Source organism: Siniperca chuatsi, linkage group LG16, assembly GCF_020085105.1.
Source record: "Siniperca chuatsi isolate FFG_IHB_CAS linkage group LG16, ASM2008510v1, whole genome shotgun sequence".
Lineage (NCBI taxonomy): Eukaryota > Metazoa > Chordata > Actinopteri > Centrarchiformes > Sinipercidae > Siniperca > Siniperca chuatsi.
The window spans coordinates 28,890,167-29,029,143 of NC_058057.1; the positions used below are offsets into that span (position 1 = coordinate 28,890,167).

General features: G+C 44.7%; 11 protein-coding genes across 31 annotated transcripts in view; 7 read left to right on the top strand and 4 right to left on the bottom strand.

Annotated features, from left to right (window-relative positions):
- gpr132b (G protein-coupled receptor 132b) overlaps positions 1-281 on the bottom strand; it is a 3,660-nt gene extending 3,379 nt beyond the window's left edge. Inside the window, exon 1 of one of the 2 annotated variants that reach the window (XM_044169871.1) lies at positions 1-281. This exon is cut by the window's left edge and continues 20 nt beyond it. The gene's annotated coding sequence lies outside the window, so the exon portion shown is untranslated. The other variant, XM_044169872.1, reaches the window with a different exon arrangement.
- A 3,363-nt stretch (positions 282-3,644) lies between these two features.
- Positions 3,645-10,528, bottom strand: vipas39 (VPS33B interacting protein, apical-basolateral polarity regulator, spe-39 homolog). 3 transcript variants are annotated; one of them, XM_044169586.1, is made up of 19 exons: positions 10,419-10,528; positions 9,917-10,054; positions 9,599-9,704; positions 9,380-9,517; positions 9,261-9,299; positions 8,159-8,223; positions 8,022-8,078; positions 6,866-6,958; positions 6,729-6,762; positions 6,529-6,631; positions 6,401-6,428; positions 6,240-6,313; positions 5,877-5,952; positions 4,796-4,930; positions 4,662-4,703; positions 4,412-4,588; positions 4,239-4,328; positions 3,948-4,052; positions 3,645-3,873 (listed from the first exon to the last, which is right to left on the bottom strand). In XM_044169586.1, the coding sequence occupies exons 2-19, from the start codon at positions 10,007-10,009 to the stop codon at positions 3,853-3,855; spliced, it is 1,476 nt and encodes a 491-aa protein (XP_044025521.1). In that variant the 5' UTR covers positions 10,010-10,054; positions 10,419-10,528; the 3' UTR covers positions 3,645-3,852. The 3 variants fall into 3 exon arrangements, with proteins under 3 accessions (XP_044025521.1, XP_044025522.1, XP_044025520.1); XM_044169587.1 differs by lacking the exon at positions 10,419-10,528 and adding an exon at positions 10,137-10,337; XM_044169585.1 differs by lacking the exon at positions 10,419-10,528 and having other exon boundaries at positions 9,599-9,750.
- A 4,397-nt stretch (positions 10,529-14,925) lies between these two features.
- Positions 14,926-24,491, top strand: LOC122863265 (activator of 90 kDa heat shock protein ATPase homolog 1-like). 3 transcript variants are annotated; one of them, XM_044169591.1, is made up of 9 exons: positions 14,926-15,249; positions 16,550-16,740; positions 18,489-18,571; positions 18,673-18,790; positions 18,870-18,964; positions 19,060-19,197; positions 23,105-23,197; positions 23,277-23,328; positions 23,411-24,491. In XM_044169591.1, the coding sequence occupies exons 1-9, from the start codon at positions 15,170-15,172 to the stop codon at positions 23,566-23,568; spliced, it is 1,008 nt and encodes a 335-aa protein (XP_044025526.1). In that variant the 5' UTR covers positions 14,926-15,169; the 3' UTR covers positions 23,569-24,491. The 3 variants fall into 3 exon arrangements, with proteins under 3 accessions (XP_044025526.1, XP_044025525.1, XP_044025524.1); XM_044169590.1 differs by having other exon boundaries at positions 14,929-15,249; positions 23,096-23,197; XM_044169589.1 differs by lacking the exons at positions 23,105-23,197; positions 23,277-23,328; positions 23,411-24,491 and adding exons at positions 20,573-20,677; positions 20,757-20,808; positions 20,891-21,760 and having other exon boundaries at positions 14,937-15,249.
- A 1,004-nt stretch (positions 24,492-25,495) lies between these two features.
- Positions 25,496-67,918, bottom strand: brf1b (BRF1 RNA polymerase III transcription initiation factor subunit b). The gene is made up of 19 exons (XM_044168638.1): positions 67,660-67,918; positions 65,035-65,260; positions 49,241-49,321; positions 45,397-45,570; positions 45,237-45,268; positions 45,083-45,155; positions 37,839-37,988; positions 37,650-37,743; positions 36,714-36,840; positions 36,582-36,621; positions 36,151-36,246; positions 35,034-35,339; positions 34,874-34,935; positions 30,570-30,651; positions 30,350-30,402; positions 28,728-29,011; positions 28,135-28,186; positions 27,693-27,879; positions 25,496-25,887 (listed from the first exon to the last, which is right to left on the bottom strand). The coding sequence occupies exons 2-19, from the start codon at positions 65,216-65,218 to the stop codon at positions 25,856-25,858; spliced, it is 2,109 nt and encodes a 702-aa protein (XP_044024573.1). The 5' UTR covers positions 65,219-65,260; positions 67,660-67,918; the 3' UTR covers positions 25,496-25,855.
- On the top strand, positions 38,429-44,813 carry LOC122862845 (BTB/POZ domain-containing protein 6-B-like). Of its 3 annotated transcripts, none has more exons than XM_044168639.1 (5): positions 38,429-38,727; positions 41,108-41,366; positions 42,236-42,326; positions 42,563-42,681; positions 43,545-44,813. In XM_044168639.1, exons 2-5 carry the CDS (start codon positions 41,170-41,172, stop codon positions 44,575-44,577), a joined length of 1,440 nt encoding a protein of 479 aa, XP_044024574.1. In that variant the 5' UTR covers positions 38,429-38,727; positions 41,108-41,169; the 3' UTR covers positions 44,578-44,813. The 3 variants fall into 3 exon arrangements, with proteins under 3 accessions (XP_044024574.1, XP_044024575.1, XP_044024576.1); XM_044168640.1 differs by lacking the exon at positions 38,429-38,727 and adding an exon at positions 38,734-39,173; XM_044168641.1 differs by lacking the exon at positions 38,429-38,727 and having other exon boundaries at positions 41,083-41,366.
- Positions 49,920-64,501, top strand: LOC122862843. Of its 2 annotated transcripts, XM_044168636.1 has the most exons (20): positions 49,920-50,051; positions 50,137-50,195; positions 50,547-50,636; positions 50,770-50,897; positions 50,997-51,137; positions 51,258-51,335; positions 53,120-53,290; positions 54,111-54,207; positions 54,290-54,513; positions 54,680-54,845; positions 56,318-56,526; positions 57,981-58,098; positions 58,230-58,438; positions 58,920-59,037; positions 59,136-59,305; positions 60,241-60,338; positions 60,468-60,583; positions 60,658-62,130; positions 62,401-62,760; positions 64,411-64,501. In XM_044168636.1, exons 1-20 carry the CDS (start codon positions 50,026-50,028, stop codon positions 64,425-64,427), a joined length of 4,068 nt encoding a protein of 1,355 aa, XP_044024571.1. In that variant the 5' UTR covers positions 49,920-50,025; the 3' UTR covers positions 64,428-64,501. The 2 variants fall into 2 exon arrangements, with proteins under 2 accessions (XP_044024571.1, XP_044024572.1); XM_044168637.1 differs by lacking the exons at positions 49,920-50,051; positions 50,137-50,195; positions 50,547-50,636 and having other exon boundaries at positions 50,772-50,897; positions 50,981-51,137; positions 60,655-62,130.
- Positions 67,919-68,096: 178 nt separating the features above from the next.
- On the top strand, positions 68,097-72,641 carry xrcc3 (X-ray repair complementing defective repair in Chinese hamster cells 3). Its single transcript, XM_044168642.1, has 7 exons — positions 68,097-68,335; positions 68,919-69,056; positions 69,142-69,354; positions 69,498-69,652; positions 69,733-69,945; positions 71,286-71,323; positions 71,920-72,641. Exons 1-7 carry the CDS (start codon positions 68,281-68,283, stop codon positions 72,140-72,142), a joined length of 1,035 nt encoding a protein of 344 aa, XP_044024577.1. The 5' UTR covers positions 68,097-68,280; the 3' UTR covers positions 72,143-72,641.
- A 2,188-nt stretch (positions 72,642-74,829) lies between these two features.
- Positions 74,830-83,129, top strand: serpina10a (serpin peptidase inhibitor, clade A (alpha-1 antiproteinase, antitrypsin), member 10a). Of its 6 annotated transcripts, none has more exons than XM_044168776.1 (7): positions 74,830-74,978; positions 79,359-79,655; positions 79,749-80,042; positions 80,134-80,407; positions 80,724-80,871; positions 81,362-81,565; positions 81,711-83,129. In XM_044168776.1, the coding sequence occupies exons 2-6, from the start codon at positions 79,373-79,375 to the stop codon at positions 81,548-81,550; spliced, it is 1,188 nt and encodes a 395-aa protein (XP_044024711.1). In that variant the 5' UTR covers positions 74,830-74,978; positions 79,359-79,372; the 3' UTR covers positions 81,551-81,565; positions 81,711-83,129. The 6 variants fall into 6 exon arrangements, with proteins under 6 accessions (XP_044024711.1, XP_044024709.1, XP_044024712.1 ...); XM_044168777.1 differs by having other exon boundaries at positions 74,846-74,978; positions 79,356-79,655; XM_044168773.1 differs by having other exon boundaries at positions 74,873-74,978; positions 79,334-79,655.
- Positions 83,130-84,031: 902 nt separating this feature from the next.
- Positions 84,032-107,982, bottom strand: ppp4r4 (protein phosphatase 4, regulatory subunit 4). Of its 5 annotated transcripts, XM_044168766.1 has the most exons (26): positions 106,851-107,981; positions 106,514-106,698; positions 101,756-101,829; positions 100,659-100,761; positions 100,361-100,508; positions 100,197-100,270; positions 99,757-99,863; positions 98,950-99,057; positions 98,741-98,862; positions 96,442-96,564; positions 94,599-94,741; positions 94,377-94,496; positions 93,823-93,900; positions 90,619-90,702; positions 90,284-90,457; positions 90,071-90,176; positions 89,673-89,820; positions 89,428-89,572; positions 89,007-89,045; positions 88,836-88,907; positions 88,693-88,756; positions 88,404-88,481; positions 86,827-86,917; positions 86,245-86,306; positions 85,632-86,106; positions 84,032-84,379 (listed from the first exon to the last, which is right to left on the bottom strand). In XM_044168766.1, the coding sequence occupies exons 2-26, from the start codon at positions 106,619-106,621 to the stop codon at positions 84,334-84,336; spliced, it is 2,892 nt and encodes a 963-aa protein (XP_044024701.1). In that variant the 5' UTR covers positions 106,622-106,698; positions 106,851-107,981; the 3' UTR covers positions 84,032-84,333. The 5 variants fall into 5 exon arrangements, with proteins under 5 accessions (XP_044024701.1, XP_044024702.1, XP_044024703.1 ...); XM_044168767.1 differs by having other exon boundaries at positions 90,071-90,173; positions 106,514-107,982; XM_044168768.1 differs by having other exon boundaries at positions 88,693-88,750; positions 106,514-107,981.
- An 826-nt stretch (positions 107,983-108,808) lies between these two features.
- LOC122862905 (ankyrin repeat and SOCS box protein 2-like) lies at positions 108,809-117,254 on the top strand. Its single transcript, XM_044168771.1, has 9 exons — positions 108,809-109,039; positions 110,307-110,642; positions 111,126-111,295; positions 113,548-113,703; positions 113,900-114,145; positions 114,255-114,426; positions 114,791-115,361; positions 115,437-115,590; positions 116,321-117,254. The coding sequence occupies exons 2-9, from the start codon at positions 110,314-110,316 to the stop codon at positions 116,464-116,466; spliced, it is 1,944 nt and encodes a 647-aa protein (XP_044024706.1). The 5' UTR covers positions 108,809-109,039; positions 110,307-110,313; the 3' UTR covers positions 116,467-117,254.
- Positions 117,255-129,475: 12,221 nt separating this feature from the next.
- The window catches only part of asb2a.1 (ankyrin repeat and SOCS box containing 2a, tandem duplicate 1), a 26,287-nt gene continuing 16,785 nt past the window's right edge, over positions 129,476-138,977 (top strand). The window contains exons 1-5 of one of the 4 annotated variants that reach the window (XM_044169747.1): positions 129,476-129,671; positions 134,615-134,971; positions 136,535-136,645; positions 137,572-137,741; positions 137,824-137,979. In XM_044169747.1, the coding sequence (XP_044025682.1) occupies positions 134,622-134,971; positions 136,535-136,645; positions 137,572-137,741; positions 137,824-137,979 (787 nt within the window). In that variant the 5' untranslated portion in view covers positions 129,476-129,671; positions 134,615-134,621. The remainder of the gene's footprint in view (positions 129,672-134,614; positions 134,972-136,534; positions 136,646-137,571; positions 137,742-137,823; positions 137,980-138,977) is intronic. The other 3 variants (XR_006374989.1, XM_044169745.1, XM_044169746.1) reach the window with 3 other exon arrangements.

The following is a 138,977-nucleotide window of genomic DNA, read 5'->3' on the forward strand; positions in this document are numbered from 1 at the left end:
CGTCCGTGTGTCTCCTCGTGCGCTCTGAGTGAAGAGACCGCGGGTCACGTGACTACACAGCCTGCAGGAGGAGCATCTTTGTCTTCCTCCATCTTTATTTCATCACTTCATCATTTATTCACCACATTCCTGATGAAATATGAGAAAGCATTCTGACGCAAGAACCACACGAAGGAAAAGAACTGATAATCACTCATCAATAATCAAATCTGATCGATCAGCAGGAGCCTGAAGCATCAGTGTCTGAAACTGCACGCGCGACATAAAATCAAACCAGAGACAGCCGCCATCTTGTGGAGAAGAGACGTTACTGCAGGGACTCCTTTCCTCCCCCTCCTCTCCTCCCCCTTCTTCACCTCCTCCTCCTCCTCCCATTTCCTTCCCTTTCCTCTTCCTCCTCCTCCCCCCTCCTTCTTCACCTCCTCCTCCTTCCATTTCCCCCCTCCCTCCTCCTCCCCCCTCCTCCCTCACCTCCCCTCTTCCTCCCTCCTCCCCCTCCTTCTTCACCTCCTCCCATTTCCTTCCCTCCTCCTCCCCTCCCCCTTCCTCCTCCTTCTTCACCTCCTCCTCCTCCCCCCCTCCTCCTCCCCCTCCTCCTCAACTCCTCCCCTTTCCTTCCCCCTCCCCCCCTCCTCCTCCTCCTCACCTCCTCCTCCTCCCATTTCCTTCCTCCTCTCCTTCCCTCTCCTCCCTCCCCCTTCCTCTAATCCCTCCCCTCTTCCTCCCCCCCTCCTCCTCCCCCTCCTCCCTCCTCCTTCCTCACCTCCTCCTCCTCCCATTTCCTTCCTCCTCTCCTTCCCTCTCCTCCCTCCCCTTCCTCTAATCCCTCCCCTCTTCCTCCTCCTCCCCCTCCTTCTTCACCTCCTCCTCCTTCCATTTCCCCCTCCTCCTCCTCCCCCTCCTCCCTCACCTCCCCTCTTCCTCCTCCTCCCCCTCCTTCTTCACCTCCTCCCATTTCCTTCCCTCCTCCTCCCTCCCCCTTCCTCCTCCTTCTTCACCTCCTCCTCCTCCCCCCTCCTCCTCAACTCCTCCCATTTCCTTCCTCCTCCCTCCCCCTTCCTCCTCCTTCTTCACCTCCTCCTCCTCCCCCTCCTCCTCAACTCCTCCTCCTCCCCCCTCCTCCTCCCCCTCCTCCTCAACTCCTCCCCCTTTCCTCCCCTCCTCCCCTCCCCCTTCCTCCTCCTTCTTCACCTCCTCCTCCCCCTCCTTCTTCACCTCCTCCCATTTCCTTCCCTCCTCCCCTCCCCCTTCCTCCTCCTTCTTCACCTCCTCCTCAACTCCTCCTCCTCCCCCTCCTCCTCAACTCCTCCCCTTTCCTTCCCCTCCCCCTCCTCCTCAACTCCTCCTTCTTCACCTCCTCCTCCTCCCATTTCCTTCCTCCTCCCTCACCTCCCCTCTTCCTCCTCCTCCCCCTCCTCCTCAACTCCTCCCCCTTTCCTCCCCCTCCTCCTCCTCCTCACCTCCTCCCCTCCTCCCCCTCCTCCTCAACTCCTCCCCCTTCCTTCCCTCCTCCCCCTCCTCCTCACCTCCTCCTCCTCCCCCTCCTCCTCAACTCCTCCTTCTTTCCTTCCCCCTCCTTCTTCACCTCCTCCCATTTCCTTCCCTCCTCTCCCCCCCCCCCTCCTCCTCAACTCCTCCTCCTCCCCTCCTTCTTCACCTCCTCCCATTTCCTTCCCCTCCTCCCCTCCCCCCTTCCTCCTCCTTCTTCACCTCCTCCTCAACTCCTCCTCCTCCCCCCTCCTCCTCAACTCCTCCTTCTTCACCTCCTCACCTCCTCCCCCTTTCCTTCCCTCCCCCCCCTTCCTCCTCCTTCTTCACCTCCTCCTCCTCCCCCTCCTCCTCAACTCCCCCCTCCTCCCCCTCCTCTCCTCACCTCCTCCTCCTCCTCCCTCCTCCTCCTCCTCCTCCTCCTCTCCTCCCCCTCCTCCTCCCCCTCCTCCTCAACTCCTCCCCTTTCCTTCCCCTCCCCCCTCCTCCTCCACCTCCTCCCTCCCCTTTCCTTCCCTCCCCCTCCCCCCTTCCTCCTCCTTCCTCACCTCCTCCTCCTCCCCCTCCTCAACTCCTCCCCTTTCCTCCCCCCTCCTCCTCCTCCTCCTCCTCCTCCCTCCTCCTCCTCCCCTCCCTCCTCCTCCTCCTCCACTCCTCCCACTTCCTCCCCTCCCCTCCTCCTCCTCCTCACCTCCTCCTCCTCCTCCTCCTCCTCAACTCCTCCTTCTTCACCTCCTCCTCCTCCCATTTCCTTCCTCCTCCTCCAACTCCTCCCCTCCTCAACTCCCCTCCCCTCCTCCCCTCCCCCTCAACTCCCCCTTTCCTTCCCCCCCTCCCCCCTCCTCCTCACCTCCTCCTCCTCCTCCTCCTCCCCCTCCCTCCTCCCCCTTCCTCCTTCCTTCCTCCTTCCTCCCACCTCCTCCTCCTCCTCCCCTTTCCTTCCTCTTTCCTCCTCCCCTCACCTCCTCCTCCTCCTCCTCCTCTCCCCTCCTCCTCCTCCTCCTCCCCTCCTCCCCCCCCCCCTCCTCCCCTCCTCCTCCTCCCTCAACCTCCCTCCTCCTCCTCCTCCTCCTCCTCCCCCTCCTCCTCAACCTCCTCTCCCTTCCCTCCTCCTCCCCCTCCCCCTCCTCCTCCCCTCCTCCTCCTCCTCCCCCTCCTCCCCTCCTCCCTCCTCCTCCTCCTCCTCCCTCCTCCCCTCCTCCTCAACTCCTCTTCTTCCCTTCACCCCCTCCTCCTCCCCTCCTCCCTCAACTCCTCCTCCCTTTCCTCCTCCTCCTCCCCTCCTCCCTCTCCTCCTCCTCCTCCTTCTCCTCCTCCTCCCCCTTCCTCACCTCCTCCCATTTCCTTCCTCCTCCTCACCTCCTCCTCCTCCCCCTCCTCCTCCCCCTCCTCCTCAACTCCTCCCCTTTCCTTCCCCCCCCCCCCCTCCTCCTCAACTCCTCCTTCTTCACCTCCTCACCTCCTCCCTCCTCCTCAACTCCTCCTTCTTCACCTCCTCACCTCCTCCCCTCCTCCTCAACTCCTCCCCTTTCCTTCCCTCCTCCTTCTTCACCTCCTCCTCCCCCTCCTCCCCCTTTCCTTCCCTCCTCCTCCCCCCTCCTCCCATTTCCTTCCCTCCTCCTCCCCTCCCCCTTCCTCCTCCTTCTTCACCTCCTCCTCCTCCCCCCACCTCCTCCCCCTTTCCTTCCCTCCTCCCCCTCCTCCTTCTTCTCTCTCCTCCTCCCCCCTCCTCCTCCCCCTCCTCCTCAACTCCTCCCCCTTTCCTTCCCCCTCCCCCTCCTCCTCAACTCCTCCTTCTTCACCTCCTCACCTCCTCCCTCCTCCTCAACTCCTCCTTCTTCACCTCCTCCTCCTCCTCAACTCCTCCCCCTTTCCTTCCCTCCTCCTTCTTCACCCCCTCCTCCCCTTTCCTTCCCTCCTCCTCCCCCTCCTCCTCCCATTTCCTTCCCTCCTCCTCCCCTCCCCCTTCCTCCTCCTTCTTCACCTCCTCCTCCTCCTCCTCCTCCTCCTCACCTCCTCCCCCTTTCCTTCCCTCCTCCTCCCCCTCCTTCTTCACCTCCTCCTCCTCCTCCTCCTCCTCCTCCTCCTCCTCCTCCTCCAACTCCTCCCCCTCCTCCTCACCTCCTCCTCCCAATAACAGAAAAGATTCAGTGAAATCATAAATAATATTTTTATTATTTTTACATTTATTTTTATAAAAACTTGTTTGAGGAATGTTAAAGTGATGACTCGGCGATGACTCGGTGATGACTCGGTGATGACTCGGCGAGCGCCACCTGCTCTGTGGGCGGAGTCAAACCAAGCGCACCTCTCTGCGACCGCTGTGAGCCGACTGGACGTGGCTGTCGTCGCGGTGACGGAGACTCAGTTCTTCCACCGGATTTGCTGAAAGAAGAAAAAACGATGTTCAGTCAGGTCACATGATGACGAAGACGTTGACTCCTCCTCCTCCTCCTCACCGTGTTGTTGAGCAGCTCGTCGATCTTCCTCTCCTCTGCGGATCCTCTCTCCACCTTCACCCGGTATCCTAGCAACAGCTGACGGTCCTTCAGGTCCCGGTACGTCTGATTGGCCCAGAGACACACCAGTCATCATGACATCACAACAACAATATTAAAATAAGCAGGTGTCAGGTTTCACACAGACAGGTGGGTTACTGCTGAGGCTCTGCATGATTCTGATTGGATGATTATTTAAATGTATTAAACCAATCAGAGAGCGTCAGTAACGTAAACAGGAAGGAGTCTCACGCTGATGACGATGTCGTGACATTTATGTTTCTGAGCCAAACCGATCCTCAGCTCCGCATCATCGACCAGCGCCACGTAATCCTGCAGCACCTGTCAATCAAATAGCACACCTGTCAATCAAACACCTCGACAAAACCTGTTTTTATTTCCCATTGGCTGATGCTCCCCCTCACCTGCGTGGGGGCGGAGTTTTTCTGCAGGATGTCGACGACTCGTTGGAAGCTGAGCGGCGATTTCTTCCTGGTGAAGCCGAGCCAGTTCCTGCTGGTGAACAGAGCGTCCACGTCCGACCACGCCCTCCGTTTCGCCCGCGCCGCCAGCGCCGTCACAAAGTACTGCTTCTCCGAAATCTGAGGTCAAAGGTCACGACACAAACTTACGTTTAATATGTTGAAACATGTCAATAAAAACTGAAGGTCTCACCTTGAAGGTCTGACGGATGTTCAACGGACTGCTGTAGGTTCCCTGCAAACACAGAAGACTGGTTCAGCACAGACTGGTTCAGCTGATCTGGTTCAGCTGATCTGGTTCTGGTTCTGATCTGGACTCTCACTAACCTCGGACTCGGTGTCGTGGTAGAAGCAGCAGTAGTACAGCGTTGTGACCAGCGGCATGTTGAGGATCGAAGCTCTTCTGGGAAACTTGTGGAAGATTTCCACCTTCCCTCCGCGCTCAGCCTGCCGGTCGGTTGCCTGGCAACAACACAGGGAGTAAACTGGGAGCAAACTGGGAGTAAACGGGATCAAACTGGGAGTAAACGGGATCAAACTGGGATCAAACTGGGAGCAAACGGGGATCAAACTGGGATCAAACTGGGAGTAAACGGGGATCAAACTGGGAGTAAACGGGGATCAAATGGGGAAAAAACAGGGATCAAACTGGGATCAAACTGGGAGTAAACGGGGATCAAACTGGGATCAAACGGGGATCAAACTGGGATCAAACTGGGAGTAAGGGGGATCAAACTGGGAGTAAACGGGATCAAACTGGGAGCAAACGGGATCAAACTGGGAGTAAACGGGGATCAAACTGGGAGTAAACAGGGATCAAACGGGGATCAAACTGGGATCAAACTGGGAGTAAACGGGGATCAAACGGGGAAAAAACAGGGATCAAACTGGGAGTAAACGGGGATCAAACTGGGAGTAAACTGGGATCAAACGGGGAAAAAACAGGGATCAAACTGGGAGTAAACTGGGAGTAAACTGGGAGTAAACGGGGCCAGATGTTGGGAATCGACAGTTACAATATTTAAACCAGCTGAAATGTGATTAGTGGACCGACAGAAAATCAATCAGCAATGATTTTTACAATTTGAATAATCGATAATTTATCAATGTGAGTGTCTCCTTCGTCTCTTTGGGCTCTTGGAAACTGCGATGGACATTTTTCGATGAATTGATCAAGGAAAGAATCCGCAGGTGAACTGGTAATGGGAATAATCTTATGTGACCGTCATCTCCTCTGGTGTCAGGTGGGTTTCTGTCTCAACTGAATCTCACATCTTCAACAACGACTGGAAAAAATCATCAGCACTTTAATAACGAAGAGAACAGTTTGTCGCAAAACATATCTGGCTGGCTGGCTGGAACTGGTTTAAGGCAGTGTGAACTGGCCGGAACTGGTTTAGCGTCTGACCTCGATGATGATCTGCCTCTCCAGCAGAGTGAAGTGATCCTGAACGTGAGCTGCATCTTCTGCAGGAAACGGAAGACTGGAAACAAACGGAGAAACCGATCAGATTACAGCTCCGATCTGCGGACGTTGTTCGAGACCCGATAACGAACAGACTGGTTTCTGATGGTGTTAGGACTTTCACAGGAGACGTCCCTCATTCGTCCAGGAGCGTATCGTAGAAAAGGTTTCAGTCGTGGTCACCTGGACGCCGACTGAAACCTTTTCTACGATACTTTCACAGAACTAAAGAATCACTTGGTAAAGTCTGCACACGTCTACCTGCTGCTGTGGTCTGAGGTACGGTGGCCTGCGGGAGTCACTCACCTGACGCAGCTCTTTAGGAAGTCCCGCCTCTTGTTTTCATCTGCGATGCTCAGGTGTTCTTTATACTGCAGCAGCTGTTGCCATAGAAACAGACAGGAAATGACATCAGCTTCCTGTCGGTGCGACACGTACCACCGATACCTTACATGTGTACTACGTACCGCCACGTCCTCCGTCCTGCCCAGAGCCCTGAAGAAGAAAACAAACGGAAACGTGTCGGATAAATGCGAACTGTTAACATGGAAATGAAACCGGGGGGGTCCAGGTGTGCACAGGTGCGAGCAGAGACCTGAGCAGCTCCAGCAGCAGCCTCTGGTCTCGGGTTTCAGTCAGATAGTGGATGAAATGTCTCAGAGCCGTCTGTCTGGACTCCAGCTCCCGAAACAAGACATCTGAGCGGGAAAACACAAAGAGTCAATACAGCAACAAACTGCTGAGAGAACTGACCCGGGACCAGGTCTGGTCCAGGATCTGAACCAGCAGGCTCACCTTTACTCAGAGTCCTTTTTAAATAAATTAAAACCTGAAAGGAAAACACAAATGTGTCGTCAGTTGTTTTGGATGAAGTTGTTAATAAAGTTATATATTGATAATGTCGTTACGGATCAGACTGTAAATAAAGTTACAGCAGTGATGACGTTTCCGTCGTGCGCGCTGACGGCGTGATCGAGCAGCAGCAGTTTGTCCTGAAGAGACCGAAACTTCTCCAGAGACACAGCCTGAAACACACACAGTACAAACACACAGTACAAACACACACAGCCTGAAACACACACAGTACAAACACACAGTACAAATACACACAGTACAAATACACACAGTACAAATACACACAGCCTGAAACACACACAGTACAAACACACAGTACAAACACACACAGCCTGAAACACACACAGTACAAACACACAGTACAAATACACACAGCCTGAAACACACACAGTACAAACACACAGTACAAATACACACAGCCTGAAACACACACAGTACAAACACACAGTACAAATACACACAGTACAAATACACACAGTACAAATACACACAGCCTGAAACACACACAGTACAAACACACAGTACAAATACACACAGTACAAATACACACAGTACAAATACACACAGCCTGAAACACACACAGTACAAACACACAGTACAAACACACACAGCCTGAAACACACACAGTACAAACACACAGTACAAATACACACAGCCTGAAACACACACAGTACAAACACACAGTACAAATACACACAGTACAAATACACACAGTACAAACACACAGTACAAATACACACAGTACAAATACACACAGCCTGAAACACACACAGTACAAATACACAGTACAAATACACACAGCCTGAAACACACACAGTACAAATACACACAGCCTGAAACACACACAGTACAAACACACAGTACAAATACACACAGTACAAATACACACAGCCTGAAACACACACAGTACAAACACACAGTACAAATACACACAGCCTGAAACACACACAGTACAAACACACAGTACAAATACACACAGTACAAATACACACAGCCTGAAACACACACAGTACAAATACACACAGTACAAATACACACAGCCTGAAACACACACAGTACAAACACACACAGTACAAACACACACAGTACAAATACACACTGTACAAATACACACTGTACAAACACACTGTACAAACACACAGTACAAATACACACTGATACACACAGCCTGAAACACACACTGTACAAACACACACTGTAACAGACAGACAGGTAGACAGACAGGTGTGTTACCTTTCCCTGCTGCATTCTCTGGACCGTCTCCTCAGGCGACCAATCACTGACATAATCCTGACATCACAACATGATGACATCGTGTTAGTGCAGCAGGAACAGGGCGGCCGCCGCCTCACAGCCTGTCATCACCTTACCTTGTATTCAGATTTGGGTTTTCGGAGTTCTGGAGCGTAAAGCCTGACAGACGAGTCGCTGAGCGCTAAAACACAAAGACATCAGCATCAGTCCTCAACTCAGTCTCCCACCGACTCAGTAACTGACTCAGTAACTGACTCAGTAACTGACTCAGTAACTCACTGACTCAGTAACTGACTCAGTAACTGACTCAGTAACTCACTGACTCAATAACTGACTCATTAACTGACTCAGTAACTCACTGACTCAGTAACTGACTCAGTAACTGACTCAGTAACTCACTGACTCAGTAACTGACTCAGTAACTGACTCAGTAACTGACTCATTAACTCACTGACTCAGTAACTGACTCACTGACTCAGTAACTGACTCAGTAACTGACTCAGTAACTCACTGACTCAATAACTGACTCATTAACTGACTCAGTAACTCACTGACTCAGTAACTGACTCATTAACTGACTCAGTAACTCACTGACTCAGTAACTGACTCATTAACTGACTCATTAACTCACTGACTCACTAACTGACTCACTGACTCAGTAACTGACTCACTGACTCAGTAACTGACTCATTAAATGACTCACTGACTCAGTAACTGACTCAGTAACTGACTCACTGACTGACACAGTAACTGACACAGTAACTGACTCAGTAACTCACTGACTCAGTAACTGACTCATTAACTGACTCAGTAACTGACTCAGTAACTGACTCAGTAACTCACTGACTCAGTAACTGACTCATTAACTGACTCATTAACTCACTCATTAACTCACTAACTCACTCACTGACTCACTGACTCAGTAACTGACTCACTGACTCAGTAACTGACTCATTAAATGACTCACTGACTCAGTAACTGACTCAGTAACTGACTCACTGACTGACACAGTAACTGACACAGTAACTGACTCATTAACTGACTCATTAACTCACTGACTCAGTAACTGACTCACTGACTCAGTAACTGACTCATTAAATGACTCACTGACTGACACAGTAACTGACACAGTAACTGACTCATTAACTGACTCATTAACTCACTGACTCAGTAACTGACTCACTGACTGACACAGTAACTGACACAGTTGAGACTCACAGTCAGTGAAGGACGAGAAGTTTCCTCCTTTCGTTTTTCCTGCAGAGAAAAGATTCACGTTAACCTGGTCGTTATGTTCCTGAGTCATGTGACCTGTCTCACCTGTCCACCTGTCTCACCTTTGAACAGAGCGCTCAGAGAGTACCCGGAGCTGCTCTTGCTGAGGGTCGGCGTGTCGGTGTTGATTTTGGGGAAGGCGGGTTCTCTGTCTGTCCTCTGATTGGACGCCGCCGTCTCTCTGACCGACCAGGAGATACCTGAGGAGACACGGGAGGACAATGAACGCCCTGCGGCCAATCGCAGCTCAGGATTCTGCACAGGTAAGGATGACGTCTTACTGCCGACAGGCTCTCCGCTCCAGCTGACCTTCTCCACGTCGTCTTCATCCTCGTCTTCCTCCACCAGGCGGCGGATGCTGTTCACCGCCTGCTTCGACTCTTTTAACTGACAAACAACATCATCAGCTGACGTCACACAGGTGTAGACACACCTGTACAGGTGATCAATAACCTGACGTTTAATCACACAGAGATAACAGTGACGGTGCCGACTGACGGATGATGTCGAAGGTCAAATAATATTAATCAGAATTAATTAAATTATTACAACTGCCCCCCCCCCCTCCTGGTTCAGGTCTGTGTAGGTCCAGGTCTTACCCTGCTGAACTCATCATCTTCATCATCGAAGGTGAAGGCTTTGAACTTGGAGCTGTTCCAGTAGTCTTCCTCATCTGCCTTACTCTTCATCATCTGGACACGCAGTCTGATCACCGAGCTGAACCAACTTTATTTAAACTGTCAACACAAACACGCAGCGGCCGTTAGCTTCTAATGCTAACAAACTGATTTAATAACAGTACTAATTAACAGTCTGAACCTGCGCGTGCTGGTGACGTCTGTCTGCTCGGACGTCCAGGTGTGTATTTTGCGTGTATTTTGTGTCACAGCTGGAGGTTGTTGTGTCTGACAGCAGGAAGCTAGTTAGCATGCTAGCAGGCTAACAGATACGTCGGTGTTAAAACCGGATGTAACTCTTTGTTTCACTCTGACAAACGGCGGGAACAGTGACGTCACCACGCCGCTATATAACCTGTAAATGGATGTAACAGATATTAAGTTTAAAACTGATAATCGATCATAATCTTTCGGCTGTTTTTACCTTCACCAGCTGCAGCTGCTCTTCTTCTTCTCTGCCGGAGGCTGTACGGCTTCCTGCCGCGCGGTGACTGCTGGGAGTTGTAGTGAACCGGAGCTGTGGACTGAAAACAGTCTGATCAGTCGAAAGCTCCGGTTCTATCAGAAAACAAATACCGAGTAAGATATTAGTAAGTTTTAATCAAAACAACAAAAGTCAAATTAATAAAAAATAAACTCAACAAAACGCTTCTGCACTGATATTTAGGAGGAGGAGGAGGAGCAGCAGGAGTTGGAGGAGCAGCAGCAGGAGGAGGAGCAGCAGGAGGAGGAGGAGGAGGAGCAGGAGGAGGAGGAGGAGGAGGAGGAGGAAGAGGAGGAGCAGCAGGAGGAGGAGGAGGAAGAGGAGGAGCAGGAGGAGGAGGAGCAGGAAGAGGAGGAGCAGGAGGAGGAGGAGGAGGAGCAGCAGCAGCTGTAGAAACTCTACTGTAGGTCTACTGTAGAAACTCTGGACCAGTGAGGATCAGGTCTACTGTAGAAACTCTGGATCAAGGACCAGTGAGGATCAGGTCTACTGTAGAAACTCTGGATCACGGACCAGTGAGGATGAGGTCTCCTGTAGAAACTCTGGACCAGTGAGGATCAGGTCTACTGTAGAAACTCTGGATCACGGACCAGTGAGGATGAGGTCTCCTGTAGAAACTCTGGACCAGTGAGGATCAGGTCTACTGTAGAAACTCTGGATCATGGACCAGTGAGGATGAGGTCTCCTGTAGAAACTCTGGACCAGTGAGGATCAGGTCTACTGTAGAAACTCTGGATCAAGGACTAGTGAGGATCAGGTCTACTGTAGAAACTCTGGATCACGGACCAGTGAGGATCAGGTCTCCTGTAGAAACTCTGGACCAGTGAGGATCAGGTCTACTGTAGAAACTCTGGATCATGGACCAGTGAGGATGAGGTCTCCTGTAGAAACTCTGGACCAGTGAGGATCAGGTCTACTGTAGAAACTCTGGATCAAGGACTAGTGAGGATCAGGTCTACTGTAGAAACTCTGGATCACGGACCAGTGAGGATCAGGTCTCCTGTAGAAACTCTGGACCAGTGAGGATCAGGTCTACTGTAGAAACTCTGGATCAAGGACTAGTGAGGATCAGGTCTCCTGTAGAAACTCTGGACCGATGAGGATCAGGTCTCCTGTAGAAACTCTGGACCGGTGAGGATCAGGTCTACTGTAGAAACTCTGGACCAGTGAGGATCAGGTCTACTGTAGAAACTCTGGATCAAGGACCAGTGAGGATCAGGTCTCCTGTAGAAACTCTGGACCAGTGAGGATCAGGTCTACTGTAGAAACTCTGGATCAAGGACCAGTGAGGATCAGGTCTCCTGTAGAAACTCTGGACCAGTGAGGATCAGGTCTGCAGGCAGCTGCGAGGTCAGGTGTGGCACAGGTGTGAACTGGCGGGAGAAGGCCGGCGTGTTCGTGGACGGAGACACGAGATGGAGGCGGTGGTGGTGGTGACCGAAGTCGTGACAGGAAGCGTTTCCTGCGTGACGAGCTCCTGACAGGCCAAAGGACCAATCAATGAAGATGATCGATTGATTTCAAAAGGTAACAATAACGTCTGTACTTTTGTTTTGAAGAGAGAGACGAGGTCAAATACGTTTTCACCAACGAAACTGAAAACCGTAAACGTTTTCAGTTCCCCCAGGTCTGTTGGTCGCGGCCGGTTGTTTTTAAAGACAAGTTTAAGTGCTTCTGCGTGCTTTAGCTCTTTTGAATCTAAATTATGCTGAATTCTTTTAAATCTGTGTCATGTGTTTTGATTTATAGACCCCCAAACTCTCATGGGGAGTTTTCTGAATTTGTATCTGGTATCGTCCCTTCTTTTGACAATATTTTAATTTTGGGGGATTTTAATAAACATGTGTGCTGTCCTTCAAAGCCCCTGGTCAAAGCATTTTTAAATTTATTAGAGTCGTTTAATTTCTTGCAATGTGTTTCGGGTCCAACTCGTGAACGTGGTCGTACGCTTGACCTTGTATTATCTTTGGGATTTTCTATTGATAGCGTGAAGATTGTTGATACTGTTTCTGACCATTAGACTGTTATTTTAAATACTAATTTCCCTTGTGTTGTGCCGGGTAATACTGTTTCTGCCTCGATTCCGTCTCGCATACTTAATCCATGTACAGCGAGTAGTTTTTCAGCTGTTTTTAATGTCTCTCCTTTATTTTCATTGATCGAGTCACACTCTTCTTGTATGGGTTTAGAAGAGTTGGTCGATCAGTTTAACTCTTCTTGCTTAGAGATTTTAGATGCTGCGGCTCCTGTCAAAGTCAGGGCAAGAAAAGTCAAATCGCAGCCCTGGTTGAACAGTACTACCCGTGCTCTTAGGCAGGAGTGTAGGAGGGCTGAACGCAAATGGGTTAAAGATAAATTACAAGTCTCTTATGAGATTTTGAAGAACCGTTTGAATGAGTATCAAAGAGCTGTTAAATTGGCTAGATCAAATTATTTCTCTGTCATCATCTCCAGAAACTGTAATAATTCTAGAGTACGTTTCTCTACTGTAAATGCTGTTCTTCATCCTACTGCTACTCCTGCACTCACTCCTTCTGCTGAACTGTGTGAAGAGTTTTTAAACTTTTTTATCGGTAAGGTTGATGGAATTAGATCTCTAATTTCATCTGTTGGTGATGATTTTATTGTTTCTGTTGCCCCTCAGTACCATTTGACCAGTTTTATGCCTGTTTCTTTGCAGCAGCTTAAGGATATAACTGCTAATATGAAGCCCACCAGGTCTCCTGGTGATGTGCTTCCTTCTTCTCTGGTTAAGCAGGTACTTGACTCAATTGGCCCAAGTATTCTGTCTATTATAAATATTAGTTTGTCATCTGGTGTTGTTCCGGTTAGTTTTAAGCACACGGTTATTCAGCCCCTTTTAAAAAAACCCCAGCTTAGATCCATTTGACATGAGTAGTTTTCGTCCGATTTCAAAATTGCCTTTTATTTCAAAAATACTAGAAAAAATTGTGCACGCACAGCTTAATGACTTTTTAAATAGGAATAACATCTGCGATAGATTCCAGTCAGGTTTTAGAGTTGGTCATAGTACAGAATCGGCTCTTTTGAGGGTGTCTAATGATATCCCTCGAGGTGTTGATTCTGGTAACTGTGTTGTCTTGCTCTTGTTAGATCTTACAGCGGCATTTGATACAGTTGATCATAACATTCTCATTGATCGTCTTAGGGATCAGGTTGGTATTCAGGGCTTAGCCCTAAAATGGTTCTCTTCCTATTTAAAGAATAGGACTTTTTCAGTCAGCTTAGCTTCCATTGCCCCCCTTGTGTGTGGGGTTCCACAGGGCTCAATACTGGGACCAATTTTATTTTCCCTTTATATGCTCCCTCTAGGTTCTATTTTTGAGAAATTCGGGATTCAGTATCATCTTTATGCAGATGATTCTCAAATTTATGTACCACTGAAACATGGGCATAAAAGTGCCATTCAGTCTCTTCATGCATGTTTGGCAGAAGTTAAGTGCTGTTTTGCAAATAACTTTTTCCAATTAAATGAGGATACGACTAAGATCATTTTATTTGGGAATAAGGCGTGTGTGGATGTTGACTGATGGGGGAACCTTGGTGTCGTTTTTGACTCTGAGCTCAAATTTGAGCAGCAAATCAATGCTGTTGTTAAGAATAGTTTCTTCCATCTTAGATCAATATCTAAACTGAAATCTATTCTTACTCTTAATGATATGGAGAAGGTTGTTCACGCCTTTGTGTCTTCAGGTTTGGATTATTGTAATGTATTGTATTTGGGTGTGAGTCAGGCTTCTCTCTCCCGTTTGCAGCTTGTTCAGAACTCAGCTGCTAGACTTTTAACGGGTACTAAGAAGAGAGAACACATTACTCCGGTTTTAATGAAACTACATTGGTTACCCATACGATACAGAATTCAATACAAAGCACTGTTGTACGTTTTTAAGTCTCTGCATGGTCTAGCCCCTGAGTGTGTTACTGATCTAATCAGCCGCTGTCAATCCAGCAGATCTCTGCGCTCAAATGATCAGTTGCTTCTTGTGGTTCCACGTACGCGTCTAAAATGTGAAGGCGATCGGGCGTTTTCTGTCGCAGCTCCGAGGCTGTGGAACGACCTTCCTCTGTCTCTAAAAACTTGTCCTTCATTGGGTGTTTCTCAGAGTGCGCTTAAAACTTACTTGTTTTCTTTAGCGTTTGACAGTGCTGTGTAGGTGTGTATGTCATATGTTTGTTTTCTGTTTTTTCTGTTTCTTTTTTATATTTTGTGTACAGCACTTTGGTTCCACTTGTGGTGTTGAAAGTGCTTTATAAATAAAGTTGAGTTGAGTCGAGTTAACTTAGATTTTAGTTTTCAGAGCTTCTGTTTTATTGTTGTTGTTTATTCGTCTCATTGCCTCCTGAAATGTTTCAATCCTGCTTCAGCGACGTCAAGCACTTTGTAACTGTAGCTGCTTCCTGTTTGTGTTGTTTTATTTTGAAAGTCAGCAGAGGAAGTAGTTAAAGCGACTGTGTTTGAGTTGAAGTTAAGTTTCAGATGAACAGTCAGAGACTCAAGGACCAGGGTCCAAGTACAGCAAGGACAGCAGTAATACTACAGTAATACTACAGCGAGGACAGCAGTAATACTACAGTAATACTACAGCGAGGACAGCAGTAATACTACAGTAATACTACAGTGTTTAGATACTGCAGTAACTGTAGTATTTGCAGTAGTACTCTGGACTCTGATGGCTAAATGGGGAGAAGGAGATCCTCGATGGATCGTTGAGGAGAGAGCCGACGCCACGAACGTCAACAACTGGCACTGGTCTGTTTCTGTCGTCATCATCATCATCATCATCATCATCATCATTATTATTATTATTATTATTATCAGTCTGTGTGTGTGTCTCTGTGTGTGTGTCTGTGTGTGTGTGTGTGTGTGTGTGTGTGTGTGTGATATGATCCTCCAGCTGGTTCAGCACATGTTCAGATATTTTTAAACTGCTTGATGGACGACAGCTGGTGATGTCAGAGGAGTGGGCGGGGCTACATGTGGTTCCTGAAGTTTCGACAGCTGTGATGTGTTCAGTAACTGGAGATTACGGGAGGCCAAACAGGGCGAAAACACCTTAAAGGTGCACAGCCACCAGCTTCACACGCAGAAAGTGTCAAATTTAAATTTGATGTAGATAATTTTCATCTGTGCAACACAAATGTAGAAACACCAGAGCTTCTGTTTTATGTTTGTGACACGATCCAAAACTTATGGAAATACTTACATGATTGGCTGAGCGCCAAATCCATGAATATAGATTTCCTCTCAGATGTATTAACAAATGTATAAAAGGCCCAAACAAAGCGCCCATGCCAGGAAACTTATGTCTGAATATAGTTTACTCTAGCCCCTTGCTTAACACACTCAGACACCCACACACAAGCCTGTATCACGCTGTATGTGACGGTGGTGGGGTGGGAACGTTGTCAGTGTTTTCACCCTAATCGGCCTCCCATATTCAATTTTTCAATTACATTTTATTTATATAGCGCCAGTTCATAACAGAAGTTGCACTGCACTTTTCCTACAGAGCAGGTCTAGACCGTACTCTAGACCCAACAAATCCCACCATGAGCAAGCACTTGGCCACAGCGGCTAGGAAAAACCTCTTTTAAGAGGCAGAAACCTCGAGCAGAACCAAACTTGGGGGGGAGAGGGAGAGCGAGGCACAATGCAAATACCACCTAGAATTTTTTAAATAGTAATAATGTAATGTCATGGGTAACATTAATATTAATAAGTTAGTAATAATAGGAATGACAGCTATAGGAATAATAATGACAATAATAGTAACAGAGCCAATAACAACAACTGTAGTAGCAGTTGTCGAGCAGGAACACGGGGGCAGCAGGTGGCCCACAACCACAGATCCAGACTCTGCAGGAACATGGGGGCAGCAGGTGGCCCACAACCACAGATCCAGACTCTGCAGCTCCGGAGGCAGAAATACCTGCTGAAAGCGACAGAAGGAGAGAGGAGAGAAACGAGAAAGCACAGAACTACGGGAGAGAAAGAAATCAACCTGTCTCCTTCTTCTTCTTCCTCTTCTCTCTCTGTGTGACCTCCTCAGGACGGAGCGTGATGTCAGCGGTTGGTCATCAGAGCGCCTCCGTCAGCTGCTGCTGGGGGTGCGAGTAGAGGGTCCAGAGGGCGTCTGTCAGCTGACCGACGTCTCCAAACTGGACGGAGAAGCTTCCATCAACAACCGCAAAGGAAGACTCATCTTCTTCTATGAGTGGCAGCTGAGAGCCAGCTGGCTGGGTCAGTGATGATGTCACTGATGATGTCAGTCTGAGACCCACTGATGACATCACACTACTACCACACAGTACTAGTCGGTGTTACCGGTGTTACTGTTATTTTGCTTTTGTTTTATAGAAATAAAACCTGTTTAGTTCATTTTCACTTATCAGCGCCCACGTTCATCAAATAAAACAACAAAATACTAAGCAGCTATCAATTTTGTAACAAAAGAGTTTCCCCTCGGGGATCAATAAAGTATTTCTGAATACTTATTTGGACTACGGAGCTACAATTAGAAACTAATACCCTTTTTACACCAAAATGAGTGCGTATATGCATGTTTTTTAAATGAGGGTAAACCCACTAAAAACAGGCGATCGACTGCTTTCATGTTGCCAGTAGACGAGTTTGCATTGTTTTTTTCTGATGTGTTGCGTAAAACAGGGTTAGTAAACATTAGAAAGCAGCATGGAGGCCAGTGACAATGAAATAAAAAAATAAGTATAATAAAATAAGGTGCAGCTGCGGTGTTTCTGGTTAACAGCACCATGCTGGGCAGGTGTGTTTACGGAGCAGATAAATACCTGTGTCTACTGCAGAGTCATTTGACCCGGAGTGAATGCCGATTGTACCCGTTATATAAAAGAGTGTCAAAGTTGTCATATTGACATTTAACGTGTGTTGATTGATTCACGATATCAACTCATACATTGAGTAACATGTAAGAAAACTTTTGGTAGCTGCCGGTAGCCTTTGAGCGGCAGTCTGTAGCTAGCTAACTTTAACTAGTAGAGATGAAAAGGCAGCAAATCATCCTTCCATTCATCGTTCTCGCTTCTGACAGTTTCTTTATTTGTGATGCATTTGCAAAGAAACATTACAAAGCAGCCTGTTAAACTTGGCCAGCTCGTGCTGCACTGAAACTCCTGCAGGAAACGAAGGCTAGCTTAGCTCCGTTTTCATGGCCGAGCCTATTACACGTGCCTGACCTCTGCATGCACTGCAGCTTTTCCTCACAATGGCTGTTTCCAGTGCGGCTTCATTTGCTCGGCACAAGTAAGTAAATGAAATCATTTAAAACACAAACTACTTGTGTTCATTCGACTGTAAGTTATTGCTTAATGCCGCTAATTACAACCTACTACATGGTATCACCTAAAACTAGCTAGGTGTTTGGCTGCGTAATATTCTCAACATGACGAAACTATTCAGAGTCGTGTGGTCAGTTATACTTGACTAATGTATGTAAACTTGCCATCGTATGAACAGCGGTTACATAACCTTTGAAACGGACCACAACTTAACCGACCAATATCTTTAGTTGTAAAAGGTCTGGCATAATCGGTAACACCGGCGTTGTCACGAGTTTATTAATTTCCTCACTCACGTGGGGGCGGGGCTACACGTGTCTCTCAGTGATGAAGAGACGTCACTAATCTCTGAGACGCTGTCGGTTACAGGAAGTAGATCTGTATGGAACGTCATTTGCGCAAATAACATCTTAGAGATTACTTGTTTAGACGACATTAAAATGCACACGTAGAGTTTGGTCGTGTTAACACGCTATATTTTTACGCGTTAACACAACAAAAATTAGGTAGATTTTCTACCTGTTTGATGACGATGTTATTTAGATTCATATTATTTATTGAAACACGTTTTACTCAATCAGCAACTTGGTTTTATTGAGAATACATAAAATTAAGGTAACTTAACCAGCCGGCAGCTAAGCTACTCTTCTTCTGTGGTGCCTTTCCTGTCTGCAGGGACGTCCAGCAGCGGAGTGAAGTACAGAGGAACCGTTGAAGTGTTCAATCTGTCAGACGAGAACGACATGGATGACCTAGATGTGAGTCAACAGCTTCCTCTTCCTGATCATACTGATAACTATATTGGTCAATGTATTAATGACTGTATTGATGATCGGATTGATTACTATATTCCGTCCAGATCTCAGTGTCTCTGTGTAAAGACCAGCCCAACACGCCGCTCCTCGACCTCATGAAGAAGAGCGGGATTAAAGAGGTCCGGAGGGTTCTGGGCGACTACGTCCACCAGCTCAAATCAGGTCTGTTAACCCGACGGCATCAGGACTAACCAATCAATGATGATCCCTGAAGTAACCTGAGTGACCTCTGACCTCACAGAGTTCAGTCAGGGGATGATCCTTCCTGCTGCCGACGGACCAAAGCTGCCTCAACCTCAGACCAAGAAGAACCAGGTCCAGACCAATAAAACTCAGGTAGAGTTTAGTTAAACTGACATATCCAAATACTCAACCTCTGATCCTGAGTCAGGTGTTGAAGTGACCTCTGACCTCTTTGTATTCTCTTATAGATAAGCTCCGCCTCCAGGTGCTCCTCTAGCCCCACCCCCTGTGCCGCAGGTGTTCGTATCTCAACCTGCAGCTTTAATCTGAAGGAAACTTTCCAAACATCACCGGATGAGCTCTACAGGACCTTCATCAACCAGGAGGTACCAAACCAGGACAGACCAGGCTAAAACCAGGCCAAACCAAGACAGACCAGGGCAGACCAGGACAGACCAGGACTAACTAAGATAAGCTAGCCGGCTTCTATCTGGAGCTTTCCGTCCTCTCCTCTGAGAGTAGAACAATCTAGAAAGGCCAAGCGGTCATTGTGGCCAACCTGTACATGGAACAGTTTGAGAAGAAGGCATTATCCTCGTTCCCGGGCACACCACCAAGTCATTGGTACCGTTACGTGGATGACACCTTTGTGAAAATCAAGAAACAAGACTTGGAAGTGTTCTCAGAGCATATCAATACTGTGGACCCCAACATCAAGTTCACGCGTGAAGACGCTAAAGAGAACCGCCTGGCCTTTCTTGATTGTTCTACACTCAGAGGAGAAGACGGAAAGCTCCAGATAGAAGTGTACAGGAAACCAACACATAAGGATCAATACCTGCTCTTTGACTCACACCATCCACTACAGCACAAGCTGGGTGTAATCCGGACATTACAACACAGAGCCCAAGAAGTGCCCACCGGCTCAGTGGGTAAGAAGAAAGAGGAAAGGCATGTCCAGAGTGCACTCTCAGCCTGTGGTTATCCTACTTGGGCTATCAACAAAGTTAAAAGAGCCAAAAAACAGGACAAAAGTGTAACAGAACCAAGAAGGAACGGTGTCTCCATTCCTTATGTATCTGGACTGTCTGAAAAACTACAAAGGATCTTTAGACAGCACGATGTTCCTGTCTTCTTTAAACAAGGCAACACTTTAAGACAGAAACTCGTTCACCCTAAGGACAAGTTACCCACACAGAAACAGAGCGATGTAGTTTACTCCATTCAGTGCAGTGAGGAAAACTGCAAAGAGCGGTACATAGGTGAAACCAAACAGCCACTTCACAAAAGACTTTATCAGCACAGGCGACACGCTAACTCTGGATTACAGAGCGCGTGCATTTGCATCTAAAAGCTACAAACCGCACATTTGAAGACAGCGAGGTGAAGAGTCTTAGTAGAGAGAAGAGTTGGTTTGAAAGAGGAGTCAAAGAAGCCATTTTTGTGAAAAAGAAAAACCCTCTTTGAACAGAAATGGTGGTCTGAGATTCAATCTGCCCAAAGTCTATCACAGTGTATTAACACCGTGGTCAAGCCAATCACATGCTTTCTGTCCCTGTTTATGTTCAGTCTGTTGTTTTTCATGTGAAGCACTCGCATGTATTTTTCTTTGTTGGAAAGCACATGAAAGGTTCTGTATTATTATTATTACTATACACGTCAGCAGTAGTCCTCCAGGACACCGTACCTGTATGTGAACCTGAGTAGTATATTACTGTAGTAGTACTGCAGTACTGCAGGTAACGGTCTCTGTCTCTGGAGTTTGTGCAGGTGTTTACGCGATCCTCGGCGGCGGTGGTGGACGGGTGTCGTGGCGGGAGGTTCCAGATGTTGGACGGGAGCATCAGCGGAGAGTTCACACAGCTGGTGAGGTCACCGCTGCTCAGCCAATCAGTGATGAGTTGTAACATCACCATGGTAACCAGACTGCTGCTCCTCCCCGCAGGTACCAGACCAGAGGATCGAGATGAGGTGGCGGTTCAGGACGTGGCCCGGCGGTACGTCTTCCTGTGATGATGTCATGATGCCTTCAGAGACACTGTGACATCTGAGCTTTGTTTGTTGTTGTCTCTCCATCAGAGCACTACGCCACCGTCAGTCTGGAGCTGGAGGACCGAGGAGACGAGACAGAGCTGAGGATGGAGTGTCGAGGAGTCCCTGCTGGGGAGGAGGACTCCACCAGGGAGGGTTGGACCCGGTTTTACTTCCAGGCCATCAAACAGACCTTTGGATACTGAGAGCCTCAGATAGTGAACCCAGGAGCTCGTCTGACAGGCTGACTGAGTCCACAGGATGAGATAAACCTGCTTAAAGGAACAGTTTAATCCTGCTGTTCTTCACTAACGTGGAGTCCCTCATGGAGGCGATTTAAAGGAACAGTCCAACATTTGAATACAGAGATAGGTCCAGGACACGGTTAGCCTAGCTTAGCATAACGACTGGAAGCAAGGGGGAAACGGAAAAGTAGTAGTGAAAAAAAGGAGCAACTGAACAAAATAATTTGTTGGACTGTTCCTTTAAAGTTTGACTGGTTCTGTGTGACTGAATAAACGACTGGACAGATGTTCTTTCTGTTTGTCTTGCTGTCGTTAGGACTACAGGCCGCTCTGGACCAATGAGAGTCAAGATTACTGCGTAGACGATTCAGAAACATCATAGCATCTTATTTATCTTCTCGACTGTTTATTTAACACATTTTGAGCAGAAACATCTCGTTGAAATATTAGACGAACTTAATGCAACCTGTTTGGAGTGTTTTTCCCATGGTGCACTGCAGTTTACACAACCTGTTCAGGTGGTTTCTTTACAGGAAGGATACATGACTGTGTGGGGAAGTTTTCATAATTAATTCTATATTTGTATTTAGTTATTTAGACGTAAATTAACACCAATCAAACAATAAAAACATAAATGTCCTTTAATTGTAAATGAAATATTACTAAAACTGAATTTTACCATGAAGTCTTCTGATTATAAAATGTTCAATAACATAAATCGGATGTTACTTCACTGTATATTGACGATGTAAATACAGTAATCATGTAAAAACAGGCTGATACTCATTTAATCACAATAACAGTTTAAAAACTCTCCCAGCTGCAACATTAAAGTGTCAATAAATATAAATATATATATATAATAAAATCACATTAATCTGAACGACTTTTCACTGCTGAGTCCCCGGAGAGACTTCCCATGATGCACTGAGCTGCCCCCTCTGGTTACCACGGTAACATCCCCTGTTCAGCTGAAGAAAACCAGTTTCATTTTTTTCTTTCAGAGTTTCTTTATTCTCAGAGGAGAGGACGGAAAGCTCCAGATAGAAGTGTACAGGAAACCAACACATAAGGATCAATACCTGCTCTTTGACTCACACCATCCACTACAGCACAAGCTGGGTGTAATCCGGACATTACAACACAGAGCCCAAGAAGTGCCCACCGGCTCAGTGGGTAAGAAGAAAGAGGAAAGGCATGTCCAGAGTGCACTCTCAGCCTGTGGTTATCCTACTTGGGCTATCAACAAAGTTAAAAGAGCCAAAAAACAGGACAAAAGTGTAACAGAACCAAGAAGGAACGGTGTCTCCATTCCTTATGTATCTGGACTGTCTGAAAAACTACAAAGGATCTTTAGACAGCACGATGTTCCTGTCTTCTTTAAACAAGGCAACACTTTAAGACAGAAACTCGTTCACCCTAAGGACAAGTTACCCACACAGAAACAGAGCGATGTAGTTTACTCCATTCAGTGCAGTGAGGAAAACTGCAAAGAGCGGTACATAGGCGAAACCAAACAGCCACTTCACAAAAGACTTCATCAGCACAGACGACACGCTAACTCTGGATTACAGAGCGCCGTGCATTTGCATCTAAAAGCTACAAACCGCACATTTGAAGACAGCGAGGTGAAGAGTCTTAGTAGAGAGAAGAGTTGGTTTGAAAGAGGAGTCAAAGAAGCCATTTTTGTGAAAAGAAAAAACCCCTCTTTGAACAGAAATGGTGGTCTGAGATTCAATCTGCCCAAAGTCTATCACAGTGTATTAACACCGTGGTCAAGCCAATCACATGCTTTCTGTCCCTGTTTATGTTCAGTCTGTTGTTTTTCATGTGAAGCACTCGCATGTATTTTTCTTTGTTGGAAAGCACATGAAAGGTTCTGTATTATTATTATTACTATACACGTCAGCAGTAGTCCTCCAGGACACCGTACCTGTATGTGAACCTGGAGTAGTATATTACTGTAGTAGTACTGCAGTACTGCAGGTAACGGTCTCTGTCTCTGGAGTTTGTGCAGGTGTTTACGCGCTCGGCGGCGGTGGTGGACGGGTGTCGTGGCGGGAGGTTCCAGATGTTGGACGGGAGCATCAGCGGAGAGTTCACACAGCTGGTGAGGTCACCGCTGCTCAGCCAATCAGTGATGAGTTGTAACATCACCATGGTAACCAGACTGCTGCTCCTCCCCGCAGGTACCAGACCAGAGGATCGAGATGAGGTGGCGGTTCAGGACGTGGCCCGGCGGTACGTCTTCCTGTGATGATGTCATGATGCCTTCAGAGACACTGTGACATCTGAGCTTTGTTTGTTGTTGTCTCTCCATCAGAGCACTACGCCACCGTCAGTCTGGAGCTGGAGGACCGAGGAGGCGAGACAGAGCTGAGGATGGAGTGTCGAGGAGTCCCTGCTGGGGAGGAGGACTCCACCAGGGAGGGTTGGACCCGGTTTTACTTCCAGGCCATCAAACAGACCTTTGGATACTGAGAGCCTCAGATAGTGAACCCAGGAGCTCGTCTGACAGGCTGACTGAGTCCACAGGATGAGATAAACCTGCTTAAAGGAACAGTTTAATCCTGCTGTTCTTCACTAACGTGGAGTCCCTCATGGAGGCGATTTAAAGGAACAGTCCAACATTTGAATACAGAGATAGGTCCAGGACACGGTTAGCCTAGCTTAGCATAACGACTGGAAGCAAGGGGGAAACGGAAAAGTAGTAGTGAAAAAAAGGAGCAACTGAACAAAATAATTTGTTGGACTGTTCCTTTAAAGTTTGACTGGTTCTGTGTGACTGAATAAACGACTGGACAGATGTTCTTTCTGTTTGTCTTGCTGTCATTAGGACTACAGGCCGCTCTGGACCAATGAGAGTCAAGATTACTGCGTAGACTATTCAGAAACATCATAGCATCTTATTTATCTTCTCGACTGTTTATTTAACACATTTTGAGTAGAAACATCTCGTTGAAATATTAGATGAACTTAATGCAACCTGTTTGGAGTGTTTTTCCCATGGTGCACTGCAGTTTACACAACCTGTTCAGGTGGTTTCTTTACAGGAAGGATACATGACTGTGTGGGGAAGTTTTCATAATTAATTCTATATTTGTATTTAGTTATTTAGACGTAAATTAACACCAATCAAACAATAAAAACATAAATGTCCTTTAATTGTAAATGAAATATTACTAAAACTGAATTTTACCATGAAGTCTTCTGATTATAAAATGTTCAATAACATAAATCGGATGTTACTTCACTGTATATTGGACGATGTAAATACAGTAATCATGTAAAAACAGGCTGATACTCATTTAATCACAATAACAGTTTAAAAACTCTCCCAGCTGCAACATTAAAGTGTCAATAAATATAAATATATATATATAATAAAATCACATTAATCTGAACGACTTTTTCACTGCTGAGTCCCCGGAGAGACTTCCCATGATGCACTGAGCTGCCCCCTCTGGTTACCACGGTAACATCCCCTGTTCAGCTGAAGAAAACCAGTTTCATTTTTTTTCTTTCAGAGTTTCTTTATTCTCTCAGGGAATGTTGTTGTTGTGTTGTTGTTGTTGTTGTTGTTGTTTTGTTGTTGTGTTGTTTGGTGTTGTGGTGTGTTGTTGTTGTTTTGTTGTGTTTGTGTGTTGTTGTTGTTGTTGTGGTGTGTTGTTGTTGTTGTTGTTGTTGTTTTGTTGTTGTCTTGTTGTTGGTGTGGTGTTGTTGTTGTGTTGTTGTTGGTGTGGTGTTGTTGTGGTGTTGTTGTTGTTGTTGTGTTGTTGTTATTGTGTTGTTGTTGGTGTGTTGTTGTTGTTGTGTTGTTGTTGTCTTGTTGTTGGTGTGGTGTTGTTGTGTTGTTGTTGTTGTTGTTGTTTTGGTGTGTTGTTGTTGTCTTGTTGTTGTGTTGTTGTCTTGTTGGTGTGTTGTTGTGGTGTTGTTGTGTTGTTGTTGTTGTGTTGTTGGTGTGTTGTTGTTGTGTTGTTGTGTTGTTGTTGTTGTGTTGTTGTTGTCTTGTTGTTGGTGTGTTGTTGTGTTGTTGTTGTTGTTGTTGTGTTGTTGTTGTTTTGGTGTGTTGTTGTTGTCTTGTTGTTGTGTTGTTGTCTTGTTGTTGTGTTGTTGTGTTGTTGTTGTGTTGTTGTTGTTGTTGTTGTTGTTGTTGTGTGGTTTGTGTGTTGTTGTTTTGTTGTTGTGTTGTTGTTGTTGTTGTGGTGTTGTTGTTTTGTTGTTGTTGTTGTTGTTGTTGTTGTTGTTGTTTGTTGTTGTTGTTGTGTTGTTGTTGTTGTTGTTGTTGTTGTCTTGTGGTTGGTGTGTTGTTGTTGTTGTCTTGTTGTTGGTGTGTTGTTGTTGTTGTGTTGTTGTTATTGTGTTGTTGTTGGTGTGTTGTTGTTGGTGTTGTTGTGGTGTTGTTGTGTTGTTGTTGTTTTGTATTTTCAGTTCATTATCTTCATCAGGAACAACAAACACACAGTTCACTTTAAAAGTACACAAAGTACACATCCATCTACAACAAAAACACAGTCGATTCGTTCGTGACGTTAAAAGTTGAAATGATGTCATTGATATTTCACAGGAATGTGAATCTTCATATTTACATTCGTACAAATCAGATCAATATAAAAATACACAAACATCTAAAAGCTACTTTTCTTCTGTACAAAATGAACACGAGGCTCGATGTTACAAAATCGATCGCTGATATTGGTTATTGATTTCTGTAACACTGATCCGTCTCAGTGGAGCTCAGTGCAGGTCAAAGGTCAGCAGGACGGCGCTAAAAGACTTCCTCCTCCTCACAGCCGTAATCTGGAACACACGATCGATCAATCAATCAATCAATCAATCAATAAGTACATCAGTCTTGTAAGACCTGACAGGAAAAACATTTTATGGGGTTATTTCTATTTACTGGGGGGTGTATGTCTATTGGGGGGTTTATGTCTATTGAGGGGTGTATGTCTTTACTGGGAGTGTATGTCTATTGGGGGGGTGTATGTCTTTATTGGGGGTGTATGTCTATTGGGGGTGAATGTCTTTATTGGGGGTGTATGTCTTTATTGGGGGTGTATGTCTATTGGGGGTGAATGTCTTTATTGGGGGTGTATGTCTATTGGGGGTGAATGTCTTTATTGGGGGTGTATGTCTATTGGGGGTGAATGTCTTTATTGAGGGGTGTATGTCTTTATTGGGGGTGTATGTCTTTATTGGGGTGTATGTCTATTGGGGGTGTATGTCTTTATTGAGGGGTGAATGTCTTTATTGAGGGGTGTATGTCTATTGGGGGTGTATGTCTTTATTGGGGGTGTATGTCTATTGGGGGTGTATGTCTATTGAGGGGTGTATGTCTTTATTGGGGGTGTATGTCTATTGGGGGTGTATGTCTTTACTGGGGGTGTATGTCTTTATTGGGGGTGTATGTCTATTGGGGGTGAATGTCTTTATTGGGGGTGTGAATGTCTTTATTGGGGGTGAATGTCTTTATTTGGGGTGTATGTCTTTACTGGGGGTGTATGTCTTTATTGGGGGTGTATGTCTTTACTGGGGGTGTATGTCTTTTGGGGGTGTATGTCTTTACTGGGGGTGTATGTCTTTATTGGGGGTGAATGTCTTTATTGGGGGTGTATGTCTATTGGGGGTGAATGTCTTTATTGGGGGTGAATGTCTTTATTGGGGGTGAATGTCTTTATTTGGGGGTGTATGTCTATTGGGGGTGTATGTCTATTGGGGGTGAATGTCTTTATTTGGGGGTGTATGTCTTTATTGGGTGGGTGAATGTCTTTATTGGGGGTGTATGTCTTTATTGGGGGGTGTATTTCTATTGGGGGTGTATGTCTTTACTGGGGGTGTATGTCTATTGGGGGGGTGTATGTCTTTATTGAGGGGTGTATGTCTTTACTGGGGGTGTATGTCTATTGGGGGTGTATGTCTTTACTGGGGGTGTATGTCTATTGGGGGTGTATGTCTTTATTGGGGGTGAATGTCTTTATTGGGGGTGTATGTCTATTGGGGGTGAATGTCTTTATTAGGGGTGAATGTCTTTATTTGGGGGTGTACGTCTCATTGGGGGTGTATGTCTATTGGGGGGTGAATGTCTTTATTTGGGGGGTGTATGTCTTTATTGGGTGGGTGAATGTCTTTATTGGGGGGTGTATGTCTTTATTGGGGGGTGAATGTCTTTATTGGGGGGTGTATGTCTTTACTGGGGGGTGTATGTCTTTATTGGGGGGTGAATGTCTTTACTGGACTGCCTTTGGTGGAGATGAGGGGACGTTTTGGGTTCATGGTGGGAACCTGAACCTGAATCGAGGCTTTAGGTGAAGAGATTTGTGAAGAACTAATTTGTGATGTTGGTCTGAATCAATAAAGTTTACTTGAATCATTTAAAATAAATCAGCTAATAAAATGACAGACCTGTAAATCATTACAACTGAAAATACACAAGTAAGAGCTATCAATGAAACGATAAATGTTATTTTGTAAACAGGAAGTTAGCGTTCATTCAAGTTGAATTAGACCGTGACGATCAGTGAAGTGTGACATCACTACAGGTGAACAACCGAGACATTTACTGCTCAGGTGGAAGCTCCTTCAGAATAAAAGCCTGGACTGACCTTCTGTGAGCTGCAGAGCGCTGACACACTCCTCCTCCACCTCCACCTCCACCTCCTCTTCCTCCTCCTCCTCCTCCACAGTGGCAGGAGCAGCAGGGGTGGAGCTGGTGTCTGGTTCAGGGTCAGGAGTCGCTTCAGCTGCAGCCTCTGTTGTCGTATCTGTTGTCATGGTGACAGAGTTTTCTGCCTGAGAGGTGAAAAACATTGAGTTTAAAATAATGATATATACATACTGTGTGTGTATGTATATATGTATATATATACTGTGTATTATATATATATATATATATATATATATTTATACACTGCATGTGTATATATATGTATATACACTGTATGTATATATATGAATACTGTATGTGTATATATAGTGATATACAGTATGTTTGTAGGGCGGGAGCAGGTGAGACAGGTGAAGACAGGTGAGGTCAGGTGTGCTCACCTGGACGGTTGTTTTCTTCTTCTTTGATGTGGAGGATATAAGGAGGCGGACCCTGGAACAAAAGGAGACAACAACAACTAATAATGAATTTCATTATCGATGTATCTGTTGATTATTTTCTCCATTAATTGATGAATCGTTTGGTCTATAAAACATCAGAAAACGATCACGTCTTGTTTTGTTTTGTCTAAAACTAAAACGATAGAAAACAGAAACTGAATCCTTTCAGAAACGGAATCAAATGAAAAATAAACGATTTGCAGATTAATTTCCTTTGATCGACTAATCGATTAATCGTTGCAGCTCTAAACTCACGACTCTGTGACTAAAAGAGACAATAAAGACTCGGAGTCTCCTGAGTCTCTCCTCTCCTCTGACTGTTTATATAAAGATCTACATATTGATTATTTACAGATTATATATATTATAGATCATTTATAGATGATTGATCATGTATAGATTATATACAGTATATCATATATATCATGAATTGTATATAGATTACAAATTATATATAGATTAGAGATGATATATCGATCATTGACAATGTGTATATTACAGATCATATATACATGAGAGATGATTGATGGTACCTCTTCCCCATGATGCTAGCGTTAGCAGCGAGATCGCGGTTAGCATCGCTGGTCTTCTTGCGGCGGCGGTTGAGTCGTTTCCGTGTGGCAGCGGCGACGTTAGTGTCGGAGGAGGCTCTGCTGGGACTGCTGCCCCCCCCACTTCCTGTCCCTCTGCTGTTCAGGTCTCTGAGCACGTCGTAGTTGATCTTACTGGAGATCTTCTTCTTCTCCAGCATCCTCTCGATCGCCTCGCCCGCCGTCGACGCCTGGATCTGCTCCTTCTTCTTCTTGGACTTCTTCGGCTGGAAACAGACAGGATTCAATTCAAACTTTATTTAAACTTTATTTAATTTAAACTTAAGGTCCTTTTCTACCTTTTCTACGATAGAACACTCCTGGACGAATGAGGGACTAACCCGTCCAATTTAAACTTAATTGATTTCAATCTTTAATACAAATATTTTTTTAATTTAACTATTTAATTCAACTTCATTTAATCTAAACTTTATTTAAATTAAAATTAATTTAATTAAACTTTATTTAATCTAAACTTTATTTAAATGTAACTTTGTTTATCTGGTAGTCTCAGCAAACAAATAAGTCCAGACCACCAACAATCGACAAATAATTAATAAAAACAATCACAAGAGTCATAAAAACATCAGTTAATAAAGATTTTAAATGTCAGAGGGGGAATGATCGAATGTAGCTTGAAGGCAGTTTATTCCATTTTCTGCCAGGATGCGTACATGTAGAATATCTGAGGTTACGAGTTATTACAAGACTTAAATTAGAGGAAGTTCAGTATAAAGTTTATTTCCACTGATTCATCAGTACAAGAGTCATGTCAGTTGTTCCCGAACCATCTTAAACTACCACTCAACACTTCCTCCATAATTTTCACATTAAAAGTCTTGCAGCCATCCCTTTATAGGCAGGCTTTTAATGTGAAAAACAGCAGGAAGTGTAGTTTAACATGGATCGGCAGTACGACAAAGAAATGACTGAAAAAAACGACTCTGCTGTACTGATGAATGAATAATAAATATACTTTAAATAAATGTAAATGTAAATGTATCATCATATGCCACATCTTTACATATTGTAACTCCTTTAGTTTGTTATTTTACATGTGAATGTTGAGTCGTAGTATGGTAGGATTCTTCTTTTGTATATAATTTGTAATAAAATCAAACAGAGATAAAAACAACATAAAACTAGATTCCACAGGTGATTAAACAGGTAGATAAAAGGAAGCAACCTGACAGTAATACTACAGTCAGGTCACTATAATATATAACTATAGATTATATAACTATAATATATATGAGAATGAGGAGTCTCAACAGGAAGTTTTAAACCTTTCTGACTGTGATGGAAGTGATGGATGAACGCTGCTGTGATCAGGTGATCAGGTGTTCAGGTGAGTGGAGCTGAAGGTTTATCTTTAATAACTGGACTCAGGATACAGTAAAACTGCAGGTGCTTTAGTGGAGCAGACTATCAGACTATTTTCTAATTAATCAGATCACCACAAAGTAATTTCCACAGGCCTTTGGGGCCCCTGAGGGCTTTTCGGGTCCCTGAGGGTCAGGTTTGTAATCCAGTCTTGATCCTCAATGAGCAATGAACACACTCACCTTCTCTTTATACGTCCCCTGTTCTTTCTCTTTTTTTATCCTCTCTTCTTTCTCTGTAAACAGTCAAATAATAAATCAGTGACATTGACCTGAAGGCTGAAGCATGGATGTCTGACTCTTTAATCCTGTTAAAGTTCTGTGTTTGTAAAGTTTTTAAAATGTGATGATGAAGATGTGGTGGCCTTTATTGATGATGATGGTGAAGAAGAGTCTTCCTGACCTTTCTGCTCTTTCAGGTATTCTGCGTTCTGTTTCATCCACAGCTCCGTCTTCACCTGAACCTCCTTATCATTCAGGATGTACTGTAGCACACAGAGGACACAATCAGAGTCAAGAAGAAGACACTACATCCTGTACACACTACCTTTCACAGTAAAAGCAACCTTTATTTAGTAATTTCTCCAGAGAAATTAACCAAAGCTGGCTGGTCTGAGTGATGTCAGAGTGATGTCATAGTCTAATGGCAGCGGGCACGAATGAAGTGCTCCGTTTTGCATTTGGGTGGGAAGATGAATGAGCTGTGCATCTGCCACAAGAGGGTGAGAGGGGTTTTCCAGGATGGCTTTGATGAAGTCCTCGGTCCTCCTCTCCGCCACTGCCTCCAGACGGTCCAGTTCCAGCCCGACCACAGAACTGGCCTTCCTTACCAGCTTGTTCAGTCTGCTGGCCTCACCGGCCTTCATGCCACCACCCCAGCAACGAAACACTGGCCGCTACAGATGGGTGAAGATCTTCAGGTGTCTGTTGCACCCACTGACGGACCTGAGACGCCTCAGCTTCAGGTGCTTGTTGTTGCACCATGTGATGAAGCTCTGTCAGTCCTCTGTACTCCTTCTAGTTGTTCGATAGTTTCACTTGAATGCATTAAATGCAAACCGCCATGAAAGCACATAACGAATACGCCCCGGCTCATGAACAGCTTATCATATCGCTTGATTATGGAGCGTGCTACGAGTGACATGCAAACAGCCAATCATTTAACAGGTGTGGAGTGAGAAAGTGAGTGCAGATGGTGAGGAAATCGTTGTTGAAATTAGCTGAACGGTTCTAGCACAGGAGAGGCTGAGAGGAATACTTGCGTTCTGTGTCAAAGAACTATACTGACGTGCGAATTAACCGCATAAAACCCCCCTGGTCCATATGTGTAAAGGCCTTAAGTCTTAAAGTCTTACACATTGCACCTTTCAAAATAGGTCATTAAAAATCATCAATAATTATCTATATCGACTGAAATTAAACATTTCATCGGGATAGATTTACAGCTACATCGCCCAGCCCTACTCATGGAATGAATTTCGACTGCTACGCTGATGATACTCAGCTGTATGTTTCTGTAAAGGAAGATGATCATTCCCAAATGATTCAATTAGAGGCCTGCTGGTCTGCTGTGAAAAACTGGATGTCATGTAATGTCCTGCTCCTAAATTCTGGTAAAACTGAGATGCTGGTCTTTGGCCCTGCTGGACATGGACACCAGTTTGATCACGTCACAGTAACTCTTGACAATTGTGCGACAGCCAAGAATCTTGGTGTTACGTTTGTTACTACCCTCTCTTTTGATCAGCACATTAAAGAAATCACCAAGACAGCCTTTTTCCACCTACTCAACTTAGTTGAAATTAGGTGTTTTCTGTCCTTGGCTAAAGCAGAGATCCTAATTCACGCATTTGTTTCATCCAGACTTGATTATTGTAATGTTTTGTTGTCTGGCCTGCTGCATGCTACTAATAAAAGGCTTAAAATCGTTCAGAATGCTGCAGCTAGGATCTTAACTAAAACTAGAACCATATTACACCTATTTTAGGTTCCCTTCCCGCCATCATATTGTTTGAAGTGGGTTCGGACAGAAGGGTATATTCCCATTCAGCCAAGTCTCCATGAAGAAGAGCAAACTCCACTTCCTGCAATCATGCTGGCTGTTCACCAAGGTGGTTTAGTTGTTCCACCTTCTTGGCGAGTGACCTCACGTTCCCCATAATGTACAGACGGGTGACAAATGAAAGGAAAAACCAACATAAAGTGTCTTAATAAGGTGTTGGGCCGCCGCGTGCCGCTAGAACAGCTTCAAAGCACCTTGGCACTGATTCTGAGTCTCTGGGACTCTACTGGAGGGATGAACACCTCCTTCCAAAAGGGATTCCCTCATTTGCAGCCTGTTGCACCAGCTGTGGGTAAGTTCAAACTTAGCCTGTTATAACATAAATTATTACTAACTTGGGCAGCAACATACCCCCACAGCATAACAGAGCCCCTGGATCCCGTCACTGTAGGGGTCAAGCATTCGGGCCCATTCGTGGACGCCTGTTCTTACAGTCGGATCACGTCCTGATTTGATGTCCTCAGTCATCTGATGAAGAGTTGCTCTTCTGTTTCTCCTGACATATCGCACTAATGCACGAGCATCACGCTCATCTAATGTGCGCTGTCGACCACAGCGTCCGACCTGTTTACTGATGTCTTTCCCACAGATCTGAATGCAGACGTCACTTTAGTCACTGTTCCTATGAAAACACGAGCCCGCTGAGCAATCTCTGTGACCGAAGCTCCACAACGAACCCTCTTTCAAAGTCACTGAAATCTTTTCCTCCTGCCATCTTGATACAAAATCAGAATCAACTGGGCCTGCTCAGCATGTTTATACATCACACCCTCCCTAGATACCACCGATTTAGTTAACTACAGGCCCATTTTCAAACTTGTCACTGAGCAGCTTCTCCAAATGGTACAGGGATACAATGTTCCTAAATTTCAATCTGGCTTGTGTCATAACAAACATAGCAAAGGGCACTGCTTAAAATAACTAATGATATGCGTGCAGATAAAGATGAATATTCCATTTTAGTTTTGTTGTGGAACCAAATGTGTGTATAGTGGCTGTTCTTGTATCTGAAAACAAGTATATACTGATTTATATGTAAAAAGACACATAATGCTTGTTAGTATTTACAACACTCTGAGGAAGCAGTGACTCTCAGTTTCACCATTATAGACCAATATTTAAAACAGGTGACAGTGCACAGGTTAAAAGAAGCAAAGGTCCTCATGCTGAACTGCAGGTGATGAGTTTAATAAGTTAAAACAATAGTTACGCAGCTGCGTGATGGGTTTAACTGAATGGTGTAATCTGCCTAATCTTCCCGGGTCTTTTTCCCATCGACCGCCAGTCACACCCACCAACGCCTCTTCAGACCCTCCGGCAACCTCTCTGGCTTTCAGCCTGACCGAGCAGCTGCAAACCTTCACCGGCTCGGAGGATGACTGCGAGGGATTCGTGTTGCACTGTTCCCTGGTCTTCGGCCTATGGCCACACCTGTACCCCACCGAGCGATCCAGGGTGGCCTTCTTGGTGTCGTGGCTCCACGGACCGGCACTCCGCTGGGCGACCGACATCTGGTCGAGAGGTGAGGCAGACACACAATCGTTTGGCCAGTTCGTATCGCTCCTTAGGTAGGAGTTTTGCTCGCCTGCTCCATCGCCGCCACCTCCAGTTCCAGCTACGCAACTGCCGCAGCCTCCACCAGTTCTAGCTCCGCGGCCGCAGCAGCCTCTCATCTTCTCTACTTCTCCGCTCCCCAGCTGCTCACCTGTTCTGCCTCCCAGCTGCCCGCCTCCTCCGGTCCCCGCTGGATCGCAGCGACCTCCAACCTCCAGTCCCGAGGCCCAGCTGCCGCCAGCCTCCAGTCCCGAGGCCCAGCCGCCACCGCCGCCAGCCACCAGTCCCGAGGCCCAGCCGCCTCCACCCAGCCCGGAGGCCCAGCTGCCGGTTTCCAGCCCTGCTGTCCCGCCACCGGTTCCCCGTCCTGCTGGTAAGTCTCCAGAGGGTCCCAGCCATCGCCGCCTGCCTCGAGATGGTCCCAGCCGTCGCTGCCATCCGCCCGAGGTGACCAGCGCCACCTGGGTCCAAGCTCCTGGTCGACCTTCCGAGGTGACCAGCTCCACTCTGGTCCAAGCTCAGGGTCGTCCGTCCGAGTTCCCAAGCTCCTCGCCTGGCCAGCCCCCGAGCCGTCCGCCCAAGTTCCCAAGCTCCTCGCCTACCCAGACTCCGACACCACAGGCTCGCTCCCTGTGGTGGACAGGCCACTGCGTCGGGGGAGGGGTTTTTCGGCTCTCGGGAGCTGGCCGTGGGGTACTGTCACAGATATGCCAGGCCTCACAGCCAGTAATCACCCACACCTGCTCCCAATCACACTCCTGCTCCCCATCAGTCCCAATCACAGCCAGCACAAAAACACACTACTCACCTCAGTCATTGTCTGACCTCGTTCAGACATTGGACTCCTCAACCCACTGCTAGATCGCTTCATTTCAGTCTCCCGTCGTTTCTCCAGTGGTTCTCCAATCCCTGCTTACATCCAGTGACCTCCCTACATCCACTTTCCCTATCTCCATACTCCTGGCTATCATCCAATAAAGAACATTCCTGTCCACCTCTGTGTGCCCTGCCTGTCTGTAACCGTAGCAGTCAGATTCAAGGTCTTTGGGGCTGAATGGATCAATACAGCAGTGATTGATGAATTAACTGACCTTTTCAATCTCTTGATCATCGATACCATCCAGGTCCAGCTCGCCACTCTCCGACTGCTCGTCTGTAAAAACCCAAAATAACAGCCCACCATCAGAACGGACACTACGACACCTGTCGAGTATGATGATATACTGATGATGTAATAGTTTCTGTTCTTACCGTCTGGTTTCTCGCCAGTCTCTGACTCGTCGAAGGTCTGCTGGAGGCCCAGGCTGGTGGCGCTCGGCAGCTTTCCCAGGATGACGGCCAGAGGGGCGGCCTGACGCTGAGGCCCCGCCCCATCATTTTCTGGCCCCGCCTCCTGCTCGCTTCCATCTGTCTTCTTGCCCCGCCCCTCCTCCTCCTGGATCACCTGACACAGGAAGTCCTGAGTCAAGTGTTGAGCGGCGGCTTGGAGCTCGTCGTCTTCGACCTCTGGCTCCTCCGGTTCAGAGGTCGAGGACAAAACCTCTGCGTCCTCGGGATCTGAAAACCAAGAATAAAGAGTTAAGACGGTGTAGTCCCTCATTCGTCCAGGAGTGTTCTATCGTAGAAAAGGTTTCAGTCGTAGTCATCTGGACACTGTTTTCAGAATCAAGACGTTTCGGCTCCCATCCGGAAGTCATTCTCAATTGTGAAAAAATTGGACGGGAACTGGAAATTTAAACTACTCTGAGTTACATAAGCCCTGCCCTCAGGAAGGAATCTGCCTGAGTATCTGTTAATAGCTAGTTTCAAATACACATTTGAAGACAGCGAGGTGAAGATTCTTAGTAGAGAGAAGAGTTGGTTTGAACGGGGCGTCAAGGAAGCCATTTTTGTGAAGAAAGAGAACCCTCTTTGAACAGAAATGGTGGTCTGAGATTTAATCTGCCCAAAGTCTATCACAGTGTATTATCACCTTGGTCACGCCTATCACATGCTAATCAGGCACTTAGCAGTGATGAAGTAGATGCAGCCAGAGAACAATAGGCCTGATTACTGATTACTGGGCCATCTTGAAACTATTAGGTCAGTTTCAGGTGAAACTAGCTATTAACAGATACTCAGGCAGATTCCTTCCTGAGGGCAGGGCTTATGTAACTCAGAGTAGTTTAAATTTCCAGTTCCCGTCCAATTTTTTCACAATTGAGAATGACTTCCGGATGGGAGCCGAAACGTCTTGATTCTGAAAACAGTGTCCAGATGACTACGACTGAAACCTTTTCTACGAAAGAATAAAGAGTTGTTAAATGTTTTTGTTTCTGTGGTTCAGATATGTTCAGATAGACTTAGCTGACTCAGGATCAGTACAGACCAATTTCTTTGGCGTAGGCGGCGTAGATTCCTCTCAGTTTGGGTCGGCTCTTTTCCAGCTCGATCTCAATCTCGTCTTTGTAACAGCTGATCTCACCTAACAGGACAAGATGAAGGGGTTGAGTCCTTTATAATGATCTAAATAATTCCTTTAGAATACTTTATAGTGTCCTAAACAACTCCCCTAGCACTCTCTCTGCCCTCTGAAGTGTCCTAAATGAGGAGGTGAGGAGAAGAGGAGGAGAGGAAGAGAAGTGAGGAGAGAGAGAGGAAGAGGAGGGGAGGAGAAATTATCCCTCTGCCCACTGAAGTGTCCTAAATGATCCCTCTGTTCTCTGAAGTGTCCTAAATGATCCCTCTGCTCTCTGAAGTGTCCTAAATGATCCCTCTGTTCTCTGAAGTGTCCTAAATTAATGAAAGTTACAAACTGACCTTCAACGTCATCCAGCTTCCTGGCCAGCTCCTGTTCCAGCTGCAGAAGAAGTGGACAGTAAAGATGATTAGTTTGGTCATTGATTATCTGTTGTCATCGGTCAGCAGCCAATCAGAGACAGAGGGATCTACCTGCTGCATCTTGGCTTTGTGCTGTGCGGCGATGAAGGAGGGTGGATCACATTCCTGCTCCAGATCTACTCTCATGAACTCGTCGATTGTCAGCTGACTGGTGGGCGTGTCCTCAAACTCTGTTAATCTGCAGGGAGAGAGGACGCTGTGATCTACTGGGATCAACGCCAATCCACTGTGATCTACTATAATCTCCTGTAGTTCACTGTGATATACTCTACATGTTTGGACGCAGTGTGACCTGCTGCAGTCTACTGCGATCTACTGTAATCTACTGACATTTAGTGTAATCTACTCTAGTCTACTGTGATATACTGTGATCTACTCACTGTGATCTACTGGGGTCTAATTAAATCTACAGTACTTTGGGACGGTGTAGTCCCTCATTTGTCCAGGAGTGTTCTAGCGTTTACCACAGTGTATTAGCACCTTGGTCAAGCCAATCATATGCTAATCAGGTACTTAACAGTGATGAGGGAGGGGCAGCCAGAAAACAACAGGCCTGATTACTGATTACTGGGCCATCATGGAAACTATTAGGTCAGTTTCAGGTGAAACTAGCTAATCAGCAGATACTCAGGTAGACTCTTTCCTGAGGGTGGGGCTTAAGCAACACAGAGTAGCTTAAATTTCTTTTAGAGTTCCCGGTCCATTTTTCACAATTGAGAATGACTTCCGGATGGGAGCCGAAACGTCTTGATTCTGAAAACAGCGTCCAGACGACTGCGACTGAAACCTTTTCTACGCTACAGTACTTTGCTATAATCTACTGTTATTTTTGTGATCTGCTGTCATCTGGTCCTGTAATCTACTGAGATCTAATGTGTTCTACAGCACTCTACTGAGATGTACTGTTGTTAAATGCGATACTGTGATCTACTGTAATCCACTGACTGTGATCTACTATGATCTACTATGATCTACCACTGCTCTCACCTCTTCCTCAGAGTGGTCTGGCAGACTTTAACCACACTGATCACATCCTTCACCGTACGACGAAACTTATGCATCCGAGCTGCTACCAGGAGCGCTGAGGAGGAGGAGGTGGAGAAGGAGGAGGACAGGTTGGTAAATATGTGATTGTTGATGTTTGTTGTTGTCATGGCAATGGCGGCCATGCTGTACCTGCTCCACAGAGTCCGGAGGGTCGGCGTCCCGTGTGCATCCAGTCCCTCTTCATCCTCTGAAGGAGACGAAGAGCCGTCATGGAAACCTCATGAGTCTTCACCCCGAACTCCAACATGTGAGCAAACCGAGGGATGTACAGGCAAGGATCTGAGGAGGGGAGGAGGTGAGGGGAGGAGGAAGAGGAGGAGAGGAGGAGGAGGAGAGGAAGAGGAGAGGAGGAAGTGAGGAAGAGTAGAGGGGGATGTGGAGAGGAGGAGGTGAGGAAGAGTAGAGGAGGAGGTGAGGAAGAGGAGGAGAGGAAGTGGAGAGGGGGAGGTGGAGAGGAGGAGGTGAGGAAGAGGAGGAGAGGAAGAGGAGAGGGGGAGGTGGAGAGGAGGAGGTGAGGAAGAGTAGAGGGGGAAGAGGAGAGGGGTAGGTGGAGGTGGAGGTGAGGAAGAGGAGAGGAAAAGGAGAGGGTGAGGTGGAGAGGAGCTAAATAAACATGTATAAACTTCATATGACAAACGTATTTGTCTGTTTTGCTGAATATGTTTTAATGCTTTATTGCTTTAATGTTTGAATGCTTTAATGTTTGAATGTTTGAATGTTTTAATGCTTTAATGTTTTAATGTTTTTTTGCTTTAATGTTTTAATGCTTTAATGTTTTAATGCTTTAATGCTTTAATGCTCTGTGTGTTTGGCCCTTCGGTTGATATGAAACTGGAAGTTGGAGCTTTTAGCTTCCTGAGGGTTTTCGCGGGCTTTGTCGCCATCTTGCGGAGCAGCTCGGTGAAGGCGGATGTAGCAGCAGTATGATCTAAAATGGCGTCCGGAGAAGTAAAACGAAACAGGTTCCGGAGTGTATTTACCGTTAACGGCAAACAAACCGACGCCGGGAGTCTGACAGGTAAAAACACACACCGACACCTTGTGTCTGTTCGCTCTGGCGGCTCCGGTTCTTTCGGTTTACTGACGTGAGCGCGCTGCATGATCGGTGTTGGTGAGGTTTAACGTCACCGGTAACCAGCTAACGACAACAACGACAGACTGTGTAGCGTTAACGGACTGCACCGCAAACACACACAGCCGTCGGTGCGTGGCGGCAGAACGGAGGTCTGTTTGCGTGAACTGCCTGGATGATTATTGATTATTGATGACTTAACCTGCCTCTTCTGGTTGAACCAGCGTTACACTATGCCACGTGACCCGTTTGACTCTGCGACCGGACTCGGACTCACAGCCAGATCCCGTCACCCCCTGTCTGTTCAGGTGTAAGTCCGTTTCCCCTCACCTGAGCTCAGCGTTGACCCTGCACACGTCACCATGAGCTCAGTGTAACCTAAGCCTCAGCAGGTACGGGCCGCAGGCTGACTTTTATATAAATAAATATATATATAAAAAATATATTGTCTCAATAACAGCGAAGCAGCAGGTGTAACAGGCTGGCTGCGGTTCACCACCAGCGTCACACCTGAACACCACCACTTCCTGGATCCCTGTGTCTTTAGACTCCTGTTCACTTTTGTACATCAGGTGAAAAAGGTTGACAACCATCATGTCTCCCACCCGCTCCATGACTGCTGGTCAAACAAAGACTCGTCCCCCCACAATGCACCACAGCGCGCCACAGGAAGCCACTCCTGCCTGTGGCCGTCAGACTCTTTAACGCCTCCCTCTAAGTGTCAATAACTGTGCAATATTCTCTGTTTAATTTATTGATATTCTTCATACTTCTATTACTGCAATATCCTCCGTCTCATAATCATCTTAAAGTTACACTTAACAGTTCACGCATTATTACTTATGACTTATATTTACATTGTATTATCACACCGTACATACTGATCATCAACCTCTAAATCCACTTTGTGCTTAATCTATCTTAGCTGTATTATAGTGTATTAGATTTTGCTTTGCGCATCTCTTATTTCTTACTAGAAATAATTCTCGTAGAAACTTATTTTATTATTATTTCTATTTCTATTGTATTAGTGCTTCTGTTCCCGTGTGACAGCGAGCAGCTGGAACGAACGAGTTTCCCCCCGGGATCAATAAAGTATCTCTGATTCTGAACCTCTGATCTGATCCAAGACCCTCAGACCCTCTAAATGTTAGTTTCAGCAGGTGTTCTGATCCATCACGATCTGTTCAGGTTTCAGTGAACAGATCCAGAGACCTGCGGTTTCAGTGTGAACCCACATCGCTGGATCACGACAGACTCCAACAGCTGATCAGCTATTTCCTATTCACCATTTTAATCCTACTCAATTCTCCACCTGACTTTGGGGTTTACCCACAAACTACCTTAATCTGCTCACCTTGCTTTTCCCTTCACTTCTCTTTTGCACACACACCTGGTCTGCACACACACACCTGGTCTGCACACACACACCTGGTCTGCACACACGCACACCTGGTCTGCGCACACGCACACCTGGTCTGCACACACGCACACCTGGTCTGCACACACGCACACCTGGTCTGCACACACACACCTGGTCTGCACACACACACCTGGTCTGCACACACACACACACACCTGCTCGCCCCGCCTCTTCCTGTTTCTCTCTCCCCGTATGCGTCTGCTCTGTTGACTCTCTTCATCAGAACAATGTTTTATAAAGTTGCTCAAAAAACACAACTCGCGTTTTTATTTTATAAATTTATTTTATTTTTTAAATGCGCGCTTCAGTTTCGGACGAGGCTCGTAGTTAACGATGTCGCCTATCAGATCGAACGGAACCGACGCGGTAGCGAATGACATCGTGCACGGTCCGTGCTTGCATATGCACCGAGTCCGCGTCTCTCTCGTTAATATATCTGGGCGGCGTTGCATCATCGGATCAGCCTTTCTGATCGGCCTTTATAGAGACCGCCGATCAAACCTTTTAGAACGAATATTGGCCCATTTATGATCGGTGGCCGATTGATCGAAGCACCTTTAGCTGCAACGATTAGTCAATTAATCAAATAATCAATCGACACAAATTAACTGGCAACAATTTTGATAGTCGATTAATCGTTAAAGTAATTCTAACAAACCTCACTTTTTTACACTCTTAGACTCTGGAAACTTGTGGAAGTCATTTTTTTTTAACATTTAAATGGAGATTAATGGAGAAAACAATCGATAGATTATTCGATAATGGAAACAGTGGCTCAGCTCTGCTTCAGTTCTGGACAGAATAAAGACAAACAGCATGACGTAGCTACATATCTGTAATGTCCTGGACTTTAATCTGCAATAATCTGGATTAGAATCGGATTACTCTCCGACTCTCTGACAGGAAGCAGTCATCATGCTGTGACGTGGTGACCTCGCTGGCTCTGTGACCAGGAGGAGGAGAAGATGGCGGCTGAACTTTTCTCCACCAGCCTCCCTCACGGTAACGAGGTGGAGGTGAAAAAGAGTTTCATCCACCCGAGTGAACCGGAGCCGCCGGCTGGTAACCACGACGACGGAGACGAAGATCAGCCGGACATCGCCGACGACGACAGAGAGGAGAGAGACGGCTGGCCGGAAACACAGCCCACGCTCAGAGAGAGGTCGGTACAATGCTCTGCTCTGATTGGACAGAACAGCACGGTTTTAAAGAGGGAAACGTTACTAACTATGGAGGAGAAATGTCTGTATGAAGTAAAATACAACTCTTCATGGAGGAAAATATCTGTTTTGATCAAGTTAAATTTAATTAGTTGCAGAGGAAAGTTTAACTGGAGGGAAATGTATTTAGTTTTTGTTATTTTGAGGGAGGTCACTTTATTTTACAGGACGGTGTCGTCCCTCATTCGCCCAGGACCGGTCCAGCGTAGAAAAGGTTTCAGTCGTCTGGACGCTGTTTCCAGAATCAACACGAAAGAACTCTTTAAAACACATACAGTGTTCAGCTTTTTTAATTAAGCTCCCATCACAGGAGATCAGTCATTCTCCATTATTTTACAGGCTTATAATTGTTATTAATAATCTTCTGGGAAGTTTCCTGAAAGAACTCTTTAAAACACATACAGTGTTCAGCTTTTTTTAATTAAGTCCAATTAATTGCTAATGAAACCCCGAGAATCTTATATTCAGTCACAGCAGATCAGCTGAACATGTGAAACTTAAATTTCTACATATTTCAGAATAATCCCATGATAATTGAATAGGTGAATATTTCTTTTAAAGATATTCTTCTGGAAATAAAACGCTGGTAAATTCAAACACAACTAACTAAACTCTAATAACGGTCTCACAGCGTTGGCTCCGCAGTTAGCGGGAGGTCCATCAGGTGGTCCAGTCTAAACGATTAAAGCCAGAGATGTTGCCGAGGATGTCGTGTGTTGGACAGATTGAAAACCCTTTGATGCAAATTTGTTTTAAGTGATTCTGAGCCGTTTAAAGTATTTTGTGTTTATTTGTTGTCGTTTTCCTGCAGAAACGCTCTGATGTTCAACAACGAGCAGATGGCTGATGTTCACTTCATCGTCGGCCCTCCAGGAGAAACTCAGAGAGTTCCCGCTCATAAGGTATAAAGAGCCGGGTCCACACTGAACCTGCACTCACCTGCTCTGACCTCGACTCACCTGTACTCACCTGGACTCATCTTTGTCTCAGTATTCTCTAAATAAAATGTTGTTTGTTGTGTTCTCACAGGTTTCAGATGAAAAAGAAATGCAGCATGTGGCACAAGTCATCACTGTCATGTGACTGTGTTTTGGGCCTGGTTCAGACTTCTGATTGCTTCCCTGTGTGTGTTTTTCAGTACGTCCTGGCGGTGGGCAGCTCGGTGTTTGGAGCCATGTTTTACGGAGATCTGGCTGAGGGACAATCTGAGATCAAGATCCCCGACGTGGAGCCGGCTGCTTTCCTCATTCTGTTAAAGTGAGTCCAGTCTAGAATAGTTCTTGTCCAGAAGTTTCTATTCTGCTTGAACGACGACTTCGCGACCAGCAATGCTCAAAACTCCTGCCAGAGTTTGATCGGAGTCAGAAGTCTACAATCTGCTTTTCAAGGAGGTTCTAAACATTACAGTCTTTGGGACGGTGTAGTCCCTCATTCGTCCAGGAGTGGTCCATCGTAGAAAAGGTCGCAGTCATCTGGACGCTGTTTTCAGAATCAAGACGTTTCGGCTCCCATCCGGAAGTCATTCTCAACTGTGAACGTTCCCGTTCCATTTCTTCACATTGAGAATGACTTCCGGATGGGAGCCGAAACGTCTTGATTCTGAAAACAGCGTCCAGACGACTGCGACTGAAACCTTTTCTACGACATTACAGTCTTTGTGCAGATGCTTTTCTCCAGGACCCTTCGACATATGAACAGGGATTGAACCACCAACCTTACGAATAACGGACGACCCACTCAACCACCTGAGCTACAGTTGCCCCTCCTGTAGTCCTTAGGGGCATCCAAAAGTGTTCGAGGAAGGGCCAGGGTTCTAGGTGGGAGCCTCAGTGGTCCAGTAGGGAGGTCCAGGGTACATTGAGGACTCCAGTGTCTTACAGAGGGTTCCAGTGGTCCTTGATAGGATCCCAGGGGCTGAAGGGATCAATAACTGGCAACAGGCTGAACTACCAGACAACAGAGCTTGAATATCCGCAAGGAAGTGCCCAATTTTCCTCACAGTAATTTGAATCTCTTGTGCAAGTTAGTCAAGTGCGAGTACTCAGACCATGTTGTGTATGTATGATGTATGTTGTCTCTCAGGTCCACATGTCCTGATCCTGCTGTGTGCTCTGTCTCAGGTACATGTACAGTGATGAGATCGAGGTGGAGGCTGACACTGTGCTCGCCACGCTCTACGCTGCTAAGAAGTACATCGTTCCTGCTCTGGCGAAGGCCTGCGTCACCTTCCTGGAGACGAGTCTGGAGGCGAGGAACGCCTGCGTTCTGTTGTCTCAGAGCCGGCTGTTTGAGGAGCCGGAGCTGACGCAGCGCTGCTGGGAGGTGATCGACGCTCAGGCCGAGCTCGCTCTGCGATCTGAAGGCTTCTCTGAGATCGACCTGCCCACGCTGGAGATCATCCTGCAGAGAGAATCGCTCAACATACGTGAGGTTGTGATCTTCCAGGCAGTGCTGAGCTGGGCAGCAGCTGAGTGTCGACGTCAGGGACTGGCGGTGACCCCCAGGAACCAGCGGGTGGTGTTGGGTAAAGCGCTGTACCTGGTCCGGATCCCCTCCATGACGCTGCAGGATTTTGCAGATGGAGCGGCGCAGTCGGACGTCCTGACGCTAAAAGAGACTCATGACATCTTCCTGTGGTTTACTGCCTCCAACAAACCCAGACTGGAGTTCCCTCTGGTGAAGCGGGCTGGCCTGGCGCCACAGAAGTGCCACCGCTTCCAGTCCTCGGCCTACCGTAGCAACCAGTGGCGCTACAGGGGGCGCTGCGACAGCATCCAGTTCGCAGTGGACCGGAGGATCTTCATGGCCGGGCTCGGTCTGTATGGGTCGAGCTGCGGGAAGGCCGAATACAGCGTGAAGATTGAACTGAAGAGGCAGGGAACCGCTCTGGCCCAGAACCTCACCAAGTTTCTGTCAGATGGATCGAGCAGCACCTTCCCTGTGTGGTTTGAACACCCGGTCCAGGTGGAACAGGACACCTTCTACACGGTGAGCGCCGTCCTGGACGGAAACGAGCTGAGTTACTTTGGTCAAGAGGGGATGACTGAGGTGCAGTGTGGGAAAGTGACCTTCCAGTTCCAGTGTTCGTCAGACAGTACAAACGGGACTGGCGTGCAGGGGGGGCAGATCCCCGAACTGGTCTTCTACTGCTGAACCAGAACCTGATGGACTCAAGGACTCAACACACTTTAATCAGCCAGAAAACATGTCAGAGAGAAGTCATAGTGAGCAATGAGCTGCAGAGACAGGAGCGCTGATTCTGACAGACGGACCGCTGCAGTGAACTGGAAGCTGATTGGACTGTCGGTGTGGATCTGGAAGCTGATTTGTTTGTGCTTCTTAAAAGAAATAATGACTGAACATTAAAGTTTAAGTGACTGAAACTAAAACCGAGTTGCTGCTTCTTTGGAGTGAAGTTGATTAATGACAGGAGTTTGAAGGAAATGTCTGTTGTAGTTTCCTGCAGCTGCCACTAGATGTTACTAGCTTGAGCCTTTAAAACTGTGACGACCTTATCGATGACGAGTGGTTCTTGGTGAATGTAGTTCTGTAAATGCACCTGCTTGGTTTCATGTGAATACCTCACACATGAATTCAGACTTGTTGTGGAAATACCTTGAGGTTTGACAGTTTAAATAAAGTTAATAAAAGTTCTCACCAATGGCAGGAGCGTTGATGCAGAGCTCACGAGCCAACAGCAGGAAGGTTTTTCCCAGGATGTAAACGTTCACCTGAACACATGAAACTACACGTTATAACTGCACTGAGTCTACTGAGAGAGCAGGTCTCTGCTGGTCTGGGGTCAGGCGTACCTGCAGCAGGTCACTCAGGTCCAGCAACATGTCTGAAACACAGTTCAGGAAAACCAGCAGCACTTCTGGAGGTCAAAGGTCACAGTGAGGTCCAGACTGACAACATGATAAAGATAAAATCACACAGTATGTCAGAGTGTGTCGCTGGTTGCTAGGATACGAGGCGTCCCCTCGGTGCGACACACCAGGTAGAGGCACGCTGCGATGACGTGCTCCGTCTTGCGTCCTCGCGTCAGGTGTTTACTCACAACCATCTTGAAGAAGTTGAAGGCCGTGTCCAAACAGTGCTGGTTCAACTGCAGCTGGCTGCCCAGCTGCTGGATCTGACGCTTACCTGGAGACACAAACACCTGATTATTACTGTTTATTTTACCTGGAGACAGAGCTCATTAGTTCAGTTTGAGTGAATTTATTTTTGTTCATTAATGAGATTAAAACATTAAAGAGGTAAATGTGTGAAAGAAAACTGGATCAGAAACATCACATGTCCTCTGTGGGCTTCCGTAGGTCAGACTGAGTTCAGAGTCTCGCAGAGGAACTTATTGGCTGCATCCCAAGTCTCTTAAATGCATCAGTTCCCTCACTTTGCGTCTCCTTGCGTCCCCGGTGGGAAACCATGCGAGGAGCGAGGAAACGTCACATTGAGCTACGTCTGCTTCTGATCGCAGCTGGATCGGCTGTGGAGACTTGATGCAGTTTGTGTCTGCACACTAATAAAGGCCCACAGTCATCAGAGCAGCAGTGTTTTCTGTCTGAAGCCTGTTACCTGTTGAACAGACACCTGCACGTGAAGAACAAGGTGCGTTCGTACTGCTACTAGTATCGGCTCTGATGTGATCCCAGCACTGTGTTGTATTGACGTATCGATCAGAGAGGCTGCTGTCAGTCATTTTAAACGTTTCCATGCCGCGGTAATGTCACAGCAAATATCGGGGGACATTTAAGCATCAAAACTAAAAACTGTAGTTATAAAGTTGACGGGACAGAGGAAACTCTCCAGAGGAAAGAGAATCAGACTTCGGGCCTCTGGAATACATGGTTTCAACAGCTGTGATGGAGCTCAGCAGTGATCAGGACGGCTGCTTCGCTCCAGTTTCACTGCATGAACCTGGACTGTGTGAAGAACACAGTCATTAGATCCCGTCAGCGTGTCGGGAAATTTAACTCTGCTCTCTGATTTCACTTGTATCCATCAGAAAAGTTAAATAAATAACAGAAAACTCTTTCTAATAAACGAAGAAAGGTGTTCGTGGTCGTTTTGTTGTTCAGACCTTCAGTTTACAGATTTTTGACTAGATGGTGAATCAGAAAACACATCAAACATAAAACCTGACACGCTCTTTAATCCGTCTCCACTCCGGTATGAAACTCCAGTGATGCTGTGATGTATGAGATCAATAACTGATAATCAATGAGGGGGCGTGTCGGCCAGTAAAAGACTTCGCGTCTCCTCTCTCCTCGGAGCACAAATAAGACACTTACGTTATTATAGTTTTGCATTTTTCATTAGTTTTGATTTTGATTTTGACTTTTTTAATTTCCAATTCAGTTTAGTTTTAGTTAGTTTTTAAAGCGGGTTTGCTAGTTTAGTTTTAGTTTTAGTCTGTGTTAGTTTTAGTGTTTTTATTTGTAATACGGGTTATTTGTCAGAGGCGAGATTCAAAAAGGTCAGAGTCAGAGTTAAGTATTGTGTAATAAAAACAAACCTAACCCTTTCACATTTAGTTTTCATAATTTCGTTAGTTTTCGCTAACAATAATAAGCTTGCTTGGGACGGCCTTCAAGATGGCGGACCAGGGCGATGTCCGGTTCAAGCGAGGAGCGAAGAAATGACAAATAAGAGACTTGGGATGTCTCTGCTTTTGTTTCCTTAGTTCTTCATCCACTTTGGGGACGAGTTCCTGGAACTAAATCTGAGCTCTGATCAGGAGGTGGAACTAAATCCAGGTTCCAGGTGGTTTCCAGCACCTGGTTTTCAGAGGCAACACAGCACTAATAAAGCAGGACTTTCAGAAGAGTGTGTTTCAATATACAGACGATATTCTGAGTCAGAAAGTGCCAGAAAATCAGCTTCAGCTTCTTCCATTGTTGTCTGTTACCTGAACACATCATCTGTTGCATTTCTAACCCTGTGACAGTTTTATAGTGAACAGTGGAAACACAAGAAGAACCTGGTACCAAAACTGTGACCTCTGACCCTGGTGACATTCAGGATCTTCATGAAACCAGTTTCTGTTTGTTAAATGTAGTCCAGTTGTCTGATGTTGAATCAGCTGATAATCAAACAGCAGCAGTGGTGGCGAAGGGAGGGTGAGATCCTACACACTGGACCTTTAATGCAGTTTGAGAGTAACGATATCTTTGCAGACATGTTCCACAGATTCAGGGAAGTTGAAATTGTTGAAGATACATAGCAATACATAATATGCCTTTAAAACAAGAACTAAAACACTGGAAATGTAAGTATGTATGTTTATTTGCAATAAAATAAAAAGAAGAGGTATTTCTCATTATTGATCAATGAATTATAGTGATAAATGAGGTATCACTGAAACAGTGTGGTAATAACCACTGACACACTATCGATCAGCGCCTCGTGTCCTGTACATTTCCTGTCTGCGGAGATTCTGGTACGTGAAGCGCAGCAGAGCTAAAGGAATTAGGAAATCTTTGGCAGCACAGTGACTTCTCGCTCACACATGCAAACATATTTATTTTGGACAGGCCATCTGCCCTGATGCGATCCTTCGTCACCAAGGGCCACTTTCGGAGTCGGCGGTAGCAGACAGCGTGACTGCAGCAAGCCGGCTAACTGTTCGTCCAAAGCTGCTGTGCAGTGGAACTTTGTTATAATGTGTCAGCCGTCTGATAATGTCTATGCGCAAAAGTTTGGACATTTTATATCCTCCTACTTAGACTAGTGCAACTCCCTGTATACTGGGATCAGTCAGTCATCCCTGTCCCGCCTGAAACTGGTCCAGAACGCTGCAGCCAGGCTTCTGACAGGCACCTGGAAGAGGGGCCATATCACCCCTATTCTGGCCTGTCTCCACTGGCTGCCAGTACAGTAAAGAGTGCTTTTAAGGTTCTCCTGTTTGTCTATAAAGCCCGAAATGGGCTGGCCCCTCCTATATCGCAGACCTCCTGACCCTTATTCCACCTCCAGGTCCCTCAGGTCGGCTGACTTGGGGCTCCTGGCTGTCCCGCGTACTAAAGTTCCTCCTATCAAATCTGCCCCCTCCATTGGGCTTTTTGCCTTCATGTATTAGATAGGAACAGCTGCAGAGAGACAGGAAATGTGGGAGAGGATGACATGCAGTAAAGGACCGCGGGCTGGACCCAAACCCGGGCCGCCGCAGCAAGGACCCAGCCCCGCACACAGCCCCGCCCATCATCTGTGCTGTGAAAGTGCGACCTGTATTCAAACAGTGTTGACTGATCATGTAGAAAGTGTTGCGGTCCAATCGGATTTCTACAGATGCGTCTCAGGCCGGACGCTCTGGCCGCTCAAATCAGATTTCAGTGTCTTTTGCGACGCAACAACAATGCGACACAGGACGATGATGTCAAATCCAGAGCGACGGAAGTGCGTCAGAGCGGCTGAGCAGAATCCACGCTGCTGCTAGTAGGGCCGCATGAAGGACAACGCAGAGAACAACGGTCTGTGGACAGACGCTGAAATAAACTGTCTGCTGGCACTTTGGGGGCAAAGCTGGAAGGAACCTGGCGTGTGGGAAAGCCGCGTCACCAGCGTACGTAGCTGCTGACGCCTGCGTCGTTACCACGGCAACCCCTGCAGATAGGTTGGGGCAAATCCGATCTGATCTGTTTTAAAGATCTGATTCGCCTGCAGTCTGAACAAAGCCTTACTGGCTGTGTGGAACTGATCTGGGATCAAGTTTATGAAGGTTAACGTGAGGTCAGCAGCTCGCGATGAAGAAACTCTAATGTGAAATCAGATTTGGTGCATCCCTACTGATGATGATGATGATGAAGGTACTTACCGCCCTGTAGGGTCTGGGCTCTGGACTCTTTACCAACACTGGTGTGGAAACCAGAACCAAGAAGAGGAGCTTTACCTGGACCTACAGACAGACAGACAGAGAGGTTTGATTTTAAAGAGGAAACACAGTGAAACAGAAAGAATACAACAACACCAGATTCCTTTCAGCTTCAGATCATTCATTTAAATCCGTCTCCGGAGGCACATTCAGAATCCACATGTGGATCAGGAGGATAAAAGGAGAACCAACACAACAGACAGGCGAAACACAGACAGACTGCATGATGTAATGAGAAACCTTGTGTTTAACTGTCTGTACTGATGCCCGCATGAAGCCTCCAGACTCTCTACCATCCTGCAGATCCTACAGTATGTTCCTCCCTGAACAAAAGGACAGGTGACGGCCCAGGTTTTAATACAGGTATGAAGTTCATGAGTGTCTCTCTGGACCAAACATGAGTAACTGGAGAGAAATTTACTCCGTCAAACCTAAAAACAACTCTGAACAAACCAAACAGACAGAAGTGACAGAGTCTCAGACTGAACAGACAGATCAGAACAACTAACTTTATTATTATTGATTAACTTATATTTTGTTATATTTCTACTTCAATAAGCAGTGTGGACCTGGTGAGAACCTCCAGCTGTAATCAGACTCAATCAGCCTCAGCTTTGACTGTCTCCTGTTACCATGACAACCAGGTGATTAGCTCACCTGGCCGCAGAGGGGAAGCTGTTCCTCCACAGACACAGAACAGACAGAGACGCCGTTTCTGCAGCTTCAACATGAAAACTGCTGCTTTCATTATCGGGTGAGTTCTACTAATCTCACCTGAACAGGTAAAACAAACCTCACCTGAACAGGTAAAAACTGAACCTCACTGCTTTTTGTTCCAGACTCGTCTTTATCTGCTGCGAGGTCACAGAAAAAACAACAGCTGAAGGTCAACTGGAGGGTAAACAGGTTTATTTACAAAGTCTTCACTGGTGGATTTACAGTGTTGACTTTTTTGGGGGGCGACTGTGGCTCGGGAGGTAGAGCGAGTCGTCCGCTGATCACAGGGCTGAACCCCACACTACTCCCAGCTGTTGGTGTGTGAGCCCTGAACTGTGCGTGAATGGGCGGCTAGATACATTTATTGGCAGATTTACAGTCTTTATTGGTGGATTCATGCTGCTTTTCTTTTCTTCACAACCGCAGAAACTGTAACTTGAATCTGTAATTGCGTTTCTTGGTGACTTATATTTCCTTTTTATTAAGACTGATTACTTGTAGCAGCCGTATTTCAGATTTTCGGTTTTGTCAGGTTTTGCGGAGACTGTTCAGTCGGAGTGTCGGGATCGTTACCTGTGGATCCGCGTGGCCTCAGGACAGACGCCTCGCTTCGAGGCTGTAGGTCAGTTTTTCATGCTCACTAAATATAAACTGACACTTCTGAAGTCCTCATTATCACATCCTGCAGTACACCTGTCGAGCTGTCTACCTGTCCTGAACTGATTGCGGCGCTCACTACATCTGTCCTGACGTAGATGGAAATGGTGTCCACTCCATCAGCAAGCAGCTTGCCTCGCGCTGCGGTTACACCATCAGCACATTCAAGATGGACGGCTCCACCACCTTCAGAGCTTCATACTACTCCTGCTTCACCCACAACCAGGTAGCTCCACCTTTCGATAACCCTGACCCACAACCATTATTTATGGATATGACAGAGTCCAGACTGACCGCAGCTGTGATGAGGTGTTGTGTTTTCCAGAACGACGAGACGTTCACCTTCAAATTTAACGTGATAGTGAGCGACGCTGGTGGCGTGCAGATCACCCAGCCCGTTTCTGCAGTTTGTTCTGGTCTGATCTGGACTCACAGAGAGATCATCTGTGAGGAGGACTACATGGAGGTCAGAACACCTACCACCATTAGAGTTGCTCATGACATGAAGTCTTGAAATAGATGTCTAAACTGCCTAAAAGCTAACTGAACTGTCTTGAGACTGATCTGGTTTCATTATGTTGACCAGGTGAACGTGAACAGACAGTTTTCATGTGGAGGGCAGCGGGGGGACAGTGGACAGATGTGGCAGGCCGCCATCGCTCAGGTCAAACATAACTCAACACTACTGATCTGAGGACCGTATCACTTTGGGTACTTTCAAGTCCATTTGACAATGTTTTCAAAGTACAATATTAAAGTTCCCCTCCAGACACACTCTTAAAGTATGTAAAAACACTCTGCTATGATTAATATTTTGTTTAACATGGTTATCTCTCAAAGTTTATTTAAAAAAAATAAAAAATTAAACTATGAAAAGGGGCTGGAAGCACATCTTTCTCCCTCACTGAGAAATTCTGGATCTCTGCAGGCCCCGCCCACCACCGCTGCAGGTTAGTTTGACCGGTGCAGGTGAGAGAACGGTGCGAGTCAAAATGTCTAGAGTTAGAGGCGACATCGGAGAGATTCAGCCGTACATGTTCGAGCCTCAGTCAGACCCAGATGAGGAGTGTGTTGTGCGTTAAAATCTGCGACTAGCAGACGTATCAGAATGGAAAGTGTAGTTAGCATCTTTATTTGTTTGTTAGCTTGTAACTGGCAGTGGCTGACGCAGCGTTAGTGGTTGTGAAACAGAATATCTGCTACGATGTTTGTGTGTTCATTGTTACGTAATCATGGGCGCTGGAAGTAGGGGCCATTGAAGCCCCTCCCCATTAAGAGACGCTGTGCGAATTTACGCGCAAGGCAACGCAACGTAACTTTATTTATTTAAATTTCCCGACACGCTGACAGGATCTAATGACTGTGTTCTTCACACAGTCCAGGTCCATGCAGTGAAACTGGAGCGAAGCAGCCGTCCTGATCACTGCTGAGCTCCATCACAGCTGTCTAAAAAAAAGTATTTTAGAAGTTTAATTGTTTCCTCTGTCCTGCAAGTTAATAACTACAGTTTTTAGTTTTGATGCTTAAATGTCCCCTGATATTTGCTGTGACATTACTGCGGCATGGAAACGTTTAAAATGACTGACAGCAGCCTCTCTGATCGATAAAGAAAACCCTCATACGTCAATACAACACACAAAGAACCTGGAAAGCTCGTGCTGCCAGGGACCGGTAGAGGTGGAGAGAAGTGTTCATGCGGTGTGGGTCTCTAAACTGGAGAAAACTATTTGTTCGGGCGGGTGGATGATTTATGTGTAGGCTACACGTGGATTCGGATGATGTCAAGAGCTGATCTGCACATCACTAATACGCTGTAGCAATTTTTTTTACTCTTTAGGCTAATAGAGGGACAGCCAAGAGAAATTGTGTGAACGTAAAATCTTATTTAAAGCCAATAGCCAGAGCGGACGTGGGAAACAGTTTTCATGTTGCTTTTTGTGGAACTTCATACTGCAACGAAAGCTCAGGTGGCTTTGTTGTTAGACGAATTGGTAGGCTGCTTGTTCATGTGAAAATTCACGTTAATTAGTACTTGTTCATTTGAAGTCTCCAGGCTAATTACCACTACAAAGACACTACACGCACATTTTTTATTTTATTTTTTTTTTTCTGTTCAGGTGTCTCGTTCGACATCACGAATATGCCGGTAAACAGGGTGGTGGTGGTGGTAGTAGAAAACAGCATGGAGACTAGTTACAATGTTAGTGGTTGCTGTGTGTAGCCATTATAGACTGTATAAAAAAAATCAAAACAATTAGGTGTAGCCGTGGTGTTTCTGGTTAACGGCACCATGCTGGGCAGTTCCCCGGGTGTCATCTTTACATCCCTGCCACTTTAATCGGAATGTCTTGTTTTTGATGAACAAAACTACCAAACTAGATCCAAGTTATCCTTTTGTGTACTTGGGTTTTTAAAGTTTTGACATTGTGTTTGGTTTGTGGTGTTCAGGCTCAGAGGACAGCAAGTGTTGTCTGGCAGCTGATGATCCTGCAGAGTAATGGACAGGTTTCCTTCATGTCAATCAGTGAAGCCCAGAGGCAGGGCTACAGCCTGACCACCGCCGCCCAGAGGGTGGTGCTTCGATCTCGGTACAAACAGCCGCACGCCGAGCTGACAATGGTGGGTAACTATGTAGGCAGACAAGAACCAACAATGTTTCTAATGAAAGGTTAACCTTCACACTTCAAGTTGCCAAGCAGGAAGCATTTTCAGGACTCTTCCCCCGGATGGTGTGTTCAACAAAACTGCAACATATTGAGGAAATTTTGTTTTTACTGCCTTGTTTGTGTCCTTGTCCTCCTGAGTTTTGCTTCTGTGGCTGAATTCAAATGTCTACCTGGAGCCCTCAGACTTCAAACATACGTATCATGATGTGTTCACTGTCATAAAATCTGCAAGGGTTTCCATGGAGATTAATTTAATTTTTTGACCATTTCAGTAATTTCAAAGTATGTTTCTGATTGGTTTTTAACAGTACTCCAGATGAGGATGAAAATATTGCAGGTGGATAACACCAAGGTTTGCCTCTAACTTTTCAGATTAAAACCAACAAATCCAAATTTAAGCCTATACATATTTTGTCTGTGTGCATTACAAAACCTCATTAATCAATAAACTTAACAAGAGTCTGCACCCCAGGTGGACACTATGAAAGTCCACTCGAGGCCTCTGCCTTGTGGACTTGATCCAGTTGCAGATTTGGACAGTTTTCTGCAATTTCAGACTTTCCAGGAATATCACCTTTAAATCTGCAAGTGTGGGTAAGACTAGACGTTTGGATTCATCCTCAGTTTTGTCACACCATGTTGTTTCTGGCCAGGACACTTGAAAGACTTGAATTTCAGGAGACTAAACATTACTGAAAGTATGTGACTTGTATGTAAGGTGGTAAAACACTGAGGTTGTTCTTTTTAAAAATAATCTTAACGTTTATCGTCAGGTGGACGGCGTCGCCATGGAGATCATCCGGGTTTCTCTGTTCTTTAAGGAGAAGCTGATGGTGGTAATGATTGATGTGTCCATGGCCTGCACAGTCAGTAAGTTGTCCACACAGACACATCTGAACAGGAATCTGCTCTCTGTCCAATGGGTAAACGGTGCTGTTGATCCTCCCCTCAGATTCGGGTTCTTTTGACGGCACCCGGCTGCTCTGGGATGTCCCACGGGTTGTGACCCCTCTGGTCGGGGAGGGAGCAAGGTTTGAAAGTCGGAGTCTCAGTCTGGGGGTGGAGGGGGTGCTGCTGGACGAACCCACTGCCGCCGCCAGAGGATTCACTTTAGTCCAACAAGGATATCTGATCCAGATCGGGGTTCCTTTTGGGGAGGAGGGCGGCTACAGGAAGGTACAGTCGGTCCCATCCAAACATCAGACGGACGTGGTTGAGACACGCAAATGGAGAAATAATTACTAACGTGCAAAACGAGGACTGATGTCACTCTACACCAGCAGATGACATCATGACCATCAGCAGATTCTACATCTGATTGTCAATTGCTTCCTCTTTGCAGAGTTTGGTGGTGAACAACACGTACAAGGAGACGTACATGATCTACCTATTATACGAACACGTCTTCTCTCTACTGTATGAAGACGGCAGCAGCATCGACACGAGACACCGAATGCTTAGAGTACTTGACACACCGCTGCTCTGCCGTCAACCCTTCAGCCTCGACAGTAAGTCTTGGAGTTTAGAAACCAGTAAAGACCTCAGTCTGCTTAAGAACTGTTGCTTCCCACTACCTCCCTGATCTCTCTACAACTGTCTTTGTAGTATCGACACCATTCATATTGTTGACCTGAGTTGAAAAAAATACTCAGTCCTGGCCTGCTGTTAGTCTGCCTCAAAGATGTATATGAGATCGACGGAGACTTTAAAGGTTCATCTTACCAGTTTAACCCATACGTTAATGTGGCTACATCAAAAGACCACGTCCACAAAGTACAATAGTCTTTTCACTTCCTATGAGCAAATAGAGCTGAAACAAATAGTTGCGTAGTCGATCGACAGAAAATTAATTGGCAACAATTTTGAATCTTCATGTTTTTAAGCAAATGCCCTAAATTCTCTGGTTCATTCAATGTAAGATTTTTTTCAATGATGGATCAATACCGGCTGTCCGTGACCCGACTTCAAACTTGACAGCTGTAAGTTTTGCAGTGTTTTGTTTTTGTTTGTTTTGTAGTTTAGTCTGAACTTGGTGATCTGACGTGTTGCCGCATGTCTTTATTCAGTGATGTTGCTAGGTACGTGTCCTGCGTCTGATGCGTTAAAATCCGGAAGGACGCAGTAAACTCACGGACGTGTCCAGGGGAGGCACCATATTATTTTTTTTGCCCTGATAATGCTACATTGTGAACAACAAGTTTGTGTTGAAATCATAAATAAGACACCTCGCTGTTAAGACTGGGAGAGGGACAACTCTTGAAATACGGTCTCTCTCACACGATAGACGATGAATTGAGTGTTATGAGTCAAACTGCTAAAAAAAAAAAATAAAAAAACTGTCACCACTACAGAAACAGTAGGTAAGTGCTATCGACCAATGGGTTGAAGAGCAGGTAGAATGAGTCTACCAATTTATTATTTGGTTGATTACAGCCCTGCGGAAAACCTCCAAAGAAGGAGGCATCCTAATCGGATGCCCGAACCACCTCAGCTGGCTCCTTTTGACATGAAGCAGCAGCAGCAGTGCCACTCTTGACTCCTACCTGATGTCCGAGCTTGTCACCCGATCTCTAAGGCTGAGCCCAGCCACACTACGGAGGAAACTCATTTCAGCTGCTTGTATCTGCAATCTCATTCTGTGGGTACCGACAGTTAATGACCATAGGTGAGGGTTGGAATGTAGATCTACTGGTAAAGCGAAGCTTTGCCTTCTGGCTCAGTTCCCTCTTCACCACAACGGTCCAGTACAACCGCCACATTACTGCTGACGCCGCACTAATCTGCCTGTCCATCACGTGCTCCATTTTAAACATCTTGTTCATGAGTGATGGTAAAGTATCACAGGATCTGGTTGTAGTTATAGCCCTAAAAGGACTAACTATATATTTCCATAATTTAATCAAGATGTTCCCTGTCAAACATCTGTCTTACTGAGTCTTGTGTTTGGACATCTTATCTACTGACTTGTTTCTTCCTGTAGAGACCATGAGTGACGAGCAAGTGTTCAGCGTCTACCTTGGAAACATTCCTGCTGATGTCATATTAGAGGAAGTCCGGATCAACGGGAAGCAGCTAATGATGTCAGAGAGTGCTGAAACGGGCTACAGCATCACACCTATTGTCCACATCAACAGCAGCCGAGCCTACGAGCTCCGGCTGCCTTTCGAGGATGCCGTCGTCCACAGGATGGTGAGTGCTCCACACAGAGCCCATATCGCCTCCTTTTGACCTATTTTGGCGGTGGAAGTTAATGTTTGTCTATGTTGTGATATTAGTGTCACATCTTGACCAATCAGGATCGACAGCACTGCCAAAACCCCTCACAGTACCTGTACTTAGTATCCCCTCCTGAGCAGAGCACAAATTTAGTTCCAGGAGCTTTCCTCCAAAGCGGATACATGTATCCATGTTTGATTTTAATTCTTTACGTGGCTATGTCCCAGTTTAAGCTTTGCATTAACCAGGATTTAGTCTGGTTTTTCCTCTGGATTTGGCCTACAGTTTAGCCTGGTTGTGGGCTGAGTTGACCTATCCTGGTCTGGATTTGGGCTGGCTGTGGACAAGTTTTGGCCAGTGTAGTTCCACGAACTCGTTCAAAAGCAGGAGGAAACAAATGGTGGAAACAAGAACCAGAGAATCTATACATGCTTTTTATAAATTACCCTCAAGATTTATCCCTGTATGGAAGTAATGGGGATTAATTATGCTAATTTATAATTCTCATTAGGATTAATCCTGCAGGATTTCATTACTACAGTCTTTTGAAGTGACAAGCATTTGCTGAATATGACGTGGCAGACACCCAAGCTATCTCTCAAAAACACAAAGTAAAGTTTTAGAATGCCTATTGTTCTTTGAAGCCCTTTTCAGTGATGTTGATCGGTTTTCAACGTAGAGTCCCTGGGACCTACAGGTGGTCAAATGAGTGGGTCCCCAATAAAATGTGTGCATTTTTGACAAATTGTAGTATTAAACCCGTGTTTAGAGATAGATAAAATCCTAATGATACCCATTACTCTTATTGCTTCTTTTTCATTACTAAATTGCTTTTCAAAAAATATATTCTTTAAAAAAAGAATAAATTCAGGACAGGATTAGTGATTTAATATTTTAAATATAACTAAAAGTTGTTTTCTAGAGCAGCAACAGCAAAGTCACTATAAACTCATATCTCACTGGAACCAAATCAAAAAATCAATAAAATAAATCACATTCCTGACATCAAAATACTGAGTGAAGTTTAGAAAGAATGAAGAAATCAGACATCAGTCAGTATCAGTCCTTCCTCCTGTCCTCCTCCCTCCGCTGCTGATGCAATTCACTGCAGGTAAGTTACCTGGTGGAGGGGGGAGGGGCTGGTTTGTCTCAGCAAGCAGAAAATTTACAAGAATTTGCCAAATTTTAAGATAGGTAACAAACTAAGCTAAATAGTTGGACTGCATACAGACAGCTTTTGTTTTAGCTTTTTAGTTTTTAACAATTCGTTATTGCTGAGCTAGCACACTATGCTTGTGTAAACATAGTGTTGGTGGATCAGACCTGTCGATAGTGAGTTTACTGCGTCCTTTCCGACTTTAATGTCGGACGCATACCTAGCAACATCACAGCTTTTCTGAGATACTTGTTTTTCTTTTTCCTAACAGTACCTTGGTCAAGGTGTGGTGCACTACACCATAGACATAAACTTCACTTTAACCATCATGCCTCAGAGAGACTCCTACTACCACCATGCAGTCATCATAGCACAAGTACTCAATGCATGTAAGTACATTTTTATTCCTACTCTACTGCACTCATGGGTTTAAATCACGGGTTTAAATCACATGTGGTTACTGTAGACCAATCAGTATAGCCTTGTGTTTTTTAAATGCAGTCTTTCTCCTTTTTTAAAGTCCCTCCGGAGATCACGGCTCAGTGTTCAGACGGAGGAATCACCTTCAGCGTGGTCAGACCACCTAGAGCTGAGAGTCTTTGGGAGGTGGGCGTCGACCACGAGCCTCTGACATTACAGCTGGCGACCCAAAGAGGGTACCGCCTCCATAACGACACCCACAGAACCACGCTGGAAATCCCTGTGTTCTCCGTCGGTTACACCTATGAGGTAAGAGTCCACAAAGCATGGGAGTACTCTACTGTTAGGTAATGCTGAAATTATACAGAAAACTTTGTCTGAATTTGTTATAGTGCCTGTGAGGAAGACATTTAGGGATTTGACAGCACTATTGGGTGCTGCAAGAAAACCAGGGAGTCCATCTTTGTCTTAATTCAGTTAAATACATGATTCTGAAAACTTAATTCACATATCAAGAGACTCTGATCCCAGCTGGATCTTCATCTGGTCAAAAAAAAATCTGTGGTCAAGTGTTGGGGTGTTGATTTCTAATAGTTTTCCACCTAAGTAAGAATACACCTACCACAGCTTGTTTCTCATTTTCAGTATAATAGACATTTCATAGACTAAACATTAATCAAAATATAAACTAGACTAATCAACAGTGAAAATATTTGCAGCCCTACAGTCAATACTCGATTAAACCATCTATTTCAGTCATCTATTGTTTTTGTTTGTCGTCCCCCCCCAGGACATCAACTTGTCAAACTTCTATGGAACATTTAAGCTTGTTCTGAGAGACTCCAAAACTCTGGAGGTTCAGACATCAACCTCCAAACACTGCCTCTTCAAAACACAGGACATGATAGGTAACCAGCACTCCCTTTCAGAGCCCGTGCATTGACCCTGATTGGTCGCCTCCCTGAGTCGGGTAAAGCCCTAACATTGCCCCTTTTTATGGCGTTAGTCTGTTCTGCAGATGGAACTATGACAGTGGTGACGACGCTGACCTCCACCTGGCCTACAGTGCAGTCTGAAAAAACCACTCTGCTGGACCCCACCTGTGGACCCAAACAGGCAGATGGAACCAGAGTCCTGTTTGAGTTCAAGCTCGACTCTTGTGGTACCAGAGCCATGGTACAACTCAAACACTGAAAACAAAGTGAATTGTTAGACAGCTTTCGTTTTAGCTTGTTCGTATGTAGTTTAACGGTTTAGCAGAGGGAGGACAGGAAGGAATGATACTGACTGTTAAGTTGTTGATTCTTTCACTTAATATTTTGATCAGGAATATGATTTTTATTTTGGATTAGATTTATTGAGTTTGTCTAGTGACTTTGCTGTTGTAAACATTACTGTTGCTGCTCTAGAAACATTTAGATATATTTAAAATATTCTATTCTAATCCTGTTCTGAATTTGTTTTTGAAAATATATTTTTTGAAAAGCCATTATTTTGTAAAGGAAAGAAACGATAGTATCGAACCAAACCTAGAAAAATATTAGTATAAATAAAATCCTAACAATACCATCCCTACTCACGAGAAAATGGTGGCGTGTAAAGACAAAGTTTCTGATAACTTATCACTCACTCAGTTAACAAATAAATTTCTAGGGAGGAGGGGGGATTGTCATACCATTTTCGATATGCAAGAATACTTGCTTCGCATCTGACACTGTCCTTGTTCTGATTCATTTACTTTATAAAGATTAAACATAACAATTAACTTTTAGTCTTTGTTGTTATCTGATAACTGCTAATAAATACAACTATTTGTATAGGAGCAATTAAAAATTGACTTTGGGCAACTAGATTTCTGACCCTGTTGACCAACTGGGCGTAACGTTGAACCCTGGTAAACTGAATACTTTAGGGTTATGGATTAATCAAATGTGTTTTGGTGGGTGTCCTGAAAGACACAAATCATGTTTTATAAACAACTTCTTTCATAAAGATGTTTGTGAAAAGCAAGCAGAGGACAAGTAAACAAGATGACTGCGCTCCAGACAGTGTAGAGTACGTTCAGATGTGTAAAGGTGTAGTAAAGTTTTGAAACTGAGGATGTTTAACAGGTCGGGGAGCATTACGTGGTTTATGAGAACGAGATTCTCCATGACAGACAGGTGATCGCAGACGGTCCAAACTTCATCTCCAGAGAATCTCAGTTCAAGTAAGGAAAACGCTTCATAACCTGGTAGTTCATAATTCTGTTAGAGGACTCAGACTGCAATCAGTACCTAAAACACAACCTGACTTTTAAAATGTAAGACTACTGAAGAAATGTGATTCTTTTGATCAGGTTGACAGTGAGGTGCTTCTATCCACTTAATGGAATCAACAGACTGTCAGTGGACAGGATCTTCAGATCAGAGACTCCTGGATTTGGTTCAGTCAAAGTCTTCAAGAGCCTTAAAGGTCAGTCAGTTATTAACAATACAAATCCAGTTTGGCTTAAATGACAGAACTTTAAAATCTTTATTTTCCAGCAGATTCCGCAAATAATCTCCCTGCCCAAGACTGTTCACATCAGGTTTCTGGATATGCTGTCAACACCCCAACTAACCAGGGCCACCAAACCCCAGCGGCAGGTGGAGTCCTGCCTCACCTGGGTACCAGGCCTCGGCCCAAACCTGGACCCAGCCACTTCATCACAGTGCCAGGAGGACACAACAAGCCACTCCACTCGTCCCCAAACCTCAATCTCTCTCCTCCTGAACGTCCAACCATCGGTACCCACCAAGTCCCTCTGCAGTTTTCATCTCATCCTGGTTATCTAATGTCCCAGACACAGGACCAACATGTATTCGGATCTCCAACTGGCAACCATCTCCCTAACTTTCCTCCCAGATACAACCCGTTACCAGAAAACGGCATCCAGCTGTCAAACCTGAACACACAGAGCTTAAAATTTGTAGACGTAAGAGGTGAAAATTCGGGCCGAACTGATGACAACCCGGCCTTGGGCTGGAGTTCTTCCAGCAGGATTCCTATTTCTCCAGTTGTGAAACAGTTGGAAAGTGACTGGGGAAGCTCCAGTCAACCTCGAACGCTACAGGGTCCGAACAGTATAGGTGATAACGTTGGGCACTATGGCTTAACATGGGACCAGCCCACTTTTAGCCAAAATGGTATCATCAAGCCAAATCAAGACGTGCAGAGTCTTAAAGTCGATCTTTCTCCTGGCATGCAAGAACTGACCCAGCAGCATGAGGCCAATCTGGATTTGACCATTTACGGGTCCTCAGGTGTTGGGATGAAAGTGGCCAATACTGAAGAGATACCTGGATACCAGCCACGAAGTCAGTATTATCCTTCTCAAACCTCTCAGTTTCACCCAGTCTTTCAACCACCAGCTCAGTACAGCCCAGACCACAATGGCAGCGACAAATACATCCCTGCTTATACCAAACAGATCACAGCCAAAAATAGTATCTCAGACTTGTCTGAAGAGACACCGGGGTCTGTGAGCACTGAACCGACAAACAGCCGAGTTGACCAAAACCTGGAAAAACCAGGGTCCATTGAAAGGAGAAACATTGAGAAGGTGCAGAACATCAGAGTCAAGCCTCAGGGTAAATTCTTTACTTCTGGACATCTCAACCAGACACCTTTAATCCAACAAGCAAACTCTCAAATCTCTAATCCCTCACAATATGCCACTAGTCCGACCACTGTCAACAGTGATGGGAAGGGCTGGACATCCCAACAGCTTCCTGAACACAGAGGTTCAAACATAAGAGAGGAACATGTGCCTGAGAGAAGAAGTTTCTCAACAATGAAGCAGGCACAAAATCTTCATAGTATCACAGTCAAATCAGATCAATCTGCAGTGATCCCCCTCACTGATCTGTCCACAAACCAGCAAGGACACCAGCAGAAACTGGTCCAATCAGTGGCTGAGACACGAAACAGTGGAGGACAGGGATCTGCTTTTACTCTGAGAAACGCTGTTCAACCAACAGGTAGGGAACAATCAGCAACCAATTACCAATCCGATATCACACTGATTCTAAGAGGAACAGTTTGTTTTGGGAACATTTTGTTTTGGGAACTGGAAGCAGGGGCAAACTGCTAGCCTAGCTCCGTCAAAAATGTATCTTTCCACAACTCAAAGGCAGTCCAATGTATGCCAAAATATGCTGACTTAAAAATAAAGATCCTGGTCACTGTGGCAAAGTACTGTGTCATAACTAAAAACAATTTTCTATTTTTCCACCTGTCCCCACTATCAGGAACATCTCACATCAGAGTCAGACCTCTTTCCGGTCTCCTAGGAAGACTCCAAACCCGTGACGAACACAAATTGCAGAACCTCCAGAACCCCACCACTCAGTTTGATACGAGAGGAGGAACCAGCAGGACGTCCTACCTCGGCTTCACACCACAGAACATCCCAAACACTGTTAACATCAGAGAATATCACCCAAACAATCCCAAAAGTAACAAGGACCTGAATCCCACTGCATGGGGAGCTGGGTTTACTGGTTCTCACATGGGTACTAATGGTTCTGGTGGTTCAGACCTGAAGAGCCACACCAGATCTGACTGTGGTGGTCAGTATGGAGCCAGTCTTCACCAAGGCATCATGAGAGGTACTCAGAACTTCACACATTATACTGTATGAACTTCTGTTAGTCTGATCAGAAATAAGACTGTTACAGGCTCACCTGTTACTCCTCCTGTGTAGTTAAAGGGTCACCTGTACCCAGCTTGTACTTTGCATCTGAATGATGCATTATAGAACTCAAACTTAATTAATCCAGTTATAATTGCAATTTTGATTATACTTAAACATGGTAGAAGTCTATAATTACCCCGGTGACCCAGATTCCACACAGATCATCGTGATATGATTTCAACGTATGTTAATCAGTAATGTTGAACTGTTATCTGTCCAGCTTTGTATTAGTTTGAGACCCTGTGAACTGCTTTGTATCAGAAGCTGCAGCGGTTCACTGCCAGAGGCCTGTATTACGAAGCAAGTTGAACATACGCAGGATATCTTTCCGTTATCTGGCTTCACTAACCCTAACAACCGCGGTCACACGACGCTGGTTATCAACTCGGCTTGATTGGGGAAAACCTCCGCTCTTTTTTTTTTTTTTTTTTTTTTGACAAACGCGCAAACATGGACAAGTCTACTGGCAAATTTTATAAATGAAGAGCAAACTTTGAAAATTAGACAAATACGAAATAGTTAAACACATAATCCAAAAGCAGCAGCTGCCAAATGCAGGAAGGACAGCTGGCAAAACACTGCCGACTGTGAATGATTAAATGAATAGGTTCATAATATCACTGGCCCATTAGGGCACGACATCTGAAGAATAATACATACATTTAATAATTTTTAAGTTTATATCAAAACCAGCGTTACAAAAGTACTTTACACATAAAACACAATAATAAAATACACAGTAATGTATGAACAGGCTGGCATAGGGAATAAAATAGGAATACAATTTAAACATAATGGATGATTAAAAACACAAAACACCAAGGATAAAAAGTAAAGACTGGCTGAAATTAGACTTAAAATGGAGCAGTGCAAGACTTAAGTGCAGTGTCAAGAATAAAGTATAATGTAACTCAATGGTTAAGAATTAAAATAAACCTAAAAATTATAAGAAGGTATGAAGATTTGTGAATTGCATTAAATGAATGTGTTCTGGTGTGTACGATCACTGTAGCCTTTCTTTGAGCTGGAACCTGAGTGCTGTGAAACGACTTGGGAGCAAATATAAAACATAAGTAGGTTTACTTTTATCTCGTACCGCTTTGAATTATAAGTACAAGTCTTTAGTGCTTTAATCAGTCTGTTGTAGGATATCGGGATACTAAAGCACTAGAGTATTGTTGGTCTCTGAACACTCTCGCCCTCCTACGAGACCCTCTCACAATCCACGCAGCAAGCTTTTATTTTTAATTCTTAGTCTGCGCACCGAGCTCCACAGGATCTGTTATGAATGGTGACGCCATTTTCCACGAGAACTGATTAGTCAGTAGTCTATTTAGGTTTTTATACCCGTTGATCTGTTCTCTCCAACATAACCTGCGCCGGAGGTCAGGTGTTCAGCATAAGGTACTGTGGCGATCTACCTCGGTAAGAAGTGAACCACTGTCATAGGACTGATAACCCAGGTTTAACCCTGAAGTTACCTCGCTAACCCCAAATCCTGCTTCGTAGTACAGGCTGCTGGTGGTGGTGTTTGAGGGTGTAAACATGTTTTTTGTCCTCTCAGGTAAACGGAGCAGCTGATGAAGAACAGAAACTTCCAGAAACACTGTCTGCAGAATCTGATTCAATAAAGCTTCAGTTTGTTGAAATTCAAATTTGATTTGATGCTGTTACTGCTCCAGAATACTGTTGGAACTACAACCATCATGCGGCATCTTAAATATCTGATAAATGATTTAAAGTGACTTTTATTTCTCTGCTGTGATTATACACAAGTTTAGAGCCGGTTGTGCTGTTACCCCCTGCATAATATAAAATTACCTAAATACTAGATTACTGCACCCATTTTGGAAACAACTGATGAAGAGCACTTTACTCAGATTTTTGCTTTGTTCTTGTGAACAAGGACACAAAGTTAAAATGGCCAGATTTTGTATGGAGTTTGGTTGGAGCTTAGTTTGTATCTTCTAAAAGCTAAACTAATAGAACCAGACATTTCTATGAGTAGCCACACAGAGCGCTGTGCCAGACTCCATACAGAAATATGACAGTTTAGTGTTTCACTGCTTACGTGTGTGTCTGTAAATAAAATAAACACCTTTTCTTAAACTTAAGTTTCTACTGGTGAATTCGGCACATGTTCCTCCTGCCAGTCAGTTCATGTTTTGAGTTCATGTTTGTGTCTCACCGTCAGCAGAGACAAACTGTCCCACAGCAGATGAAACTCCTCCACTTCCCTCCACAAACTGAACCTCGGAGACGATGATGTTGTCCTCGAGAACTGAACCACAGCTGGTGCACACGGCGCTGCCCCGAGCCTGATCCACGTCTATATCTGACCCCCCACAGGTCCTGCAAACCCTGGAGCTCATGGTGGTGGAGGAGGTCAGAGGTCGACACAGCCTGGAGGTCAGCTGTTAGCAGGGTTAGAGTTTAGATTTTAAAACCATTTTAAGATAAATTAGTTCAGATTTACAGTACTCATGTATTTCTAAACATCCTTCCTCGGGGTGTGTGTAAAAAGCTGACAGAAATTGTGGTTATACAAACAGCCCTCAAGTATAATGTTCAATGTTTGTTTTAAAAACACATTCAAGTAATCGAAACTTTTTTTTTTTTTGGTCAGTAAAACGTTAGAAATAATGAGAAATACCAGCATCCTTTCCTGTTTTCTATCACAAAGACTGTTGGTCGAACAGAACAAGATATTTCAAGATGTCAGTTCGGAGAAACAGGGATTTTTTTAAATTTATTTTTTGGCTGTTGGTGAGGGTGGGGCCGGTCGGGGTGAGGGTGGGGCCGGTGGGGTGGGGCCGGTCGGGGCGAGGGTGGGGCCGGCACTGGAAACTCGACCTGTTACTGTGGCTTCTCTGTACAGCTTAGAGTTTGAACGTCAGCAGAGAAGGCATCTTCTCTGAATCGATCGCTGGCAGTCGCCGCACGATGCATGCCGGTTAGATTTGTGTCCGACTTGATCACGACTTGCTCTGACGTCACGCACACGTGAGCTACGGTAACCTCACGAGATCGAGGCGCCGCAGGTGCTCTCCACTGACTGCGAGACCCAGGGCATGATGGGAAACGCCTGGCTGTCGCCTGATCAAAGAGCTGATTGGCTCTTAGTTCTGACCACAAACGCCACGTTTTGTAAAAACTCCTAATTTGGTGTGGAGTGCAGTGCGACTCTTTCACTCGCATTTGCCCCTAAAAATAATGAACGAGCAGTGTGCGAGTAACGATTACACCGTGATCATTTCCCCGCTGCTAACGCTTCAAGCTGCAATGCACCAATCACAGCAGAGACTTGAGGACGCAGCCGGAGTCCAATCCAATGGCTGGATTTTAAAATCTGTTCTTTCAGCGCTTCAATCTTTTAAAAAGCTCTTAATACTTTATTGAAACAGCTGTTTGAACAGGGCTTTGCCTATTTGTTAGTATTTAGTTGTTTTACTGATGTGTAGTTTTGTTTTTCACTATTGTAGATGTTTACTTTATTCAGATTAGATTGTTGGCAATATTTTCTTTTGTTGTTGTAGTTTAGCACATTGACGTTTTTGCGTGATTAGTGTTTGTTCTGTTTGTAAATTGGGTAACAATTTGTTTTCCTGCTTTTAATAAGTACTGTTATTAAACTAAGTGATTAGTGTTTTGAATTAGAAATATAGTTTCTTTCAAGACGTTTCGGCTCCCATCCGGAAGTTGTTCTCAGTTGTGAAAATGGTCTGAGAACTCAGGAATTTAAGCTACTCTGTGTTGCTTAAGCCCCGCCCTCAGGAAGGAGTCTACCTGAGTATCTGCTCAGACTCCTAACCCTGAGGAGTCTGAGCAGACGACTACGACTGAAACCTTTTCTACGATGGCACGCTGCTGGACGAATGAGGGATGACACCGTCTCAATAAAGTTGAATCTAAAAATCTAATATAGTTGTTCTTTAATGTCATGTGCGTGGAATAAAATAGTCTTTTAGCCATAAATTCCCATTAAAGCCATTTGACTGTTTCGATGAGGATTTTGAACCATTTTCCTTCCTAATTGTGACGTCACCTGATGAATCAGCTCCATAACTCAGGTAATTAATACCATATTTATTCATGTTATATATGCGACTATATATTATCACCTCAAAGAGCAGAGGCCGAGGAGGAGGCAGAAAGGGCCGACATGCTGACTGTTGAAGTTGTCGGCCAGAGACACGAGATCCAAGAAGCGGACTGACGTCAACTGGATGTTTAAAACTAACGTTTGAAAATGAACTTAAGTTAGTTTAATTATAAATCCTGAAACTGACTCAAATCTGCATAAAAACCCGTTTTCAACCAGCCGGACCAGACACGCGCTGTAATAAAACTTCCTCCGTACTCAAGTTGATGAAGTGATAACATTTCTAACATTAACTATACTTAATAAACAGATTACAAACATTACATGCAGTTCAAACACCGTAAACCAGAAAATGTGAAATATTGTCTGAATAAGCTGCAGGTCCTCACAGTCCTGCTGCTTCCAACACACTTCACTTTAACTAGAGCAGGTGAACCGGTCTACGGATCTGACAGGTGAACCGGTCTACTGCTGCGACAGGTGAACCGGTCTACTGAGATGAACCGGTCTACGGATCTGACAGGTGAACCGGTCTACTGAGGTGAACCGGTCTACTGATGCGACAGGTGAACCGGTCTACTGATGCGACAGGTGAACCGGTCTACGGATCTGACAGGTAAACCGGTCTACTGAGGTGAACCGGTCTACTGATGCGACAGGTGAACCGGTCTACGGATCTGACGGAGCTTCGTGCAGCTGAACTGAACTCACCGACAGCAGGAAGCCTCTTAACAGAAAACAATAGAATCCAGTCTGGCGGCTGGAAACACGATGGAGCCGTTAGTCTTCAGCTTTATTTTCCCGTTAGGATGCATTTTCCTCTAACTATATAATCAAATATAAACTTTTATTTAAACGGTTTATCATTAAATACTCATTACTGATCATAGAAAAGATTCGGATCAGTGTTTTTGGTGGTTTGTTTTCTTCTTGCGGCGCGGCGCGGTGACGTCACTAGGTCCGGAGATCGCGCGGGGGAGTTTCTTGATTGATGACGGAAATATTAAACTGTTGGTATTTTATAACTAGAACCATGAACGCAGATCTTTAATTTTTAAAGCCGGGTATAGTTATATTTGTAACTGTACAATGTCATAAAACTGACTTCATTTTACATTTAAACCCGGAAGTGTTCGCCCCCACAGACCCGGCTAAATGGTTCCAACCGGCGGTGCGTGATGACGTCTCGTATTCGGGCGGGTAGCTTTGTGTGTGAAACTCTTCGAAGAGCCAAATAAACAGATTTATATCTAAATAAAAACAGTTTTTCTGACTTTGTGACCTTCACCGTGACTGAAGCAGCAGCGGTGACAGTATGTGCTCAGCGGGGAGATGGACTGGGATCAGCTGGAGCTCAACCCGAAGATCATCGCAGCCGTGAGGGGAGGTAAGAGCCGCTGCTCCAGACTCCATTCAGAAATGTGACACTTTTATAGATCGCTTACCGTCAAATGTAGTGACCTTATCGAACATAACTTAACACCTTCTCTTAGACTATGTGTTTTAGCAGTACCATCGGCATTTAATTAGATAACGGGATGTTCTGTGCGTCAAAGTTTCCTCCAGATGGCCGAAAGTCCTAAAACGTTCAAGGTACGGCCGACTTTAAAAGATTTTGTATGGAGTTCCTTTTATTTGTTGTGAAAGCTGAACTGTAGTGATTTAGTAAATAGGTGCCAGTGTATAGAGAGCGCTGTGCCAGACTCCATTGAGATAAACCACAGTTTAATGTTTCATCGCTTATTGACAAATGTACCGTTATAGAACATAACACAATTTCTAAACTAAATGTTTTAGTTGTACTATCGGCGTATATACTTCATATAACCGACACATTTCTTTACCCCGATAGACACAAGATAATGTGTCTATACCCAGTTGTGAAATATAAGCTGTCTGCTCCTCTTTTGTGTTTGTTTTTATTCTTATTCATATTATCATTCCCATGGCCACCGTGTTTTCCCCTCCAGCTAAACTGAAGTCTGTCAGAGAGGTGTTGTGTGTTTCTGGCCCGGACCTGCAGAGGCTCACCGGCCTGTCCCGCTCAGACATCCAGCAGCTGCTCACCGCCGCAGCCACCGCCTGCAGACGACACCCTCCTATCCCAGGTCAGATCGGCGAAGGTGCAGTCTGATTGGACGTCAAGGCCTGATGTCACAGCGCGCATTAACCTGTGTGTTTTTGTGTCTGCAGCCCTCCTGCTCCATCGTGGAGCGTGTCGCAGGCTCGAGTCCGGCCTCAGACTCAGCGTTGGGTGTCCTGTACTGGACGAGCTGCTGAGGGGGGGTCTTCCTGTGGGGGGCGTCACCGAGCTGTCCGGAGAGAGCGGAGCAGGGAAGACTCAGCTGGCCCTGCAGCTCTGTCTGTCTGTCCAGTACCCAACGCAGCACGGAGGACTGAACTCAGGTCGGTGAGCGCACCGTTGTGACTCCACCAGGGCTTTTGTTTATGAATCGGCAAACTGTCCGATCGATCAGCTGACGAATCAATAAGCAGATGCCCCGCCTGTGTGGAGCGTTTGTGCTGTAACATGGAGTCTGTGTTTACAGGAGCCGTGTATATCTGCACCGAGGACTCGTTTCCCATCAGACGTCTGCAGCAGCTGATCAGAGAGCAGTCCCGTCTGCGTTCTGACGTCCCCCCGTCGCTGACCAGCAGCCTCCAGTTCAGTGACGGCGTTTACATCGAGCACGCTGCTGATCTCGTGAGTCTGCCCCGCTGACCTCTGATCAGTGAGTGAGGCTGGCTGACTGACAGGCTGACAGGTGGTGTGTTTACCTGCAGGACTCCCTGCAGGTGTGTCTCTCCCGCCGTGTCCCCCTTCTGCTGGCTCGGGGTCTGGTCCGGCTCCTGGTGGTCGACTCGGTGGCGGCTCTGTTCAGGTCTGAGTTCCAGGCTGCTGATTGGCTGGAGAGGACCAAACAGCTGCTCACCTTCTCCTCCACATTGCACCACCTGAGCCACGAGTTCACCACACCTGTCCTCTGTATCAACCAGGTAACACACACACACACACACACACACACCTGTCCTCTGTATCAACCAGGTAACACACACACACACACACACACACACACCTGTCCTCTGTATCAACCAGGTAACACACACACACACACACACACACACACACACCTGTCCTCTGTATCAACCAGGTAACACACACACACACACACACACACACACACACACACACACACACACACCTGTCCTCTGTATCAACCAGGTAACACACACACACACACACACACACACACACACCTGTCCTCTGTATCAACCAGGTAACACACACACACACACACACACCTGTCCTCTGTATCAACCAGGTAACACACACACACACCTGTCCTCTGTATCAACCAGGTAACACACACACACACCTGTCCTCTGTATCAACCAGGTAACACACACACACACCTGTCCTCTGTATCAACCAGGTAACACACACACACACCTGTCCTCTGTATCAACCAGGTAACACACACACACACCTGTCCTCTGTATCAACCAGGTAACACACACACACACCTATCCTCTGTATCAACCAGGTAACACACACACCTGTCTGCTGACATCATGGCACAGCTGCTGGTGTCAGTGGTTTTGTTGGGATTCAGAGACCGGGCTCCTGGTCCAGTATGCCCAACAGCTGGCCCTCTCCTTAACGTTGTGCTGCCAGGTGAGTGAAGCGCGTTCAGTCTGCAGAAGGAATCCCCTCCCAGGTGGGACCAGAACTGTCTGAGTCCAGGATGACTGTGCAGGGGAACTTCATTTCTGTCTGGCTGCAGTAGGTGCTGACCGGTCCATATGACCGGTCCAGGGGGGTCTGGACCAGCCAGTGCAGGAGCCCAGTACAGTAGTAGAACTTTATTTGCCCCCAGAGGGGCAGTTGGTGCTGCAGCAGTAAAAACAGCAATAACACACAATATCAACCAACACACAGCAATTAAATCTCGCTTTACAAGATTAGTTGTTAGTTAGGTGTTTGCAGTCTGCGTCCTTGTGCTTCAAACGGGGACGGACCACAGAGGACCTGCAGGACCTGCAGGACCACAGGGATGGCGGCCTCGGCAGACTTCGTATCGCTGATGCCAGTGATGTTTAAATCTTCACTGGAAGAAGTTCAACAACATTTTGACTGAAAGCTGCACTAAAAACTAATCAGAAAAAGTAGCTCAACACACTGAAGCTTCTTGACATTAAAAACCTTTTACTATTATAATAAACAAATCAGCTTGTTGCTTTGCGGTGTAATGTGTCAGCAGCGCAGCTCCAGGCCGTCGGTCCGCCTCCGCGTCTCACGAGTTTAATCTCCAACATTTGAATTGTTTGTGTTTCAGGTGACGGATGTTTTCAGCAGCTCCGACCACCGTTTGGGGTAAAAACAACTGAATGTTTCTTTTCTTCAACAAACCCTTGTTCAGTGTGAGAATCTAAAAAACAGGGTTCCCACGGGTCATTGAAATCCTTGAAAGTTTGTGAATTTGAGGGGGGGAAATCAAGGCCTTGAAAATTTTTGAAAATAGGTATAAATAGACATGGGTCATTGAAAGTGCTTGAATTTATATAATTTGTGCAAGAATAACAATTGAAGGTCTTGTGATATATTTTTTAACTTAAAGTAGCCTGGAAAGTCCTTGAAAAGTCATTGAATTTGATGTTTAAGAAGGTGTGGGAACCATGGTACGTTTAAGTGCAGCTCAGAGGAAACTGAACTCCACTCGGATTTGAATCAAAATAAAGACAGAAACTGTAAAACATGTCTGAGCAGCTTCTTCGTGCCAAACATCACTTCTTTGTGCTTCTAGATCAAAGTTAGATCCGTTTTTAAACCGGAGTCTGTAAACATTTTACTTTATTTAAGAAAAGTATTAAAATTATTATTTGAAGAGACATCTGAAGAAATTCTTTACAGATGTATTCATTTGAAAACAATCCTACAGAAATATTCATTATTTTATTTCTTTATCACAGCCCTCTGTCCTCCAGCGTGTCACCGGCTCTGGGGTTGGCCTGGGCCAATCAGGTGATGGTTCGGCTAATGATGCGGCGCCTTCAGGTGATTGTTGCCCGTGGCGACCAGCGCAGCGCCCTCCGCAGGCTGGAGGTGGTGTTTGCTCCTCATCTCGCCCGAGACGGACGAGATGCCGCCGTCTGGAGGGAGGGGGTCCAAGGAGTCACGAACTCTGACAGTTAGATTATATATATATATATATATATATATATATATATATAATCTATCAGATGTTACTTTTTGAATCTTTATATACACTATATGGCCAAAAGTGTATGGACAGTTTATCATGCTGCCTTATTTAACTGAGCACCTCAGGGTTAAAATGGCAGTTTTCAAATGGAAGTTCTGTACTGGCTTTTTTAAGAAAAACCAGAATGAACTGATCTGAGAACAGTCTAATGATGCAAACAGTATATTTACTACAGTACTGAACTGATGTACAACTCCGAGTAGACTGCATGTAATATTGTCACCTCCCAGATCTCCGTGTCGTCGTAGATGTCAGCTGATCATTCTGTTAGTAATACTTAATATTCTGAATGCAGGACTTCTACTTGTATCGCAGTATTAGTACATTGTGGTACTACTACCGTCACGTCAGTATCGGAGTACTTCTTCCTCTGTATAACTCTATTGTCTTCGTGTGTTCAGATAATAAAACAGCAGTTTGACAAAGTCATCTAAGCTCATGGCTTCACTTACTAGCTTTTTCTAGAGCTGTCAACCACATCTCACTGTCTTCATCAGCAGATCATTTTCATGGAGTTTTAATTGTCAGCTTCGTTTTCAGATGTATTTGATTTATTGTGATCAGAATGAAATTCTTTCTCAATCAATTTCTTTGCTAAAATAAAAAACCCAGCTTTTTATTTTATTTTGTTTTATATGGATCCTACTCTATTACTCTACTCTATTACTCTATTCTATTCTATTACTCTACTATATTACTCTATTCTTTTACTCTATTACTCTACTCTATTACTCTTACTCTTTTTCTCTATTCTTTTACTCTATTACTCTACTCTATTACTCTATTCTTTTACTCTATTACTCTACTATATTACTCTATTCTTTTACTCTATTACTCTACTCTATTACTCTTACTCTTTTTCTCTATTCTTTTACTCTATTACTCTACTCTATTACTCCATTACTCTTTTCTCTATTACTCCCATTACTCTACTCTATTACTCTACTCTATTACTCTACTCTACTCTATTACTCTACTATATTACTCTATTCTTTTACTCTATTACTCTACTCTATTACTCTACTCTATTACTCTATTCTTTTACTCTATTACTCTACTCTATTACTCTATTCTTTTACTCTATTACTCTACTCTATTACTCTACTCTATTCTATTACTCTACTCTATTACTCTATTCTTTTACTCTATTACTCTATTCTTTTACTCTATTACTCTTTTTCTCTATTCTTTTACTCTATTACTCTACTCTTTTTCTCTATTACTCTACTCTATTACTCTATTCTTTTACTCTATTACTCTACTATATTACTCTATTCTTTTACTCTATTACTCTACTCTATTACTCTTACTCTTTTTCTCTATTCTTTTACTCTATTACTCTACTCTATTACTCTATTACTCTTTTTCTCTATTCTTTTACTCTATTACTCTACTCTATTACTCTACTCTATTACTCTACTCTATTCTATTACTCTACTATATTACTCTATTCTTTTACTCTATTACTCTACTCTATTACTCTACTCTATTACTCTATTCTTTTACTCTATTACTCTACTCTATTACTCTATTCTTTTACTCTATTACTCTACTCTATTACTCTACTCTATTCTATTACTCTACTCTATTACTCTATTCTTTTACTCTATTACTCTATTCTTTTACTCTATTACTCTTTTTCTCTATTCTTTTACTCTATTACTCTACTCTTTTTCTCTATTACTCTACTCTATTACTCTATTCTTTTACTCTATTACTCTATTCTTTTACTCTATTACTCTATTCTTTTTCTCTATTCTTTTACTCTATTACTCTACTCTATTACTCTACTCTATTCTATTACTCTACTATATTACTCTATTCTTTTACTCTATTACTCTACTCTATTACTCTACTCTATTACTCTACTCTATTCTATTACTCTACTCTATTACTCTATTCTTTTACTCTATTACTCTTTTTCTCTATTCTTTTACTCTATTACTCTACTCTTTTTCTCTATTACTCTACTCTATTACTCTATTCTTTTACTCTATTACTCTATTCTTTTACTCTACTCTTTTACTCTATTACTCTACTCTATTACTCTACTCTTTTTCTCTATTCTTTTACTCTATTACTCTACTCTATTACTCTATTCTTTTACTCTATTACTCTATTCTTTTACTCTATTACTCTATTCTTTTACTCTACTCTTTTACTCTATTACTCTACTCTATTACTCTACTCTTTTTCTCTATTCTTTTACTCTATTACTCTACTCTATTACTCTATTCTTTTACTCTATTACTCTACTATATTAGACTCAGTAGGCGATTTGTTAATTTTTAACGGGGGATGTCCCCCCCATGCAACATGCAAATGAGCGTCATCTGGCGACGTTTAGCGACTTATAGAGCTAGTGCTAACTACTTTCACTGGAAAAGAGGTGGCAACACTGCAGAGCTGAAACTGGACTGAACTCTGGTCCTGGTTCTGGTTTCCAGCGAGCCGCAGAGTCTCAGTGGACAGGGTGCTGGAAATAAACGCAGTTTCTCAGCATCTTTTTGATTTATAAATGGTCGTACTTAAGATATATTTCTAAGGTGGAAAATGTGTTTTTTTTATGTGGGAAATGAAGCTTAGATCTGAATCTAAAATAACACCAGACCTCACGAGGAGAAGGGACTTGTATTATGGAAAGCAGTGACCGGAAGTGATGTGGGGGTCGTTTCCGGCGGCGAGCTTGACGGTGATGCGCAGCTCGTGAAGCTTCAGAGCAGAAAGACGTCTGATCAGAAATCAAAGATCGAAGATCAGCAGAAGGTCAGTGAGTGTTTGTTTGTTTCCGGTTGTTTGTTGTTTACAGCAGATCATCGTCGTCATCTGTTTACCATCGATAGTCATCAATAGCTTACATAATCCATACACAGCGATCAGATCAAACTGGTGGAGGTTATTACTGTACAGACAGCAGCAGAGACCTGATCAATAAACCTCCGATCGATCCGGATTGATCAGGAATATTCTCAGCATCAAAACAGGAACTTTCAAATTAAAAGCCTGTTTAAAAAACGTAAACAAACAAAAGCTGCTCTGCGCTGATGTGTGCGTCATGAGATGGCCGAGGGCGTGGCCCTGGAGACGGGAAGTCTGATGATGATGATGTTATTGATCAGTTGGGCATGTTGTGATGAACGTGTCACTAACTGCATTTACAGTTTTATTAGTTATTTCATGAAAATCTGACACTAATGAAACATTTTGTGACAGTTGGCATCATGATGATGTAATGAATGGTTGATGATGACAAACTCATACAAACACATGAACTGAAGACATTTGTTCTTTTACACAGAAGAAATTAATATAAAGTTGTGAGAAACTGAACTTTACAACTGACAGCCAATCAGAGTCCAGTACTGTGAGAGCCAGAGCAGCATGTATGGAGAGCTGATGAGGTCATTGTTTAGCTCCTTTTTCCTGTTTTACGTCAGTTAACATAATTAAATGTCGTCAGCTGGCGTTTATAAACGCAGTTGATGTTTGTGAACGCAGCTCCACGCACACTTCTACCTGCGATCTTAACGCCGTCCTGTAGAGCGACCACAACGTTTACGCTGATGAAACAATACAAGTGAGAACATGACTGACACAAATACTTTTAAATTAGGAAGTAAAATAATTCAAATAAATCATGTGTTTTATAAAAGTGTGAGATTTTTACGTAAACAGCTGGATGGTGCAGCGCTCGCACAATGTCATCTGAAGGCTGCTCTGGCCGGGTTGGGATGACTGGGTTGGGTTGGGTTGGCCGGATTGGGTTGGGTTGGCCGGGTTGGCCGGGTTGGGTTGACCGGGTTGGGTTGACCGGGTTGACTGGGTTGGGTTGGCCGGGTTGGGTTGACCGGGTTGACTGGGTTGGGTTGGCCGGGTTGGGTTGACCGGGTTGACTGGGTTGGGTTGACCGGATTGGGTTGGGTTGGCCGGGTTGACCGGGTTGACTGGGTTGGGTTGGCCGGGTTGGGTTGGGTTGGCCGGGTTGACTGGGTTGACTGGGTTGGGTTGGCCGGGTTGGGTTGGGTTGGCCGGGTTGGCCGAGTTGACCAGGCCCGACCTGAGCCGGGTCGTTGTCCGCTGCTCATCTCGCATTAGCTACAGCCAGTGTGACGCCTTCTCCGCCTCGTGTCCCACGGTGTTGCAGAGTCTCTTGCTCTGCTGTCCCCTGATGCCGACTATCTTCAGCTCCCTCCACAGGGATTGTTTCTCTTGCCAGCCTCCACTGGCAGGCACTCGGCTTTCCATCCTTTCTGGGTATACTCATCCACCCGAGGTTGGCGGTTTCCTCTCACGGGCCTCCTCCTCCCAGAAATCCCATTAGCGATGTCAGAACTCGGTCTTGCCTCCAGCAGTATTTCCTCTCTGTCAGCGCGTCCTGCAAGAAGACAGAATATGCTCCAGGTTAGGTCACTTTCCACAGTGCTTGCAGCCCGGGTCTTCCTTCAAGCCCGCAGGTGCAGAGTTTCCGTTATCAGGTAATTACCGTTTTTTTACAGGGAAAATCTGTTGAAGTCCGACATTACGTTACGGAGGATTGAATTTCTCAACGGACCCTCTGATGTCCTCCGGCTGCTCCGCCTCGACTCTGCGATTTACAGTTTCCTGATGAACAGAAAGCTGTAGGCCCTGATCGGACAGAGCGTGTTTTGCAGGCTGCAACCCCACAATGCAACACTGCAACGCAGCACACTGCCTTTTTTGTTGAAGCCTACAATTTAAAATTAAAATAAAGCAGTGCAGTGCGATTTTTATTGTTTCTAGGCAACCACCAAATCACCTTTACTTAGCCTAACCAACAGGTTTTGCTGTGTAGTAAACTCACAGATCTGTACCTCTTATTTAAATAAATATACATATATATGGACAGGCGGAGGGCTGCTCCCAAACAGTAGCTAGTCAATGCTATATTTTGGGTTGGGCGTAGCCTACTGTTTATCCAACAGCCTAAAAATCTGACAGGTGTAGCTGTGAGACTTACAATGATGATGAAAGTGAGTTTAACACAAACCATGAACTGTATGCTACCAGTTAACTCTTAGTACAGTTTAATGAAACAACTTGCCCAAAATCTCAAGTACCGCACTAATTTGCATCCAGGCTGCTGTTTTCTGTTCAAATCATACAGTAGTAACTACGGTTGGTGAAATCATACAGCTCCGGGTATCCAGCAACAGCCACCGCTAGTTTGTCCTCCGTGATTGTCATCTGATTGGACAATGGAGGAAAAAACTCCTGTGACGTCGGGTGCTTTTCTGCTCTCACCTACGGTCGAGATGTTAAGAGCGCTCCTGCAAAAACGCAAGGCGCCCAGGGCGCATTAGCAGCGCCAAAAACGCTTACTGCCTATAGAAAACAATTGGAATAAGACGCCTCTCACTGCGAAAAGCGCGCTCTGTCTGATCGCAGCTTTTCTTGTTGCTAAAGTAAGTTAACTGCTAACTAAGCAAAGTTGTCGACTCGCTAGTTTTTTATCATAAGTAACGTAATCACAACAAATGCACGTGTAATGCTGTCCATATTTACGACAGCGGTGTATATACGGGAATTGCACTGTGAAACTGGGGGCGCCAAATCGCAAAAAAATACCATTTCTTGCATATGTTGCTTTAAGCTCAATAAACACTGAAAATACTTAACCTGAATTTCTCCCATTTGTCCGGGACATTGAAATCTTCCAGGACACGTGGACCGGCACCAAGCGGGTTTTTCTAACGGAAACCCTGCCCAGGTGACTAGATGTGTGGGGCTTGGAAGGACGTCATAGACACTGTGGAAAAGGAATCTTGTTCTGCTAGTCTCCATTGACCACATGTCCCCTCTTGTGATCTTCCTTCCCTTCCGACTGCGTCCATTTCCCTCGCTGCCTCTTCCAACTGCCTTCGCCAGCCTTCCCTCCGCTACCATGTGTCAGATTTCTGACTGCACCAGCTCCCTCCTCTCCCTTGGTTTAGCCTTTCCCCAGCTTGGCCGCCGGATGTATCCGACTCCCAATCGTCCAGTCACTACAGCCCCCACGACGCCCTTGCGGTGCAACCTGGACTCTGCCTCTTTCACTGCTGTCGTAGCTGACCATTTCCATCCTGTGCGGACTTCTGTCACAGCAGTGCTGACCTTGTTGTCCTTGCAGTCACGCAGGAGTAGCACTTGTCTTGCTTTGGTGACCTGAAACTCCTCGACTACTCCCCTGAACGGGACTTGGAGCTTTGTCCCTGAGCTATAGATGTTAATGCTACTGAAGCTTTTTGGGACCCCTAGCCATCTTCTCAGGTGTTCCTCTCCGTAGCCTCCACCTGTCATGGGAAACTCGTACACTAGGATTTGCCAAAGGAGACACCGTGCTGTAAGCCCAGGTTTTGTCCACCCTTTGCATCCAGATAAGGCATTACCTAAAAAACAATTCTACGGAGTCAAGTAGTTTTAATGAATTCTCACTATTAATGTCTCAAGGATTTTAAAAAGACGGCCAATTTGTTTTTAAATGCTTCAAAAAAGGAGATCTACATTTGTGTAAATTCTATTTTTCCAGCATAATCTAAGATCTAAGATATTCAACCTTTTTGTTCTGTGTAGATTCCAAAAGCAACGTTACTATATTGGAACAGTGAGATTTTGTTTTTCAAGCACTTTTGGTCTTTAACATGTGGAAAACCCCCCAGTTTTATTTACTTACATTTCACCGGCGTAAACAGGCGCACACCGACGCCGTAGTTGCATTCAGATCTGCCGGTACAATGTGTGCAGGAGCATAGAGCGGCGTTAAAACGGCAGCTGGCAATATAAAACTACATTAACAGACATATAAAACATGGAATGGCGGGGAAAAGGAGACGAATAATGGCCTCATCGGCTTTCCATAAGCAGGCTAATGGATTCCCTGCCAACATTTGAAACCATCAGCCACCTGCAGCATCACCTGTCTCGCCTGAGAAACATTTCAGATAAGAACATCTTTGTGTTTCTGTTAAAACCCTCATTTTCCAAATGAAGTTCTGATTGTTAGAGGCTGTTTACTGACAAACGCTGGTTTGTTGTTTATTGTTATGATTTTTCTCCTTCTGTTTGTTCTTTTACAACATTTGATCTTCAATAATCAAACCAACAGTCCGTAAACATTAGTTCAGTTTATGTTCCCATCTCTTCCAGCAGAGGGCACTGTAACCATGACTCCCTCCGTCCCTCTCTCATTGTTCGGCCTCCTCCTCCTGAGTCTGGCCTCCTCTGAGACCGTCGACCCCTCGGTGGAGGACATGATCAATAGGAACGCCGACTTTGCTGCCCGGCTTTACCGAGCCGTCTCCAGCCGGACCGACGACAATGTCTTCCTGTCTGTGTTCACGCTGTCCACCGGACTGTCGGCGCTGCTGAATGCCACAGGTGGGCCGACCCAGGACCAGCTGCTGACGGGACTCAGCCTGTCTGGACTGGACCCTCAGACCGTCCCTGGTAGGTCAGGGGTCAGGGGTTAGAGGAGGGCTTCAGACTGTCAGTATTTTGGTTTTAAACTGTGAGGTTATAGTCCGTCTCTGCTGTTCTCAGATCTGTTTCAGAATCTGAGAACTGTCGTCCTGCAGGGGAGCCTAGCCACGAACCTGAGGCAGGGCGTGGCCGTCCTCCCCTCCCAGAGCTTCCAGGTGTCGTCATCCTACCTGGACCTGGTTCAGACGAAGTTCGGAGGGAACGCTCAGAGTCTGGCCTACACGGTACCTCAGGAAGCCACCGAGACCATCAACCGCTGGGCCCAGGATCACACCGAAGACCAGGTCCAGGAGCTGGTGACCAATCTGGACCCCCAGACCCAGCTGCTGCTCGCCACTGCCGCCTACTACCAGAGTATGTATCCCCCGTCATCTGTCAGAGGGCGGGGTAATATTCTGCGGCCGCGATGTTACAAGAGTAAAGTCGTAATATCTGTCTGTTTCAGCCCGGTTCAGTCCGTCCTTCAACTCCTCCGTCACTCAGGACGAGCGTTTCTATGTGGACAAGTATCACGTCGTCATGGTTCCCATGATGTTCAGAGCTGATAAGTACTTCCTGGCGTACGACCGCTCAGTGAAAGTCGGCGTGTTGAAGCTGCCGATGGCAGACGGGGCGGCCATGTTGGTTCTGCTGCCCGATGAAGACGTGGACGTTACAGCTGTTGAAGAGGAAGTGACGGCTGAGAAGATACAGGCCTGGATCAGACAGCTCAAGAAGACGTGAGACACCTTTTCCTTCCTTCCCTGTTTCCTTTCCTACCTCCTTATCTTTCTCTGCTTTACTCTTTCTTCAGTCCGCCCTCACCTCAGGTAACATCTATCGCTTCTTCTTTAACCATCTTTTAATCCTCTTTCTTTCCTCTTCACAACCTTCCCTCCCTCCGTCCTTATTGCCATCTTCCTTCTTCGCTCTTTATTTTATCCTTCCTTCCTTCCCTCCTCACTTTCGCACCTCATTCTGTCTCAGACTCTGGTTTTCTCAGATATTAACGAGCCTGCAGCTCTGTGAAGTTTTCTGTTGTTATTTTGTAAACAGGAAGTTGGAGGTGCAGCTGCCTCGCTTCCTGTTGGAGCGTTCCTACTCTCTGCGTGACGTCCTGCAGACTCTCGACATCACTCAGGTGTTTCAGGACGATGCTGACATCAGCAACATGGGCGGAGCTAAAGGACCCAAACTTACACAGGTCAGTTTACTGCAAGTTAATGTTTTAGAAAAAGAAAATCACTTTTTTAGTTTATGTGGAAGAGCAGCTAAAATCGTCCACAACCAAGTGTTTTTCTCATCATTAGAACTCAGCATCTCGTAATTATGGCACGTAATGTCATCGCACACTTTCTCATACATATGAAATAATGATAATAATTATTAAAGAAAACACTTAACTAGGAATAATTATCAGTTATTTCTGACAATAAAAAATATGTATTTTATGTTTAAAACAAACTTTTTCCTAAAAGAGTTTAGAGCCCGAACTGAACCTGGATCTTCTGCGGATCGTTGGTTGTTCTTCAGTCCAGACTGAAACCTAAAGCGAGGACACCTGTTCCCACCTGCTTGTCTTACTTTGATTTATTTTCATGTTTTGTCTTTTATTGTGAAACTCGTTTCCTGTCTGAAATACATTTTACTTGCTTATTTATTTACCTGTGAACTGTTTGTTTTCTCATCTTCAGGTTTTTCATAAATCCGTCGTGTCTGTCGATGAGAGCAGCGATGACATCACCACAGGAGGCGGAGTCAGCGTGTTCGCCACTCTTCCTCCTCGACTGACCATCAACAGACCCTTCATCTTCATCATCTACCAGCAGGCGACCGGCAGCGTGCTGTTCATGGGCCGAGTCATCGACCCCACCAAGAAATAAAAGCTTACCTGACAGGTTGCTAAGCCCCGCCCACCTGTTACTGTTGCTACACCTGTCAAAAATTACGTTCTATCAGTTTAACATGATCTGGTGACAAGTTCATCAAGTTCTAATGTGATTCTACTGTCAGTCTGTAGTAACCACTAACTCTGTCTTCTAGTCCAGCGTTTCCCAACCTGAAGCCTGGGGCCCTCGAGGGGCCGCGAGATACATTTGAGGGGTCCTGAGAGAAAACCAGGAGAAATATTTATGGTCACGAAATCACATTTACTTTTTCAGACGTTTCTATAACCCTTTGCTTTTTTCATCTGTTAATGTCTGTCTCTCTGTCACATCTCATGTCAACATTGGACGGACTGTGAGACGTGCTTCATCGTTCATGCTCCCCTCAGGATGAACTGTAATAACTCTGCTGATCCTCTGACTTTCCCTCTAGCGCCACCATCAGGTCGACACGTTAACGTGTCCGACACTTTGGTTTCTGACCAAACACCTGCAGAGCTGCTGACGCTCCCATCAGCCTCAGCTGCACTCTGCGTTCACTGCTAATCAGCTAATGTTAGCATGCTGATGTTAGCATTAGCTAGCATGGCTGTAGACTTAGTCTTCTTTACATAACAATTACTGGATCATTTGATCTAAAAATAAATAAGAAAATTAAACAGACTCCATTTGACCTGGTTATAACTTTTTAGTGGTCTCAACCCGTAAAGGTTGGGAAATATGGAGCCTGGGAAGTATCATGGAGAAAAATAACTAATTCATGCTCTGGATTTATCACTTCTCACCTTCAGTCTCTGTGGATCTCTTGGATTTAATACAGGCCGTGTTATCTTTGAGATAAATGAAACTTATTTTACAGGATAAAGAACTGGTTCACTGTAAAAACCGTGATGATACTGTGGATATCTGCTGCAGGAGTTATTTGTTGGTTAGTGTATTGGTGAGGTTATGGTGATGCCTGAGAGCAGGAAAACGTTGGCCCCTTTCAGTTGGCGTGATACAGCCATAAGAGTGTACAACTAGAGATTGTTTTTATTACTTAAGCATCACACAAAGTCATCCAGCTGATGATCTTCACACTTCACTCTCTACAGGAGGCAAAATATATATTAAATCCAAAGCAATTTGTTTTCTTTTTCTCCATGACGTCTCTCGGGCTCCAAAGGCTCTAAAATCTGTGAAATTACAAGGCAACATCACACATTAGCAGTTGTAGTAGAGCTAGAAGTATCACTGCTACTGGTACAGGTTTCGGTCCTCCCTGACTCTGAAACACGAGCCTTCAGGCTGCTGGTGGAGAAACCAGAGTTACTTCTGTAACTGTGGTTCTCTGAATTGTTGATAATGTTCTGATATAGACGTTCGGTAACTAATGTTAAACTAATCCCATCAGCCTCAGCTGGACTTTATGTTTGTATTAATAAACGTTAGCATGACAACCACTCTCATACCATGTACTGTATATAGTTCATGACTGAAAACACTTACTTACTATATTAACTCTATTTAAATATACTATGTACTGTTAAAAACGTGTATGCACCACCTGCAGTAAACCTCCACTGAAAACATTAAACATAAAATGTCCCTTTTTTCCTCTGCATCACACGTCAGCAGGTGAAACCACTAACCAATTACAGGGTTAACAATCCAATCATTTTAAAATGTCTTAAATTCACGACATGACTTTGATTATGAAGTTAGCGTTACTTGTATAAAGTTGCATTAACTTAAGAATTTGTATTGATCACACGGTAACTGTGCAGCCGGGCAGAGGTTTTTGCAGCACACCCAGCTACTGCGTCCCGATGTGGTGTGTGAGCTAACATGGCGACTCCTCTCATCAAAGAAATAGCTAAACGTTACTTTCATCTAATATGGGTATGTGCAAGTGCAGCGAGATCTGGCTCGAGAACAGCATTTAGTGCTTGGTTGAAGGCTGTGGAAAATAACGAATTTGAAGCCCGCTGCACCTTTCGGTGTGAGTCCCATGGGAAGTCAGAAAAACATTAAGCCACCTTAAAGCCACCTGCAAACGCCTGCCATCACCCAATATTGTTCTGTATTCACATCAGGAGCATCACCAAAGTCCGACCCACTCCGCACTAACAACGTTAACTGCTACAACTGCTGTAAGCGACCTCCGGACAGCGTCTGGTGCTCTGGACACGGTAGCTACACAACAGTGATTTAAAAGCAATGAAAACAGGTGAGCTCAGATTAATGTAGCCTAGTTCTTGTGTGTACACACTCACACACTACTCTTGCACACACAGTGCAAGTAGTCGTGTTCAGTTGAATGTTCGTGTTGAATGTGAATAATTTAGTTTGCAAGAAATCTAGGACTGATTTTCCTTCGTACTGTTTTTGCCAGTAATGGTATGAATAAGGCTTGAATGGCATTCATAATGGTCTTAAAAAGTCTTAAATTTCAGTTGTTGAAACCTGCAGAAACCCTGAATAAGAACACACCAACAGTTTGTATGTGTGCAGTTTACTGAACCAATCAGGTGACAGGATGAGATCATTAGAATACACAGTGCTCAGAAAATAAAAGCAGCTCAGTAGATACAATAGAAGTCAGACTCTACTGTCTCTCTTTGTTAGTGACTGGAAGGAAGAGATGATGTCCTGTTGCATTCTGGGTAATGTTCTGAAGCGTTTATTCATCCTTTAACTTTATTCGTTCTTTAACTCGTGAAGCTGCTGTTTGAATGAAAACCGCTCCCCGACTGCTGATTGGCTGATGGCCTGGTGGAGGTATGATGACATCATCGTCTTCAGTCTCGCCCTGACTGGACGCTGAAAGAGTTCGACTTCCTGTTTCTGTAGATTTAAAACAAAATCAGCACATAAATAATTTCTTAGAACTGAAAGCACAGTTAACTTTCAAATCTGCTTTTTTCTGTTCTGGAGAGACGATAAAACCGGATTTAAACAAATAAATAAAGCAGGGTAAAGTCTGGATTAACAAGGCTAATCTAGCACTAAAACTGGGTAAACGTAGGGCTAAACTAAGGCAAAACTGGGGATGAACCAGGCCTGAACCAGGGTTAAACCAGAATATAATCTGGGCTAAGAAATAACAGGGCTAAAGTGGGACAGGCAAGCCTTGAAGCAGCATTAACACAAACCAGGTTAAAACAGGGTCAAAGCTGAGTTAAACAAGGATAATCTAGGGCTAAAACGGAGGCAAATACGGGGCTAAAACAGGCCTAAACCAGGTTTAAACCTTAATGAAGTCTGAACTAAACAATAACAGGGCTAAATTGGGATAATCCAGGGTTTAGATAGTGCTAAACCAAGACCAAGCTAGCCTTGAAGCAGCAATACATTAGACCAGGTTAAAGCTAATGTTTAAATCAGGTTCAAAACTGGATTAAACAAGGGGAATCTAGGGTTTAACTAACCAGAGTTAAAACAAGCCAAAACCAAAATAAAGCCGGAGCTGAACAATAACAGGTCTTAATGGGGTTAGACCAGGGTTAAGATGAGGCTAAACCAAAGCCAAGTGAGCCATAAAGCAGCAATAAACTTAGTTAAAGGGTTAGGGTAAAGGATTAAACTAAACTAATCTCTGGCTAAAACTGGGTAAACGTAGGGCTAAACCAAGGCACAACCTGGGTTAATACAGGCCTAAACCAGAATTAAAAGTCTGGACTAAACAATAACAGGGCTAAATGGGGTTAAGCCAGGGTTAAGACGGGGATAAACCAGGTTAAAAAGGGTTGCGGCTGGACAAGATTAATAAATAGTTCTGTGGAACAACAAAAGACCAAAACATCAGGTTGATGTCGGCTCCTAAATTTATAAAATGAATCCAGCGGGTTTAGTCGACCCCCCTTGAATAACTGTGGTGGAGGGATTCAGGCAGGGATGGTCTCAGACAAGGGACCACACAAATGCTGATTTGATTTGTCCTGTGATGGGTTCAATAAGCTCAGAGAGAACCTTGTTTGGAGGCCACTCCTAGACTTGGTCTGAGGGGTTTTTGGGTTACAAACTGAAAAAAAAGTAAAAAACGTGGGATCATTAACTCGTAGGGTTCTACCACCAGAACATTTTAGCAAGAACTCACATCGACAGCTTTCTGGACTGGCTGTCCTTCACCCCACAGCCCCGGTCCATCGTTTTACAGCGCTGGTCCACTGTACTGGTCCTATGGTCTCTCTGGTCCAAGGTACTGGTCCTATGGTCTCTCTGGTCCAAGGTACTGGTCCTATGGTCTCTCTGGTCCATAGTACTGGCTCTGTGGTCTCTCTGGTCCACGGTACTGGTTCTATGGTCCACGGTACTGGTTCTGTGGTCCATTGTACTGGTTCTCTGCTCCATCATATTGTTCCTGTGGTCCATATTACTGGTTCTGTGGTCTAGTGTACTTGTTCTATGATCTCTCTGGTCGAGGGTGCTGATCCTGTGGTCCATAGTACTGGTTCTGTGGTCCAGTGTACTGGCCCTGTCCAGAAGGCTGGTGGTGTTGCTGCGGATCAGGACCGGCATGGAGGAGGTGGACTGGGTTGCCATAGTGAAGTGGGCAGTCCTCAAGGAGTCGTCTATAAAACACAAGTCATGTATGAATAAAGACCATCACATGGAGTGTCCTCCCTGACTGTGATGGTCTTGCAGTCCTGAAAACCTGAATTTAGACAAAGCCAGTGTTAAATATGCAGATGTATGACAGGAGGTGGTACCTTTGCTCGATAACATGGAGGACTTCCCGGGTCCAGACGTACTGCTCAGCTCTTTCACTTTCCTGAAACACAGACCCAGAAAACAGAACATTAAGAACACTTGAACCTGGTTTTTCTCCAGTTTTTGATGAAAGCCAAGAGGACGAGTAACAACATCATCAAGCATGAGGTGAAGAGGCTCCCGAAGGAGGCAGCAAAGAAGGGAAGTTTTCACAAAATAAAATTGCTGTTTAAGAAAGAAAAGTTCTTCCTGGAGGATCCCGGGTGTTCCCAGACCTGATGGGATATCTAATCTTCCAGTGGGTCCTGGTCTGCCCCGGGGTCCACCATCTCATTCTATCAGTCTCCTCCCAGACACCAGTGCCACAGCTGAGGACTGGAACAGAGATCCACTTGTGAATCCAGAGCTTCACCTTCAGGATCAGCTCCCTGTGAACCACAATGGTCCAGTACAGCGTCTGCAGCACCGATCTGCCCACTGATCTCATGTTCGCTTTCCCCCTAACTTCTGAAGAAGAGCCTGAGATACTTAAACTCTAAGCTGGTGTTAAGTGACAGTTTAAAGTGGAGGAAGGTTCTTACAGAGGTCTGTCTGGGTTGGCAGCTTTGGAGGTTGTCGGCTGACTGCTGAGGGACCGACTCCGCGACAGTTTAGCCTTCCTCATCTCTTTACCTGTAAGAAGAAGAAACACCATCATCATCATCATCATCATGGTTTGTGTTCCACAAATGATCTGATTCGCCTCGATGTTCCAAACACTTTGCCTACACGGGATTCTCCATTTTCACTGCGAGATTTAAGCCTGAAAACATGAACCACCGTGAATACACAGATAATGTTGTGACTCGTCCCCAAACTGTTCCAAACTAAACCAAACTCCCAACACACGTTCTGAGCTACACAGTCGATTTCATTTTGTGTCACCTGCGGGACATGATACTGTGTATTTCCTGACGAGCGCCGTATCCGCTTTTAAATCCCTATTATTTTTACAGGTGCGCTTTCACATGGTTTGTGGTCTGAATTCACTTTTATCTATTAAGTCACTTCTTAAAACCTACAAAGGTATTCCCTTAACTCTTATTTTATTGATTATTGATTATTAGTTTTTTTTACTTACACTCTTTCTCACATGTAGCTCCTTTTGCTCAATGCTGTATAACTGTTGTACTGTTTGTCTTGTAAAGCACTTTGTAACTTTGTTTTGAAACGAATAAATTATTATTTCTTCTACAATCTTTAACTGATGTTTTTATTGTTTTCAGCAGAAACAAGTAGTGAACACAATATTAACATATCCTCCTTTTAAGGTGACATGTTGAACTTGTGATCAAACAGCTGCTTATTTCCACCTCCAGCAGCTACAGTCACATGACGCTTCGTCAGGAGGCGTGTCAGAGTCACATGACGCTTCATCAGGAGGCGTGTCAGAGTCACATGACGCTTCGTCAGGAGGCGTGTCAGTCACATGACGCTTCATCAGGAGGCGTGTCAGAGTCACAGGACGCTTCATCAGGAGGCGTGTCTGTGTCTCCTGATGGACGTCAGTCCGGTCTTCTCTCTGTCAGCTCTGTGTTTGGTCTCCAGCAGCTGCTGAGGGAAACATCTGGCTCTTTAGCAGCTAGATGCTCCGCTATGTTCAGCAGCTGCTGAGGGAAACATCTGGCTCTTTAGCAGCTAGATGCTCCGCTATGTTCAGCAGCTGCTGAGGGAAACATCTGGCTCTTTAGCAGCTAGATGCTCCGCTATGTTCAGCAGCTGCTCTCTGGCTGCGTCTGGCTGCTGTTTGCTGCCGAGCAGGAAGCGTTCAGCGGCTTTTTACAGCTTTTTCTCTGGAAGCGACGCTCTGAGAGCTGAGAGGGAACCAGAGGAGCGACGATGAACAACGAGCTGAAAGTCTCTATGAAGCTCCGTGAAGCCGAGCGGAGCTGCAGGTTCAGCTGATGGTTCACCACCAGAGACACCGACACACTGTCATTTGATATTGTTATACCTAAAATATCAATTATAGCCTCTTTAATGGACGGTGCATTGAAAAGGCCTCCAACAAGACTAAAGATAAGAAGTTTGTGTTCAAATTTCACAGGTAGAACATTTTCTCAGTGGCCACATCTACAAACACAGTCGCAGCTCATCTTCATTCATATTTTTGTCTTACTGGAAGAGGACAAGGCGGCTCCAGACGAGGACACAGACATGGATTTGGTAGCAGATAGACTGGTTTTACTGTCTCTTCCTGTCAAAGAAAGACAGTTTACAGACTGGACTGCAAAGCAGAAACACACGATTAATAAACTCTGTCCAGTAATACAAGTTAAACGATACAAAACCTATTCTTCCTTCACGTCTGTTGCGACAAACCCTCATACTCCAGTTTGAAAATCTAACAGCAAACTCCCCTCTGTGAATCATTTTATGCAAAAATAAAATCTGACAGTTTGGCTCACGTTTTCTCTCTGTATGTTTTTCAGAGTTCAGTTTCCCTTCACTCTGCTGGCGCTCCAGCTGTTCCTGACGACAGAGGAGACGTCATTAAAACAAAACTGAAAGCAATTCAGACGATCAGATGATTCGTAAGGTTCAGACTCACCATCTCCAGCAGCAGAGTCTCCTCCTTTTCCTTCTTCTGGTCCAGTAAATCCTTCTCCTGCCTCTTATGAAACTGCAAATACACAAGATATCAGATGTAGGCACACGGAGGTTACAGGAGTGAAAGGAAGTTATTCTACAGTTTAGTCCTTTATGAAAACAAGCAGCTTACAGGCTCTGTGAGGTCCAGTTTGTCCAGTTCCAACACTGTCTGAAAAACATTATGAACACAGTTAATCCATCATTGATTATTATTCTCAGAGACCTACAGAGCCTTGAGACAGTGAATCTGGACTGGTCTCTGAGGACTAGATTGATCTAACATGGCAGCGGCGGATGGCCGCCCCCCCCTGAGTCTGGTTCTGCTCGAGGTTTCTGCCTCTTAAAGGAAGTTTTTCCTTGCCACTGTGGCCAAGTGCTTGCTCATGGTGGGATTTGTTGGGTCTATGTAATTAATATTATAAAGAATTCGGTCTGGACCTGCTCTGTAGGAAAAGTGCAATGAAATAACTTCTGTTATGAACTGGCGCTATATAAATAAAATAAAATAAAAAATAAAATCTTAGACCTACAGAAACTTCTGACAATGTTACCTTGCGGATGGTGGCCACCACGTCTTTGTCTTTCTCTCTGCAGAGGAGTTTCTGGACGCAGAAATCGAGCTGCTGCAGCAGTTGTTTGTCAGCTGGCAGGCGGAGTGACGAACGCAGTCTGGGCAACAACTGGCACAGCTTGTACCTGTCAGACAGACAGGTGAATAGGCAGACAGGTGTGTTACATCTGATGTCAGAGAGACAGATTTTACCTGCTTCACTGGACAGAACACTGTCAGAGCTACCTGACGTTGGCAACAGGGTCGTGGACCAGTTCCAGCGCTGGGATCAGGAAGTGTTTGTTGAAGTATTTTCTGGAGAAAATCTCAGTGGCCATTTCACAAACATCAAGGAACCTCAGACGGTTCCAGTAGCTCCGCCCCTGAGCCAGATCTGAAGATCAGAATCACAACGAGACGAACCGTCAACACTTTGTTTGACAGCCATTAAAAGGTTCTGCTGTGGTCATACCATTTTTTCATCACACACTGCAGTTCCTTAGCTTAGACAGGAAGTTCAGGTTTTTGTGATGGATTTAAAACAGCCTTTTTAAAATACATCACACTGAGGTAACTGGTGTCACCTGTTCATACATGACATCACACTCAGAGCACCTGAGACTGAAGGACCACAGTATTCTGACCTTGGATCAGTCGCTCCATCATCTCCTGACGCTGCTCCTGTTTGCGGTTGTAACGCAGGAAGGTGCAGAACGTCCGAGCCGCCTCCTTCTGAACTGGCAACACCTTCTGCAACAACAACCAGAGGGGAAGTTACCTGTCTGTTTACCTGGTTTGCCTGTTGTATTGTGTCATGTCTTGTTGTGTTGTGTTGTACAGTGTCTTGTAGTGCTGACGTTGGTGGTGAGGATGATGAAGATACGAGGGGAGAAGCTCTGGTGCAGCAGTTCTCCAGGCAGCAGTCTAGCCAGGCAGCTGTAACGCTGCAGCAGCTTCTCATGCAGCCGCCAACGCAGAGAACATCCAACCTTCTGCTCCGCTAACAGCAGAGCCGATAGCAGCTCCGGGAACTGATGAAGAACCGCAGGAACCAGAGTAGAACGTAGAGGAACAAAGGAGACAATAGAACCAAGATTAGAGAGGCAACAGGGAAAAGAAAGAAAAACTAAAGGAGCATAATTAACCCAGGTTAAACTCAGAACTAGTTTTAGTTGGAGGTTTGTTTCCCCACCTTGTTGTCCAGCGCCAGGTTCTCTCCTCTAGAAAGAACCGCCTCCAAAGTTTCTTCCAGGTGATTCATTAGAGCGTCCAACACCTCAATAACAACAATAAAAGCGTCAGCATGTAAAACTAACACATACAAAACAAAACATCTGAATAACATCTGAAATGAAAAAGAGCTACAGATTCTGAAGAACATATTGTGTTTGGTACATTGTGTGGCGTTGATCTATGCATCCTTCAAGTGCGCAAGATAATATCAGTATGTGTTGCAAAGCAGGCTCACCCCAAAAAAATCTAAACAAATACTTAACTAATAGGATAAAATCAATAAAGGATAAAAAGACAAGGGACTGTTTGCTTTCCAACAACAAATCAATTCAAAACTAAAAACTAGACCCAGAAAACCACAAGAAAACACATGTAAACAACGTCCACACTATATATTGGTAAGTAGTCGCATGCTTGCTGCTAATCTGCAGTATGCTGTTCTGTCCTCCTCACGTGTTTGACTATTTACATCACACACATGCCTACCTGAACTCTCTTCCTCCCCGATTCCCACAACAAAGACTGTCACACCATTCGCTCACACCAGCTCCCCCTTGTTTGAAGCACCACACTGCTGTCCGACCTCTTTCTATTCCCGTCTGTATCACAAATAGACACTGCTGGACACCTCGCCCTCTCCCCGCTAAAGCAAGTGCTTTGAAGGTGGAGTAAACGGTGGTAGTATAGTAGTATTTTATAGGAATTCTCAGATCTTATTTCTTTTATTGTTCTTAGTTATGATCAGATCTTACTGGTCGGCGATCTTAATATTCACATTGACCGTCCTGATAATCGTTTTTGAATTTTTAACTTCATGTGACTCTTTTAGTCTAAAACGGCATGTATCATCTCCTGCTCGTGAACGGGGCCACACTCTTGACTTAGTTTTTACCCTGGGTTAAGACATGAACTCCCTCCTCTTGAGGAATTTTATTTCTGATCATAAAATGTTTTATTTGATATAAACTGCATTTCTACTACTTCCTGTTCTGAGCAAACAGTGTACACACACATTTTAAATAGTACTTTGGATGAAATTTGACCCAGTTGGTATGACCCAGTGTAACAATATAGATGAAATAGTTAATCAATTTAATACCATGTGCATGATATCTCTGAATCAAAATGCCCCTATGACAGCTAGGTCATGTCGTCCCTCCAACCCAAGGCCCCGGATAAATGAAAATATTACAAAACTTCGACTTCATATGAGGGAGTTATTATCGTCATTTAATTCACTGGTAAAACGTGAGAGACACTCTTACTTCTCTAATCTTGTTGCCTCTCAAAAGCATAACTCAAAATCAGTCAACAGTCTAGTAAACTGCTCCAGCCACTGTATGTGCCAGCTCTGCTGAGGACTTCAGTATTTTATTGAAAAAATAGAAAACATAAAGCTTCAGTTACTCCCGCTGTGTCACTTCTCCCTTCACCCTCGCCCTCGCCCTCCTCCACGCTGTTAGATGAGTTTACCCCCATTAATTTAGGGATTTGGTTGACATTGTATCTAATATCAGTCTCTCTACTTGTAATTCTGACATTCTTCCTTCCAAGCTGTTTAAAGAGGTTTTTGGAATCATCGCCCCCAGCTTCAGCATTGTCAATGAGTCTCTTAAATCTGGTAGATCGTGGTCCCAGACGATTTTAAATAGACCTGTATCCAGCCTCTCCTTAAGAAACCTGGATTAGATCCAACACTCCCCCATAACTACCGTCCCATATCTAAATTACCCTTGATCTCCAGAATTATTGAAAAGGTGGTTACTAACCAACTTTTAGAAATAATGGAAGGAAACAATATATTTGATAAGTTCCAATCTGGCTTTAGAGAGAACCACAGTACGGAAACAGCCCTACTCTGGTAATCTCACTATTCTCATTTTGCTGGATTTGAGTGCAGCCTTCAATACAGTTGATCACACAATTCTACTCAATAGACCCAGGAACTGGGTTGGCCGAGGTGAAACTGTTCTACAGTGGTTTTCATCATACTTATCAGAGTATTCAAAGTCACTGTTGACAACTTTTGCTCTTCAACTACTCCCATGTCATGTGGGGTCCCACAGGGCTCAGTCCTTGACCCTATTTTGTTCAGTATTTATCTGTTGCCCCTTGGCCATGTTATTCACCATTTCATCCCTGTGTCCTACCATTGTTACGCTGATGACTACAAGTTGTATGTCTCATTTAGCTCTGAAAATCGTAACAACCTGGATTCTCTGCGTTCCTGCCTTGCTGCCATTAAGGACTGGATGGCTTCTGAACACTTCCTGCAACTGAACACAGACAAGACTGAAGTCCTGGTTATTGGTCCTGATCATATTGCTAATAGTGTCACCCCCTTGATCAGTACCTTAACTTCAATCAGCCCATTAAGAGTCTAATCCAATCCTGCTACTTACCAATCAGAAATATTGCCAAACTCAAACCAGTGCTCCCAAGAACATAGTGGAACAACTTATCCAGACCCTCATTTCCTCTCGCCTAGACAACTGTAACTAAATGATGCGGCAGTTCCCCGTCTACAGTTAGTGCAGAATGCAGCAGCAAGACTCCACACAAACACTAGACATAGGGAACACATCACCCCAGTCCTGGCTGAACTACACTGGCTCCCCATCCGTTACAAATTCAATTTAAGATTTTACTAATTACTTTTAAATCCCAACATGGTCTGGCTCCGTTTTACATGTCAGAACTTTTAACCCCTCAGATCAGAAAATCAAATACTGTTAAAAGTTCCACGGTCAGGGCTTAAAACCAAAGGGGATCATGCTATAAACTGTTTTAGCTCCAACGCTGTGGAACAAACTCCCCCTCAACATCCAATCAGCTGAGTCAGTACCTCACTTTAAAAAGTTTTTAAAAACTCACCTGTACAGACATTTGTATAATATTTTTATGCCTATTCAAATGTTTTAATTTTTGTTTTTATATTTTGTTTTATCTTTCGATATTTAACTATTTGCACATTTTAATGCTGTTTTTAATATTTAGTTTTATCTGTATGGTATTGTATGTTGGGAAGCACCTTGTAACTCTGGTTTGTAAAGGCGCTATATAAATAAAGCTTACTATTATTATTATTATTGTTATTATTATAATGCAGCATGCAGCCGTGCATCCTGGTCGAGCAGTGTTGGCAGTGGGCGTGGACTCTCACCTCCAGAGCGTCATCCTGCAGCAGAGACAGGAGCTCTTTGTGGACCAGCTGGACATTTGAACCGAGCAGCTTCACCACCTGACCGGAAGAGAGTCAATCATGTGACATCAGAGAAGACAGATTTTCTTATAAACTATACAGAGCTGTGGTTTTATTCTGCAAGTCTGCAAATTTACTGCCAAAGAACTTTAAAATTCAACAAGTGACTTCAACTTCTGATCTTTTTTTGTCTTTTATCTTTTATCATTCCTTTTAAAATGTTGTAGCTTTATTTCCCCAACGAGAAGCAGAATCTAAGGATGGTGATGTCTATGCATCCATCCAACACTTTGGTCCACAGAAAGATACCTCAGCTACTTCTCTTCAATGTCCTGATCTCATTCCTGCTCCTCAGGGGATGAAACCTTTAGATTTTAACGACCACATCATCTTTCCTCTAGCGCCACACTCAGGACAAACTGTACATTTTTAGCTCCACTACTGGTAAGGCTCTAAGAATAGATAAATCATCAGGATGTTGTTTGTTCATGTGGTGACTGTGGCTGTTATCTGACCTGGTGGAAACTGGCTGAAGCACTTCGTCGAACGCTGACCTCTGGGTCACAACAAAGACTGGAGAAAGACGGGTAGAGCTCTGACAGGAAGTGAGTCGAGTCAGCAAACACCACCATGGCCTGAAGAGAGAGAGAGAGCGGGAAATGACATCAACCATCTAGAGTATTGAAGATTGAACTGAACTCTGAAGCTCTGCTGAGTGTTTGTATTTCTGTGTGTACCGGCAGGTTGTAGCAGCAATTGCAGCGGATCAGCGTTGACTCGTTATTGCCATCAGTCTGGTTTCCTTCTGTCTGCAGACCAGCGACACACAGCACTTTAAACCTCTGCAGCAATCGGCCCTTCTGCTCATCTGACAGACAGCCTGAAACACAACAACCATTCATCAGAAACACAATGACTCATCAATCCTGAGGTCACCATACCGACACTCTCCACACCTTGACTGCACCTTCAGACTCTGAACATCCCAAACGGAATATGTGACTCGAACAACCCTGGTGGAGTCCAACACTCACTGAATGTTTGACTTCCTGCTAAGAAATAGAGATACAGCTCTCACTCTGGTTATACAAGGACTGAATGACTCGTAGTAACAACCTTGGTACCTCATACTCCCACAGTACCCCCCACAAGATACCTCAGGGGGGACACTGTCATAAAAGTCCACAAAACACATGTGGACTGGATGGACAAACTCCCATGACCGCTCCAGGGCCCTTGCAAGAGTAAACAGCTGGTCCACTTTTTCGTTTACACCCTCCTTTCCCCTTTTTTAAAAATTTTAACCAAAACCCTGGTCTGCCAGTCCACAGGTACTGTCCCCTACCTCTATGCGACACTGAAGAGGCATGTCAACAAAGACAGCCCAACAATGTCCAGATCCTTCAGCATCTCAGGGTGAATATCATCAACCCCCGGTGCCTTTCTACTCCAGAGCTTTTTATCTACCTCAGTGACCTCTGTCAATTCTTCCCCCGAGTCTTCCAGCTCTGCCCCCTCTATGGGGGACATGTCAGTCCGGGTCAGCAGTTCTCCTCCCTGCTGAAAACAGTCTGGCCCAAGCCCTGCGTCCCTGAGTCATCTGACGGTAAGTCAGAAAGTCTTTGAGGCTGACCAAAATTCCTTCTTAATGTTCAATGACAACAGAAGCTGCAGCCCTTCTGGCCTCCTGGAGTCCACTGGGACCTTCTTCAACTTGACGACCTCCTTCACCACCGGTGTCCACGTTCCCAGTTCACCCTCACTGCATGTTTGGGTTTATTAGGTCTGTTCAGCAGCCTCCCCACTCCCTGATCCAGACCCCTGAGTGTCCAAGACATACAGCCACAGATCTGATGAAACAACTACAAAGTCGATCATTGATCTATGGCCTCACATGTTCTGGTACCAGGTACACTAATGAACCACCTTATGCTCCAACATGGTTTTCTTTATGGACAATCCATGACAAGCACAGGAGTCCACGTGAGCGTTGAAGTCCTCAAACAGAACTAGTCCCTAGGTGGCTCTCTCTCCAGGACTCCACCCAGAGACTCCAAGAAGGCTGGATACTCTGAACTGTTGTTTGGTGCATAATCACAGACAACAGTCAGAGACTTCCTCTTAGAGGCAGTTGCATAGAGGTACACCCTCTCATTCTCTGTGAGTATCCTCATACCCGCCTGTTTCTTTACACCCTGGGAGACTCTGGAGAAGGAGAGAGTCCAGGTCCTTTACAGAAGTTTGGTTCCAGACCCAGTGCTGTGTGTAGAGATGAGCTCCTTCCCTGCCAGACATGTGATGTCCCATATTCCATGTCCCTAGAACCAGTTTATGTATGTTGGGGTCTGCACGCCAAGGCCCCTTACCTTCACCTGCCACCCAACTGTACCCGATCCTTACGTCTGGCCTTGCAAATGGTGGGCCTACATGGCGGCGGTTCCATGTCATCCTGTCAGGCTGAGCAGGACTGGGCCTCATGGTTATAGACCCAGTAACCAGGCACTCCTTGACAAACCTTGACTACTGTTTCTAATCTTGTTTCTACTCTTACTACTGTGTGACATCGGTGTTGAGTCTCACCTGCCAGTCCGCTGCAGAGCTTCCCAAACTGGAACGACAAAGATGCCACGACAGCTTCGTCTGCCTGTGACGACACCTCGCACACTGACATCACCAGGGGAACCACGACATGGAGTCTGTCGTCTAAGAGAGGAGGAAAGGGCTTTAAAAGAAGTGTTTATAGAGATCTGGACTGCTGACCTGATGCTGCTGACAGAGGGCTGCATTTTAAATTGATTCAGGTCACAACAAGTTAAGAAGTTTTAGCCAACTATAGACCTATATCTAACCTTCCCTTTCTCTCTAAGATCCTTGAGAAAGCAGCCGCCAATCAGTTGTGTGACTTTCTTAATAACAATAGTTTATTTGAGGTTTTTCAGTCAGGATTTAGAGTGCATCATAGCACAGAGACAGCACTGGTGAAAATTACAAATGACCTTTTAATTGCATCAGACAATGGACTTGTCTCTGTACTTGTCTTGTTAGATCTTAGTGCTGCGTTCGACACCATTGACCATCACATCCTATTACAGAGACTGGAACATGTAATTGGCATTAAAGGAGCCGCACTAAGCTGGTTTAAATCCTATCTATCAGATCGATCTCAGTTTGTACATGTTAACGGTGAGTCCTCTGTGCACGCCAAAGTTAGTCACGGAGTTCCACAAGGTTCTGTGCTTGGACCGATTCTATTCACCTTATATATGCTTCCTCTAGGCAATATTATTAGGAAACACTCCATAAACTTTCATTGCTATGCAGATGATACCCAGTTATATCTAGCAATCAAGCCAGATGAAACTAACCAGTTAACTAAACTTCAGGCATGCCTTAAGGACATAAAGACCTGGATGACCTGCAACTTTCTGATGTTAAACTCTGACAAAACTGAAGTTATTGTACTTGGTCCCAAACACCTCCAAGACACATTATCTAAAGATATAGCTGCTCTAGATAGCATTGCCCTGGCCTCCAGCAGCACCGTAAGGAACCTCGGAGTTATCTTTGATCAGGATTTAACCTTTAACTCCCACATGAAACAAACTTCAAGGACTGCCTTCTTTCACCTACGTAACATTGCAAAACTCAGGCACATCCTGTCTCAAAATGATGCCGATGCTCCTCTCCTGTAGAATCAGATCCCAGTTTGGGTTCGGGAGGCAGACACCATCTCCACATTTAAGAGTAGGCTTAAGACTTTCCTCTTTGATAAATCTTATAGTTAGGGCTGGCTTGGGTGAGCCCTGAACCATCCCTTAGTTAAGCTGCTATAGGCCTAGACTGCTGGGAGACTTCCCATGATGCACCTCTTTCCTCTCTCCTCCTCTCCCTCTCCGTCTGTGTGCATTTTTATTCCATTACTGCATGTTACTAACTCGACATCTTCTCTCTCCCGAAGTTCTGTGCTTTCTCGTCTCTCTCCTCTCTCCTTCTGTCGCTTTCAGCAGGTATTTCTGCCTCCGGAGCTGCAGAGTCTGGATCTGTGGTTGTGGGCCACCTGCTGCCCCCGTGTTCCTGCTCAACAACTGCTGCTACAGTTGTTGTTATTGGCTCTGTTACTAATACTGACATTATTATTCCTATAGCTGTCATTTCTATTATTATTAATTTATTAATATTAACACTACAATTACTATTCTGCTCGAGGTTTCTGCATCTTAAAGGAAGTTTTTCCTTGCCACTGTCGCCAAATTCTTGCTCATGGTGGGATTTGTTGGGTCTCTGTAATTAATATTATAAAGACTTTTATTCATTATACTTAACAGTGATGAGGGAGGTGCAGCCAGAAAACAATAGGCCTGATTACTGATTACTGGACCATCATGGAAACAATTAGGTCAGTTTCAGGTGAAACTAGCTAATCAACAGATACTCAGGTAGACTCCTTCCTGAGGGCGGGGCTTATGTAACACAGAGTAGCTTAACTTTCTGAGTTCCCGGTCCATTATTTCACAATTGAGAATGACTTCCGGATGGGAGCCGAAACGTCTTGATTCTGAAAACAGTGTCCAGACGACTACGACTGAAACCTTTTCTACGATAGAACACTCCTGGACGAATGAGAGACTACACCGGCAATATTATAAAGAGTTCGGTCTAGACCTGCTCTATAGGAAAAGTGCAATGAGATAACTTCTGTTATGAATTGGCACTATATAAATAACATTTAATTTCATTTAATTGAATTGAAAGAAGGAAATACGTGCTTTGTATGTCCATGATACATATTTTTGTTTTCCTGTGACTTAAGTTCTCACAGTCTGAGGAAACCTTTAACCGTGCTGACTTTTATTCACCACAGTTCTGCCTGATGACTCACCGCTGTCCATCATCTCCATCAGGTTGATTAGGGTGTCGAAGGCAGCAAGACGGACGCTGCTCTCCTCATCGTCAGCGAGCTCCACCAGTTCAGGAAGCAGTTCTGCCCTGGTGTCGTCCATCCTGAAGGAGTGACAGGAGACACACTGTCTCACCACAGCAGGATATTTGATTTGTGTTTGGTTTCGTTCAGTGTTTGATGACGTTTACCCGGTCGCTCTGGCGATGCTCTCCAGCTGACGGCACATAGAGGCTCGGACCTCGAACTCTACGTCCTGACATAAAGAACGAACCAACGGCAGCAGCTCCTTCTTCATTCTGACACACAGAAAACACACCTGTTAGTATCAGACCAGGTCTAAAAATACACCTGAGCTCAATATACAGAGATATATACTATCAACTGCCGAGTTAGTAATGTTATTAATTTAAATAAATAATTAGTAGCTAATAATGTTGTTATAAGACATTATTTATAGTATAACATATTAGTGTAGTACTACAGCATACAGTATAAGTAGTACTACAGCGTACAGTGTGTGTAGTACAGTATACAGTGTGTGTGGTACTACAGCGTACAGTGTGTGTGATACTACAGCGTACAGTGTGTGTGATACTACAGCGTACAGTGTGTGTGGTACTACAGTGTACAGTGTGTGTAGTACTACAGCGTACAGTATGTGTAGTACAGTGTACAGTGTGTGTGGTACTACAGCATACAGTATAAGTAGTACTACAGCGTACAGTGTGTGTAGTACAGTATACAGTGTGTGTGATACTACAGCGTACAGTGTGTGTAGTACTACAGCGTACAGTGTGTGTGATACTACAGCGTACAGTGTGTGTGGTACAGTGTACAGTGTGTGTAATACTACAGTGTACAGTGTGTGTGGTACTACAGCGTACAGTGTGTGTAATACTACAGTGTACAGTGTGTGTGGTACTACAGCGTACAGTATGTGTACTACAGTGTACAGTAAGTGTGGTACAGTGTACACATGCTGTGTTGCAGCTCACATGTGAGAATCAAACTTGCAGGCGACTTTCCCTAAAATGCGACAGCTGGCCAGACGAGCTTGGAGAGAGTGAGACAGCTGAGACTGATAGAGGAGAGGGTTCAGCACCTGCAGAGTCACAGACAGGTACAGAGACACACAGGTAGATTGAGTCAGCTGGGATTCAAACACCAGATTTAAACACCAGAAACTCTGAACTATGAGGTTCCTTTTGTACCAAAATGATGTCACATGCACACCGTCATGTCGACTGAACATGTGTCAATTCGACTTTGAACTGTACTTCTGTCGTCTTGTTGCACTTCCTGTCGTTTGACTGTGTTGTCGTGCATATCGCACAAAGGGAACCTCATACTGAACAGGGAGACAGGCTGACAGAGAGGGTTAGAACAGAACAGAGTCCTGGTGGAAGGTATTGATCAGTAACCGTGATCACTGTACCTCCTGTTTGATGGTCTCCTTGGGTAGAGCGTTGATGGCCGACAGCAGAGTCTCCAACCAGGCGTTGCTCACCACTGTCGAACAAACATCAACATCGACAAACGTCAACATCAAAATCAACGTCAACATCAGCGTCAACATTCAGGTGGTTCAGGTGTTGTTACTTGTGTCTCGGTGGTTCAGGTGCAGCAGGACAGTCTTCAGGATGGAGTAGGTGTGGGTGTGGATCAGGATTATGTCGTCCTGCAGGATGGTTAAAAACGACGCTGCTGCTGCCAGCTGTATTTCTGCTCCGGCTCCGTTCAGGACTTCCTGAATCAGACAGACAGGACAGGTTACCTGAATGACACACCTGTACAACACACCTGTCATTTCCCAGAGTGACTGTCCACATACTGCCCACCTGTGACTGCCTTCACACTGACAGTACTGACATAGAGTCTGATGTTACTGTGTACGTACCCGGACCTTTGGTACGACCCGACGAAACGTCTCAGCTGGATTCTGGCGGACGAGGCTCGGCAGGTTACTGATGACACTCGCTCTCTGTACCTCCTGACCCATACTGACAACAAGAACATATAGAGCAAATACAGGGGAAAATATATATTTCAAGTGAAAGTATTTACAGATTAAAAAAAGAAGGACCTAAAATGAAACCCTGAGGGATCCCACAACTGACACCTGGAGATAAATTTATCCGAATTTGGATCTAAACCAATAAAGTGCCGACACGTCACCAGCAAACAGTCAGTGTTGTAAAATGCTGCACTCAGGTCCGGATACCTCCTGTGTGTCCTGCTGTTGTTCGTACATCATGCTTTCTTCTTTGTTCTGTTTCCAGACAGATTCCTCAGGTGACATCAGTTCATATCCTGAGTTATCTCCACAGTCTAGGATGTCTGGATCCTGCAGCTTCAATCCTGGTTCTCTGGCAGGTTTCAGTGTTTCAGTCCAGACACTGAATGAGTTCAGTGAACTAGTTCAGAGCCTCTGGGATCAGACTGCAGGATGATTACCTTTGGTGTTTAATTAGCTCCAGAGTTTACTGAGTCAGAGGGAAGGAGGGCAGAGTGGAGGACTGAGCTGCTTCTCCACCAGAAACTTCTTCCTCCACATCAGGCCCCGTACAGCAGAAATCTTTCTACCAATAAAAGCTTGTTTTATTCATTCTGGATTCTTCTGTTTTCTTCTTGACTCTAAACTGACTGTTTCCAGACCCAAAATAACCACCTGAAACTAGTTTTAACTCAAAGAAAAACAACCACAAAAACGCTTTAAAAAGTGTGACCATCACTGACCTTTTAGGTTCTTCTCTCTCTGAAAACTTAACACTAACATGGTTTAAACTTCACAGGTGATCTGATGCAGCTGCACTTTTTTCCTGTTTTACAACGATCAAATGACAAAGGTGTGACCTACGTAATGCTACATGGTGACAGGAGTCATTAAATATCCAAAAACCATCTGTACTGTATCTTACTACTGTTAGCATGTTTCTAAAACTGTTGGTCAAACAGACAACCAAAACACTCAGCTCAGCTGTACCCAGCTCTTACCTGAGCAGGTAGACAGCTCTCTCGATGTCGTTCAGGTCTTCATCCACAGTCAGCTGATCGATCTCCTCCGCTGTCTGACAGAAAACAAACACATTCAGACCACCCAGAAATTTTGAAATGTGCTTTATCTCTTTATTGTGAACATTTAATTATGAACACGCACAGATTGTGACAGTTTCTTAAATTCTATTTATATCAATCCTATTCATTATACCTCCATTTATAGTAGATTTATCAGAAAATAAGTCACCTGTGTGACATCACCACAAAGTTCACAGGTGTGTTTTAATATGAAGAGAGTCTTCTGACTGTTTATTCTCTCACTCATGTGTTTGTACTTCTACACCTGTGAGGACCCTTTCTGACATAATACGTCCCCTAACTGCTAACTGTAACCACTACATCTACACTAACAGCTAACAGCTAACAGCTAACTCTAAACTGAACCTGAATCTGATTCTAATCTGAACACTCGAACCATTGAGACCCCCCATAGTTTAGAGGTTAAAATACCCGTCATAATCCACAATTCCAGTCCGACCCAGCGAGCCTTCGTCTCCTGTCATCTCCCTACTGTTTGTAACAAAGGCCTCAACATGCCCCCAAGAATACTTTAAAACCTTAAAACAGCCCTTTGAAGGTCCAGTCCAAAGTGAGGACCAGACAAAATGTCCTCACAAGGTGTAAAACTCAAACTGGTCCTCACTAATTACCTGGAGGCTGACCCTAACCTTAAACCAAGCTTTACCCTAAAATTCAATGATTTAACCATGTTTGCCGATGATACTACTGTGTATAACTAATGTTGCCGATTTAAATAACACACACTACATACAGAATGAACTACATTAGACTTTAAATTGGATTTTAAACAAAAACTATTTAGTTATAAATGTGTCTGAGACTAAATGCATCAAGGCAATCTCTATGGAGAAAGTCAGCGGGGCTGAACTTTAAACTGTCCTGAGGACACATCAACAAAACAGATGCAAAAATGTGAAGAGGGGTATCTGTTATAAGAAGGTGCTCACCATGTACCAGTTACACCTCACAGGTAATATGAGCTGTATCGTCTCAGCAGCACGATTAGCACGATTAGCACTCTGCTGTGTACTGATCTCACATTATTTGTATTGGAAATACACACAGTTATCAGACAAGGCAGTTGAGGAGGGGTCACATGACGCCACCCCAACCAAAGACCAAACAGCGATGTACAGATTTATATCTAAAGAATCTACAACTAAAGGTTTGAAGAAGCAGCTGAAGAGGTTCTTGTTGAAAGCAGTAAAATAAATAAGTAAAACAGGTTTGTTTTATCTGTCAGTTTTAATGTTTTGTATATGTGCGGTTCTGATGTAATGTTAATGTTGTAACTTTAGTGTATGACGTCTAAGTGTAAACATTGTTGACTATATGTATTACCTGAGGAAGAGTAGCTGTTGCCAAGGTAACAACTGATGGGGATCCAACAATAAACGGCTCTTTGTGAGGACTCTCCTGCTGTTCGTCCCACAATGTCACTGAGTGATCACATCATGTCCCGAAACGTTTGTAACACACACACCCACAGAGTCGCAGCTGATTGGACGGATTCAGACTGTAGTGTGCGTGTGTGTGTGTGTGTGTGTGTGTGTGTGTGTGTGTGTGTGTGTGTGTGTGTGTGAGTGTGGGAGGAGATGGGGGCGTGCAACTGCGTCGTCATGACGTCGGGGTTTCTCCCATAAGAGGACCCCCAGGCCCAGCCCCCTCACGTCATCATCATCATTAAGCCCCGCCCCTCTCCACCCCCACAGTTTCAAGTGTGAAGAAGAGGAAGAAGAGGAAGAAGAGGAAGAAGAGGAAGAGTCTGTCTCCTCTTTTTGTAAATCCCTTTTCATCCTGAATGTTTCAGTCTCATTAAACTCTGAGAACTGAGAAATAACTGATATGAACAATATGAATAAAATACTTTGGACTTTTTAAATCAAAATGCTTTTTATCAGAAAACTTAATTCATAACTAAATAAGTTAAATAAGTTCATAAAAACACCCTGAAGTGTTTTGAATTCAAAGTTAAACTGACTGAAAGTCTCTGCTTTACTCAAACAGGAGACGACGTGATGTCAGCACCTTACACCACCAGCTCACCTGGACGCCCCGCCCACTGCAGACCAGACTAATGATCACGTGAGATCACATGATCAATTGTTTTTATTTATAAACTCAAAATAAAAGTATTTAGTAATAATTCACAGTATACACACACGATCTAAGTGTTTATTGTGTTTGTTAACAACTGTAACTAATAAAACAGCTGAAATAATATAAAAAACACTGAACATTAATAAACTCTTAAACATGTACTTATATCTGCTTACAGCTACATTATAGTGTGTTTATGGACTGATTATACTTGATAAACTTCCATTTATTGATTATCAGAATAGACTGTGTTGATCGACTGGTTCGTTCAGCTCTTGTGGGCTGGAGGACTCTTGATACCGTCTGTAATGTCTGAAGGGAGAGCGCCCACGAAATGCAGCCACACATCCATCCACGGTCACCTGGGGGCCCGGACTGCACCGTCAGGGTAACCGCAGGACGCACCCGTCCCGTCCGGCCTCGGTTCTCTGTCGTCACTGTTGCTTCGCCTTTCGACTTGTACGCTCCTGTCACAATGTAGGCTGACCCCGATGTAGGCTTACAAGTGGGTCACACCCCGGTCTTACCAGCTGCCCACGCACACGCCCCCCCTCTGTTATAAAGAGCTGATCGTTTGTCTTGGACGTGGCTGACCGCGGGCCTGGTGGGGCCTGGTGGGGCCTGGCGGGGCCTGGCGGGGCCTGGTGGGGCCTGGTGGGGCCTGGCGGGGCCTGGACCATTTGGATCACATTAGCTCTCACTGTTGGCGGCCGAGGGACAACAGGATCTGCTGCTGGTTGAGAGACAACAGGACCCCCGGGGGCCTCATAATGAGGGCCCTCAGTCTCCGACACGTTCTCCGCTGTGACCAAACCTCAGTGGCAGAAAACGCTTCCTGACAGCGAGCGCACAGCATCATGTTTCTACAGCCGGGGGTCAACGGCCGCAAAGAACGCTGATGTGCACAAAATGTGTTCAGGACTTTGAAAAAATGTCATCATGTTAACTGAATGTTTACCAGTTGTCCCCATTAAAGCAGGAAAAGTTAGTCCGTTAAACAGCGATGATCGCAGGGTTAATAAAGTCGTCAGTTACGACTTCGAACGAAGTTAAACTAAATTAGTAATGACCGGATTTACTGCATTAATCCCGCTGTGCCTGGTGGAGCTGAGGAGGAGGAGGTCCTGGCTGAAGCTGCTGAACTACAAACTGCCTGTCTGTCTGTCTGTCTGTCTGTCTGTCTGCCTGTCTGTCTGCCTGTCTGTCTGCCTGCCTGTCTGCCTGTCTGCCTGCCTGCCTGTCTGCCTGTCTGCCTGTCTGTCTGTCTGCCTGTCTGTCTGTCTGCCTGTCTGTCTGTCTGTCTGTCTGTCTGCCTGTCTGTCTGCCTGCCTGTCTGTCTGTCTGTCTGTCTGTCTGCCTGTCTGTCTGCCTGTCTGTCTGCCTGTCTGTCTGTCTGTCTGCCTGCCTGTCTGCCTGTCTGCCTGCCTGCCTGTCTGCCTCTGCCTGTCTGCCTGTCTGCCTGCCTGCCTGTCTGCCTGTCTGCCTGTCTGCCTGCCTGCCTGTCTGTCTCTGTCTGTCTGTCTGCCTGCCTGTCTGCCTGCCTGTCTGCCTGCCTGTCTGCCTGCCTGCCTGCCTGTCTGCCTGCCTGCCTGTCTGCCTGTCTGCCTGCCTGTCTGCCTGTCTGCCTGCCTGCCTGCCTGCCTGCCTGTCTGCCTGTCTGTCTGCCTGTCTGTCTGCCTGTCTGCCTGCCTGCCTGCCTGCCTGCCTGTCTGCCTGCCTGCCTGCCTGCCTGTCTGCCTGTCTGTCTGCCTGCCTGTCTGCCTGTCTGCCTGCCTGCCTGTCTGCCTGTCTGCCTGTCTGCCTGCCTGTCTGCCTGTCTGCCTGCCTGCCTGCCTGCCTGCCTGTCTGCCTGTCTGTCTGCCTGTCTGTCTGCCTGTCTGCCTGTCTGCCTGCCTGCCTGCCTGCCTGCCTGTCTGCCTGCCTGCCTGCCTGCCTGCCTGTCTGCCTGTCTGTCTGCCTGCCTGTCTGCCTGTCTGCCTGCCTGCCTGCCTGCCTGCCTGCCTGCCTGTCTGCCTGCCTGTCTGCCTGCCTGTCTGCCTGCCTGTCTGCCTGTCTGTCTGCCTGTCTGTCTGCCTGCCTGTCTGCCTGTCTGCCTGTCTGTCTGTCTGCCTGCCTGTCTGCCTGCCTGCCTGCCTGTCTGTCTGCCTGTCTGCCTGTCTGTCTGCCTGCCTGTCTGCCTGTCTGTCTGCCTGTCTGCCTGTCTGCCTGCCTGCCTGCCTGCCTGCCTGCCTGTCTGTCTGCCTGTCTGCCTGCCTGTCTGCCTGTCTGTCTGCCTGTCTGCCTGTCTGCCTGCCTGTCTGCCTGCCTGTCTGTCTGCCTGACAGGCAGACAGGCAGAAACTGCGTCATGCTGCGCAGATAGCGGGTCTCCCCTCTGCTTCCTGCACGGAGGCTGCTGATCTTCCTCCCACTGACTCATACAACATGTCACATTATTATCACCTTCATCATCATCACTTCACATGTCACACACATCCGAACATGTGGTCAACACATGACCAGCTTCACCTGTGTGGCTCTGCAAACAGCTTCACGTGAACATTTATTAGAGGAGAGGAGGAAATGTTAAAAATACCTTGAGGCTCCTGCGGATCGGCCTCTCGATGAAGGCGAGTTCCTGCAGATCCTCCAGCTGTCCGTACAGCAGGCTGGACTGGTTCAGAGTCATCCTGCTGGAGAACATCTGCTCACTGGAAATGTCCCAGTTTGCTGCTGGTTGTTAGTGGGAGAGCAGGCGGCGGATCTCGGTACCAACCATCCCTGATGAGAGGAGGAGGAGGAGGAGGAGGAGGGGGGGGGGACTGTCACTAACCGTTTCCAAGGAGATCCCTGCTCGATCTGTCCGGGGCGGAGGGGCCGTCACGCCAGACTCCGTTCAAAAATCTATTAGTATAAAAAAAATCTTCGCTCACCTCCAAATGAAGCAATTAGTCAGAGATTCAAAGTAAAATACTTCACGAACCAACATCGTCCATTCTTCTCTTCGGCTCCTCCGAGCTGCGATTATTTCAGTGAAATCTGTCTGGTGAGGACCAGCTGTTGAACAGAATAACCTTATCCCAGCTGAGGTGCTGTGATGGCAGGGAGCAGATCCCACAGCCAGCCGCCGTCAGTGGCCATCAGCTGAATCCGCGCTCTCCTACGCGGAGGAAGCCAGACTCCGTTAAAAAAATGACCGTTTTTACGGTTATTTCCTCACTAGTTAATGCAGGTCTCTATTAAAGCTTAAACCCGAAGGTGCTCAGACGATCTTCAGTAGCCCACACCAGACAGCTCTTCTTTTTCTGTTTAAACTTGTTCCTCCTGTTCTGTCCTGCGCTGGAAGGATCGTCACACCAGATTCCGTTCAAACTCGCACTGCAGAATGTGTTTGCTATTTAATAAGAAGAAGAATCTGAAAATACTTCAACATCAGACATTTAAACAAAAAGACACGATTTCTTCTTTACTTCGGCGTACACCAAGCACAGCAGCAAACCCTAATTTAAATAAAATCCCCACCTACCACACCCGTTTCCCCCGCTCTGCCCGGTGCGCTGGGGCCGTCTCACCGAGCTGCGTGATAATATAGAATAATGTTATAACGCGCTGTAACTCGTTGGTAAACCTTCCAATCCGTAAAAATGTATGTTTCAGAAAGCGGTAGGCCTACACCGACCCACTCATTTCGGCCTACACCGAGAACACCAACAAGCACTCATCCTACAAAATGCGGATCTTTCTGAACCAGGTCCGTCTGCTCGCTCCCACACGGAGGGCTACTGATCCGTCACACATTTTAGAAGTTGAAGCTGTTTTGTATTTAAAGCTTCTCAAACCAGAATTTACCACAAGAAGCTCCTGCAGCTGATATGAAGGTGAACCTGGATGGCCTGGGATTCAGTAGAATTGTCAGGAATTTGAATGGAGATTTGTGAAACATCAGTCAGTCCGAAGCTGATGTTTGCGTGCTTTACAGCCTGTTTGACTGCGCTGCGGCCCAGACTGGAGGCCAAACCCGGCTCACCGGACCGGAACCGGGTGACGGCAGGCAGGGCCGGGCCAGCTGGAGGCTGACGCCCCGCACTGCAGCAGTTAAACCGGTTCCCATGGAAACGGCTGGATGTAAGTGACCAAGCTCATTCACAAAGTCCAGCTTATGTACAGTTAGCCTAATGACTGTGTGTCGGAGATGAACCACATTTCAGTGCGTTTATACTTATGGTCACATAAAAAACATAAATAATATATATGTTTGTATTTTCAGTGTGTGTGTGAGCAGGAGCATCTGCACACACAACCTGACCAGAGGCTGAACCTTTATATATATATATATATATATATATATATATATATATATATATATATATATATATATATGACATTATATATAACGACTCCATGATCTTCTGAGATTAAAGATTTAAACTCAGAACTCAAATCCATTTTTCGCACGTGGCCCTAACCCTCTTCTTTGAGTAGTTGTGGAAGAAGTAGTCTAGTCATATATTTCACTTGAGTAAAAGTAATACCTCGGTGAAAAAGTCCTGCATTCACTATCGTATTTCCGTAAAAGTACACAAGTATTAGCAGCAAACTATCAACAGTAAAAGTACTCCTTATGCAAAATGGCTTCATTCAAAGTTCTACATTTATTATGCATTTATTGTTGTCAAGGTAGAGCTTTAAATTTTAACTGTTTATACTGTTGGGTAGTTTCATCAATAACAATGTATATTTTATAAACTGATGGTATGTTTGACATATAAAATATTGATCTGTAAAGTAACTAATAACTGCAGCTGTCAGATACATGTAATGAAGTCAAAGTACAGTATTTCCTCTGAGATGTGGTGGAGTCGAAGTGTAAAGTAGCATAAAATGGAAATACTCATGTAAAGTACAAGTACCTTGAGTAAAAGTACTTCCATCCCACCTCTGCCTGTCAGCCTGTTAGACTCAGACAGGAAGTTGGTCACTTTGGTCTCTTTGACCATCAGCCAGCAGAGTTTCGGTGTCAGAGTTGTGTCCGACCCTCTTCGCCTGCAGCACATGAAAGCAACAGTCTTTCTGCTTTAACCCCAAACACAGACGTCTCTGCTGAAAACCGACCCTTTCGCAGGTAGGACCACACTGCCTTTCATCAGTTGTTTAAAGGTTTTTCAGGTTTTACCTCGTTCAGTGATGCAGAAGTACACTCCAGACTGAACTTCAGCAGCATCTTGCTCGCTCACAACGCCACTAAAAGACACATTTTAGTGCTTGATCACCTCAGTCAGCAGCAGATGACAAACTTTCTAAAACTCGTCCAAATTACACTTTTTCAGACGAAAGAATGAAACAAAGTTCTTTATCTCCAAGGTTTCCGGTCATGAAACCAAAATATATATTTCTGTATGTGGAAATTTATGACATTAACAGACTGAATAATATTTTTGTAATGTTGTTAAAACTCTGTGTGATAAATTTGCACAGCAGGTGTTATATTTATGTTGTTGTGTTACTTTATGCTATTATGTTATGTAATCTCGTTATATTATGTTGAGTTATGTAATTTTGGTATTATTTATACATTATATATATAATTTTTATTCTATTCTAATGTTAAATATTTATATGTTCTGTATGTACAGCTTTAATTTCATTGTGCAGCCCTGTGTTGTAGAATGACAAATAAATGTACCTTGAACCTTGAACCTTGAACCTTGTGTTATGTTGGTTTATTTTTTATTTAATGTTAATCATGTTATTCTGTTAAGTTATATTGTGTTATGTTGTGATGTTATTTTATGTTGTGTTACGTAATGCTATACTTTTGTGTGTTTTTGTTATGATATTATTGGATATAATGTTATAGGTTATGTTTATGGTGGAAGGGCCAATAAAATCACAGGTAAAACAGAATTAGAAAGGGTCGAAGCCAAAGACATCTATTTATGGTTGAGTTTTATGAGGCTATTTTAAAGTAGATACTATGATCACATATATGTCACTGATCTTTGTCAGTTTCTTGGTCAGATTCAGTTCAGTTTGTGTTTAAGACACATTAGAAATGTAGAAAAATCCTCCAGATTCCAACAAGAAAGAACGTGATATTTCTGTTTTCTGCAGCTTCTGCAGAACAGATCGTCAGCTCTCAGTGTGTTTGAATATTTTGGCTTCAGGACAGAGAAAAGAAACACCGCTGACCTCCACAGCTTCCAGTCACAGATCTCACATTTACCAGCAGGGTCAGCCTGACCAGAGCAGTTATATTTATCCACTAGCTGCCTCTCAGTCTGAATATGACTTCTCACTTCTGCTGAGTTTTAATCAAATATATCAGTATACTTTTTGAATCAAACTGATTGGACCTTTTTCGAACAGTTGTTTCTTTCTCCGCCTATTAGATCCAACATGGCGGCCTCTGAGTTGAATCTGGATGACTACAGTGTTTACAGTCACCTGTCTGATGAGGAGCTGTTACAGATCGCTGCAGAGAGAAGCTTCTCTGACAGACACCATACTCCAAACTCTGGTCAGAGCACATCATCATCCTCAGCCCCTCCCGCCCCTGCTGCGCCCACTCAAACAAACCCAAACGCCGGACAGAGATATCCTGACCCCCCCAGACACCTGTACTATGTCCCTCCATCCCAACCTCCATCTTCAGACACCCCAGATGTCCCAAACTGTGCAAACCCCCCAACAGGCCTGTCTCAGTTCCTCTACAAAGCCTTCAAGAGGTGAGTCAGTTCAGATTGAACTGTCTAGAGAGGAAGTAAACATCTGCAAACAGCCAACAAACATCAAAAACACAGTAAAACACATAATTCCAAAAACTGGACTATAAACAAACAGCCAGACTTTAACCAAACTTAAAGTCTGTAGTTTTGCTCAAGCTCCTTCTTGCCCTCTCTGTGTGGATAATGAGCTCATTCAGATGCCTCTGCACGTTTTGTTTCACCCATTAGTGATGGACCAATGAGTGAGATGTTTCGTCATATATCTGCTCGTAGTTCCCAGATAGCCATCGAGGGTGTGGTTCACCACACTCCTCAGTCTGGTAGATGGAGGATTTGGCATCTGTTGGCCTGCCCAACCACTCCTTGCTGACCTAACAGAGTCCTTCAACAAATGTTGGATGTTAACTAGCTGTTTACAATTTCTTATTGTTATCTGTCCCAGTTCCTGGTCCTCATAGTGAGTGTTTTTTGTTTTTGTCTCAGAGAGTTCAGTCCTTTGCAGTCTCTGATTATAAACGGAGATGCAGAGGGTTTGATGGATTTGGTCAGACGGAGATCCAGCAGTCTGATGGAGCAGAACGGTGAAGGCTGGATCGCTCTTCATGAAGCTGCTTATTACGGACAGCTAAAGTGTGTCAGTATCCTCATCAGAGGTGAGGATGACCGCTGATTTCTGGTTGACTGATGAAGGAGAGGATTTGAGTTTGTTTATACTTTTGTTTGTTTTTCATGTCATTCTAAAAACATGGTCAACCACACACTGAATTACATCACACACCTAATTTGTACATAATAAATGTTACATAATGTACTGATGAAGTCTAAGGTTTATCTGAAGACTCCATGAGATTGAATGTGTTGCATTCACTCAGTCTTTTCAACATTTCCCAATCATTCATCAATGTTCAGTTCAGAAAAGGAGAACATGTCTTCTTAAGACCTACAATTTCCCAAAGTTATCTCACAGGGATTCATATTTGGTCTTGTTTTATTTTCTATCTAAATGATTAGTATTGCCTTATTGATACATGGTAGGAAAATCCATCAATATGCTGACGACACTGTTTTCTACTGCTTCATTTCTGTTCAAAAGACAATTCAACTGCTTCCATCTCATATTCCATAACTGAGTGTTTATCTGCTTTTAGTGCTTCCACTTCAGCTGACACTTCAGCTGACATTCATTTCTTTCATTACTTCAACTGAACCTTTCTGCTCAATTTGTCACTTAAACATTTCAACTCCTTTCAGGCCTTAAACTAAAACAGAATCTTCAGCTTCACTCAGCAATCAATCTATAGTACATGGTAGGAAAATATGTATATGCTGATGAGACGGTTTTCTTCTTCTGTTTGGTTCAGGTTCCTTTTTATTCAATTCAGAAGTTACATATAAATCTGAAACTCATGTTAAATCCTGATTAAATTAAATTCATGGTGTTTTCTGGTGCAAGAAATGTCAGTTATGATGATTGACACATTTAGATTGTACACAAATTTAATATCTTTACCAACACAGATACAGTCAATCAACCATCATATTTGTTAATAAACCCATTCGCTATCAGTTGCTTTCATAACTCTCCTCAGTTTGATTGCTCTTGATTGTGCTCTTTACACAGTCCATTATTACTGTTGTTTTTTGCCACTCTGGCATGGTGGCTCTGGTGATGAAAGTATTGATCAGTTGGAAATCCAACAACTGTTGGATGGATTATCATGACATTTTGTACAGACATTCATGGTCCCCAATGATTGAATCCTACAGATTGTGGTGATCCCCTGATCGTTCTTCTAGTGCCACCTACAGGGTTTCTATTCCACTTGTCCAACACTTTTGTTCACAACAGGACACCTCTGACCAACTGACCATGTTAGGCTGTATTCACACCAAATCAGGTGGGTTGTGCACCGATGTGGGAGTGTCACTACATGGCCCATTTGTGTGATGTGTGTGCTGATTGTAGCACAAGTTGAAATACTAACCAGAAAGAAAACTTGAAGAGCGATATGGCAACTGCACGGCAATTAACGTCTTTGTACTTACTCACGGCAGGGTTGTACAGCTCTGGAAAGGTCATCACGGCGGCGATCAGTCTCTCTTCCTTCTTCACAGTTGCTCGGTAAACAGCAGAATGCTACAATGCTACATGGTGAACTAGGTTCTTCTTCCCGTGGGTGTCTTCTGGTCTGATCACCGACTTACGTGATTGGCCACCACACCATGACGTTGGGTTGCGTTTCACCAAAAGTTTCAACTTTTCCCAGCAGGGCTGCTGAAATTTTTACGCACCCCCCTGCAGTCTCATCGCCACAGCCTAAACGCATTACCCACATTCAAATGAATGGGAGGACTGGCGTTTTCGCTGCAACGCCTGAAATGGTGTGAATACAGCCTTAGTGTGGCTCCGTCTATTTCTTGAAAATGCCAGATTAAGCTATAGAGTTCAAGCATATAGTTGATGAGTGTCCGTAGTCCATGTTCTTCATTTCAACCGTTGAAAAACTTTATTCTTCAAATATATGGTAACAAAATACTTTGAACATACTACACAAGCACAGTAAGCACGGCCAAAGAGTAGTGTGCTCTCAAGACTCCATAGCTTCAACTAACACATGCAGCATGTTATACCTTTTAGCCAATCAGAAGCCTGGGCAGACTGCAGTCAGTATTGGTCCTAATTAAGCATACTGCAATGAAACTATGGAACTAGTTATCCTTAACAAATCAAATACTGTCACAATGTCCGTCTCTCTGTCCCTCTCTAAAGCCACATCTCCACTCAGGCCCCTTCAGCGTTATTCTTTACATGTTGTTCCAAACAAGCCAACAGTTTTGTATGAGGTTTTATGACAGTTGGCACCCTTGTTGCACAGTTTGACCTTTGACCTTTGTCTGTCCTTAGCTCATCCCGACTCAGTGAACAGATGCACTTTAAAGAATCAGACCGCTCTGCTGCTGGCTGCTAGTCGAGGAAACGTTTCCTGTGTCGACTTTCTCCTGAAGCACGGAGCCGACCCAAACCTTGCCAACAAGGACCAAGAGACGCCACTGTTCGCAGGTGAGCTGACATCACAGCTGATGTCACAGCTGACATCATAGAGCCTGCTGAAAGATGTAGTGATGTCACGTTTGTAAAGGGAAACCAGGGATCTTAGCTTTGTGTTATCAAAAATGTTAAGTTTTATCCCTCCTGGTCTGAAAAAAGTGGATGGTTTTATTGTTGTGTTCCAGCCTGAGGCTGTTGTTTTTTTCAGCTTGTGAGCATGCGAACAAAGCCATTGCGGATCTGCTGCTGAGGTTTGGAGCTCAGGTGAATCGCCTCTGCATTCAGGGAGGAAGTGCTCTTCATGAATCCTGCAGACATGGACAACTGGAACTCTGCAGGATGTTACTAGAGGCTGGAGCCAATCTACACACCAAAAACATCTACGGCATCCAACCGTTCTTCACTGCCGCACAGCACGGACATGTTGATGTCCTCCACCTGCTCGCTAACAAAGGTCAGTCCTACAAACCTGTCCATGAATTATCTTTACTGTCTCTAGGGTGCAGATATAAATGGACAGATTGATGTTAAGGTGTTTCTGAAGGTGTTTTCATGTCTCTCAGGTGCAGATATAAATGGACAGGCACAAGACGGAGCCTCGCCGCTGTTCGAAGCCTGTAAGAACGGTCATGTTTCTGCTGTGGACATGCTGCTCTCTCTGAAAGCTGATGCTAACCGATCCATGAAGTCTGGCCTGCTGCCTCTTCATGTGGCTGTTCAGAACAATCACTCACGGTCTGAGATTTGACTGTATGAGTCTAAAACTGCCTGTCACTGGTTTACCTTTATTAACTGTTCTGTGTTTCATGGATACTTTTTTAATAAACCCACTGGTACTCTCTGATTGACAAGTTCTTCCACCATATGTTTACGTACATTTACTGTCCAGGGCTTTAAGAGGTTTCAGAATAAACACCACAGAAGTCTGAGGTTACAAACTTGAATCTCTCTCTCTAGTAAAAACCTGTTTCTGGTGTGGTCTGGTGCCAGAACACGGAAGAGTTTGTTGGTGCTCAGCCACAATCAGCCAGACTCTGCTGTTGATATCCAGGTGTTTGATTCTAAAGCCTCCCTGACAGCTACCTTCTTGTATTTCCAGAATTGTGTCTCTGCTGATCCCAGTGACCAGCAGGGTCAGAGTCCAGCACAGCGGCATCAGTCCTCTGCACATCGCTGCAGAGAAGAACAGGGATGACATCATGGAGCTGCTGATTGACTCCGGCTTCAACGTCAACACCAAGCTGTCAGCAGAACGCTCCAGAATGTACGAGGACCGGCGGAGCACAGCGCTCTACTTCTCCGTCTACAACGGGAACCTGGAGGCCAGTGAGATGCTGCTGGAGGCCGGAGCTGACCCCAACCTGGATGTCTTCAACCCGCTGCTCATCGCCGCCCGGCTCGGCTGGATGGACATGGCGAAGCTGCTGCTGAGGTATGGCGCTGATGTCAACGCTCAGATCTCCACCCAGCCGTCCTCGTTCCTGTCGGCCATCCTGCTCTACATGGAGTCTCTGCCGATGCTCAAACTGCTGCTGGACAATGGCTGCGACGCTCTGCCCTGCTTTGACTGTCCGTACGGCCAAAAACCACATCCGGCCGTCACACCGTCACGCCGTCCCATCGAAGAATTGCAGGTCAGCAGAGATGTACAGCCACAGCGCAGCATACAGGTGAGTCAGAAACATCCAGCATAAATCAATGCATGTGAATCTGTTAGATAAAGGGTGTCCTACATCTTGTTGCAGTTCTGTGAGGCCGTCTCCAGCTCGTCTTTCTGCCATGTAACTGGTCCGATCATCTCGTTGCTGCTGGACTACGTCAGTCATGTCCGTCTCTGCTCTCGGCTGTTGGAGGTTCTGGAGAGTCGCAGCGACTGGGCACCGATCAAACTGAAAGCTCGTAAGAAACAAACAACGCTGACAGTTGACAAAGTTCTCATAGCAACAGTAACTATGGGTGGGCGGGCCTGAGGTCACTTCTACCAGTTACTGGATCCTGTATCACAGCTGTAAACCAAGCTGGAGGTTTTTGAATTTTGAGTTCCTACAAACATTCTTGAGTATGTATATATATATATATATATATATATATATATATATATATATATATATATATATATATAAGGTTTTGTGTTCTGAAAAAGGTCCCTGAGTTTTTCAAAAGATCTATATGTTCCTATAAAGATTTCTGAGTTCCTAAATAAGGTTCCATAGTTCCTTAAAAAAATGTTTCAGAGTTTCTAGAAAGGCTCCAAAGATGCTAAAACTGATCCAGAGTTCCTAAGAACGGTGACTTGTTCCTATAAAAGTTCCTGAGGTTTTAGAAAATGTTCCTGGAAAAGTGCCTGTTGTATTTGACAGTCCAACTGATGATGTCAGAGCTCATGTTTTAATGTGTTTGTAATATTTTCACTAACGGGGAACAAAACATAAACACTTGTTAATATAATTCAGTCCAATACATAAAAAACAGACCAGTACTGACTTCTCTCTGAGTGGCTTGCTGAGCTGGGGGTGGAGACAGTACTGTCTGGGGGCGGGGCTCACCTAGAGCTACCACAGATCAGGGATCTGTTCTGTTCAGACTCAGTCTGTTTTAAATCTCTAACCTGTCTGTGTTTTCTGTTTAGTTCCTCCTCATCCCCTGATGCAGCTCTGCAGGTTGAAGATCAGACGTCTGGTCGGAGTCCAAAGACTCAAACTGCTCCACACTCTGCCACTTCCTGTCAGACTCATCCGCTTCCTGTTGTACGACGTCCACTGCTCACTTACCTGAAAGCACCTGTTAACCGGTGGTTGCATCGTGCGTCCACGCTACACGTCGGGCTGGCAGCTCGGTGACGTAGGGAGTTCTCGCAGGGCTAGTTGGTGGACTGCTGTAGCTGGCAAGCTAACCGGTAACCCTGACGTCTTGTTCAGCATTGTACACCATTTTGTTCAATTAAAAGTTATTGATGGAAAATAAAGTGCTTGTTAGCTTAGCTTAGCCACCTGCTAAAACCTGAGATCGTGCACCTGTTAAATATAAAATCACTCCTAAACTTGGGTTAGGGTTCTGGGTTAAAATGATTTTAAAGGCTTACTTTTTAAGAGTTCTTGTGTTGGGAGCTTGCTGTTTTTCTGTTGTGGTGTTGCAGTTGAACTGGTCATACTGGTCTTACACAATATTGACATGATTATATGATTATAACACCACCTCCCAAAAGGGGCTGAGACCCTTTTATGTTTGTGCTGGTTTATTATATTTATTATTATTTGTTGTCTGCTGCTTTGGCTCAAATTGCCATGAGCTGGAATGAGCTAGAAACACGAACCTCGGCCCAATAACTGGAAATGATGCGCATGTGCTTCCACAGAAATATGAACCCAATCGGCCACATGGTGGCGCTGTAATTAAGGCCCAAAAATGCAATTTTGAACAGGCCACGCCCCTCACACCGTAAGTCCGAATGACTTGAAATGTCTCTCACAGGTCAATGTGCTCTACAAAACAGCCTCTTGGACCACTAAAGCCCGCCTAGATTTTCTGCCATTTAGAATTTTTTGAAAAACACATTTTTGACATCTCCTCCTGAACCGTAGGTCCGATTGCTACCACATTTTCGGTGGATCATCATTGAATGAAGCTTATCAAAAGTTGTATAAAGCTTGTTGATATCTTATTTAGTTTTCAAGATATTGGCCAATTAACTTCAAAATGGGCGTGGCATAACACAAATCAGACTATAAATCAGAAATTGTTTGTCCAATCATCACAAAACTTGCAGGAAACGTCCACAGAAGTACCTGAAACATGCCCAGAAAGTTTCATTCAAATTGACCACTAGGGGGCGCTACAAGGGCAAAAAATGTGCGTGGCAAAACACGAATCAGACTATGAATCAGAAATTGTTTGTTTCTTCTTTCTATTTGTGAAAATGCAAAAAAGGGAGATTTCACTGCTTTTGTCACATCTGGGCCACATCTGACCAGGTCCAGATCAAAAGCTTTAAACTTCTAACGGTCCGTGTTGGCTTGAACCCCCGCGGCTATTTTTTAACTTATTATTGTATTCATTTATATCTTTGACTCACCACATAGTGAAATGTAAAGAAGAGTCAGTGAACCTGGACGGTATGTCACACACATTTCTCTTCACAAAAACAATGTTTCATGTTTTAGAAGAAATAAAAATTTTTTTAGTTAAACAAATTTCACAGGGTCTTATAGTCAAAAAACAATGTGTAAATTTAACTTTGTAATGTGAAATGCTTCACTTGCTGTTTTTTCAGGGCAGATGAAATGTCAGTCATGTGGTAACTGTGACCTTTGACCTGTGTCTGTTCGATAACTGAAATTTATAACATCTTGTGTCTGTTTCCTACAGATTATCTATAGATTCTACGGATCACAGATAATAAATAGATATGGAGGCATTCACCAGGCGGGAAACCATCTCTTTAATGTTACTGCGCAGAGATTCAGAGTCATGATGATGATGATAATAATAATCTTTATCTATAAAACACTTTTCAAACTCAATTTACAATGTACTTCACACAAGGCAGCAAATTAAAATCAACAGATTATAAAATCAAATATAAAATATAATCAAATTGGAAACTTCAAGGTAACAAAACACTAACTGGATCAGAATAAAAAGTGATATAAAATATCAAATAAAAGAAATAGAGATAGTTCAATTAAAAACAAGTGAAACAATAAAATCAGGAGAATCTGATAAAACTACTGTTGTTGATACTGCCTCATATCCTCAGACAGATTTAAATCAATCAATTATTAATAGATAAGAGTATTTAAATTTACGCACATGTTTGCGTCTATAAACATACACACAAGCATGTAGCTGTGAAACACTGAACAGAGTTATTAAAGGTCACAGAAACATAGCTGCGTGCTTACAGACGGAGGTATCACTCTGAGCGTTTCTGAAACACCGAGCCTCTGCACAGTCTCAGTTTGTATTGTGAACTGGTCAGTGGATGTTTGCTGGTTTTAACAGATGTTGGAGTTTTAGGTTTCGACTTTGACTAAAATAAACAGTTTTGTTAACTTCTCTTTACTGTCGCCACTCTGTTGTTTTAAATGCTTAGATTTTTTTAAGCTTCGTGCAGCTCAGCTGTGACCTTGTTTGCTCAGTTTCACTCAGCAGCTGAATCTAAGAATAACACCCACATGCACACACACACACACACACACACACACACACACACACACACACACACACACACACACATAGTTTACTCTAAGTTTAATTAGGTTAGAACTAGTTATGTGATTTGTTAGTTTATCAGTTTACTGCTAAATCCGGCAGTTAATGACTGTTTTAGTTAAGTGTGTAATAATTATAATTAAAAAAAAACTTTATACAGCACAAAGTTACAAAGTGCTTTTCATGGTTGAACCAGGATTAAAACATTTCAGGAGGCAATGAAACAAATAAAATCAGGCAATTAAATAATACAAAATAAAAATGGAATAAAATACCAACAATAATATAAGAAAAACAACAATTATAATAAAACAGATAAAACAATAAAACAATTTGGAATTAAAACAGTTATCTTTCTTTTAGAGTGACCTAGAAGAATCCCTGGTTATTGTTGCTGGTCTGATTGGATCAATATGTATCTAAACTGGTAAACAGATTTCTGTATTAGATTATTATAATTATAGATTATCAATAGATTTATCACAACATTAGTATGAAACTTGGCGGTTTCCTTCCTGATCGACCAGAACATCGACTCGTCTGAATGAGACTAGTAAAATCGCAGATTAACCCCGGAGAGACCTGGTATCAATCTTCCACAGATCTGGGCTCAGCCTGGGACAGAACACATGTTAACACATATTGTGGTGGATCTCATTAGAGATGTGCTCACATCTCCCACCCAACACAATAACACTATATCATAATAATAGTGCCAGAAATTATCACAACACTAAGATATTTGGCAACTGGAAAAATGCAACAGCGCAGCAGTGATGACTTGGGTCTGTCGCAACCTTCCATCAGCAGAGTGATCACACAAACAATTACAGCTCTCTCGCAGTCGCATATTGTGACGTAGTTCATTTCATTTCCACTGGATGTCCACACCTTACAGGCTCACAAAAGGGCATTCATGGACATAGCTTCCCGGGGTTTGTTGGTGTAATTGATGGGACGCACATCCGCATTATCGCACCATCAGAAAATGAAGACATTTTTGTCAACAGGAAGAGGTACCACAGCATCAGTGCTCAAATTGTTTTCAGTGCGGACTGCAAGATTTTGGACACTATTGCAAAATGGTCCGGCTCAAGAAATGATGCCAGGATACTTTCAGAGAGTGGCCTGAGACAGCTTTTTGAAGGACTTTATGTGCCAGCCAGGTGTCACTCGTTAGGGGACAGTGGCTATCCATTCAAACCATGGCTCCTTACACCTTACCTCCATCCAGACTGGGGACCACAGCTGTATTACAACAGGAGGCCTAAACAGTAGCATAGAATTATTATGTGTGGAAATTTAAAGAGCAACAAACGTGTTGGAGTATACTTAAATATTTCCCTCAAATAGCATATACTGTCATGTATTGAAAATTATTCACATTCTTTTCAGTTGGTTTGAGTTAAATTCTGCTGATTTATTTGTATGGACTTATAGGGCCCATACGAAAACACGGACAGTAATTGAGCGGGGTATTAATGATGGATGTTCCTGTGCACGACTGGAGCTGCTGTGAAGAACGAAGGAGGCCGACTGTGAATTATCCAGTGCGGAGACACGACTCGTCGGGACCAGGACCAGCACGGCCACGGACTTTGGATTCAGCAGGGGCGGGCAGGACGCCAATCAACATTGATTGTTCCTCATGAGGTATGAGTGTAAGCTTGGTAGCTGAAAAGGAAACAAAACTGTGACTTTGACTTGACTTTGTTGCGCTTCTGTGTTTGTGCGGGATTGCTGCAATGACAAATGTGAACAACGGTGATGACTTGTTGGACTTGAACCTGCCGAGGCTACTGGGGCTACCGCTGATGACTTCAATGACAATGTCATTGAATGATGTCTAATGAGTCAGATGACAATGGGGAAACCAAATCAGATAGGCCAAAGCGGGTTGTTAAACTAAATAGCAAGGGACTTTGTGAAAAATTGGAAAGGCTACAAAGCACAAAAAGGCTAAGTTAAACAAAGCAAGTAATTTAAGAAAAATTGTGGAAGAGTTAATGGCAGAAAAATATTGGGAACCTGAGGTAAAATGCACTTTTGCTAAGTTTGTTGCTTTGTGTGATGAAGCTAAATCATTGCATAATTCATTGATTTTTTGCATGGTGATTAACCTGAAAGGCAAGAAACATGTTTTAAAGCAAACATGATTACAGATAATGATTTCATTAATGATGTGGAAAAATGAAATCGAAAGTGGTGAAAAATATGATGATAAAAGTAAGCGATCACAAGTTGAAAACAATGACAGAAATAAAAATGAGGCAATTGATGATATTCTTCCTGAGGACGGTGTGTCAAATGCAGACGAAGCTCTGGCAGCAGGAACAGCAGTAGTTCCACAGCACCTGCAAACATTAAAGCAGATGCTCAGAGAGCTGAACCGGTTGGCCGTGCAGCAGCTCGTGCTGGAGGAACAAGAACAACAGCTAATCCTCTTTAATACAGAGCCTTCATTCGAGCATTTGAGCATGGAAGACAAGGCCAGCAAAGCTGATTGCTTGTATTTTTTGGAGCAGTTCACTAGAGGGCAGCCAACGGCACTCGTATGCAGCTGCCAGCATATGGTTCCTGAACATGGCAATGCACTGGCAGAAAAGCTCCTACATGAACATTTTGGAAATTAATTAATTAAAGTTGCTGCTTGCATACACCGAGAAAGCTCTGGCTGTGTACTGGACACATGAGCAAGGACTGCAAAAGTTATGGTCAAAGTCATCCCACTGTGACGTTTCGGGCACAAGCCCTTCTTCAGACATGAAACAAGTGCAGAGACACACTTACAAGTACCTGACAGGTCATGTGATTACACAATGTTGGACCATAAAGAAAAAGAAATGCATAAAATAGAGTACGTGTAAGTATAATTCATATGTGTAATATGTTCTAAATCACCTAAATATACCATAATCATCAGGTAAATAAACCGGTCCAAGGTCCAATCATCTGTAAGGACAATGACACATTCTGTGATCGTTGCTGTGAAATGCGCAACAGATGCTCATTTGATTGGATGCTCACAGATTCGAGCAAATTAAAACAGCTCCTTGATGAGTGTGAACACCATAAAAATGAACTGTAAAGGAAATCACTGCTTCCAAAAAGAAGAAGTTTGAGAGAGATGCTGCAGACTACGACAGTGGGAGAGTCAACCAATGGTGGACCACGCACTCCTTTTAGAGGTAAAAGCACCTTTATTCCCCCTAATAATAGAAATACATCAACAGACACATATTGCAGACTAGTGGAGAAGGACATTTCCCTCCTCCTGGGCAGAAAGAGGGAATACAAAGTGGCTAACAACTTAGCCAAGGATCAGAGGATAGAAATGAACTCGAGAATAGCTTGATTTAGTTTCTGTTTTACATTTGTGCACATATTTTGATACTGCATTAAAAATTCTACCATTGCTATTTATTGTTATTATTGTGCCTTATTACTAGTTGTGCCTTTTTGCTACTGATGTCATTCTACTCGTTATTGTTGTGTTGTGCCGTTCACTTTAATTTGTACAGCACTTTGGTCAACTCCAGTTGTTAATAAACATATTTAATTTGATTTGATAAAAAAGGATGGAGCTATTGTCATCATGGATTGTGCAGCATACGATGATGAAATTCACAGACAACTAAGCAATACCACCTTAAACCATAATTCCACACTGGATTTCAAACAGCAGATAAGGAACAAATTAGATCTGCTCCTGGAGAAATCACAAAACCAGAACACACTTTCATGGTAGTGGACTTCCCTGTCATACCGGTTTTGTATACCCTCCCCAAGATCTGCAAAACCTACACAGATATACCCTCAGGCAGACCAGTTGTAGCAGCTATTAAGAACATTTCAGCATTTGTTGATCACTTCCTACAAACACGTCAGGTCCCTTCCATCCTATGTAAAAGGCTCGATGGAGTTCATAAAGATGATTCAGTCTTTTGAAATTCCAGATGAACAGTGTTTTTTAGTGACCATGGACATCGAATCTCTTTATAAAAATGTGGTGTCTACAGGCTGCTGAGTTTTTCTTCTTCTTCTTATTCTTAGTTTATCAGCGCACTAACTGCATCCCCAGTACTCACTGCATTGTGGACCTCAATGAGATTGCCCTCACATCTAATGTTTTTCTTTTTGGCTCTGATTCATACTACCAGGTGTCAGGCACAAGCATGGGGGCTAAAATGGCTCCCAGTTTTGCTTCTCTATACTGTGATTTCTTCAAATACGAAATCTCGAAACCCAGCCGAATGAGTTCCATAATTTTAGCAACACTAGCAGTCGGCATCTAAAGTTCACTATTGAATACGATGAGCACAAGAGGAACTTCTTAGACATCCTTGTTTACAGGGACTCAGACTTGGTTCTAACCTGTACAGTAAGAGCACTGACAGAAACTCGATTCACACCTTGGCATGGAATTTCAATATATCATTCAAAAACACTGGCACATTATAGAATCTGACCCAGCATTTAACAAAAGTGTAACCACACAACCTGACCACCACCACCCAATCTGAGAAACCTGCTGGTGAGAGCCGACCTTCCACCACTGGCCCAGCCCCGTTTTCTACAGACTATTCCTCATGGTAATTACAGATGTGGTGACTGCCCACAATGCAATTTCACACACAAAGCCACTACTTTCAATCACCCCTGAACAGGAAAACTTTTCAACATCATGGGTATCATAACATGCAACACCAATAATGTGATCTATATGCTTAAATTCCCATGTGGCCTGAACTGCATCGGGAAAACTACCAGACCACTTAAAACAAGAATTTCTGAGCACAGAGCCAACATTCGAAACCATGATATTAGAAACGCAGTGGCAGTGCATTTCACACAAGCTGCCCACAATGTTTCTTCTCGCAGATATTTGGGCATCGAACTGGTCAAACATCCCGCTCGTGCAGGTAATATTAACTCATTGTTACTGAGAAGAGTTTTGGATCTACGCCTTGGACACACTGGCTCCAAAAGGGTTAAATGAGGACTTTGACTTGTGGCCATTTCCATATTGGCTCTCTTGTGCAGGCTTTTTCTGGTCAGTCTCCTCCATTTACCAGTTGTATGTATGTGTGTGTGTGTGTCTGGATTTATGATATGCCCTGTTTTTTTTATTTTTGCTCTGTTGCTGATGTTTGACATTATATCCTCAGCTTGTGGGTTATATACCTCTTGTGTCTCCATTGCTGTGGTATTGTTTCATTGCCATGCAATATTACCACCTTTTTAGATTAGCACAGGCGCCTCTAAATTAGTTAGGTTACACTTTCCTTTTTCTGTTCTCTTCTTATCGCATTACATTATGATGGTTCATACCTGATGCTCTATGATATATACAAGTTGTTCTGATTAAGCTCTAGGTACTGTACTAGGTCTTTGACCTGACAGATGAGTCTATCTGTACTATGGAGTGTTGTACATTTCTTGTGTGTATCTATATGGCGTATTTTCTGGGGACTTTATTGTGCATATTTACTATGCATTATATGTTTAAAAGTATGATGATTCTGTTATGGTATATTTAGGTGATTTACATAACATATTGTAAATATGAATATATATACTTACAGGGTCCATTGTACATATTAATTGCACAGAACGCTGTGATACGCACGTGTACCGACAATAACTAGGAAAAGAGATCATATTTCTCCAATATTAGCTTCTCTGCACTGGCTCCCTGTAAAATCCAGGATAGAGTTTAAAATCCTTCTCCTCACCTACAAAGCTCTTAATGGTCAGCCACCATCGTATCTTAAAGAGCTCATAATACCTTATTACCCGACTAGATCACTGCGCTCCCAGACTGCAGGGTTACTGGTGGTTCCTAGAGTCTCCAAAAGTAGACCGGGAGCCAGAGCCTTCAGGTATCAAGCTCCTCTCCTGTGGAACCAGGTCCCAGTTTGGGTTCAGGAGGCAGACACCATCTCCACATTTAAGAGCAGGCTTAAGACTTTGCTCTTTGATAAAGCTTATAGTTAGGGCTGGCTTGGGTGAGCCCTGAACCATCCCTTAGGAATCAGGTCCCAGTTTGGGTTTGGGAGGCAGACTGTCATGGTTTTTGTTCTGTTATTTCCTGTTTTATTTTGTAATATTCTCCCTCCCTCTTGTGTCTGGTCATTTTGCTTCCTGTCTTTGATTGCTTTCATTGTTTTCACCTGTGTCAATTGGTTTCACCTCTGTCTCGTTGTCTCCCCTACCTGAGTGTATCTGTCGGTTTCCTTTGTTCAGTATCAGATCGTTGTTGCTTCATACCATGTGTCCTGCGTTTGTTCCCCCGACTTCTGCTTCAGTCCTGTATTTTTCCTGCGCCTCTGTGTGGATTTACCTTTGTTGGGCTCCTGTTATTTTTTGTGTTGGTCTTTTTTTAGATTACTTACCTGGATTTCTCTGCCGCTCTAAGTTGTGTTGTGTTGCTCTTTAAGTGAGTAATAAGCTCATCTTTTGTTTCTTCCTGCCTGCCTAGAGTCCTGCATTTGAACATGACACAGACACCATCTCCACATTTAAGAGTAGGCTTAAGACTTTCCTCTTTGATGAAGCTTATAGTTAGGGCTGGCTCAGGTGAGTCCTGAACCATCCCTTAGTTATGCTGCTATAGGTCTAGACTGCTGGGAGACTTCCCATGATGCACCTCTTTCCTCTCTCCTTCTCTCCCTCTCCATCTGTATGCATTTTTATCCCATTGCTGCATGTTACTAACTCAACATCTTCTCTCTCCCTTAGAAATTGTCAACAGCCGTGGAGGAGGCCCATATGCCATAAAGACAGTGCTGGGCTGGGTCATTAATGGTACTGTGGAAGGCAGCGACTCCACTAATCCACAAGCCAGACTCGCTTTTGCTGCTGTGAATAGGATCGCTGACCAGTACATGGTTGTTCAGCAGTGGCTGTTTCTGTGACCTAGACCTGATAGAATATCTGCTGTGCTTGCTATGTACTTAGGAAGACAGCCGAGGACAGTCAGGCACTGTTCCCAGCTGAGGTGATTCAAAGAGTGAAGCAACCTTCATGGCAAACAGGGTTTCAACCATCAGAGACTCTACAAATGTGTCACAATGAGGGTATAACAATGCTAAAGACAATCCGGCAGGCGATGCGTCCAGAGGTATAAAAGTTGACAACCTACTGATTGGCAGCAGATGGATAAAAGGACCCAACTTTCTTTGGAAGCCAAAGGACGAAGTAGGGCAGCACTGCCAGAAGAAACCAAGCATCCAATCATCCTTTCAAAAGATCAGCATACCTCAGCTCTCATCCTTACGCATATTCACCAACAACTGGCATAGTGGAAGAAACCACACACTATCCAAACTATAGAGGAAGTACTGTATTACAAATGCTAATTCAGCAATAAGGAAAATCATATCTGACTGCTGTACTTGTAGACGCTACACTATAAGAGCAGGTGAACAAAAAATGGCGGACCTGCCATTGGAAAGGATTTTGCCTGATCTCCTTCCATTTTGAGTGTTGGAGTTGACTATTTTGGGCCAATTGAGATGGAAAAAAAGGGAGAAGCCTGTATAAATGCCATGGAGTGATATTTACCTGTTCGGCGAGCAGAGCTGTTCACCTAGATGTGGCAAACTCACTGGACACTGATGCATGCATTAATGCTTTGCAACGATTTATGAGCAGAGGAGGCCAAGTTTCTTACATGCGATCTGACAATGGCACCAATTTTGTTTGCGCAGAAAGAGAACTATGGGAGGCCCTTGTAGGATTAAATCACAGCAAAATACAGGGAGCAATACTTCAGCATGGAATCAAGCTGAGTTTTAATCCACCATCAGCGTGGGAACGTGTCATGCGCATGATCAGAAGGGTGCTCAGCTTCATTTTGCGTCAGCAGACACTGGACGATGATGGACTCTGTGAAGTTGAGGCCACATTAAACAGGCGGCCCATCACTAAACTGTCCGAGGATCCGAATGATCTTGGACCACTTACTCCCAATCATATTCTCCTCATGAAAGGCAAACCTGTCTCACCACCCGGACTGTCTGTAAAACAAGATCTGTATGTGAAAAGAAGGTGGATCAGGACAGGATAAATATATCTCAGATTTGTTCTGGAACAATGGGTGTAGCAGTACCTTCCTTTGCTTCAGGAGCAGCAAAAATGGAACCAAGAGGAAATCTTGAAGAAGTCTTGTTCCTGGGGATAAGTGGAATTTCATCAGCTGTCCTCTCACCTGGTCAGCAGTCAGGCACACAGCAGAGGTTACAGGCGGGGGAGGGGGGGGAGTCATCAGTCTGGAGAGGGCCGTTAGCCTGAGAGCCAGTTGAGGGGGGAGTAGGACTCTGAGGGCAGACAGCAGCTGAGTTAGAGGGGGGATGAGCAGGAGCCGTTGTGTTGAATCTGTTAAAGAACAGATTAAGTTTGTTGACCCTGTCCAAGCTGCCTTCAACTCCTCTGCTGTCAGTCGGTCTGAAGCCAGTGATGCTCTTCATGCTGCTCCAGACCTCCCTCATGTTGTTCTGCTGGAGTTTCCGCTCCAGCTTCCTCCTGTACTTCTCCTTGGCCTCCCTGATCCTCACCTTCAGGTCAGCCTGGATAGCCCTCACCTCCTCCCTATTGCCATCAGTAAAGGCCCTCCTCTTGGCATTCAGAATGTCCTTGATGTCCTTTGTTACCCACGGTTTGTTATTTGGATAACAATGGACCATCTTGGTTGAGACATTGCAGTCCACATAGAAGTTAATGTAGCCAGTGATGCACTCAGTGAGCCCGTCAATGTCCTCTCCATGAGGCTCACAGAGTGCATCCCAGTTTGTCACCTCAAAACACTCCTGCAGTGTCTCGTAGGCCTCCTCTGACCATCTCCTGCACTGTCCTTGTGGTCGCAGGCTGCCTTTTAACCAGAGGCACATGGCAGGGTTTGAGGTGAACCAGGTTGTGGTCTGACCTACACGGGGGGGAGGGGGGAAGAGCTGTATGCGTCCTTAACGTTAGCATACAGCAGGTCCAGTGTCCTCTCCACTCTAGTAGGACAACTCACATACTGGGTGAAATTAGTGAGTCAGTGTTGTTGAAACACCGACATAGTTGAAGTCACCCGAGATTAATATGAGTGCACTCGGGTGTTGAGTCTGGAGTTGTGCTATGGCGGTGTGAATGGCGTTGCATGCCGATGGTGGGTTAGCAGAGGGGGGGGATGTAAACAGCCACAACAATGGCATGTGAGAATTCACGTGGCAGATAATCTGGCCGGAGTCCCACAGCTAACAGTTCAATGTCCGGGCTACAGATACTCTGCTTGATGGTAACGTGACCAGGGTTACACCATCTGTTGTTATCCAGAACAGCAAGCCCGCCGCCTTTCCGCTTACCGCTCCTGGTGTGATCCCTGTCGGCCCGAACAGTCTGAAAGCCGTCGATGGAAACGTTATGATCCAGGATATCCTGGTGTAGCCATGTCTCTGAGAAGCACATCAAACTACACTCACGGAACTCCGTCTGACTCCGGGCTAACGCCGTTAGCTCGTCCATTTTATTCGCCAGCGATCTCATGTTGCCCATGACGAGAGAAGGCAGACACAGCTTAAATCTCTTGTACTTAAGTCTCTTTTGTCTGGACCCCTCTCTCTTCCCTCGCCGCTTCGTTCCACCTCTGCATCCTCGGTGTGTCCTCCTCCAGATCTCAGCGGGGACATCGGTTGTCCTGGGCGCCATGCCGCTCGGCTTCAGCGCGATCAGCTGTTCCCTGGTGTAAACAATGCAGCCAAACAGCTGATCTGCAGCGGTGCCCTGACCAAGTAGCGGGAGGAGAAGTTCCACGGTGAAAAAAAGTACTAAAACACTTTCTACTCTCATTTTTGTAAAGAGTGTAGTTTAAATTATACTTACACACAAGTTACCCAAGTTTGGAAGAAAAAGGAAAGTCAAAAGTTGGAAAAAGTAAGACGTCGAGACGGAGCTACGGCAACAGGCAGCATACACGTTGCCGCATGTGCACAAGCAATTACCAGTTATTATAGTTATCTATAATGGGACTGTATTTTTGCACACTACAGGAAGGGTAATGCAGCCAGTTGTGTTGCGTGCCAGGTGAGGCATACAGTTTTTTGACCATGGCGTCTGCAGGTAGTGTAGCAGTGGCTTAAATTTGGTTGTACTACCTAACTGTGTGATTGATGATGTTAAACCTGGATTCACAAAACTTTTTAAGTATCTGTAAGCAATAAATGAAGCGACAAAAAGCAAGCAGATTACATATTAACCTTTGGATAGACTAAGGATTAACTCAAACAGAGTAGGGATTCATTTGAGACTGATCTGATATTAATCCAGTTTATTACCTCGTCTTTATTTCACATAAAACATGTTTTTTATGTTTAAAGTGTTTGAAAATACTTTACTCAGAGTCTGTCGTGTTGCTGGTTCAGATAAATGCGCCTGTAATATTAGAGTCAGTATCAGAGTTCAGCTGGTCAACAAGATCGGACTGCAGGGCCTTAAAATAAACCTCAAGTAACCCCTCCTCCAACCCCCCATCCCCATCCACACAGTGTCTTGCGCTGCCTGCATTACAGAGACACAGACAGAGAGAGAGACAGACAGCAGAACAGACAGACAGACAAACAGACAGACAGAACAGACAGACAGACAAACAGACAGACAGAACAGACAGACAGACAGAGAGAGAGACAGACAGAACAGACAGACAGACAGCAGACTGATAAAACATATTGACGTGCATTAACTCAGAGGAAACATTGGATTTATAAAGAAACACTTTTAAAAAAGAGGTGAGAACTTTTCTTGTTTAGTCACATTCTGGTTTTGCTGCTGATTGTATACAGTGTTACTGCTGCTGTCTATAAAGTTTTGTTTGATGTTTTACCAGCTGTTTGCAGCTGTTTGTGTGACTGTTCTGCTGTTTTGTTACAGTGAGCTGAGTTAGTTAGTAGTTTTTCTGTATCAGGACAAATACTGGTGTCACTGGGTCAAAGATTAGCTGGCTCAGTGGTTTATTAAAGAAACAGACTGAAGAAATTAAACCAACAGTATAAAACTCTGTTAGCGCCCCCGAAAGGCTGCACAGTTCATTACAGCTCACTCAGAACTTATTATGTCTTTTCACATTCAGCTGTTGCACATTGGATTTCAATCCATCTTGAATGCTTCTTGAATGCATTGACACTGATCTGCCTGATCATCTACCAAAACATTTGAATTATTTACAATTTGTACAGTTCTTTGTTACTGAGTCTTTTGCTCAGTTCATGAATTTTTTCTCAGGTTGTAACAAATCCATGAAGGAGTCCATTAACACATAATTCCTCTTTACCCACTGAACAATTTTCTGTTGATTTGACGTCTTAGACGTTTAAATGGTACATAGCCAACTAGTCTAATCTTCTTCTTTTCCTTTCGGCTGTTCCCTTTCAGGGGTCGCCACAGCGAATCATGTGCCTCCATCTAACCCTGTCCTCTGCGTCCTCTTCACTCACACCAGTTAACTTCATGTCCTCTCTCACTACATCCATAAATCTCCTCTCTGGTCTTCCTCTAGACCTCCTGCCTGGCAGCTCCAGCCTCAGCATCCTTCTACCAATATATTCACAGTCTCTCCTCTGAACACGTCCAAACCACCTCAGTCTGGCCTCTCTGACTTTATCTCCGAAACATCTAACATGAGCTGTCCCTCTGATGTCCTCGTTCCTGATCCTGTCCGTCCTCGTCTCTCCCAAGAGAACCTCAGCATCTTAATGTCCTCGTTCCTGATCCTGTCCGTCCTCGTCTCTCCCAAAGAGAACCTCAGCATCTTAATGTCCTCGTTCCTGATCCTGTCCGTCCTCGTCTCTCCCAAAGAGGACCTCAGCATCTTAAGCTCTGCTACCTCCAGCTCTGCCTCTTGTCTTTTCTTCAGTGCCGCTGTCTCTAAGCTGTACAACATCGCTGGTCTCACCACCGTCTCCAACACCTTTCCTTTCATTCCTGCTGAGACTCTTTTATCACACAACACACCTGACACTTTCCTCCACCCGCTCCAACCTGCTCGCACTCGCCTCTTCACCTCTTTTCCACAGTCTCCATCGCTCTGAACCGTTGACCCTAAGTACTTAAAGTCCTGCACCTTCTTCACCTCTGCTCCCTGTAACCTCACCGTCCCACCTGGGTCCCTCTCATTGACACACATGTATTCTGTCTTACTGCGGCTAAGCTTCATTCCTCTGTTTTCCAGAGCAGAGCAGACCTGCTCCCTGCTCTCACTACAAATCACAATGTCATCCGCAAACATCACAGTCCATGGAGATTCCTGTCTCTCATCTGTCAGCCTGTCCATCACCAGAGCAAACCAGAAGGGGCTCAGAGCCGATCCTTGATGCAGACCCACCTCCACCTTGAACTCCTCTGTCACACCTACAGCACACCTCACCACGGTCTTACAGCTCTCATACCTGTCCTGCACCACTCTAACATACTTCTCTGCCACTCCAGACTTCCTCATACAATCCCACAGCTCCTCTCTCGGCACCCTGTCATACGCTTTCTCTAAATCTACGAAGACACAATGCAACTCCCTATGACCTTCTCTGTACTTCTCCATCAGCATCCTCAAAGCTAATACTGCATGTGTTGTACTCTTTCTAGGCATGAAACCATGTTGCTGCTCACAGATGCTCACCTCTGCCCTTAGCCTAGCTTCCACTACTCTTTCCCACAACTTCACTGTATCATCAGCTTTATTCCTCTGTAGCTGCCACAGCTCTGCACATCTCCCTTGTTCTTAAAAACTGGCACCAGTACACTTCTCCTCCATTCCTCAGGCATCCTCTCACTCTCCAAGATCTGTTAAACAAACTAGTCAGAAACTCTACTGACACCTCTCCTAGACACTTCCATACCTCCACAGGTATGTCATCCGGACCAACTGCCTTTCCACTCTTCATCCTCTGCAACCTCCTCCTCACTTCACTCTTGCTAATCTTTGCTACTTCCTGCTCCACACCAGTCACCTCTTCTACTCTTCGTTCCCTTTCATTTTCCTCATTCATCAACTCTTCAAAGTACTCCTTCCATCTTCCCATCACACTCCCGGCACCTGTCAGTACCTTTCCATCCTTATCTTTAATCACCCTCACCTGCTGCACATCCTTCCCATCTCTATCTCTTTATTTGGCCCACCTGTACAAATCCACCTCTCCCTCTTTAGTGTCCAACCTAGCATACAAGTCCTCATATGCTCTTTGTTTGGCCTTTGCCACCTCTACCTTCACCTTACGCTGCATCTCCCTGTACTCCTGTCTACTCTCTTCAGTCCTCTCAGCGTCCCTCTTCTTCTTAGCTAAACTCTTTCTCTGTATACACTCCTGCACTTCCTCGTTCCACCACCAAGTCTGCTTGTCCGCTTGTCCTCTGTCCAGATGACACACTGAGTACCCTCCTACCTGTCTCCCTGATCACATCAGCTGTAGTGGTCCAGTCATCTGGGAGCACTTCCTGACCACCCAGAGTCTGTCTCAGCTCCTCCCTGAAAACTACACGACATTCTTCCTTTTTCAACTTCCACCACTTCGTTCTCTGCTCTGCCTTTGTCCTCTTCAGCTTCCTCACCACCAGAGTCATTTTACACACTACCATCCTGTGTTGTCTGGCTACACTCTCCCCTACCACTACTTTACAGTCACTGGTTTCTTTCAGATTACAACGTCTACACAAGATGTAGTCCACCTGAGTGCTTCTTCCACCTCCGCTCTTATATGTCACCCTATGTTCCTGCCTCTTCTGGAAGAAAGTGTTCACTACAGCCATTTCCATCCTCTTTGCAAAGTCTACCACCATCTGTCCTTCTGCGTTTCATGTCCTGAAGACCAAACCTGCCCATCACATTCTCATCACCTCTTCTCTTCATCTACATGCCCATTGAAATCTGCACCAATCACCACTCTCTCACCTCTGGGGATGCTCTGCATCACTTCATCTAACTCACTCCAGAACTTCTCCTTCTCTTCTAACTCACATCCTACCTGTGGGGCAGAACCAATCACAACACTGAACATCAGCCCTTCAGTTTCCAGCTTCAGACTCATCAACCTGTCTGATACTCTTTTCACCTCTAGAACATTCCTCACAAACTCCTCTTTCAGGATAACTCCTACTCCGTTTCTCTTCCTATCTGACCCATGGTAGAACAACTTGAACCCTGCTCCTAAGCTTCTAGCCTTGCTACCTTTCCACCTGGTCTCCTGGACACACAGTATGTTCACCTTCCTTCTCTGCATCATGTCAGTCAACTCTCTAGCCTTCCCTGTCATAGTCCCAACATTCAAAGTCCCTACTGTCAGGTCTACATTCTTAGCTTTCCTCTTCTCTCTCTGCCTACGAACACACCTTCCTCCTCTCCTTCTCCGTCTTTGACCAACAGTAGTCCAATTTCCACCGGTACCCTGTAGGTCAACAGCACCGGTGGCGGTCGTTGTTAACTCGGGCCCCGACCGATCTGGAATGGAAGTCATTTTCACGATTCGCATTTTTAATTTGGCATGTGTTTTACGTCGGATGCCCTTCCTGACACAACCCTCTGCATTTATCCAGACTTGGGACTACTGGCACAAGAAGACACTCGCTTGTGCCCTCTTAAAAGTAAAAGTTTAGTAGACGTCTAACCATAGCCTAGGAATCAATTAGACGGCTATTGAATGACTACTACATATATGTCTGAACAAAATAATTGTTATAAGATTCACATTTGTGCAAATAATAGCTTATTGTCACTAGCGTAACTAAAAAACTACATCCAAATTTCTCAATTAAGTCTGTATAAGAACATGCCCCACATGGGACTTGTACCCCAGTCTCCCAAGGTAAGGTCCTGTGGGTAACCCCATCCGCCACATTTTCCTGTCAATATGGACATCTTTTCATGTTTTATAATATGTCACCAGACTTCCTAAAACCATTCTGCCAGAAAGTGCAAAGTACTAGCACATGCGAACACCAGTAAGCACAATTTCTTACTTTACATTAATGTACAGAACGTCTCCCATTGCGATGTCCTGGAAGATTCTTGTTGGCAGCACACAGCTTGTATAGTTCCATATTTATGACATTTTATATGAAACATTAAGGCGAAATTACGTTGTGTAGACCACAAAACTACAATGAAACTATTCTGGCTAGAAGTGGGCTACAAATAGCCGGTCCACTTAGAAGCTAAATCGTGGCTACGCATAGACCATGCCAAAGAAATGAAACTACCCTGTTAGACATATGTTAGACGTGTATTCAGCGTCACATTGCATTGTGGCATATGAGTAAACAGAATCTGTTTATATGACAGAAAATAAACAGTTATAAACGCAGGGGTATGCAGTGCTTATGTTACATATTTATAGGTTTGTTTATGCATTTTTAAAATATGTAACGATGTTTTTAAAATATGGTCTAAAACTGGGCTATGTTAGCCCACAATCCTGTTCTATATCATATCTAAAACATTGAGGCGATGTTGAAATGACGTCTAATGCTTAGTGGGTATGATCCCAACTCAAAACAAAACAGAAAATATGTCAGCTTGTTCAAAAGTTCATTATTTATGAGTTCCTTTAGTTCAGTCAACACAGCAGTGGTGAAAATCTGTAGCTGTCTGGTAAAACAAACTCTTTGATCCTGTTTTGAACATTGTGATTCTTCTTGCTGAGTGTTTGTTTCAGACAGTAAACTCTATCATTGTCTGACCTCACAGCTCCATCATGGCGGCAGCCAGCATCTCTCGCTCTGGATCAGCAGCTCCCAGTCTGGCCTTCGAAGATTATTCTCTCTACAGTAACCTGAGTGATGACGAGCTGCTGCATCTCGCCATCGAGCGCAGTCTGACCGACACACACCGCAACACCGCCAACACCAACACTGCTGCCACTGCCACCGCGTCTCCTCACCAACCTGACAGCAACAGCCTGAACCCTACAGTCAGAAACGCCAGCCAACCCAGCCACCGCTCCCACAATCCACCTGCAAACTACAGTGCCCATAATCCACCTCCAGCCCAGCCCACTGCACACTACAGTTCTCCAAATCCTCCGAGTGAAAAGCCTCCTGATCCGTATGTCACCTCACAGTTTTTCCTCCTTCATGTTGTGAGCACCTACTAAAAAACAGTGTCTCGATAATACTCAAGTATTTTACTGCTTGAAGTATCGATACAGACGTGAGACCAGAGGAGACTCTTTATTAATGAAGATGGTTATTATTATTACTATTATTCAGGCAGATTGTTTCTAGTTTTGAAAAGTTAAACAAATACAACAAATACAGATATATGAATTAAAAATAGGAGTCCAGCACGGGCAGATGATGTACTGCAGCTCGCAAATGTAAATGAGAACATCCATACATGGGAATAATAAATGCTGAGATTATCCTGCGCGTTAAACTCACATTGCAATTCAACTATCAGAACAAGGCAATTAAGTTTACGGAAACTCAAATCAGGAATAGAAATAATTAGCAGTATGACAATTTTCTAAGAAGCCGTAAACCTAAGAAGGAATAAAACTAATAACAGAAAAATACGTAAAATGATAAAGAAAAAGTGAAGAAATAAAAACTGCATCACACCAACTCGGTCATAGATCAAAGAAATGCCGACAGCTCAGCCCTACCAAACATCTGCCTCTAGCTGAATCAGATGGAAACAAGAACATCAGATTACTACAACATGGTAATACTTTATCCACACAAAGGGGACGAACTAGAAAAGGAACCAACATTTCACGTCCGTCTGCTCGAACCTGCTAATAAAAGGGAATTGGAACAATGTCTCCGTCCACCACAAGAGGGCACAGCAGGCTTTCTGACAAGTCCTCCAACAGATCTCAGATCAGATCTACAGACAGTTTATTTCAGTTTATGGTCACAGTCTGTAGATGCAGATCAGATGCATTGATTAGCTTCTGATTACTACAAGATGTTAGAAGACTAGAAGATGCTGGAACAGAGCCATCTAAGAGGTATATACTGTAAATAATACACAGCCTACATTTATCACTTGTCTCAGAGTAGGAAATCAGTCCTAACCGGCCAAAAAGTCTGACAGTAACTAATGTTTGATCCTACTTTTAGGACTAGATTAAATAATTTGATTAACCTGTGAAATGGCTTCATTCTGTGCTGATATTTATTTGACCTGCAGAGGAGTCCTGACCTTTCAGGAGTCGCCGTGAAATGGAGGTCAGAGATATGTTCATTGATGACGATGAGCTTATTAAAAGATTGTTTTGGCAAAAAATGTATATTTCTTTTTGACTGACCTTGTGCAGGATGCAAAAGAGAACACATGCTCTCTGCAAAAAGACAAGGTCCTCCAAACTTACAGCAACAGGGAAAATGCACAACCAACAATTTCTGCAGTAGGCTAATAAATCCAACTTTGACCAGTCCACAACCGAGTCAAGTTTTCTACTGGTCTTTATTTTATTCACTTTTACTTTTTAAGTCACATGAGTGTCTTGTCAGTGTGTACTCACAGTCCTGTTCTAAGGTACGACTGTTTCCTCAGAAGGATTCAGAGACGCTTGATAAATACGGGCCCTGGTCTAACGTCGAGACCAAATGTCAGTCTCTGTGCTCTCATTGGCTATGGTCTTGGTCTTGGTGTTGTTGGCAGGAGGACGTTTGATGGAACAGTCAGTCACTTTATGACGGGTTCTGGGAAGAGGATGGTGGCGTATCGCAGAGCTGACGGCAATCTGGTCCACATCGCTCCAGAACCTGAAGAGTGAGTCAGATTCTGTTCCTAAAATCATCTCTGTACGTGGAACCATGTATCATGTATTAGTAGTGAGTTGTGCAGTTTTAGAGGAAACAGATCAGAGCAGGATATTTTTCTTATCCCAGGACAACCTTCCAGGTATTCCAGAAAAACCTAAGAGCTATTTATATTTCGGGCGAAATGACCCTTTAAATGTAAACTTTGTCAACCTGAGAATAAACATGAACTTTATTCCTCTGTATAATTATTAATATTGTATGTAGCAGCTGAAAACAAGCAGCCATCCTTAAGAAAACACATGCAAATAGACAAACAAGCAAATTAAGAAAACATCTTCATCAACACATTTGCAGCATTTAGAAAACGCGCTGCAAATACAAAACGACAACGGAAGTGTTTCCAGAGGACAAAAAGGTGTGTGACTCCTGAATCCTCCGTTCATGTGAAAGTGATTAGAGAGGAGATTCAGTGTGTGACAGATATTTACTATCCTGTTTTGGAAACACATCCAGGGTTGGTCACTATACTCTCATGCAGTAATTATCTTACTGGCATTAAGTCACTAATGAAGCTGCTGTGACGGCCGTGGCCACAAGATGGCGCTGTGCGACCTGAGCCTGTCAAATCAAAGAGCTTCGTCCATCAGAGGATAACAGTCGAAACTTAAAAATAATATATATTTATATTTGAGGAAAAGATTTCACCGTATGACTCTCAGTGCAGCTGCAGATCAGAAACTAAACAGAAAAACCTGTTTGTCCTTTTTGTATTTGCAGCGCGTTTCCTAAATGCTGCACATACTGTATGTTGATGAAGATGTTTTCTTAATTTGCTTGTGTTAAGTTGCAGTGCGTTGTTTAAAACACTAACTGGGAGCGTTTGAGGGGCTGGTATGGCCGCTTTCTGACTGCTGCTGGGTCTTTTCCCTGCAGAGAGGAGGAGCCTCTGTTCAAAGCAATCCACGATGGTGATGCGAGCAGAGTGAAAGCGTTGGTGATGCGTCCGGGAACAAACCTGATGCTGCCGAGTAAACCAGGCTGGCTTGCGATTCACCACGCGGCGTGGTACGGCCAGGACACCTGCCTGAGAGTGCTGCTGTCAGGTAGATAGAAATGCACACACACGAAGACACCACAACAACGAACAGAAAAGCGAAGTCCTGCTGTCTGTGTTTTTGTGCTCAGCTCAGCCGGGGATGATCAACAAGCGAACGGAGCGCGGGGATTCTGCGCTGCTGGTCGCCGTCAGCAAAGAGCAGCTTCACTGCGTTCAGGTGCTGCTGGAAAGCGGAGCGGACATCGACATCACGAACTATGACAGAGAGACTCCGCTCTACAAAGGTAAAACCAACAGGAAGTAATGTCAGCTCCCAACAAACCTGAACAACTCGCAGCTTCAGAGCCACAGTTCACTGAAGGAGCAAAAGTGGAGGCTGTGGATGCGAACAGGACCGCGGGTGGTGGTCATTTTTAGGGCCTGTTATCACAAAGCTGTTTTGGTGCTCAGATTATCTTACATATTTTGTTATAGGACTTCGCCTTTGTTGGCTACTGATTACCAGTCCCGATCCCAACACCTAAACTTATCTAATGATGATAATAATAATACATTTACCCAAGGACACTTTACATACAGAAAACAAGCCAAAAAACTACGTTAATAAAAAAAGTCTTACGTTTAGATTTAAAAACAGAAACGGACAGCATTGTGGATTGAGGCGGGGGGGGCATTCCAGACCATAGGAGCTGCAGCACTGAAGGCCCTGTCCCCCACAGAAAGCAGCCTGGTGTGAGGAGTCCGTTCTCTGAGGAGCGCAGACTGCAAGAGGTGATGGAGATCACGGAGGCATTTAGGAGCCAAGTTATGAAGACACGTGTAGGTGAAGAGGAGAACTTTAAATGTCACATGAAACTCGATAGGGATTGTGCTGCCTGTGAGACAGCGGAGTTCTGGACATACTGGAGTCTGTCCAGGGCTTTATTAGGCAGTCCATTTAGGATGCCTTTACAGTCATCCAGACGAGATGGAACAAATGCATGGATGCGGGTCTCTGCAACAGAGTCAGGAATGAATGACCGGGGTCTGGAGATGTTCCTCAGGTGGAAGAAAGCAGACTTGGTGATGGATTTTAAGTGTGGTTCAAATGAAAGGGTGGAATCAAACATGACACCTTGGGACCTTAGAAGAGGGGCAGATGGAGCAGCCGTCAATAGACAGTACCAAATCACCAACCCTGCAGAGTATGGTCATAGACGCCACAACCATGAGTTCTGTTTTGTTGGTGTTGAGTTTGAGCATGTTGGATGTCATCCAGTTTTTTATGTCATGACGGCAGTTT

What these genes read in the sequence shown, in the direction of transcription:
- vipas39 (XM_044169585.1), bottom strand. Translation starts at nt 9,990, where the DNA reads ATGAGGAAGACTACTGGAACAGCTCCAAGTTCAAAGCCTTCACCTTCG. An exon ending in ACCACGACACCGAGTCCGAG is followed by an intron (nt 4,704 to 4,795) that starts GTTAGTGAGAGT and finishes CTGTGTTTGCAG; the next exon opens with GGAACCTACAGCAGTCCGTT. An exon ending in ACGAGCTGCTCAACAACACG is followed by an intron (nt 3,874 to 3,947) that starts GTGAGGAGGAGG and finishes TTCTTCTTTCAG; the next exon opens with CAAATCCGGTGGAAGAACTG.
- ppp4r4 (XM_044168766.1), bottom strand. Translation starts at nt 106,621, where the DNA reads ATGTTCTCCAGCAGGATGACTCTGAACCAGTCCAGCCTGCTGTACGGA. An exon ending in AGAGCTGTCTACCTGCTCAG is followed by an intron (nt 100,762 to 101,755) that starts GTAAGAGCTGGG and finishes TCTTGTTGTCAG; the next exon opens with TATGGGTCAGGAGGTACAGA. An exon ending in GGGTCGTACCAAAGGTCCGG is followed by an intron (nt 100,509 to 100,658) that starts GTACGTACACAG and finishes TGTCTGATTCAG; the next exon opens with GAAGTCCTGAACGGAGCCGG.
- xrcc3 (XM_044168642.1), top strand. Translation starts at nt 68,281, where the DNA reads ATGGACTGGGATCAGCTGGAGCTCAACCCGAAGATCATCGCAGCCGTG. An exon ending in TCGAGCACGCTGCTGATCTC is followed by an intron (nt 69,653 to 69,732) that starts GTGAGTCTGCCC and finishes GTTTACCTGCAG; the next exon opens with GACTCCCTGCAGGTGTGTCT. An exon ending in AGCTCCGACCACCGTTTGGG is followed by an intron (nt 71,324 to 71,919) that starts GTAAAAACAACT and finishes TCTTTATCACAG; the next exon opens with CCCTCTGTCCTCCAGCGTGT.
- LOC122862843 (XM_044168636.1), top strand. Translation starts at nt 50,026, where the DNA reads ATGAAAACTGCTGCTTTCATTATCGG. An exon ending in GCCTCGCTTCGAGGCTGTAG is followed by an intron (nt 50,637 to 50,769) that starts GTCAGTTTTTCA and finishes GTCCTGACGTAG; the next exon opens with ATGGAAATGGTGTCCACTCC. An exon ending in AGCACAAGTACTCAATGCAT is followed by an intron (nt 58,099 to 58,229) that starts GTAAGTACATTT and finishes CCTTTTTTAAAG; the next exon opens with TCCCTCCGGAGATCACGGCT.
- serpina10a (XM_044168773.1), top strand. Translation starts at nt 79,337, where the DNA reads ATGTTCCCATCTCTTCCAGCAGAGGGCACTGTAACCATGACTCCCTCC. An exon ending in GGACCCTCAGACCGTCCCTG is followed by an intron (nt 79,656 to 79,748) that starts GTAGGTCAGGGG and finishes TGCTGTTCTCAG; the next exon opens with ATCTGTTTCAGAATCTGAGA. An exon ending in CACTGCCGCCTACTACCAGA is followed by an intron (nt 80,043 to 80,133) that starts GTATGTATCCCC and finishes TGTCTGTTTCAG; the next exon opens with CCCGGTTCAGTCCGTCCTTC.
- LOC122862905 (XM_044168771.1), top strand. Translation starts at nt 110,314, where the DNA reads ATGGCGGCCTCTGAGTTGAATCTGGATGACTACAGTGTTTACAGTCAC. An exon ending in AGAGACGCCACTGTTCGCAG is followed by an intron (nt 113,704 to 113,899) that starts GTGAGCTGACAT and finishes TGTTTTTTTCAG; the next exon opens with CTTGTGAGCATGCGAACAAA. An exon ending in ACCGATCAAACTGAAAGCTC is followed by an intron (nt 115,591 to 116,320) that starts GTAAGAAACAAA and finishes TTTTCTGTTTAG; the next exon opens with TTCCTCCTCATCCCCTGATG.
- brf1b (XM_044168638.1), bottom strand. Translation starts at nt 65,218, where the DNA reads ATGAGCTCCAGGGTTTGCAGGACCTGTGGGGGGTCAGATATAGACGTG. An exon ending in CAGACCACTCTGAGGAAGAG is followed by an intron (nt 36,841 to 37,649) that starts GTGAGAGCAGTG and finishes CTCTCCCTGCAG; the next exon opens with ATTAACAGAGTTTGAGGACA. An exon ending in CGCTCTGCAGCTCACAGAAG is followed by an intron (nt 25,888 to 27,692) that starts GTCAGTCCAGGC and finishes CGTGTGTTCCAG; the next exon opens with ATTACGGCTGTGAGGAGGAG.
- LOC122863265 (XM_044169589.1), top strand. Translation starts at nt 15,170, where the DNA reads ATGGCTAAATGGGGAGAAGGAGATCCTCGATGGATCGTTGAGGAGAGA. An exon ending in TCCAGACCAATAAAACTCAG is followed by an intron (nt 18,965 to 19,059) that starts GTAGAGTTTAGT and finishes ATTCTCTTATAG; the next exon opens with ATAAGCTCCGCCTCCAGGTG. An exon ending in GTTCAGGACGTGGCCCGGCG is followed by an intron (nt 20,809 to 20,890) that starts GTACGTCTTCCT and finishes TCTCTCCATCAG; the next exon opens with AGCACTACGCCACCGTCAGT.
- LOC122862845 (XM_044168639.1), top strand. Translation starts at nt 41,170, where the DNA reads ATGGCGGCTGAACTTTTCTCCACCAGCCTCCCTCACGGTAACGAGGTG. An exon ending in AGAGAGTTCCCGCTCATAAG is followed by an intron (nt 42,327 to 42,562) that starts GTATAAAGAGCC and finishes TGTGTTTTTCAG; the next exon opens with TACGTCCTGGCGGTGGGCAG. An exon ending in GCTTTCCTCATTCTGTTAAA is followed by an intron (nt 42,682 to 43,544) that starts GTGAGTCCAGTC and finishes GCTCTGTCTCAG; the next exon opens with GTACATGTACAGTGATGAGA.